The sequence below is a fragment of the Nansenia antarctica genome, assembly GCF_963989245.1.
Source record: "Nansenia antarctica genome assembly, chromosome: 3".
NCBI classification, from domain to species: Eukaryota; Metazoa; Chordata; class Actinopteri; order Argentiniformes; family Microstomatidae; genus Nansenia; species Nansenia antarctica.
The window spans coordinates 57730902-57846881 of NC_137688.1; the positions used below are offsets into that span (position 1 = coordinate 57730902).

General features: G+C 43.2%; 3 protein-coding genes and 1 pseudogene across 5 annotated transcripts in view; 2 read left to right on the forward strand and 2 right to left on the reverse strand.

Moving 5' to 3' along the window:
• The window catches only part of LOC308154214 (gamma-aminobutyric acid receptor subunit rho-1-like), a gene marked incomplete at both ends in the record, with an annotated part of 15737 nt that extends 12133 nt beyond the window's left edge, over nucleotides 1-3604 (forward strand). Inside the window, 5 exons of the mRNA XM_080527385.1 lie at nucleotides 1304-1386; nucleotides 2032-2172; nucleotides 2704-2856; nucleotides 2971-3167; nucleotides 3314-3604. Coding sequence (XP_080383511.1) covers nucleotides 1304-1386; nucleotides 2032-2172; nucleotides 2704-2856; nucleotides 2971-3167; nucleotides 3314-3604 — 865 coding nt within the window. The remainder of the gene's footprint in view (nucleotides 1-1303; nucleotides 1387-2031; nucleotides 2173-2703; nucleotides 2857-2970; nucleotides 3168-3313) is intronic.
• A 1654-nt stretch (nucleotides 3605-5258) lies between these two features.
• On the reverse strand, nucleotides 5259-7706 carry LOC308154215 (xaa-Arg dipeptidase-like; annotated as a pseudogene). Its single transcript has 7 exons — nucleotides 7656-7706; nucleotides 7069-7217; nucleotides 6548-6690; nucleotides 6198-6388; nucleotides 5993-6128; nucleotides 5683-5793; nucleotides 5259-5461 (listed from the first exon to the last, which is right to left on the reverse strand). The product of its transcript is annotated as a xaa-Arg dipeptidase-like (transcript).
• Nucleotides 7707-9208: 1502 nt separating this feature from the next.
• pnrc1 (proline-rich nuclear receptor coactivator 1) lies at nucleotides 9209-10449 on the reverse strand (the record flags this gene model as incomplete). Its single annotated transcript, XM_080525912.1, has 2 exons — nucleotides 9209-9670; nucleotides 10057-10449. The coding sequence occupies 2 exons, from the start codon at nucleotides 10447-10449 to the stop codon at nucleotides 9209-9211; spliced, it is 855 nt and encodes a 284-aa protein (XP_080382038.1).
• A 4189-nt stretch (nucleotides 10450-14638) lies between these two features.
• On the forward strand, nucleotides 14639-97169 carry rngtt (RNA guanylyltransferase and 5'-phosphatase). 2 transcript variants are annotated; one of them, XM_080526520.1, is made up of 17 exons: nucleotides 14639-14724; nucleotides 14824-15058; nucleotides 16144-16253; nucleotides 16339-16442; nucleotides 16592-16680; nucleotides 21958-22033; nucleotides 23718-23976; nucleotides 24348-24457; nucleotides 24903-25004; nucleotides 40145-40280; nucleotides 43415-43486; nucleotides 51851-52015; nucleotides 70605-70673; nucleotides 83699-83799; nucleotides 91833-91899; nucleotides 96044-96167; nucleotides 96795-97169. In XM_080526520.1, exons 2-17 carry the CDS (start codon nucleotides 14995-14997, stop codon nucleotides 96953-96955), a joined length of 1809 nt encoding a protein of 602 aa, XP_080382646.1. In that variant the 5' UTR covers nucleotides 14639-14724; nucleotides 14824-14994; the 3' UTR covers nucleotides 96956-97169. The 2 variants fall into 2 exon arrangements, with proteins under 2 accessions (XP_080382646.1, XP_080382647.1); XM_080526521.1 differs by lacking the exon at nucleotides 70605-70673.
• The last annotated feature ends 18811 nt before the right edge of the window (nucleotides 97170-115980 follow it).

The following is a 115980-nucleotide window of genomic DNA, read 5'->3' on the forward strand; positions in this document are numbered from 1 at the left end:
AACAGAGATAGTTCAGGATGATAACAACCTTTTCAGTGCATTTTTTATTGTTTGCATTATGTTATTAAAGCACAATGTGTTTTATGGTAAAGCATTATGAGTGGTCTGTGTGTGCAGGGTGCTCGTGAGTTGTGTATTTTGGGGAGGGGGAGGCTCGTGTATGGGGGGGGGGCCTCACACAAAGGAGTAGCCTAGGGCCACTGACCCTCTTAATCCGCCACTGTCCAGGGCAATCAGTAAATCCAATCTAGGGATGGATTATGGGAGTTTTCTATCTTTAATGATGTATAGGATTTGCCGACCGGCAGGGTGGTGGTGTGTTGGACTGTGGATATTACCATGCAGGGTCAGAAATTACGTTAATCTCTCATGGGCTGGAACCAGAGATTTGCTGAATTGAAGAATATTGTACACCTACAGTATTAGAATTCTCAGACTGGTATACCATCCCTCCTAAATACTCGGTATAGAGTAATACCTTTTACTGGACTTTCAACATGACTCGAACTTGTAGCAAGTCTATGGCAAGTAGTTTATCTCTCTCTGACCACCGTTACCAGCCTAAAAGTCAGATTTATGATCCTCAGACAAGAGAAATAAATATGTACAATCTTAAATACCTTATTCAATAATATTGTACCTTACACTTGCCCAACCCTACACACAAACCATGCTATGTAGTGTAGTTTACTATTATCATCCTAATTATGAATGGTGAAGAAATACTTTATCAAGGTCTGATGTTAATTGAACAATCTCTTTATTGATACCAAACAACATTACATTGCCAATCATCCAAATTCCACTGTCTGCACCAAGAACCATGTCTTTTATAGTCTTGTCTTAGCGTGATCCTGTTTCAATTCTCATGAGTAATAAAATATAATGCATACATAGCTCTACACATGGCCTGGCCCTTTTTCAGTACATGTTACATGTGTGTCAGTCTTATATAATTCCCTATGGGGACATCCTATAGTTTCTAAATCTATAAACCACATAGTATATGTTCACATCATAGTTACCTAACAGTAAGAATGGGCTAGCAGGACCCAAAGTCATTCTGGTCCTCCAGGCTCTCAGGCCACCTATGTCTTGTCTTTACATATGTATTGATAATCATGCATAAAATATACTACAGTAGCGATCTTTCCTACACTGAGCTGGATTATCTATGCTCATCCCTACACAAGGCTCTCCAAATCTCTATTGAAAGCGATGAATGATTTTCACTTATCACCGCCTAACTAACATGGCTCAGTATTGTGCTTGGTTTAATCAGCTGTGTTGTCCTCCCATACAGGGTAACCGTCACAGCCATGTGCAATATGGACCTGAGTTGCTTCCCTCTGGACACACAGACCTGCTCCCTGGAGATTGAGAGTTGTACGTTTCTGATGCGACCTTCCTTTGGCCTTCTATTTGGGGGACACACTGAAAGCTTACCTAAAGGGTCGTGTCAATACGGTAGTCTGTCTGTCAAAATAACAACCAGTTTCCCTAATTTTGTACAACACCTGTTAGTGTCCCTCTCTCAGTAGACAGCGTGGCACCGTTGCACTGTGTAACAGTATTTCAGAATCAGAATCAGAATAGATTTTATTACATCCAATGTAAAATACCAAGAGTAAAATACTCTGGCTTAGGTTCTTCAACATTGGCATTTGTAGCAAGATACAAAATCAATAATAATAGAATAAAGTAAAATAAGTAAAGTAAGTAATAATAAAGTAGAATAAAGTGATAAAGTAATGATAGTCGTACTACAGAGGGACCAGTCATACTGCAGTGGAAACAGTAGTGCAAAATGCTGTACAGGTTACAATCTGATGAAATGCAATATCATACAATATGCAATATAATACATATATGATACAGTATAGGTAGTCAAATGGTAGTTAGGTAGTGTTCAAGTAATCAGGTAGTGCGCAGGTAGTAACCATTACTGTATGTGTATGTGTGTGTGTGTGTGTGTGTGTGTGTGTGTGTGTGTGTGTGTGTGTGTGAGTGTGTGTCACTCTTAACTGTCAGATGCATACACGGATGATGACCTGATCCTCTACTGGAAGAAAGGGAACGAGTCTCTGAACACAGATGAGAGGATTTCTCTCTCCCAGTTCCTCATCCAAAAATTCCACACCACCACCAAACTGGCCTTCTACAAAAGCACAGGTATACTGTAACACAGTGGTCAACAGTGAATTACTGTTATTTGGGTTTATGCAATGCTTGGGCAAAACTTTGGTTTGGGAAGTGGGGGGGACACGAAAGATTTCTTTTTTACATTTGAAAGTAAAATGCATCAATTTGGTGGACTTTGAGGGCAGAATTAAGAGGCTAGATCAATGAAGAACTACACACATCACTCTGTTGACAAGCATAAACGGTTGTGCTATAAGAAGCAAGCACATCAAAAGACGAAGCTTAATAATAAACACATTCGTTAATACAGATTTCAGAAAGCTCTGAAATCAGTTAATTTACAGACGGTCAGTTAAAAGTCTTTACAAACTAACTGTAAACATTCTGGACACCAACAGTAACATTACCATTTAGGTGGCAGCCAACAATTTTACATTATCGTGTTAAAAAGTGGGGGGGACAGAATCTAGGTTTTGAAAAGTGTGGGGGGGGGCATGTCCCCCCTGTCCCTAGTGAAGATTACGCCCCTGCTTAGATGTCCGGATCTGTTCTTCTCTCCAGGCTGGTACAATCGTCTGTACATCAACTTCACCCTGCGGCGGCACATCTTCTTCTTCCTGCTCCAGACCTACTTCCCTGCCACTCTGATGGTCATGCTGTCCTGGGTGTCCTTCTGGATCGACCGCCGGGCCGTACCTGCCAGAGTCCCGCTGGGTGAGAGCCCTCTCTATTTGGCCTGTGTCTTGGTATTTTCCCTGTTGTAGCCAGACCTGGATCCCTACATTTTAAACAGCTCTAACCAGGGGTCATGTGTTGACTATGCTTCAGGTATCACCACAGTGCTCACCATGTCCACCATCATCACTGGAGTGAACGCCTCCATGCCCCGGGTCTCCTACATCAAAGCTGTGGACATTTACCTCTGGGTCAGCTTTGTGTTTGTATTCCTATCGGTGATCGAGTATGCTGCTGTCAACTACCTGTCTACAAGGCAGGAACGCAAGGAGATGAAGCTTCGGGAAAGGGTAAGTGCTCTTACAACAATCCATGTATACATGGTGTTAAAATCAGCCTTTTTATTATGAGTTTTTAGCCCAGCCACAGTTGCCACTGTGGAGATGAATAGTTGAATTCAACTGTAATCAACCAGGCATCTGGGCCTGACCTGCAGCTGTCCTGCACCTGTGGCATGCCCCACCCTGACATGATGACTGGCAGCTACAACGCGGAGGATGTCAACAACACAGGGAACTACAGCATGCCCCTGGAGAATGGGCTGATGCATGAGAGGATGATGGTACAGCTGGCCCTGGAGAGTGACCAAGTCACTGGCCATGTTGGCTCCAACCCCTACAACAGCATGTGGATCAACACACACGCCATAGACAAGTACTCTCGGGTCATCTTTCCAGGGTCTTACGTTCTCTTCAACATCATCTACTGGTCCATCTACAGTACATAATGGAGGTAGTTGTGTACAGGGTTTGAACCTTGAAAACCTGAAACACTTGAAATACTTTGAGTACAATGACTAGCTGTAGATGACAGTGTAAAACCTGGCTCACCTATGTAGTCATGTGATATGGAGGACAAGGCATTCACAGAGCACAAAGAGAGTCAAACAGCAGTTATGAGTTTCCATGCACACTATAAATGAGATATTGTGTTCTATGTGTGAGGGAAATCCTTAGTTCATTAAGGCTTATGAGCATTTCTGAAACTATCACACCATCATTAGGTTTTCTACATTGAAATTGCACAATTTACATTGAGTTTTATTCAGTCAATATATAAGATGTTATTTCATTGTTGAAGTGAGGTGATAAAATCTATTGTTTTGAAACCTCTGAGAAATCATTAAAAGATTCTGAGAGAGAATTGTATTCGTCATTCCCTAGAAATCATCATACGTTAAGCCTATATTAAGTCTATATTTAGGAGAAATCACGTTTTCGTTTATATAAATTACACAAAAACTATTCTTATTAAAAAGTGTGGAAATAATATTTACAGTTAAACTTTAATAAAAATAAAACATGTTATGGCATTTTGAACATTTCAGACTTTGCTCAGTTTAAGTAATAAAGTAGAGTGGCATAGTTATCATTTAGGTTAACATGTGACATGTAATGTCTATCAAATAGACAAAGAGAGTGCATTTGTGTATTGTTCTTTCAATTAAACCATTATACCTTTTTTGATTGTTTCATCTTTTTTCAGGTTGTACAAATCACAGATGTTAGCATGATAGAAGAACCAACTGATGTAGGCTGCTGTATCAGTTTTGTTTTGTTTTTTACTTACACCTCCCTGCATGTCTTTTAGTTTCCACTTCCTATTCTTATCCATTTTAATGTCAGATTGAGTTTTTGTTTGAATTTGTGAAAGCTAAGTGGACTACTGACATGGTGTTGTAACATTTACACTGTGGTGTTTTTTTTTGTTGAGTTATGAATAAAAATGCTATCTTCTAAGGTTTGTTCTCAAATTGTATATCATTCTCTCAACAGATTGTATATACATACATATATATTTTGGATAATCTCAGTTTAATGATGCATACTTACAATATATACAAAAATCGAGTGGGCGTACTGTACAGAAAAACAGATTATTGCTTTAACTGCCCAGACTACTTATTTCCATGTTATAATAACTGCTTGGATAAATTACAACTAATGACATGATGAGATTTGTCAGAGGGTTTATTAAATTGTCTTAATGGAGATCTAAAAACTGGCCATTCCAATGCATTTATAATAATGCAATATTGATAGGGCATCTATTTGGGATTAAGCCTAATTTACCTCAAAGCCTGGGTATATCTCTCGCCAAAATAGGTCAAGAGCTTTACACTTTTTTTTATGATGGTGCTTTTATTCTAGGTAAACTAGATATAATTATATTCTAGGTAACTGTGATATAATTTGATGCAATAGTGGATTACATTGTGTCTTTTGTTTCAATCAAATAAATGATCCATTGAAGTCATCCTAGAACGTAGTATCCTAGAACGTACTCTTATGCAATAGTAAATAGTTATGTAGTTTTCATTTAACATCAACCACTGGTGTTGCATCTCCTGTCTGCCAGAGCATGCTGTGTTTGCAGGTGTCTCAGAGCTGCACTCCACCACACGACATGGCCCCTGAGGCGTCCTGCCCCAGTCCACTCCCCAGGAGTCGTTCCTCCTTTAGTTTGACCTCTGTGAACTCCTCCCTCACCCGCTGCAGCAGCTCTGGACACAGCAGCACATCCAGGGCCGTCATGGCCAAGGCCTTCGCTGCCCGCAGAGCATAGAACTGAGCCTTCTCGTCACCTACAAGGAATCAGTCAAGGACAAGGAATTACATAACACCGTTTTTTTACATGCTTTTCCCAATCCAATGACTACAACATCTGAACATGCAGCATGCTGTAGGGAAGAAAACATGCTGGCTTTGATAAAGATGACTAACTGTATATATAATCTAATGTGATCAAAAGGAAAACTATTACTGTAATCAGATAACAGTGGTCATGCATGTTTAAGGTGCATACCAGCTGCTACAGTGTACTATTCTGTGTGATTCAGAGCCTCAGAACCAATAATATAGAAGTAGGGGTGGATTCTAGGTATAATAAAAGACACATTTCCAAAGTCAGTGGAGCCTGTGGGTGTTCAAGACAATATGGGCCTTTCATGAAGTTATACAAGAGCTTTCATATAGTCACACACAACATTTCTATCTCATTGCATAACTGTTTCTATCGCAACTGAACTGTTGCCTGAGTATTGTGTAGAAACGAATGTCCACCTTCTAATGACCACAAGAGGGCCTATGGCATGCATAAGAGATGCTTCTCCTACCAGAAGAGTTTTTAAGAACCTCTTCATCTGTTGTGAATTCCATCCCCAAGGCTTTGCCGTTTTCCTCATACAGACTGTGCAGTGTGGTATTCCGCAGGACGTTGTCAAACGCATTCTTTGCAAACTGGACTTCAACCTTAGGAAGACATTTTTGGTAAAAATGTTTTAATAATAATGAAAAAAAGTAATACATGTTGGGTTCAACAGAACAGAAAAATGCATGACTGTACCAGATGAGTTCTTAATTTCTATAATAATAAGGGTTAGATCTAAAACACCTCTCAGCCTTGGCTTTGATAGTGGGCAGGTCTTTGCGTGAGGGAGTGCGCAGGTAATACTCCAGCTCAGTGTAGGCAGGGATGATATTGGGTTTCACCCCACCATGCTTGATGATACCTGCACAGGACAAGGTCCACCAGTGCTTGAGAGCAAGTGGGGAAGGTCACTACAAGAAACAGTTGTTGTTGTTGTTGTTGTTGTTGTTGTTGTATGTTAAACATAACTCCTGAAGACAAGATCAGGAGGAACATAAGTGTTAACTAGGCTGTCCCTCACCATGGACTCTCCAGTCTGGTTTGAGTTGCTGTCTGAGCACAGAGATGTTGTTGTAGGACAGGACAGCAGCGTCCAGCGCATTGATCCCTTCCCAGGGGTAGGCGGCAGCATGAGACGCCTTGCCATGGTACCTCACGATGACACTGGAAATGAAATCATAAACCAGACACTAAGTGTTAGACTCTGTCCTCCTGGTTTATTCTGGGAGTAGGACAGGGTCACGAGAGATCTCTCACACATAACTGGCCTGTAGCCTGAAATAGCTACATGTTGCAATGCAGAAACGAGGGCCTCCAACTACAACCAGAGAGCTCCTGCACAGTCCTGGGTTACTGGCCTATCAATATCAATAAATGATTGCATGCACTACTACAACATGCATGTTTCTAATGTGTTATTCATGTAGTTGGAAATTACTGTGAGAAGTGGAAATCAAATATTTGTCTTTATTCATCATGAAATATATTGTAATAGACTGTTTTGGTTGTAAGAACCGATAACGTAACTAATCAAATAGCCACTCGTGTTCAGCCACGTCTGGCAGATAGGAGGCATCCTCCTGTGAGGGGTGGGCCATGAACGCCATGTCAAGGCCTTCAAAAGCACCCAACCGTATCATGTCTATTTTACCGCCACCATCCTCCTCGGCTGGGGTCCCCAACACCGTCACCTGTGGAGAGAGCAAGTTACCCGATCAACCTGTGTCTAGTTCCATGCTCTCTCACGGCATCCACGGACATGTATAATTCAACGTTATACAGGCTGTATAATACAGCATAAACAATATAGTTGAGGAATTTGGCTATTTATATTGCACTGAGAATTGGCGCAGAGCATGCTCAAGGTGTCAGTCTTCAGAAAAGCATAATTCATGTGTGTGCGATCATATTAAATATCTATATTTATGTGTATGAGCGCTGACAATACCTGGACACGAACAGGAAACTCGGCTGAACTGACTATTCACACTCCATCCCTTTTCATCAGAGAAAAATTGCACCAACCTGTCGTGAGACTTTCTTTCTTCATATGCAAGTTCTGGGCAACTCCATATGTCTTTGCTTAGACTGTAGAGCTTGTCTTTGACTTCGTCAATACAATTGCCAACTTTCTGTTTGAACTCGAGGAGTGACTCAGTGGATATGGTGTGCCGAGCCATTGGCAACTGGACAGTCTACGAAAGAAGGCTGAAAGCAGGTGTCTGAGGTACCTGTCTACTACGCTATTGAGACCTATTATTACTATGGTAATGGAGAAAACAATGTTTCGAGTAACCTCGGCACGCACCTCAGGTCGTCCGGTACGTACGTATCTCTGAAATAAGCATGCTGTCGGCAGGGCGCACTCATAATTTTATTTGGCCGGCAGGGGGCACTCTCCATCTGTTTTTCCATCACCAAATACAACAACAACCCAGTCCCAAACAAGAAGCTGATTCTCCAGAGATTTGGCGGGGAGGGCAAACGACAGGAGTGTAATTCTGTCCCAGCTCTGTTTAAACAGACAACAGTATGGGTAAATGTCTCAAGAGTGTGCCGTCACTGGATTTCTAAGTTAAACCAAGCACACACCCCTATTATAAAGAGTAACGACTGATAAGAAGCAGACAAACAATAGATTGGGAGTAGCCAATATTTTAAATTTATTTCTCATTAAATTGGAAAAGAAAATAGTTTTCTAATTGCAATACGGGAGTGTATTTCTTTAACATGTATTCACTGGACTGAAATAACTTATTAAAACATTGCAACAAAATGTGCATTTTTGGTACAATAATACAATTTCTGCATTTGTATGACATCACTGAGTCAAGAAACAAGAAGCTGCCAGGCTCCAGAGTGTAGCAGTGGGTAACAGTGTGTTACATAATAACAAAAAGATTAACCATCTCATCATCAGTAAACATTCTCAGTGCCTTAGATGAAACTCAACACCGAAAAAAAAATAAAGAAAAAAAGGGAGACAAAATGACATGAGAAAGAATACTACAAAGGCCTTTAAAACAACAGAGTCAGTGCTATAAATTCAAAAAGAAAGAGCACTCAGTCATGTTGCCAATTATTGGTTTCCTGCAGCAGTTGTCCTCATCATAGTAAATCCTTGACTCTGAGACTTTCACATTGTCACAACTTCTATACTCTCCAGAGTTCCTTGAAGATTGTGGGTCTTCTTTGCAGTGCATTTAGGCAATAGCAGCCACATAAAATGGGCTGAGGTTCACAGAACCCCAGACCTTCACACAACTCTTTGTAACAGAACCTGTGGTGTTTTTTAGGCTTGTGCAAATTTGTAAGAAGGTCTTTCTTACATTCGATGTGCTCCGATGGGTATTGCAGCCCAATAATGGAACAGTAAGAAAGTGCACCAGAACACGGTGAATATCTTTAAGCTTCAGTAACAAAACTATACTTTCTGTTAAAATAACATGAAAAATATACATATATATTACATGTTTACAATATATACATTTACACAAGTTATTTAAAAATCCAATAAACACAAGGCCGCTTTCAAAACAATATGTGAAATTGTATTACAGATCAAAATTCTATACATTCTGTTGCAGAAAGTTATATCCAGTTGTCTTTGAATCCAAATTCCTCAAGGCCGAATTTTGTATCGATGATCAGGTAATGGGTAATTTTAAGGTAGACTTCACAATCAAGGCTTATCTTGAACCTTGAGCAGGGACTTTAAATGAACAGTCATTTGCTCTCGGTTATGGTCGGAATGTTGGGGGCCATTCTCGCCAACCCAGTGACTGGGTGGTTTCGGCAAGACACTGGGAGACGGGGGTTCGCTGAACTTGGCTCCAGCATAGATCTTCTCTTCTTCAGGTACAGGATCAGATGGGCATACATTCACAATCTTGACATTGTCAGCTGGGTTGACGGGCTTCTTTTCTTCTCTGCGGAGGAGCTGGAAAGGAGAGGGGGGCTTCTGTTGGCAGCTGCTTTCTTGCTTCTTTGCCAATGGTGTACTGCCAGGTGCTTTGCTGTTCTTGTTCCTATGTTTCCAGGTGTTCACATTTAGGGCAGCTTGATCATGTTTGAGGGTGTGGACAGACTGGCAACATGGTTGCGTGGTTCCTCGTTCAACCCTCCCACTTTTTGACTTGAGCAGCTAGGGAGCAAAGAGAAACAATATTATAATCTCAATGTCAGGACCATTTAAACGGTGTTTTTGCTTTGTTGTTTTGTTTATTTTAGAAACAATCATGTCCACCTTGCATTGAACGTGTTACATAAACAAATTAAACTGTCATGTTCGCTCGAGACCATCATTTGTAGAGCCAGTTTGAGTAGATACTCGACTACGTACGTCATATTTTCCACTAGCGTATGAAACCCATCCTAGTTCCCCCCTGCCTGAGGCTATGGTTTCCCAATTGCCCTTGTGTCTTTTGTTGACCTAATGTCCAATTTAACATAGCCTAAGTGACAGATGGTAAACGTGACTTGTAAACGCATTTAACAGGTATAAGATGATTTTAAAATATAGCTAGCTACCTCTTTCTTTGTCCCCTGCTTGAGATGGTGAATCAACACAGCCGACTGAGTCCGGTTGGTGGCGAGCTCAGCGTTGGCCTGGCCAGGGGACTTCGGTGACACTGCGACAGTGTTGTTGTTTATGTCTGAGAGTCGCGTGTTCCTCAGCAGCGTCTGGTGATGTTTCTGGTGAGGTTGCTGGTGGTGTGTACGCTGCAAACCTGACGCTGTCGAACTACGTTTTTTCCCACCTTTCTTCAACAGAGCAGCTTGCCTTGTTTTGCTTAGGCTTGGCCCCAAGATTGACGACGGCTCGTTGTTTTCGAGGTTGTCCAGGTTTGGTTCGATGTGGTGACTTAGCGATTCGCCCAGCATGACTTCGAAGTCCCGAGAAGGTGGCGAAGGGGGATACATCGACTTAATTAATGTTAGCTCACAACTTTGCTAGCTACTAGTAGCTATCAACAACGGATACTAACACGATTTGTTCTTACTGCGTCGCTGGCAGAACTGTTCAACCTCTGTCCGAAAAATCAGAAGCAGATCAGATGCAAGGCGGTTTTGTTAAGTAGTTGAAGTTCAACGATGTTGACGGCATTTAACTGGTAACTCGATGCGTGATACTCGAAATCCCGAGACGGCGTAGCGAGCGACTACCAAGCGATGGGTATGGCGCAGGACGACTTCCTCCTATTTGAGGGACAGCGAACACACGTGACGCCCACTCGGCTTCACACAAAGCAAAGGAGGACAGAAAAGACAACAACAACAACATGTATCTAACTCATATTATTAGGAGCACTAGTTTGAAATAACAAAATGTCTGTCTTTCTTTGTGTAAAATAATGTGTGTTCCCTGATTAGGTAGCAAGAATTAGCTACAGCTCGTTGGAGGGCAGGATTTAGTAACATAACACTGCATGACATCACCTGTGTAATCTACAGGCCAGGGCAAGGGGGGGGGGGGAGACATGTGCACCCCTCCCACATCCGAAATTACGTCATAAATATGATGTCACATGCCTCTATCTCATTCGGGTACTTTCCGATATGTCGTGGATAGATCAGTCCAGTGTAGTGTGCACTCTTAAACTATGGTTCTTCGGCTGTCCTTGTAAAATAAAAATAAAAAACAGTTTGAAATGACACGTTTTATTATTTATTATTTTATTTATTTTTGAACCTTTTTGGGTTCAATGTTTAATCCTCTGTTGAAATAGTTCCATGTAGAACCCTCTGTAGAAAGGGCACTACATATATAAACAATGGGTTCTTCATTAGGCTATACCAAAAATGATTCTTCAAAAGGTTCTCTTACATAATAGACAGCCGCACATTTGGTTTTAGGTTGAACATTTAAGCCTGTATTTGGCAGTGGAAGTGTATGGGGGATCATTTAAATGTCAATGGCTGGACCACTGTCAACCTTGGAGCATAATCAGTGTCCATTGTCTGTCTTGCTTGTGCCTGCGTCACTAGACATGCATGTAGGGTCAGACAGGCGTATTGGTGATAGCCATTAGGTAATTACAAAAATACACAGAACATAGTATTGTAGTATATTTTGGCACACACACACACACACACACACACACACACACACACACACACACACACACACATGAACCATATAAACTGTATAGAATGTATAAACTGTATAGTTTGCCTTTTGCTATAAGGATCCTCCTGACAAGGGGGTTTTATGACTTAACATTCCTTTGACTAAAACGCCTTATGCCTCAGGATACTGTCCTTATATGGTCATCTGAGGAATGACTTCCTGTGAATCTGCCCTAAACCTTTGACTTGGAATAACATTAGCCCAAAGTGACATCATATATGTGGGTGTCCTTCTTTCACACCAGGGTCATCTCTACAGTAAAGGTGATAGGCTATTATTTGAAACTGTATTTACATATCATTGTTTACAAATAGGGGAGTGGGGCCAGAGGGCTGATTCTCTCTCACAGCCCAGCAACCTCTCTTCACCTCAGCCAGCTCCTCACCAACAGCATCAGATACCTTCACTGTATTTCTGTAACCATTTTTCCTGTTTAATAAATAGTCTTAAGAACTCAGAAGCTTTACTCGTGATCTGTTCCAAACAAGTAAACAACAGTATCAATGCTGTCAGACCTCTGGTAAACAACATCCTAGACAGAGACGTTGTCCAGACATGCTTTTGTCAGCTTTCTGCTTTGTTTTGTCCTCTGAGCCAACACTGTATTAGTATTCAGATCACAAACACTGAACCACCCATGAGGGAGGTCAAGCTGCTGCTGAGCTGAGCACTTGTACATTCTCTGCTTGCCTGGTTGGATCTGCTGCATCAAATCTGCTAGGCAACAGCTGCAGCCTGTGTTGCTAAGGCAAAGCCTCATCACATGACCGGACCATCTAACTTGTGATTGGCCCTCCTGATCACATTTTCTCTATTTTCATCTCTCTCCATCCCTCACACAAACACACACACACACACACACACGCACGCACGCACGCACGCACACACACACACACACACACAGACGCACGCACGCACGCACGCACGCACGCACGCACACACACACACACACACACACACACACACACACACACACACACACACACACACACTTTCGTCTGTCTGTATTTATCATAATGGATATGTAATATAATAAAGTAGGCCTATGTAAGAATATTTTGGATGTTGATATGGTCCGTTTTTTGACAACACTAAATACTGAGATTACAGTGACACTTCAACCAATCAGTTATATGATTATCAATCTAAACTATCTTTATCAGAGGGTGAAACAGCTGAGGAAGCTGCTGAGGAATATACATCCATGGTTTCACCAGAGTATGTGATTGTCATTTGACCTGTGTATGTTTGTCTTATGTCTTATGAGGTCTACGAACTACAGAACTGTACCAAGGTTTATACCATAACATGATCAGACACTGTCTGGATGAGTTTCTGGTAGTATGGCAGGATACCCCAGGGCTGTGTGCTAAGCCCCATCCTCTACAACCTCTACACCTACGACTTCACCCCCGTCCACCCCAGCAACTCCATCGTAAAGTTTGCAGACGACACCACCGTGGTGGGCTGCATCTCGGGGGGGGGGACGAGGCGGCGTACAGGGATGAGGTAGAGCAGCTGAGCAAGCTGTGCAAGGTTAACAACCTGCTGCTGAACCAGTCAAAGACCCAGGAAATCATCGTGGACTTCAGAAGGAAAAAATCTGAGGTCCAGCCCCTGCTCATCGACGGAGAGAGCGTGGAGAGAGTCTCAACCCTCCGATTCCTGGGGGTGCACATACAGGATGACCTGTCCTGGAAGAACAACACAGCAGCCACCATCAAGAAGGCACAACAGCGGCTCTACTTCCTGAGAGTCCTCAGGAAGGAACACATCAAGCAGGAGATAATGGTGGCCTTCTACCGCGGCGCAGTGGAGAGCATCCTCACCTACTGCATCTGCAACTGGTTCTCCAGCTGCACAACCGCAGAGAGAAATGCGCTACAGAGAGTCGTGAGAACAGCCCAGAAGATCACCGGCGCCCCCCTCCCCTCTCTGGAAGAGCTGTACAACACACGCTGCCTCAGGAAGGCCTCCAAGATCTCCAGAGACCCAACCCACCCTGGGTACGAACACTTTGCCCGGCTGCCCTCGAAAAGGCGGTACAGGACCATGGCCGCAAGGACAAACAGACTGAAGCTCAGCTTCTACCCCAGGGCCATCCAGGCCCTGAACACAGCAAAGACCTAGGTTCTGGGCCCTGGACAGTCTGGACGGATTGATGGCAGCTGCTCGATTGAAAAAATCAGGTGTAGTGCTGAGGCACAAATGTGTACATTTCAAGCCTGCAAACTGCGACACTTTAAATGAATATGCAATAACACTATGTGCAATATGACAACCCTAGTCGTTTTATCTGTACAGTATAGTATAGTGGATAGTGTACATAGCCTTTATTTATGTAAACTAGCTCCTTTCCCTTCTTGTTTTTTTAGTTTTTTTTTCTCTTTCCTAGCACCAGGGGAGCCACCCCTCCCAAATTTCGTTGTTTGGTACCTGTACTATAGCAATGACAATAAAGACCATTCATTCATTCATTCATTCATTCATATCTTATCTACTCTATCTGAACAAATGCATGTTTAGTATGGATCAAATACTGACTTAACCCCTATATTATAAGGCAGTATCAGACCAACCAACCCGTGTGACCTATATTTGCTTCTTTCATTGGGTAACTAAAATGTATGATAGAGGGAATTGAAGATAGATGCCTTTACATTGTGGTCATATTTAGCCTGGAACTCCACATAGTCCTGATGCTGATTCTTGACCTAAAGAAAATTTGATTACAAATATATATTGTCATCCATCCTAACAAAAGTTAAAGTTATCCCAAAGCCTGCCTCAATAAGACACATTTTCATTAGGCCTTAACACCTTCAAGAAACTGGAAAATAATAATAATAACAGTGTCCACTCTTGACAGCTCAAATCGAAATGAGAGACATCTTGGGACTGGGCTACCATCTAGTGGCTATTTGAAGTGATTGCAATTACTGGGGAAACAGCGCAATTGGCTCACTAGGAGAAATGTGGATAATTTGATTGTAGTTCATTCATGGACAATTGCGTATGTTCTTGAGAAAACACTGAGGATTACCTTTATTCTGGGACGCTAAACTGTTGTAAGTAATTACCCTACTTTTTGAATATAGATGTAATGAATGTGTCTATAAAGGTCCCGTTAGGCGCCTGAATCTTAAAATGTCCTACTAATTCCATAGGCCCGAATCCACGGAGTATTGTTTACGTTTGACTGCCAGTGGAGGTGTGGGGTGATCTGATCTCCCAGGGAGACACAGTCACACAGATGCCCAGCTGACGGACTTGTCGCTAAGCATAACAACATTACACCCTCAGTTTGTGACATTTGACAGTAGCCGATCTTGGAGATAATGTCACACACTGGACCCCCCCCTCGATGGCGAAATTGTCCTAGAAGAGGACAACCTGTAGCAGGTGAGTAGCTATAGAACTTTATACAGCTAACTGCTATGCTAGTGTATAGCTGTTAGCCTAGCAGCTAACTAGCTACCTCTTGTGGGTCTGACTAATCCCTGTAACGAAAACCCTCCATGTTTTGAAGTTGACGTAGCTATTCCGATGTCTGTATGTAATGCTTTCGGCAGTATGTGTTGTGTGAATGTTACATTCAGGCATTTCGTATTAATCAGAACACCCCAATGATAGAGAAGAACGTGCATTTTTTGATGAACGGGAACCGTTAATCTAATGTGTTATGATTCAAAAATCGAAGCGTCCTATTCCAGCAGTTACACTGACCCCTGTGTCGCACTAGGGGTATGACTAATCCCTGTAACGAAAACGTTCCGTGTCCTTAAATAACAGGTGTGTTAATGTGACGTTAAGAAATTCCTTAGTAATTAGAATTTCTCAATATTACTTATTAATAAGCCCGTTGAAGAGAACGTTTTCACCGTGTTATTTCGGCGTGTATGATGCAAACATCGCGTGGCGCAGCTGTCAAGTATTGCTTTGCGTCACGTGTCCAAACAAACCCGCTTCTAGCTTTTCAGTTTGTTGTTGTTGTTGCCGTGTTATAGCTACAGGTAGAACTCTAAATGTTAAGTTAACACAGTAGTAATCTACGTGTTATATACAATGACTTAAAATATATATATAGATTAGTGATAAGAGATGCCATGTCAGCTTTAGGGGTATTCTTTTAGTAGTGAATGGATGAACTAGCCTAGCTGGCTATTTTGGCTGATGACGTGAAACGGGTTCGGGTTAAACTGGGTAACCCTGGGGTTGAACTGGGCCTTCCTGTACAAGCGTGTCACGTTAAACGATACTGAATAGTGGCGATGTTTTTTCCCTTATTAGTTAGGAGTTCCTGCTTTTTTGGGTTAGGATTATCCTCCTGAAAAACCATGCCCTAAACCATGATCACAACCCTGATACAGGAAGAAAAGATAAATGACCACTGTAGGGTCATGAACCCATGATAGTAGATATGTGCTATCCTGTCCTGAATTGGTGAACTGTTGATTTAATCTAATAAGCCTATCTTGTCTCTTCAGCCAAGTTCCTGCCGATGAAAACTATGTTGGGGCCCAAGTATGATGACAAAGTGTCAGAGGAGAACAGGTTTCATCCAAGCATGCTATCCAACTATTTAAAGAGTCTCAAGGTATGTGTTCTACACGATCAACATGTAAACATGCAATAAATGTCTATGGGACAAACATGGTAGTCTAATTAACTGTCTTTTCTAGGTGAAAATGGGTTTGCTTGTTGATTTAACAAACACTACCCGCTTTTATGACCGCAATGAGATCGAGAAAGAGGGCATTAAATATGTGAAGCTTCAATGCAAAGGGTATGTATGAATTAAAAGTCTTGTTAGAAACCCATCTGATTATTAATTTTTTATGCTTGGCACCAGTTAAAAGTTGTTATGACATAATTGTTGGTTGATTTTGAAGTGTATTTTATATTTTGATAATTTGCCGCGTGTTCTCTGTTTAGCCATGGAGAATGCCCTTCAACAGAGACCACTGAGATGTTCATCAGATTATGTGAGCATTTCATGGAGAAGACTCCCACTGAATTGATAGGTAAGGTCCTGCTGTAAGGCTATTTTTTCAGTACTGGTGCTGTGTAGGGGTGTAACGGATCACCCCCCACGGTTCGGCACGCATGTGTACCGCGGATCAATTGCAAAATGTAACCAAGTAATAATATTACTTAATATTAGTTCATATCCCTTGTAAATCACAATGTAGAGTTGCCATGAAAAGATAGACGCGACAGTTGCGTGCTTTGTTTTACTCTAAAGCGCAATGATAGGTTGACTTGATAATGAAAAAAAATATCCAGAACAACAAGGCTGCGTTAGTAAATTCGCTCTGGAATCTGATCAGCATTCATGGAACGCCTCTTGTCCAATCAAATTACTTGGTCCCTTTATGACGTCTGACCCAGTGTGCTCTCCGGCGCTCTCAGAGCAAATTTACGAACGCAGCCCAAGTGTATCATGGCGAGTGCTGCTAATGTTGGCGACCAGGGGCGGCGCTAGGGGGTGGCTACTGGGGCTCAAGCCCCGGATGTTTTCTGAAAAGCCCCGAATGTTTTACTTAAAAAATAAAAAAATAAAAAAAATATATATAAAAATCTTGAGTAACGTGCAGTACCGGAGTCCAACAGAGAGGCAGCAGCTGCGCGACATTAGCCTGCGTACTGCGTAGCCTGCCCTGCCCTGAAGAAGAAGTGATCTCAATCAGTGCCTGACTTGCAAAATTGTAAGGATGGATATCCCAAAGTTGTTTTCAACAAAACAAGCGCCAAGAACTGTTGCAGCAGCAGTATCAGCAGCAAGAATGACATCACCAGCAGTGATGACATAGATGATGTTTCAGGTTTGTGAATCTTATTAGAAAGGTGACTGACTCACTGACACTACTTTTCCGGTTTGCTGATGCTAGCTGGCTATCATAACATAACGTTATGTTATAATGAAAATGAAACATAGCAAGGTACTGTTACGGTACATGGTAAGAAATCAAACAAAGGATAATACTTATATATATACTTAAATAAAGTGAATAACAGGCTGATAGTCTTTGATATCTGCACTCTGGTTGACTGAGTAACAAGTGAAAAAGAATGATGTAACGTTAATGTTACAGCTAGTAAACATGGAGTAACCACATGTACCATAAAGTATGCCCTTATGGTAGTATGTATGTATACAGAACATGACTCAAATCTATCCTAAGATGTAACGCTAACTAACTAAGTTTGTTTAATGTCCCAGGGGGGATTTGATTTCACAGTACTATACACAGGCCAACAATACATGTAATATATCGTCATATAACACAGGACAAGACTCTAAATACAATATAAGTGGTGAGCACAGAGTCTGCCCTGATATACATACTGTAACATAACTAGCCTCAGCCCATCAATTATGTAATTCTATACAAATATAAATGATGGTGACTGACTGACAGGGGGAGCTCCGTGTGCTGACCTCCCTCTGTGCCCAGAACCACCACAATTAGTTTGCTTCATTAAAGGGTGTGAATGTATGTGTTCTCCAGTGCCTTTTGTCCGCTTTAAGGTGGTGGTAAGTTGAAGGTTGAAGGCAAAATTTTCCTTGCACATTACATTCTCCCTCTGGGCTAAGCCCCGGATCTCCTACGATCCTAAATCCGCCCCTGTTGGCGACAGAGAAGAACTCGAAATGCCTCCCTCGTCATTTAAATCCCATGTATGGGAGCACTTTGGCTTCTCTGTCAATTATAACAATGACGGACAGTGTCATTGGAAGTGTGGTCGATAAAAAAGTTACGGTGTTTAAGCGTTGTGCAACGAGAAAGTCGTACGAGCATGGCCACACATTTGCCGTGACGGTAGGCACGAAAAAGGCAGCTTGACAACTTCTGATAATGTAGCCAATTTTTTCACACCATGTTTAAAGTAAGGTTTCACTTTATTATTTAGTTAAAAGTGGCATAAAACATGTTTATTTGTCTGCTTTAAAGAGCCCAGTGATTCACTGCTGCAACCAGGTGCCTCCTCCCTCTCTCCTACTGCATCATTTAAGTTGAATGTGTGTTTCTGTTTAATATGTAGCCTAATGTTTGAGTGTAGAATATGTTATGTATGTATGTATATATATATATATACACACACACACACACACACATATATATATATACACCAGTTTTGACATCTTGAATGTTGTTGGGTTTTACACAGTAAAAGTGGTGTTTTTACAGAATTCGAGGAAAAAGCTTTTTATTTTTATGTTTTGTGTTGATCCGAAAAATTATCCGATCCATGACTCAAAAACCGTGACACGATCCGATCCGTGAGTTAGGTGATCCGTTACACCCCTAGTGCTATGTATTTTTTTAATATACTCTTGCTATGGTCTGACGATTAGTAGACACTGAAACACATTTTCATTATCCCCGTTCCACTTCGTAAGCATACGTCTGATTGTATGTCATTATCTAAGTCTCTGTCATTTGGCTATGCTTAGCTGGCCTATGCTGAAGCATGCTCACTTTTCATGCACACTTTTGACATATGACAGACAGTATTTGACACTATCTATTTTTTGTTCATAATAAATGTCCTAAATATGTATTATGAAAATGAATAACATGACTTAATGCATAGCTTACTTCAAAACTAACTACCAAATACTGTATATAGTGCTGGCGTACAGCAGCTTACAGTTGTCATGATCGCTAAATCCAAGGAGGATCAGAAGAAAGATTTTCCTTCCTTCTTTATGGCAGACCAAGCACTAAATGTGGTGGACAAAGCAAGATATTTGGGTCACATCATCAGGAATGATCTATGTGATGACGACAATGTGCAGCACCAGTGTTGCAAACTGTATGCACAAGGCAAGGCACGTTGATTTGTATAGCACATTTCATACAACAGGGGCAATTCAAAGTGCTTTACATACATTACATGTATTGTATAAGCCAATATGCTGGCACACAAATTTGTGTACAGATGATGAAAACAGCCCTTTTTAGAGCCTACTGTACTCCACTGTATACAGCCCACTTGTGGTGCAGAATAGTAAAGCAAAAATGAAAAAGCTTCATTCAGGTGGCATTTAATGATGCATTCAGAATCTTGCTCAAGCTCCCAAGTGCAAGTCATATGGACAAGTGCAAGTCATATGTTTGTGACTAGTAATGTTCCCACCTTTCATGCTATGCTAATTTTATGTACACATTTATTTGTCGATTAATTGATTACATTTCTTAAAATCATAATAGTCTTAACTGAACCCACACAAAGTGACACATGGTAGTCCTCTTGTTTTTGGAAGCATGTGTATTTTAATAACTGGACTTGTGACTTCAGTATTATGTTGTTAGCTCAGTGGCCTTGTGGTTAGTATGTCCGCCCTGAGATTGGGAGGTTGTGAGTTCTATCCCTGACCGAGTCCTACCAAAGACTATAAAAATGGTACCCGATGCCTCCCTGCTTGGCACTCAGCATTAAGGGTTGGATTGGAGGTAAGACCCTGCGACATTCTAGCGTCATGTCCAGGGGGTGTACATCAAGCTGCCTCACGCTACGTAAACAGGAGATAGGCTCCTGCCCGATGGGCCATTAGGCTCGAGAAGAATCGGTTCTCAAGGCTACATACTTACATTATGTTGTTTAATCATTATTTAATAAAAATGGAAATAGGCTACATTTACATTTGGATGGCTCTGTTCTGTATCTGAAGTCAAATAGAAAATACCATTCGGCAGAGAGCCCATGACTTATCCAGTGGTACAGTAGGGGGAGCCAGAATATCACAACAGACAAGTTCTCATCCTTTTATCAATAGTGACCAGAGTGCCCCACTTCCTAGTCTTCATCTTGCTTTAATGGCTTTTGTTTATACAAGTCTCTTTTGGAAAATATGCTCCAGTGATCCATCTGCATCATACCTATTGGACGGTCAGTGTGAGATATTCAAAACAGAAAGCCTACTCATTTGCACCCGTTATAAGCAAATATATCGATGAAAACGTTAAGTGTCATAATTTGTCAAGATCACAGTAGTATGTGTGGGCTATTCTATTCGGGGCTATGCATCTACTCTTGCCTGAATGAAACTCAAACCATGGGATTCTAGAACAACAACAGTACTCTCCATCCTACTGCTAGACAAGATTGAGGGAAAATAAACCAATATATTGCATTCATGAAGAATAACATGTTATCTTCTATGCCTGTATTCTGTATTTAGATAGCACCAGGTCTGTTATTCTTTTTAGTATCTTCTTGAACATCTAGCAGGAGTTTGAAATATGTGCATAGTACATACATGCTACTTGAAATATCACTGTCATAAGCAGACACTGCTAACTTGCTACACAATTCCTATGATGTTTCAGTTGTGCTGCACTGCACCTGTGCCCACTGGAACATTGTGCCTTTGTGCAGCCATAGCTACCAGAGGTGTGTTTATATTCAGAGGACAGCAGGGGGCTCTGTAATACTCTGTAGTGGCCTCAGGCAGAGTAGCCCAGAGCCACCTATATCGGCAAGCTGCTTGCCATTCTGCGCAGTGTTGTAAATGAAATTGTTCGGCCTCAGGGCTGTATATATGAATACCATTATACAGAAGGCCTCACCTCTGTCACTCGTTGATTGCTGTGATGGGGAATAGTGTTGGAAAACAGACAACATCTTATCCTTTCTGATTGCTGCTGCAGCGTAGTTAGACTAGCTACTCTAGTCTACAGTAGTCCAGCTTTGGTCCGTCAGCGGGAAAGTTACCAAGCCTGGAGTTCTTCCAACCTCTGAATCCAATAAGGCCTCTGCAATGAAAATGTAAAGGGGTGTGAAGATTTCATTTGCTCCTATTTTCATTCCCTTGAAAAAAAGAAGAGAAAAAACATCAACCAAATCCCCCATGTGTCATGTTAAATATCTGGTTCCTCCTCCTCCCTGTCCTCCCTGTGTTACATCTTGGCCTCGACTGCGTGCTTCCAGACACCATGTGTCAAACAGACAATGCTGAGGAAGTGCTTTTAAGAGAAGCATCGCCCAAGAGACAGGTTTATGGCTGTCACAACCCCACACTCTATATGCACACAGGACATCAGTTCCACCTCATCATAGAGGAGTAATGGTATTGATTTTACCAGAGGGAGCATCTAATGAGATGGGAGCATCTAATGAGATGGTAGCAACTAATGAGATGATAGCAAAGTGACAGGGCTATTAGAGTGCCTACGTTGTGTTTGATTGAATAGAACACACACACACACACACACACACGTACACACCACTGTGATGGTGAGGGATTTGTTGACATCTGTGGTCACTGTTCTGCTCCGTTTGTTCTCCCACAGGTGTCCACTGCACACACGGCTTCAACCGAACAGGCTTTCTGATCTGTGCATACCTGGTGGAGAAGATGGACTGGAGGTAAGTAAGGCCTGTAACAATTAAAAATGTTGCTGTACAATTAATTGTCTCAGAAATAATTGAGATTAACAATATAATTGTTTCACTGTTATGTGACCCAGATATTGTAATCCATATCTGGGTCACATAACAGTGACAACAATAAACCATGCCTCTTTATTATCATAAAACATATTTTTGAACATAAAATGTCAAACGTATTCTCATCAATTAAAAAAGGGACTGTGTGTCATCTAGTTATGTGTTTTTAGCATGTTCATGTTCTATCAGCATGTTAGGATGTGCTTAACATGCAGAGCAGCTATCGAGCTAACGCAATGTTCTTTGTTGTTAGCCAGCTAACTAGCTAGCGTGTTGGAGTACAGTCAAGATTGTCATTAGATCATTAAATTGCCATTAGACAATTAAATTGCCATTAGACAATTATTTCAGAATTGTTACAGGCCTAGAGGTAAGGCCTTACCCAGCCCTGGGAAAGTGTTGGTCACAGTCACACACTGTGTGTGTGTGTGTGTGTGTCCCTCACACGCTGGCAAATCACTTGATGTATTCGAACATTGACCGCAAAACAACACTATTCCAAAAGTGGTTTGCCTCACTGCTCTTCGTTCAAGACGGCCCCCTCCAGGCCCATGAAAGGGTGGTGTCATGCCGCATTTATCGCTGCAGTTAGCGCCGCTGCAGTAGCCGAGTTCTGTACGTGTGATGTCTTTGACAAGGGAGGCTGTCACTATCAATAAAGGCTTGGGGAAAGAGCTTCTGTTGTTGGTTAAGAGTGAACACTAGTCCACATCCGGCTCCAGAGGTGCTGAATAATTTACATGAGCAGAGCATGCATGTGTCTTTAGGCAGATGTGGAATCTGTAAATGGATTCTGGGAAAAGGTTTGTAGAATCTGTGTGGGTTCCCTTGGGGGGCTCAGCTTGGCCGCATAAACAGGATGAACCCTTCCTCTCCCCCTGTTTCCTCTGTTTTAATAATCCCAATGCACACCATAGATTTAGAGAGAGCCTGAGATCTGCATCAGTTAGGATTTCATCTAGATTACTATATCATATGTGCTCTTCTTTCTTTCCTTTTCCACACACTGTCTTGTCAGCCATGACAACAGCAGCAGGCGTTAGATAACTGCAACTTTCCTCACAAAGCCTGATAGGCATCCGGTAAGAAACATGTTGGTCATCTGTCAGATGACAACTGATAAACTTGAGAGGGTGTAGTCCTATATGAGACCTCAATGGCTAGTCATGTTTCTACATGGTAGGCCTGCTTGGTGCTCCAGAGAGGCCAGAGGGTCTGATGCCCAGATGTCAGGGTTCCCGTGCTGGTCTTAAAAAGCCTTAAAGTCTAAAATCCAGCATGTCAGTTATTCGGTCTAAAAATTAGGTGCTAGGTCTTAAAAATGAGATCCTGCAAGGAAATCAGTCCGACCACATCTATTTACGTGGAAATGAATCAAGCTGGAACCCAAAAAATGCCAATTCGCTTCCTTTTCTGTCTGTATGGCAGTGAAATCCCTAAATTCATCACCTCGAGGATGACAAAAAGCTACCACACGGTGTCGCAAATAGGTAAAAAAATTATAGCTAAAAAGGGTTAAAAAGGCCTTAAATTTGACTTGTTGAAACTTGTAGGAACCCAGGGTTAGGGTTAACCCTCTCTCTTCTCTCTTCATCTCGGTCAGTGTCGAGGCGGCGGTTGCAGCGTTTGCCCAAGCCCGTGCTCCTGGGATCTACAAAGGCGACTACCTCAAGGAGCTTTTCCGTCGCTATGGAGATGTGGAGGACGTGCCCCCTGCCCCTGCGCTGCCCGAGTGGTGCTTTGATGACGACGACGGGGATGTGGACGACGACGGGAATGTGATTGGCCAGGAGTCTGGGGGCCCCGGCCCCAGCTCCTCCGGGTCAGCGTCTGGGAAGCGGAAGAAGGAGAGACTAAAACTGGTGAGACCCAGAACGCTGGGGAATAACGGGACTCTAAAGTAGGAAAGAGACTGTTCCCATTGATTCCGCTCCACATGACTCCTCGTGTAGTAGAGAATATAGGAAGAAAAAAACAAACCGCTCGCAATGTACATCATAGGCCTCTTGGGTTTGGTCCTGGATAGGGCCTCCTCTGTGACTCAACTAGAACGAACGTACTTGTTAAACCACTAGAGGAGAGATCACGATAAAGATGCAGGGCACTCATCTCTCTTTCCACGATTTTCCAAGCGGTTGTGGAGTCAGTGTGTGTTTTGTGTAGGAGGCTGTGAATGTTTTTTCCCCTCACAAACACCCTCGTCAAAACCTGCTGTATGTTGTTTTTCTCCCAGGGTGCTGTATTCCTGGAGGGGGTCACAGTGAAGGGCGTCACACAGGTCACCACGCAACCCAAACTGGGCGAGATCCAACGGAAGTGCCAGGAGTTTGCCGAGTGGGAAAGGTGCAGATTTTCTCTCTCTCTCTCTCTCCCCCCCCCCCACCTCCTCCCTTGTCCTTCTGGTAGCTCGTGGAGGCAGCAGTTGATTTGCAGAATCTTTGAGATGTGTGTGTGTGTGTGTGACTCACTCTTTGCTTATTTTTTTGTAACTCTTATACTGTCAAGAGGCAGCCGAGTTGAAAATAGATTGTTATTTCTTCAGTGAAATAAACCGCTGCTGTAGAAATGTTTACAAGAGATGTGAGATTGAGAAGTTCCAGCTCTGCAGCTTCGTCGTGTTTCCTATAAGACACAGAGCAGCTTATTAAACCTGGATGTGTCGTCTTTATTGTTTTCACAAATACTTTGTTGATTAAAAGTTGTGTCTGTGTGTGTGTGTGTGTGTGTGTGTGTGTGTGTGTGTGTGTGTGTGTGTACACGTACACGTGTGTACGCACGCACATTTTAGGTCTGGGTTTCCTGGTGCTCAACCTGTGTCCATGGACAGACGGAACCTTCGATTTCTGGAGCAGAAAGCTTACAAGGTCAGCTGGAAGGCTGACGGCACACGGTGAGTTGAGTCCATCGTCTAACAACGCCCGCCCTGCCTCCTCCAATAACACATCTCAACAGGCTTCCTTTTTTTTTTAAACAAATGTTTAATTATTTTTTCACACCACTGCACACATGCTTGTGTAGTGGATGTAGCTACTGTGCCACTTCACCCCTGTAATGGAAGCAGCTGGGCCTCCCTCCCTATTATTTCGCCTCCTATACAGGAAGATTTGGGTCAGTACAAGCCTCTGTACGAACGCATCTGTGCACTGAGCCCCTAGCTTCATTTACTGTGGACCACTAGTTAATTTCCCCATGCCTATTAGTCAAGGCTGTGTGAGCTGAATACGAACACTGCTCCTGTTCTGCCCTTACGGCTTCTAATAGTGTTCGATTAGCAATGCCAGGTTTGTGAGGAGATAGCCAGGGAGGAATGCCCGAGGAATGGCCAGGGGACCTGTCTCCCGTATCTTCCACACTGAAATACGTTTTTTGGACACAGCCGACATTCTTCCCAATCGTTTCTGTGTGAAGCTGTTGTGCCTCTCTTACCCCGGAGGCTCATGTTGTGGGGAAGGAGTATTAGTATTCTGGTGGTATGCCATGAAACATTATCTCTCTTGATACACTCTCTTGGTAAATATTTAATGGAGGCAGTCAATTCGCAGAACCTTACATATGAGTGCTTTAATTTCCTGTAAAACCTGGCACCAAACCAAAGATGAGACTAATGTTTCAGATTTAGTTCTCCTTATTCACCAATCATCAATATTGGCAGAGATTTCTTGCGATCTTGGTTTGGAGAGAGTTTTACTCGAAAGCTTGCTAGGCTCTTTACGCCAATAGCCTGGACTAACTCCTAGTGCTATAAAACGTTCTGAAAACTAACCCTAACCCTCCCACAAAAATTAAGGATACTTAATAAGATAACTCAAGATAATTTTCAGCTAACTATTTCCGTAATTACAGATGGCCCTCCATCTGTCCTTGTCCCTCTCCCTTACATGACATTAGGGCTCATGGCAGGCTGTCTACACCAGATTGTATGTATCCAGAGTTGAGATGAGACTCGTTGTGTTCAGATGAATGAGAATGGCTTGTTATCCTCTCAGAGTCGGCCCAGGTCTGCTGCCCATGGCCATGTTTTCGTGTTCAAAACACCACAGCATTTCTCCATCCTCTTGTCATTTTAATACACTTCAGTTACTTTAAGCGGGGGATAATTTTTAGGGGGCCACACATAATTTACTACAAATTCCCAACAATAACATTAATTCATACATGACTAAAAGCTTCCTTCTAACTGATATCATAATTGTTTCATTTTGAAATGATAGCAGTTTTCTGAAGCAACAAAAGCATGGGTACACCTCTGGTTTAGGGTCCTCCCCAGGTCATTTAGAGTAGGGGTTCTGAACCTTTTTCACCTTATATACAGTGGGGGAAATAAGTGTTGAACACATCAACATTTTGTCCAGTAAATGTATTTCCAATGAGCCTATTCAAGTGAAATTTGCACTAGACTTTGGTATTAACTCAAACAATCCAGACAAAAAAATCTAAACACCGGAAATACGATGAAGCGTATATAAATTTAGGATTTACCTGGATAGGTTCAAACGACATCCCACGACCGCAATGTCTCATTTGCAAAGAGGTGCTGGCTAATGACAGCATGAGACCCGCAAAACTTCGCCGCCATCTAGAAACTAAGCACAACAAGCTAGCATCCAAACCACCAGAGTTTTTCCAAAGGAAACTCGAAGCGTTACTAGGAGAAAAGCGGGTCATTCAACAATTCAGTCAAACTAATGTCAAGGCTACTGAGGCATCACATCGGGTGGCATTACGCATTGCCAAAGCAGGTAAGCCGCACACTATTGGGGAAACCTTAGTGCTGCCAGCTGCCAAGGAAATGTGTGCCATAATGATGGGAGAGAGAGCAGTGGCTAAACTAGACCCTATCGCACCCTATGAGACAGTACCGTGGCTCGCGTATAATTGACGCCTTCTGAAACATTAAACGATGGACTCTGCGATGGTTGTCTTTTTTAGTTCAGTACAATGTTTTGGATAGCTGGCACAACACTGTTGAATTTACAGAGAAAAGTGTTATTATGCCTATTATTATATTATATATTATGCTCTATTTTACTTTTTTTAAACTTTTTTTTACGGGAGGGGGGGGGGGGGGGGCTCACTGTCTTGGACTTGGAAAAAAAAACTGGTGTAGAGGAATGGGCCAAAATCACCTGAATACTGCGGCCAATTAGTTACTTCAGAAAGCGCCTTGAAGCTGTCATTACAAACAAAGGCTTCTCCACTAAGTATTGAATTAATTTCAGTTGGTGTGTTCAATACTTTTTTTCCTGTTTCATTCCACGTTATTACATAACTTATTAAATAAATTTACATATGGACTTAAATGTTTAGATTTTTGGTCTGGATTGTTTGAGTTAATACCAAAGTCTGGTGCAAATTTTACTTGAATAGGCTCATTGGAAATACATTTATTGGACAAAATATTTTATATGTGTTCAATACCTATTTCCCCCACTGTAACAGTGTACAGTATGCCCAGTTGGAAAGGAGTAGGAATGATGGGATAGGGAGGAAAACGCATTGAATAAATGCAGGTTTACCAGAGACTGGTGATGTACTGTTCTTCATCTCCACTGGGATGATTGAGCCCATTACAACAGGATTCACAACACTGCTACACCAGTAACACGGTTTGATGTTTTTGGTGATATTGAAGCAATTACAGACTGAAAAGCTTACTGACTGAAATGCAGCGTGGGGGGGGGGGTAGTTTCCCACCTGAATATATTTGACCTAACCGTATCTTATCTTCCATTTCCTCAAAGATGAGAGCCCATTCTACCATTCTATCTCCTTTTCTAAGATCTTCTAATCTCTCAGGCTGTGTTGGCCCTTAAACTTGATATCTCCTACATATTGTATGTAAGCCTTTCAGCTGCAGGAACATCTTAAATTCCTCGGTTGAAAAAAAGGTATGTTCACGCTACCTTTGCTTAGGCTTTCTTGTTTTGTTCTTTTGTTACCGCTGATTTGTAAGCAGATGTGGCCTCCAGATATGCTTTCTTTGAAATGTGTCTTTGAAGTGAACTGTGTCTTTGAAGTAGGGGCGGCTGTGGCTCAGGAGGTAGAGCCGGCGTCTAATGATCGCAAGGTTGGCGGTTGGCGGTTCGCGGTTGGCGGTTCGATCCCCGGCTGGCTGTCAAGGTGTTCTTGGGCAAGATACTGAACCCCAAATTGCTCCCAATGAGTGGGCTAGCTCCTTGCATGGTAGCTTGCCGCCATGTGTGTGAGTGGGTGAATGAGAGGCCATTGTAAGGCGCTTTGGAATAATGCGTTATATAAGTGCAGTCCATCCATTTACCAAGTGAAGGTTTTTTCAGCTCGATGAAATTAGATCTTGTTCTGAGATTTTAGTTTTTCGAGAACACAGACATCCAGACAGATGGATATGTAAAAAATGTAGATGAAAAAGGAAATGTAGATACAGCCCAAAAAGCCTACAGCTGAACCCGATCCTAACTGTAGTCAGGGCTTATTTCCTTTGAGGAAATGTTCCACCAAGCTATCCTGCCATGCGCTGTAACAGCACACCATTTTAGAATTGTGTTCAAGAAGTAAATTTCCATTGGATGTTGCCTCTCTTACGTGCACTGCACCACGTCTTGTGCGTTTGTGACTCTGCAGGTAACAGAGAGCTTGAGGGAATTTCGAATCAAAAGGAGGAGTGAATTATTTTCTAGGGCGTTAAAAGCAGCTGCTGACAAGCCTTTTGTAGTGTAGGTAGGACTGGCACCACTGTGAACCCCCCCCCAGTAACCCAATAGGGGTTACCATTAGCTACTCAAAAGAGTGATACCTCCAGCGCCTGGTCGATATCAAAAGCAGTACCCCCCTGTATTCAACTTGGACACAGCAAATGCCACCTGGTTTATCCCCATCTCTCCTGTTAAGTTATATTCTCTCCAACCTTTGGACAGATAAAAAAAATAAAAAATGGATGTGTCCGTTAGGCCCCCTCCAACCTCTGTGCTAAGCTGACAGTAATGGCTTATGGGGTTTTCTCAGTTCCGCCTAGATGATTTTCTGTGTCTGTGCTAAGCTGACAGTAATGACTTACGAGGTTTAGCTTGCCTGTTTTGGCCAACAAAGTACAGTCATTGTTCCTTTATGTATCATTCTATTTCTATTCAGGTTGCTGAAGGATGGCATGAATGTCACGACACGTTTTGGGGATCTTGCCGAGCAGATGGAATAACGGCTCTGTTTAGTTTGTTTGGTGGATAGTCGCGCTTAGCCGGGTTATCTGACTGCGGTACAGTGTGGGGTAATGAGCAGTGTGTTCTGTCACCGGAGGATAGGTGATATTTCACGTCATAAAATGATCAAATGAAATTGTCTCTTTTCTCTATGGGACCGACATTCTGTGCTGCCACTGGCCTAATATTCATTTCTATTGTTTGTTGAGATGGAGAACCAGGTCTGTTAGAAAGCCCAACGAGTGGTAATGGCAGGGTGTCTTCAGTCACATTCATGCAGCAAATGTCTGTCTACTTCATTTGTGTTTGTGTGTTGTTTTGGTGAATTTGTGAGGGGGCTGACAGAGAAGGTGTCTTTGGTTTCGTATAGAGTATGCTTTGGGTATAGAGTATGCTTTGGGTATAGAGTATGCCTTGGGTATAGAGTATGCTTTGGGTATAGAGTATGCCTTGGGTACAGAGTATGCTTTGGGTATAGAGTATGCCTTGGGTACAGAGTATGCTTTGGGTATAGAGTATGCCTTGGGTATAGAGTATGCCTTGGGTACAGACAGAGTATGCCTTGGGTACAGAGTATGGCTTGGGTATAGAGTATGCCTTGGGTATAGAGTATGCTTTGGGTATAGAGTATGCTTTGGGTATAGAGTATGCCTTGGGTACAGACAGAGTATGCCTTGGGTACAGAGTATGGCTTGGGTATAGAGTATGCCTTGGGTATAGAGTATGCCTTGGGTATAGAGTATGCTTTGGGTACAGACAGAGTATGCCTTGGGTACAGAGTATGCCTTGGGTACAGAGTATGCCTTGGGTATAGAGTATGCTTTGGGTATAGAGTATGCTTTGGGTATAGAGTATGCTTTGGGTATAGAGTATAGTAGGCATTGCTTTTTCCTCACAGTTTGATGGGTTTGGTCACCCATATAAGTGGTGTACGTGTGTCAACTGTCCGTGAGATGTGATTAACAAACAACAGCTGCTGAATAAAGATGATTGGTAATGGGGGGAAAAAAAGATAAACTCTCTTGTTAACCTTTCCACTCTGAATGCTGTTGATCATAAAGCCTGAGAAGCACCTCATGTTATCCCTGGCATTGTAATGAGTACCTCATTAAGTCTTAGACAGATGGCAGTGGACACGCCCAGGGTCAATTGCTTGGTTGTATGGCATTAGCCATTAGTGGAACTGCATATGCTCCCCATTATGAGATTAGCTCTGTTTTTAATCTCCCCACCGTCGCTGTAATTAATCCCAGGAACCGTGACACAGTGATTCCTAAATGTTCCAATTCTGAAATATGAGCCTTAATGTACGCTGTGAAATTCTGCCTAAATGCAAGACGCAATGAATAAAAAGTGTCTTTTTTCTCAGTGAGATTTACTGATTGCCATGGTGCAGTGTGAACTGAATGCATCTTCTCCTCTCACGGACAATACTTGTATCCCTGACTCATTTATTATACAATACTTACTTCTGTGGTTGAAAATTCCACTGCCTGGGAAGAGTAGCCTTCTACGTTTGAATTGGAGTCTCAATCGGAAGTGTGTGTCTCTGGAGTCAAGGTGTTCTGGCCAGATTGGCTCTGTGCATATATTCCCAGGCTTTTTATGAAGTTAACACACACACGCACATGCACATGCACATGCGCACACACACACACACACACACACACACACACACACACACACACACACACACACATAGGCTACACAAACAGTAATTTGTGCAATTCTCTTCAATGAGCTATGAGCACACACACATACACACGCACGCACACACACACACACAGTTACTCTGGAGACCTAAGTAAGCAGAACTTATTCTCAAGAGAGAGAGTTAAGTAAGTTCTGCTTACTTAGGACTCCAGAGTGACTGTGTGTGTGTGCTCATAGCTTATTGAAGAGAATTGCACAAATTACTGTTTCAGTAGCCTATTCCATCTGTAGCCTAATTCCATCTTCGATTCCATCCGGCAGTCGCTCTAGTAGTTGCATCCATAAGTATAAGAAATGTCATTGAAGTTTACTCACTTGTTTGCTGCTTACAAATGTAAGACAAGTTGTCAAATCAGTTTTTGTACATCAATCATACCTGTTTTGTTGCCCCAAATATGGTGCGCATGCCATGGTGTGCAAAGTACTACAGGTGATAGAATCGTCCCCCTTTCTGAAATGAGGAGAATGGAGTTCAACAGAGTGGGGACAGAGAGGAGTAGTGGAGTTGGGCAGGAGTGACTGAGTGACAGGAGATGATGAGGGAGTTGGGGTCTTAGCCGTCAGGAGGTGGCCAGGAGGGCTCTCCTGTCAGTGACTGATTTGTTCCATGTCCTGATCCACGGGCCGGAGAAGAGGAGGAGTAGCGGAGCTCAGACCAACGATATCTCCTGGCCACCAGAAACACTCTTATCTATGATGACCAGTGGACCAGCTCCTCTTTTATCCTCACGCCTCCTCTTTCTCTACCCACCCTCCTCCCTCCTCCCTCCTCCCTCCTCACTCCTCCCTCCTCCCTCCTCACTCCACCCTCCTCTCTCCTCCCTCCACCCTCCACCCTCCTCCCTCCACCCTCCTCCCTCCTCCTCACAGCCGCACTCATACTCTGAAAATAAGTAATCAATGGAGCTGTTGGTGGAAGAAGTGCTAGATTAGACCTTATCTCCTGTCTGTTGAAGGCAAGTTAAGACACCGATGTTGTCTGTTTCTGGATCATATATTATTGTCATGTCAAGTTGATATCAAATATGTTATTGAGTTGGTATTCAGTCGGTATTCATTCAGGAGAGGGTTCTTTCATTGAACAATGTGTGCACAGCCCAACCCTGATACAATTTTATTTTTAAAGATATTTACTACACACCGTGTTCCTCAGAGGCTGTTGCTCAATGTTTGACTCAAAGATTCGAAATGCTTTGCTTACTCTCTCCGACAGTACTAGTCTATATATTTGTCAGGAGTGATGTGGCTCTCATCTAATTACTGCTAGAGATACCGTCAGAAATATATATATATATATATTTGCCTTACAGGGCCTTACTATGGTGTCAAACAGACACGTGTTCTCTGAACTGGTCGTATCAGATAATCAGCTCTGCCAGTGGACTCTGCACTAATGATGTGCAAAGCTGCTAGATTTGAACTGCGGTCCCCAGGGGGAGTGGAGCTGCTGTCACTCAGGCCTCTGGGCTCCACTGGTAAAAGCAGACACAATTGCTGTCTGTGCATCATTAGGAGCAAAGCGCTCAGGGACAGGGGGTGTCTAAGATGAGGGGAAGTCACTGAACAAAATGCAACCAAGCACAGGGGTGGGAAGAGCAGGTGGAGGGGGGGGGGGATTTATGCCAATATGAATAACGGGATTGTACATGATCAGTATCCATGATCATTTGTCCCCTTTTTAAGAGGAGACAGCGTGGTTATGAGGAGTTTGGAGAGTTGGGGGGGGGGAAATGTGCCTTATCCTTGATCATGAATGGCCCCTCAGGGAGTTCAACGGCAGCAACAGTCTCCCATTGCTCTCCACAGAACACACTTGACAGCGAAGCCAGAGCTAACTAGCCAATTAGACTGCAGGGGGACCACTTTGGCCCTCTGCGAAGATATAGTCTTTTCACTGGGTGACAGATCTGTCCACTTTCCCTCCAAAATATAGTGACACTCCTCTCGTGATGGTCACAGACATCAGTTCTATTCAGTGAAGCCAGTGTAGGGTGGGGTGGGGGTTGGGGGGGGGGGGGGGGTTGGGGGGAGGGTTGGAATTGTCTGTTCAAGAGGGCATTTTCACTGAAGCTGTTTTATAATGTCAGATTGAAAGGTTTTCCAAAGTTGGAATCTACTTGGAAGTGTTTTGCTAACTATCTTATTCAGACCGACACAGCTTTATAGCCCCCAACTCCTTCAATACACTCGTCGTTAATCTCAGGGCCTTTTAAAAAAAACTGTTCTGTATAGTGAAAATACCACCGCTCATCCGCGATCAGACTTTTACTGAGGTGTGCTGGAACTGAAGAGTACCAATAGAGTGCAAAATAACAGCATCCTATTGGGAGCTTTTCGGTCATTGCCTGAAGAAGGTCTATGACCGAAAGCTTGCAATGAACCTCGTTTTTTTTCACAGTGTTTGAGTGTGCGGATGCTGTTATTTTGCACTCAAAAACTGTTCTGTAAAAATGATCAAACCCATTTCCGGGCCTGCCCTTCAATTGTACAGTATCTTCTACTCTAGGATACAGTACCTAATCAGTCTTCTTTATCCTCCCCATCTCTTTCACTTGTCTTGACAATCCCTTTGGCTAAATCTCTTTAGTCTCTCTATCTCACTGTCTGTGAGGTAATTACTGCCTAGGTGCTCAGCCTCCTCTCGCTCTGAGCACTGGGAATGGAGAGCTGGGCTGGAGAGAGGAGGGTCAGGCTAATCTACCGCTGTTGGGGCGTGGAGGACTATGATTGCCACTGCTGTGCCTCTTTACAAGACCTGGAACAAGACCTGGAACAACCATTTGTTTTGTTTCGTTTATTTATTTATTTATATAAATGTATGTATTTTTTTTTTTTTTAGAAACCCTCCATTTGTTTTGCCTTTGTTTAGATTGTTTACATGAGATGGTCTACCCTCACCCTCTATGCTGATTCTGTGGGATAGAGGGGTTGTATGTATGCTTGTTGAAACAGAACCTCCATCAGAGACGGGAGCATTTCATTTTCTCTGATGTCGTCAAAGTCCATACATTTCCCTCATGATGATATTCTAATCTGCACTTCTGTGAAATGGAATCAAAAAGGAGAAGTGAATTGTCAAAGTGAGATATGTCGGTAGTTGCCCTAAACGAGATACGGACACAAGAGGAAGTGAATGAAGGTAGGAACAGAGTGGACGATAAGAATGTGACAGGACGTGATGAAAGCAAACAGAGATGTGTGTGTGCGAGCTCTCACGTACGCACGTGTTCCTTTGAGAGAGCGCTACTTATGGGACACCGGGGACACTGTTGTCCTGAGGCATTGTCAGGTCAGGCTAGCGTCAGATGCGAGCCGTGCTGATCCTTTCACCTCATAGGAACAGAGGACCCTAAGGCAGCCAGATGTGTCTCACCACTGCTCAGTCACAGGGTTGAAGAGCACAACCCACCACCGCTGGCTGCCCTTCTCCTCTATGGCCCTGCTAGTGCTGCTCCACCACATCTAGAGGGGTGGCTTAAGGATTTTTTTTTTTTTTTTTTTTTAATTTAGCCTTTATTTAACCAGGTCAGTCCCATTGAGACACGATGATCTCTTTTTCAAGGGAAGCCTGGCCAAGACAGCAGCTCAAAACATCACGTTTCAACAGTTAAAACAAACAGCACAATAAAACAACACCAGATCAACAACAACAAAAATAGACAAAATACAATTTGATCAGAGCAATAGGATAAAATAATGGGACTTTCATATAAAACAGGGGCAAGAACGATATGAGGCTGATTCCAAGTTACTCTCAAGGTTTTTAAAAGTTCCAAGAGAAATTAGTTCTTTCAAGTTCAAAGTGCTCTGTAATGAATTCCAGGCAGAGGGCGCAAAGTGCTCACTAGTGCTCACTAGGATAGTGAGTTGGACTGGTGAACAGAAGGTCATGAGTTCAAATGTCACCTGGTAACACCACCACTAGTGTGACCTTGAGTAAGGCACTTAACCCTAAGAGACTGTCCCTGAAATCGCCAATTGTAAGTCGCTTTGGATAAAAGCGCCTGTTAAATGGTTAAACTGTCATGTAAATGTAGATCTGCACAGTCACTGGAAGTCAGATACAGCAGAGGCTTGTTACTCACGCCACTCTTTCTTTAGCGTCTTATTATCCACCGGGCCTGGTCCAGAGAGTGGAGGAGCCAACACACGCAGCACATCGGATGTCTTGATTGGCTGTCCCTGTCTTACATTGGCTTAATGGCTCTTTAATCAGACTTCTCTCTCAGGTTCCTGTGGGCTCATCACGATGCATTACACACCTATCAGGAACCTGGAAGCCCTCCAGATCTGTCTGAACCAGCTGGTATAGATGGCAAATTAATCATGTCTAATCCATAGTTGATAAAAAAAAAAAATCTCGTTTCTTTTCTCACCCAGGATGTTTCTGCAGCTGCCTTACAGTGCATGCTGTTGAAAATGCTGAATTTTGGCAGCGTGGTAAAACACTGCTCTCTCATCCGTCTCTGCCATCTCTCTTGACTGTCCCTTCCCCCGGAGAACTGTACATATGTGTCACTACTTTTTAAGGGATTCACAGTTTGCAACCTCAATCTGTCTCTGACTCTGACTCTGCCTCTTTGGTTTACATGGAAGCTCTGTGACATGATTGCACTAATGTGATGAAGTGGTGTGATGGGGCTAGCTAATTTGCCACTGTTTTAGGACGTGTTAATTAGGATACTTAACCTTTAGAACTAAAACAGGAACTGATACAGCGTTGCTCATCAAAACATCCCGCTTCACTCAACACTTAGCGTTTTCTGATGAATCGCGAAGGTCAGCATCACGGAAGTACATAATTGCATTCATCAACTCTCAGTTGTAATTACATGTTGTTGATCCATTTTGGGGGGGCGGGGGGGTTGAGTTTGCGTCAGGCAAAAAGTGTGTGTGACCGTGTGTGTGTGTGTCCTTTGGAAACTACTCATCCATTCCATCAAAGCAGGATTTTAAGGGCGTTTGCCTTTGTGTTTACTTATCCTCTGAGTCAAAATAGTGTTTCTGTTCACTTGGATTAAGCAAACAGATAAGCAGTTGGTTGAAACGGCTTTGTTTGCTCTTTGTTCTTTCTATGCTGTTGAGGACTTGAATCGGTGATGGTTATCGTTGTCTCTGCAGCAATGTACAATTTGGATCAGGTACTGGAGGGAGCCATTGGAAGGAGACTGACTGATTCTGAGCCCGCACATGTGTGGTTATATCCACATGGTCTCTAGACCCTAGGTATATTCAGATTGCCATCACTCCGCTACCACCGCTACCTCAGTCAGTATCTAGACTAGAGATTCTCCCAACCTCGTAGGCTGGTCCCAAATCCCTCATATAGCTACAAATGTTTGATTAGTTCCCTAGCTTGCTCTGCAAAAGTGCCCCTACTGAAAGTGAGTGTGTGCCTGTGGAGTTGGAGCTTGAGGTTCACGAAGGTAATTAAAGGAGGCTCCATCTGTTGGAGGTGACAGCGGGATCAGGCTGTAATCAGACAGGTGTGACAGGCAGGCTGGAGGATAGCGCTGGGGGTCTCTCCACCACTCTCCAGCAGCTATCCCCACCCTGTCCTCTCGTCCATGTTAATGCGCTGAGCAAGAGAGGGGTCATATTTGCCCAGCGGCTTTTTCAGATTAGATTCAGATTCAATTTAGTTGTCATTGGCAGAGTGCAAGTACAGAGAATGCATTTGGCATCTTTTTCAAAAGCCCTAACTGTTTTTTGCCTGTCCTCCAATATCCTGTCCTTCGTGCTATTTTACTGCTTCCCCGTATTCTAATTAAACTGAGGTCAAAGCGGAGGATGGTATCTAGTGTGTATTCACTGGCATAATTTGAATTTGTGATCCACCAACAGCACTGCGGCTTCCTCTGAATGCCTGATAGTGGCTTTTAAATATGATGATGGAATCAATATTGAATGTGCAAAAGGCAAGGCCATATGCTGCGACAACACAGCTGAGGCCTTGCAGTGTAGACATCCACCCACCAAGCACTTTATCAGGAACACCTGTACACCTACTTAGTCATTCAGGTGGTATAATGGTGTGGGGAATGTTTTCTTGCCACACTGGGCTCGTTAATACCAATCAATCGTCGCTTGAATGCCACTATTTGAGTATTGTTGCTGACCATGTGCATCCCTTCATGGCCACAATGTACCCCATCTTCTAATGGCTACTTCCAGCGTGATAATGCACCATGTCACAAAACAAAAGTCGTCACAAACTGCTTTCATGAAAGTGACTGAGTACAGTGTTCTTCAGTGGCGTTCCCCAGACACCGGATCTAAATCCAGGGGTTGCGTGATGCAATCATGTCATCATGGACCAGAATCTCAAAGGAATGTTCCCAACGTCTTGTGGAATCAATGCCACAAAGACTTGAGGCTGTTTTGAGAGCAAAGGGAGGCCCTACCCAGTATTAGTATAGTGTTCCTAATAAAGTGTTCGGAAAAGTGTACACTGTGCAAAGGCATGCTCAATTCTCAGTTGAGCGGAATAAAACGTTTGCGTGGTTTCAAAACCTCAAGGCTTTTGTGGACCCTTGGCATTTTGATAAATAATGTTCAAGTTAAACTCTGGAGAAATTCAAGTGCTTTTTTTTTTATGCAGACTAAGTCTTATATCACATCCAAATGCCTCCGAACAAATTCAGGATTAGTGCTTCAGCAATTTCCTCCAATCAGGGAAACAACCACTGTTGAGCGTAGCTGTAGCACATGCTATTTGAAGATAGGGCCATCTCCACCTGAGCCATTAAAACCGGAGGCTGGCACGTTTGCGTTGATGTAACAACCTGACGAGGACTCAAATAGCATCACGAGATGACAGAGGCCTTGCTGTGACTTTGTTGTTGAGGTTTTTCAATAGAGAGGAGAGAATTGGTTTATCTTCAAGACTCTATGTGCACTTAATTCTAATGTGTCTGTTTCTGTAAGGAGGGAGTGAAGCTAGTACAGGGGTTTGAAGTTTGCGTTTGAGGGTTGTGTTCCCAAAATACTACTCGATCAATCCGTGTTCTTTGTAACACCCACTGGTCAGTTTGCTTTTCACTTTAAGTGAAAACACACACACACACACACACACACACACACACACACACTGAAGAACACTGAACTCCTTCTCATGTTCATGAAACCAGTTTGAGATAACTTTTGCTTTGTGACATGGTGCATTATCACACTGGAAGTAGCCATTAGAAGATGGGTACATTGTGGCCATGAAGGGATACACATGGTCAGCACAATACTCAAATAGGCTGTGGCATTCAAGCGATGATTCATTGGTATTAATGGGCCCAAAGTGTGCCAAGAAAACTTGTTATATGTACCTTACCATGTAGGCTACATTCTATTTACTAATTTCAAAACTGAAATTCCCCAAATCTCTATGCAGCATTGTACCATATAATGGATTGTAAGGTTTTGTATTTCACCCAAAAAGCAGCTAATGTCCTCAAGTGGGATGTTGTAAACATTAAGGTCATGTTCACACATGAAAGTCTGAATCATGACACGGAGCAAGTGGATGAGTTTGCAACATTGTTGCATAAATTATTTATCTGATTTGCGTTCTCACAGCCCTTTATGTAAACGAAGTAACATACGCAATCGAAGCAACAGACGTGGTAGTTGATTGGTCAGAAAAATAGAAAATTGCCCCTTCGTCCCGCTCTTATACAGATCAACACGCATGTGCAGTGTTTCCTCCAGGATTTTTCACATTAGTGGCGGAAGCGCTTGTCTTTCGCGCGCGGTGCGCAGCGATTTTTTTTCGCGTGCACGCGCATAAAACGCGCACTGGCGCACAAAACAAAGACGTAGTTTCACCAAAAACTAGAGGGTGGCAACAATTATAATTTCTTAAATAGCGGTTAAGTCATTAAAGCCGAGCAGGTGATTTTATATAGAAGGTGATCAAATACCAATATATCCTACAGCTGCAGCGGAACATGCGGAACGCGCATTACACACACACACACAGAAAGATCAATACGAAGTAGGCCTACATGAGAGTACACGCAAAACCGGCTAACGTTACTCATTAACTGTTTACACAAGTAAAATCACAGTGTGACAGTCAGATGGAGCATTCGGTAAACAACAACAGCAAGGTAATGCTATCAGTTGAGTTAAAGAAAACCAACTCTTACCTTTGAGGACACCAACATGAGACCTGCTTACCCGTACCTCCGCCGTTCTGTTCGTGGTGATTTTAGAGGCAATAGATTATTTTTTCCCCGCGCTTATTGCTATGAATAGTTCGAAGCTAGGTGCTTGCACGTTAGGTGCGAGAATGCTCGGTTAACCCATTAGCGGGAACATTATTTGTTTCACAAAATAGGCTGATTTAATTGACCATGAACATCAGAGACATACATTACGAATGTTCATTTAAAATACTCTATACTGAGCACTGGTATAAGAACATGAACCAGAGAACAGCAGTAAATGCAATAACCCACAGTCGTCGCTGATGATGTTGCATTTTCGATTAGGATACGGGATTAAAGGCACCGGCGACGGGCTAAAAGAGAAATCCAAATGTCCCGCTAAATTCGGACCAATCACAAAACTGTTTTGAAAGCGCGTCGCCGCGCGCCTGTTGAGAGCGATTCAGTCTCGATTGCAGTGCGAACACAAACGACGAGGTTAATTGCAACATTGTAACATATTGTAAATAACTACGCCCTAAATCGTAACGAAATGTTGGTCTGGAAGCGGCCTAAATCTAGCTTCAATCTGCTTTTTTTCTGTTCTCCGGTCATAATAACTCGCTGCCTTTCTGCGCAGCCTGAATCAAAGTGGACTGTCTGAATCAATTAGTGGCGGAGGAAATTCATTCGTGGCGGCCCGCCACGAATAAATGCATATAGAGGAAACACTGATGTGCTGTTGTTTTCCTTCGAGCAGCGTTCTCACCAAAAGCGAAGCGAAGCAAAGTCATGGATGCATCGTTTCTAACCGGAGCGAAACCATCCTTTTCAAGCGGAGCATCCGTCAGCTGTTTGCTCCGGGAGCGACTTCGAATGCGCGTTCTCACAGCTCCAAACGACGCAGAGCAAAGCGAATTTTATCCTAAACGCCGATTCCAAGTGAAGCAAATGTTCTAGTGAGAACACACCCTAAATGTCATTCCCTGTTTTATTTCCCACAGGTACATGATGCTGATCAATGGGAAGAATGAGGTGCATATGGTCGACAGAGACAACTCAATCTTTCACGTAGCCAACCTAGAATTCCCTTTCCGGAAAGATCTCCGCGTCCACCTATCCAACACTTTACTAGATGGGGTAAGTACATTTTTTTCTTCTATCCGTCTCTTCTTTACATTTGAAAAACCTCCTTTTATGCCATGTATCACACTGCCTTTTTAGTGTCTAGTCTAGTGAAAGTCCCACATGTCTTCATTCCTCTTGGGTTTCATGTCCTCTCCCTGACCCCCGCACCCCTGCCCATGCTGTCCTTCTGTTTGACCCCCAGATGATTGACAGCTGGATGTTGCTTTATTCAGCTTTCACATCTGTAGAACACTGTGGTGTCACTCGGCATTGCCCAGCCCCAGGGCAGAGTAGTCAGCATCTTACCCAGACTGGCACTGGAGCCTGGTGGGATAACAGGAGGCTAAACCACTCTGGTTTTTGCCCAAATCATCCTGAAATGTCCACTTTTCATCATTTGGTTCCCGGAGGCTGTTGGTGCCTGTCCCTTACCCTGTGATAACAGGCCTGGCCATGCCAGCTGAGTGTGTGTGAAGTAAGTCATCCTGGTCTCAGCATTCCCTAGCAACAGGTGCACAACACAACACACAAGTCATTATCACCCTCCCTAATGGACTACCGGGAAAGGAATTGCTGCCTTTATAGTGCACGTGAACATTTGTTCACAGTCTGGATTTGGAATACAAATTTTGGGTACAGTTTTTGTATGGTAGCCCAGTATGTTGGAGGAGTGCATAAGATTGAGTTGAGTTGGCTGTCATACATTTTCCTCACAGACTTGTTGTTCTGCCTGCAGCAGTCTTATGCAAAGCAGGTGTATTTCTCCTCCCCGGTAATTCCCTGACTGATTTGAGATGATGTATTCTGTGCCTTTGTTCAGCCCCCCTTTATGAAGGGAACACATCAGTGTGTCTCCTCTGTAGATGTGTTTAGGCTGTCATCCGTTTGTTGTTGTTATGTTGATGGTAGCCTGCTGGCTCTCCCTCTCTCTGTCCACAGATAGGCCATTCACACCGGCACAGGCTCCTTGCCGGTTCCAGTTCCCAGAACCTAATTTTGAACCGACCGGCACGTTCAGAGCGAAAATAAATTGAATCTGAAAAGTTGGGCCTCAGCTGGAACCAAAGAAATAGTGGTTCTCAGCTGGAACAAAAAACTAGAACTGTGACATTGTCAGTGGGTGTGTCATATTCTAGGCTGTGAAGACGAGCAAGAGAGTAAGAAGGAAGGAGACAAAATGTACAGGATATATATTTTTATTTTTATTTTTTTCTGAGTGGGACAGTCCCACTCATATTTTTCATTTTATTGGATCGAAAGAGTGAAGATAGACAGCAAAGTAAGGAGAAGAGGTACATGTCAGCAGGGCATGGGCTGGATTCGAACCCATGCCGACATGGGTATATGTGTTCACTGTTCACTGTAGACCGTGGTGCTAGACCACTGGACCACCCCTGGCCACTAGGAGACAAAATGTAAAAAAAAAAAAAAAAAACGTGCACGAACGCGAACTTCGTGGCCATTTCTATTCTAGTAACGAGTAACTGGTTAGTAACTCGTTGGGGTTTTTTCATACAAAATAGTGTTTATTTCAGATGCTGTAGTGGAAAATATCCTCATTTCCAGTGAAGTAGTCACCCTCTTGTTGTGTCATTTTTGTTTATCCTGCCCCTTCGTCAACCTCCGTCGATGACGTTGATGACGTTGATGGTTCCACTTAAACTGGTATGAAGGGGGCGCTGACCATGTAATCGCAGGGTCATATCCTGCATGTTATCCCTCCTCTCTCTCACCCATCCTTCCTGTCTAAATGAATGAATGGGGGGGAATACTAAAAACAAGAAGGGAAAAGAGCTGGTTTTCATAAATAAAGGCTATACACTATCCACTATACTATACTATACAAATAAAACACTGTGCTGTACTCTATGCTATGCTATAAATATCCTAACATTTCCTATCTCTGAACCTTATGTGCACGAGGGTTGTCATTATTGCACATAGTATTATTGCACATTCATTTAAAGTGTCGCAGTTTGCAGGTTTTTCTACTATATCTGTCAATAAACTTTTTTTTTTTTAAAGTATGAGTGGGACTGCCCATGAAGGCGGGCTGGTTCGCCAGAAAGCACCACGGTTCTGAGACTCCAGAACGGGAACCAGAACCGGTGCAGAGCCTTGCTGGTGTGAAAGGACTAAGTGTGTTCAGTGAACTGTACTACTTCACCCAACGACCTGAGTCGTCTTACATATATTTGCATTAATTAGCTGGAACCTTAGGTCCTCCTAAGACTTCGTTCAGACCCCTGTGTAGATTCAGCTCTTATGGGTTGGAGGCTCTGTTAGTCATTTATAGCATATTCATACATTCCTCCCCACATTCTTAATGTATTGTCTGTGCACAGGGTCGACTGCAACTGCATTCATACCCGAGGGAAATTCTCTCTGCTGGAGTGTTGATGGCAACTCTCTGTCAAATCTCTAAAAGCTAGCTTTTTTGCCAGCTTAAAAAAAAAGCTTTTCTGATTGCCACCGCTTTGAGCAAAACATCCTTTGAGCAAATCATTTCCTTTTTTTATTTGTCAGCACTTGCATAGAATTACATATTTAGTATATAAAGCCCATAAGGGGACAGATTCAGAGTGATATCGTGTCATAATAATTGCAAAGCTATATTCCTCTTAATGTGCCTACAGGTAATGTATCAGAAAGATGATGCTCTTGATGCTTACGATATGATACCCAAGGGGGTATTATTCATACTGCCTCTCTTTCTCTCTCTCTCTCCCACCCCCGCACCTCCCTTTTACGTAACTACGTTGCGAAACCCAGTCATGTGTCAGATTCTCCTCGTACAGCTCTGATGTACCTGCTTCTCAACTCGAGGGCTTTGAATAATGAATGTGTAGTTCTATTTCTGCTGCCTGCTGTTCTTCTCCACCAACCCCCCCCATACACACACACTATCCACCATGCTCAACCCCTAGTGGATATGGTTTTAGCACTCTTGGATGTTATTGGACCATAGACTATTCTCTCTTTGAATAGTTGCCTCTATACATTTCTGTCTCTCTCTCTCTCTCTCTCTCTCTCTCTCTCTCTCTCTCTCTCTCTCTCTCTCTCTCTCTCTCTCTCTCTCTCTCTCTCTCTCTCATTCATCTTGTTGCCTTGTCTCTAAAGCCACCTCTTGTCTCTTGTTTTCACAGGAGATGATTATCGACAAGGTCAACGGCCAGCCTGTCCCTCGGTACCTGATCTATGACATCATCAAATTCAACGTGAGTTTGCTCGGTGGAGAAGGTGTATTACAACTCTGATTGGACCTGTCATTCCTTAACACCTCTGACAATGTACCAGACCGTGAGATGGTTAATCAGTATGCAGCAGAGTCAGCCTACCATAGCCAGGCCATTAACACGGTGCAGCCCCCCCATCAGGACCCCTGCTGAACTCTGCTGTCTAAAAATGAGTCAGCACCTGGTAACCGTCTGCAGGCAGCATCCATGATCAGGGTCAGGTTGCTGGTGGTGGTCTGCTCCCTGGAGAGGAGAGAGCAGGGCGTCCTGCAAGAGTCTGTAGTGTTCATCTCCGGCGTTTAGCTCTGACACTGCGCGGCAGGAGCGTGACAGACTGATGGATGCTCGGAAAGGACTGTAGGCAGAGCCGGGTGATAAAATCGGTTTTATTAATTAATTCAAATTTATGGCTTAGGACGATGTTAAAAAATGAAAATCTATTTTCATTTTCGCGTAAACTTGGGTAATTACGGTACCGAACCGCCACCGCTTCCCTGAGCTCCCGTAGTTCATAGTAACGACCAACCCCCCCATACCCCCCTCATAAAGCCTGACCAATAAATAACCTGTATACCAGGTCTCAGGCCTGTCTACCTTAACCAACAATTCCACCATAGACATTTCTCAGAATAAGCAAGAATTGTGTAATATATTCAGTGTTTCCTCCAGGATTTTTCACATTAGTGGCGGGGTGGTCGTCTTTTTTTCCCGCGTGCGCGCGCATAAAACGCGTGCACGCGAAAACAAATATAATTTCTCAAATAGCGGTTAAGTCATTAAAGCCGAGCAGGTGATTTTATATAGAAGGTGATCAAATACCAATATTGTTATGTACGACAGTATGTCATTGCAGCACTTTGTTGCACTTTACGACGTCACGTTCTGTTAGAGCTTTACGACTGTGTGTGTGTGTTGTCAGAATGAATGGCACTTGACAGTAAACGGAGGTCAGTTTGTATACCTGTGTGGATCTACATTTATTAGCACAACACAAACATAATAAATTAGATAGAACAACCCTGTTCATTAATGTTCATTAATGCTTGAGTTCATGTTCGCACTGTTACTGTGTTGTGTGCCAATGCACCCCTGTGATGCTGTGTGTGTTATTGAGACCGTTGGGAGAGAGAGCTCGGGTGAACTAAGAAAGTTGTGTATGAGATAGTTTACAATTAAACGCACAGATTACATGAGAGAAGCTATCTGTCATTATTTCAACCACTGTCCAAGTGGGGACGTTACAATACTTTCGTTTTAGAACGAAACGTTAGCCGCCAGCAGTGTTTTTAGCAGTCACCATTCTTGAGCAAAACATGATACAAACAAACATTCAAATACTCGTGTCGTCTTGATTTTTTTTCGATTTCAATGTATGATGCATCATTTGAAAGCTTACCATCTGTAGTTTCAGACTATGTAAACAAACGAAAAATTACGTAAGCAAATGGTTATTATTTATCTGGTATAGATACCACTTCTGCGCCGAATGTACCGCCACCTGCACAAATCCGCACCCGACATTGTAATTACCGTAATTTCTAAACGGTTTGTGCTATCGAAAAAAATCCAACTGTCCCTGAAAGCTGAGATGTTGCACTTCAACCAACATATAGGGTATTACGGTAAAATGTGACGTGAGGACATTCTCAGAGTCAGTTTACTCACAGTGATTGGCGGAGCGTTCAGGGACACATGCTTTTTTTCAGTTCTCCGGTCATAATAACTCGCTGCCTTTCTGCGCAGCCTGAATCAAAGTGGACTGTCTGAATCATTTGGTGGCGGAGCAAATTCATTCGTGGCGGCCCGCCACCAATAAATGCATATAGAGGAAACACTGATATTACTTGGTTTTATGCACCTTATGAAGACATTTATAAACGATTGAGTGGCATCTAACTGTGGCATTTTCTTCTTAAGTGAAACAAAATGATCACGAATTTGCTGTTCATTAGTTGTAGGAGAGATAATTGCTACTGAGATCAGAGTGATTGCTAGTGTTGTTTTAGTGGGACCGCGAGCCAGAAGAAAACAAGACAGAGGCTATTAACTGCTAATGTTTTTACTGACACATGAATACATCCCTGATGCCTGTCTCCGTGCCACTGATGCCAGGCAGCCACAGAGAAGAATGAACCTGCATGAGTCTGATTGGGCAAGCTCCCAGCCGTGTGTGTGTGTGTGTGTGTGTGTGTGTGTCTGTGTGTGTCTGTGTGTGTCTGTGTCTGTGTGTGTGTGTGTGTGTGTGTGTGTGTGTGTGTGTGTGTGTGTGTGTGTGTGTGTCTCTGTGTGTCTCTGTGTGTGTGTGTGTGTGTGTGTGTGTGTGTGTGTGTGTGTGTGTGTCTCTGTGTGTCTCTGTGTGTCTCTCTGTGTGTGTGTGTGTGTGTGTGTGTCTGTGTGTCTGTGTGTCTGTGTGTGTCTGTGCGTATCTGTGTGTGTGTGTGTCTTGTGTGTGTCTGTGCGTATCTGTGTGTGTGTGTGTGTGTGTGTGTGTGTGTTTTCTCTGCCATCGATCAGCCGAATCTCATAGGCAAGTGGCTGAATAAGGAGGACTAGCTGTGAGGCAGTACAGAGGTTAACATCGCCGCATGGCTCCTCGAGCCATCACTAAGCACTGCTGTATTGATCCCACCCGGCAACGATTGGCCTCCTCCATTATCCCAGCATCGCTACCATGGCTCCACACTGAGACCCTGCAGGAGCCCTAACCCCCCACCCGCCTGCCTAGCGCCTTGGAGGAGAGGGAACAGACAGTCAAAACCCATTTCATGAGTTTCCCATCAATTGCTACAGTAACCACAGCTAAAGTGGATTGTAATGTTCATGTTCTATTTGGGCTGTGATGGTCCATCGTGACTGTCGTTTACACGGCTATACATGGACATGAAAAGAAATATCTGTCGTATCTGTTTCAATACATTTTTGGGGCATTTAGCAGACACCTTTGTCCAAAGCGACTTACTTTAGTCAAATGTATTTGTTGTAAGTGAATCATCTATCCACCAGTCAGCAGGAAAAAGTAATCTATGCTCGGGCCAGGGGCCATTGGCAGTCATAATGATAGATAGATATATACGTACAGGTGCATGTGAGCCATGCCTTGCAAAAAAGAGATCTCAGAAGACTTACGATCAAGCATTGTTGATTTGCATAAAGCTGCGAAGAGTTACAAAGTAATCTCACAGGCACAACACAGAATGCTCAATGAGGTAAAAAAAAAAAGAACCATAGAGTAACAGCTAAAGGCTTGAAGGAATCATTGGAACTGGCTAACATTCATGAGTCTACCATACGTAAAACTTTGAACAGGCATGGTGTCCATGACAGGACACCACAGAGGAAGCTACTGTTCTCCTCTGTCCGCCTGCCAAAGAACACATTGCCACTCCACAACGCTACTGGGAGTTTTTTTTTTGTTCTGATGAAACTACGGTTGAATTGTTCGGGAAGAACACGCATCTCTCTCTCTCTCTCTCACCCTCACCCTCACCCTCACCCTCTCTCTCTCTCTCTCTCTCTCTCTCTCTCTCTCTCTCTCTCTCTCTCTCTCTCTCTCTCTCTCTCTGAGAAATTAAGATGCTTTAGTTTTCTTAACAACTACAAACCAAACTGCAGAGACAGATTAATTCAATCTTAAGATGTTTTCACACCTCGAAGAAAACAAGAGTTCAGAAATCAATATTTCGTGTAATAACTCTGATTTTCAATCATAGCTTTCATGCATCTTGGCATGCTTTCCACCATTATTTCAAAAAATAGTTTTTAGACTCAATATTTGATGACTGTTATACCGGTAATGATGAGGATCGACCAAAATTCCATGACCGTCACAGCCCCATGGTCCCAAATTAGGTCCCATGTTTGCCGTCATCTTTTAGGGTAGACTATTCCCTTAATAGTTTATGGATTGTGCATGACTGAAGTTTAGATTTGCCACTCTTATAGTTTTGTTTTATTTATTTGTTCTGGCCACATGTATTTGTCTTGTTTTAATTTTTCAAATGTAAAGCACTTTGAGCTGCATTTTATGTATGAAAGGTGCTATACAAATGAAGTTTATTATTATTATTATTATTATTAAATCATAATTACTTTACAGTGTACACAAATCTCTCATATTGTGCGCTTGTGCTCCCAAAAACATGAAATTGTTTGACCCCCAACTGTCACCCTTTGGACTGAGGAATGTTCTATTTCTGCTGTTGCTGTGAGCTGTGAAATAAGGCTTTTTTGTGTCCCTGGAAATTTCCTGTTTCATGTCAGCTTCGAGCAAAAATACTGTCAGTCACTGTCATGTACCCACTGGGTAGCAATCGAAGGGCACTGTTGGGATAAAGTCAGAATGTCACAGTAGATTTGTCTGAATATGTATATCTTTATTTTAATGGTTGAGCCTTGCTGTGTCATCTTAATTTATTTTAAATAGGACTCATTATCTAGAAATTAAACTGTCAATGGGCATTTCATTCTGCCATTTACATTTTCCTCTACGTCCTCTCAACATTTTCCCAGACATCAGGTACTTCACTAGGTTTGAAATAGTTCATGGTGTTCTTACCATAAAACTAACTCAGACCAGTGGTTTTAGGTCTGTTTTTTGGGGTTGTTTTTTTAGAAGGGGTGGATGTTCTTGAAGGCATAGTTTGTAGTGCTGAGGTAAGTTCTAGAGGCCAGTATCGACTCGCGTCACCTCCAGTCCCTTCCGCCTGATAAGTCACTTGGTGCCTATAGTATGCGGCATGGGAGAGCAGTCGTCCTCCTAAGAATAGCGTTGCTAGGGCCTGGCCACACTCGGCTGCTAGGACCACGTCCACATCTCACTAATGGGTCTGCTTTAGCTCCCCTGCAGTCACCTCTAAGTGTGAGGTCTTGAACACTCGAGAGAGACACTCTTCTCTCTCCTTTCATGCCACCCCCATAGGCACAAAGCTCGGCCTTCATCCAGGGAACTTTAAATGCGGACAGTAATCCGCAATGTTTGTTGTGATGTCACTGCAGACTCTCCCACCACCAGACTGGATCTGTCGGTTGTTTCATAGAATTTTAGCTTTGCTCTCCCGCTTTTGTTGTGAAAACATCTACATTTTCAGTTGTGCAGATTTCTCCTTGGCTCATGTGTTAAATGTCATGCAAGCTTATATAAATTCAACATAACTCTGATTCAGCATAGCTTTGTAGAATTTACCCCCTTAGAGCTGCTGTATAATGCACTGAATTGTGGTTGTCGTATTTGATGCTTTTATCTAAACACATGATACAGATGATAACCTATAAGGCTTTCCTCTTTGAACCCAGTCTGATCGTAATATTTCTTCCTTGCTGTAATTTGCCTTTCCAATTAAGTCAATTGGTAGTTGGTTTTGTGGGTGTAATGCTGTGATTATACTGTGTTCTTTATGCATTTTTGTCAGGCTTTTGTGACCCACGCAGGTTTATTATAATCAGCTATTGATGTTTTAGTTGCTCGGGTGAAGTGAATGCATTTTAAGATTTAATTAATCTTTCTTTGCAGAAAGTTTGCTTTGTCGTTGTTAAGAAAACTAAAGGAAAGGTTCAAGGTTAGGAGTAAGGTGGTATTGATTGTACCTCTGGCAGCATGCATACCGCACAGTGCAGTCCAGACACATACTCAGAATAACTGTTAATCACTAGACTAGAGTGTCTCACACATCCATCTTGTTCTCCCTCGCTGATGCAGAGGCAGATGGTGCAACATGGATTGGATGAGATGCCAGTTGTTGTTCCAGGAACATGCCCGTTTGCAAAGATTTGTGGTGTTGTGCAACATGCAAGAAGCAGCATCGAGCCGCGCACCAGACCGATTGATTTATGGTTTCCACTCCTCGGCCTGTCTCTCTCAAGGATAATGGTGTTCGATTTAATTGGATGTACTTACTTCGCAACCTGTTTGTTTGAGTCTACTTGTTGTTGTTCTTTTTCAAACGACCTGTCAATGAGGTCTCCTGATCAAGAGTCCGGTGTCTTATCCCAAGAGCTGGAGTTTAATGACATTTTTAATTGTCTGCAGTAAGAGTGTCATCTTAAAAATATCCCTGCACAGTGAGAGCATAGTTTCTTTAATTCCAAATGGAATATAATCTTCCTAAAAGCAACCCAACTCACTCTTTGGGTCTTCGCGTAATCCCTCTTACCACCATCCATTTCAAATGAGCGAAGATTGTGTCTGTCCTTGCAAAGCCTGATGTTGCCTACCAGGGCAGTAAAATGTATTTTGGGGTTATGAGTAGAGATGAAAGAGTTGGAGGTGAGCCATGTCACCTTGCTTCCCGTGGATGGTCATTCAGACAGCAAAGTATTTAGGTCATTAGTCCACACAGCATACTTGAGAAGTGTTGTGTTATATGAGCTGGTTCCCAGCTTCTTTAGTCATTGATGATCCTTTTAGCCAGGATATTTTTGTCAGGACATGATTTCCTCTGGCCCCCGATAGGACCCAAATGCAGTCACTATCAGTAGTCCCTTGTTGTCTCTGTGAGTAGCTCAGTTTCCAGCAGAAAGGCATTGAAAGGACGACAAATGTCAGCAGAGCACATGTTTAAGATACGGTGGCGCACCGAAGGCAGCTTGAACCCAACCCAGCCACTGGAGAAGCGATGTGCCCTTTTACTCTGATGGTGCAGAATACTAATATCCTTAGCACACAGCTTGATATTCCCCATGGGATTAGATTCAAAGCACCAGGTGTGTGTGGTCACTTTGGCGATTATGCTCACGCACACACACAGACACAACCGAATGGCTAGCGAATTTCAATATGTTTCTTGACAGGTTGTGAGGAGGCTTTAAATGTCAAACGGTCGTTACCCATTAATTTTGCTCATGAATTTTTACCGCCATGTCGCGTTGAACATTGTGTGTCTCCCCTGAGGCGGCAGTGGTGGTGGTGGGATGTTTGACGTTAAGTGCTGCAACTTTCTCTCCATCCTCACAGCCTCTTTCAATGTGAATGAGAATGGTGCACTGTATACTCGGTACTGAGAATGGTACACTCCACCTGTTCCTCCCTCTTTTAATTCTCTGTCTGCCAAGACAAGCAGTACTGAGCATCAGAAGTCCACCCCTCCCATTTTAACAAGGAATCCGAAAACTCAATTATAAACCCAATACGAGTGCCTTCCAACTACCTCTGCTACAATTTACACTTGAAAACAGTCAGCCAACCAGTCACGTCTTTGGTTGTTGGAGTGTTACCGCTATCCGGGAAATAAAATAAAAAATCAGTGTCCGTGCAGTTGACATTTACATTTACAAGAGGCTGGGCTCAGAAAATAGAAGTAGAACGTTAGGCAACTGAGGTGTGGTCCATGATGATGATGATGATGATGATGATGATGAAGATGACGACGAGTTAACACTAATCAGTCTGTCAGCCCCTCCGGTGGTATGCTAATGAGTGAAAGGCTGTGTTTTTTAATGAAGCACATTCAAACAGACAAGACTGCCTCTGGCACAGGAAGGATATCGTTATTGTCACTGTCTCTGCACTTCTCTAATCTTAGTACTACCTCGTTATTTCTTTATTCTTCTATTTCATTCACTTTGGCCAAATTGTATTCTGTGTGTGCCGCTGAGTTTGTGTTTGTGTGTATTTGAGGGTTCGTGAAATTTCCAATTTGAACTTCGATCTCTGGAGAGGTGTTAAGAACTGCGACGAGACTGCCATTGTCCCTTTCGAGGGGAGATGATTAAAAGACACTCACAGGCTGTGTTTTGTTTACTAATGACAGGCCAGGGTCCACATAAATGAAGTGTCCAGGCAGGCAGGGTAGATGGGGACCTGAGGTCCCTCGCCTTCTCAGAGTTGCAGCCGTGTGAACAAAAGAAAACGTAGTGGAGGACATTAAAAAAAGAACCCGCTGCCATGAAGTCCTCATCAAAAAATGTTTGATTCAATAGAAGCTCATTACCTGTAGCTTTTATCCGTGCATCCTAAGAGATGCTCTTTGTGGTGGCCCCGCGCCGCTGCCCCCGCGAGAATGCAGTTCCTTCAGCTCATGACTATTCAGACGGTGACACTCACTGTTGCCATGGAAATGCATTGGCAGCTCTCTCTCTCTCTCTCTCTCTCTGTCACCTTTTCATATCAGTACAATTTATCAGAAGAATTGTTTTAAAATGTATTTTGTTTGAAAAATCTATCAAGTAAAAAACATCTCATTCGGTACACCATCGAACTGTGATGATAGATATCACTAAATAAACAGTGCGTTAGTTAGTCAATGTTTTGTATAATTTCCTACCCAAATGAGACACTGATATGCAAAGCCCCATGCTGTGTTCAGAGGCAATTTACTAACGTTTGTTTGTGGATTTATGGTTGCATTTCAGGGACAGCCTGTCGGTCAATGTGATTTCAATATTCGGCTCTTATGCATGGAAAAAGAGATCATTTCCCCTCGGATGGAGAAGATGAAGACAGGACAGATCGACAAAACCAAGGAACCCTTCAGTGTCAGAAACAAGCCTTTCTTCGACATCCATGCGTCAAGAAAGGTAATACACGGGCGTGCGTGTGTGTGTTTATCTCTCTCTCTCTCTCCCCCTGAAACTTTTTCTGTTGAAAACGGTCTATGTGGCTTCGGGTAGTAGTCATATACATCAATTCTACCCCCAAAATGTGACTAAAAACATGTTTTCATGTTTTCAGTTTTTGAACAGTGTGTGATTGGTGGTGAATTGTGACATCACAATGTTTTTTTTAAGGTTGGGCTTTGGCTGGCACATCAAACCACACCTCCAAGAACCAAATCTCTTTTTTTCGCAGGAAGAGGAGGAAAATCAAGGAGAAATAAGCCAGTGCCAGCCTCTCTCTTTAAAGTATTAGTGAGCTCTTTTAATAGCGTCACTGTCTTTCGGTAAACAACATTTGATCAATTGCAGCTGTCATCGCTTATGACTGCCTTTATTCCAACGGGCTGCCGGCCTGCCTCTTATCACTATTTATGGAAAAAGAGAAATGATCATCCTATTTAAGTCGGTGTGAATATTCATGAAAAACTCATGATTATCAGCCAAGAGAAACACATGGTCTGAAAATGCACTATAGAAATGTATTATTGTAAACTGAACCCGCATGTGGACCTCACTAATTGTTATCCAAATAATTGATAATTTTCCAATAACTTTAATAATCATAGCAGCGGATTGACTAGGACTATATGGTTTCCTACACCCTGTGTTTGTGCAGATGCCCACCCATGTAGCGGGAAGGGCCATGGCCAAGAGCTCCTTACCAAGGCCCTGCGCCCGCCGGCCTAATAATGGCTCTGCTGAAGGACATTGCGCAATTAACTTGATCTGCGTATCGCTAGGTCAGTGGGAAGATTGTAGCCCTGTACATTCGCAAAATATCTCACCCAGTGTTAATCTGCTGGTGGTGGCTGGTTGCTCCAGCCCCCCCAGCACCATCACTGATCTCTTTGTGGCCCTTGTTTTTGTTCAGTATGAAATGTTGGGCCATGAATGAGTGGGTTACTCTGGTCAACCCTGTTCCAACCTCGCTGTCTGAGGCCTTTATGACCGATCGCCCACTCTCTTGTTAGGGGGGGGGGGGGGGGGGTGAAGATATTCCAGAAATTAAGTCATTGGAACTATGCCTCATTGTCCTGTGCCGAGGCCATCTGCTCTGCATACAGCCGCATCTCTGTTGCAGCAGACATGAAAAAGGGGTGAATTGGAATTCATGGTGGAAAAAGCTCTCTACTTCATAGCATGTTCTCCCCCCCGAAATTCCCCGAAATATTCATTTCAATTAGAGGCTGAGGTTGTGTGATGGCTTTTGTCTGGGTTGCCAGGCTGCTGTTTTTTCCGTGGCTGCAGCACTCAGCAGTTTCCGGCTTCAAGTCATTTAATGTGTAATTTTCTTTTCGAATAGGTCTATTCTTTTTTTCTTTTTTGCAGGATTGTTTTGCATCGGCTGCAATCGCGTTTCCTCTGTCAGAATGCAAAGTGCTTATTTATCAAGTCACTCTGTTTAGATTTTTACAGTTTAGAAGTTTCCCCTCCTATTCTATAAAGTGGAAGTTGATGGGATCGGCAAATTGACTCCTGCTAAGTAAAAAAACCGAAAAGAAGCAATACACTGAGTGGAAAATGAGCCCTAGATGAGCTTGAGATTGAATCAACCTCAGCCCTGGTCTAAGTTAAGGGCCCATTAACAGATGGAGTATGGGAAAGAGAGTTCAGCGAGAGGCAATGAAGAGCCCTCCCGTCTTTTGCAAATGGTTGCTAATAGATGAGGAGAAGAACATAAGGACATAAGGACATAATGAAGAGAGTCATGACTCACTGGGTTTAATTGAGTTGTGTACAATAGCCACCGCCATACCATACCATATCTCCTCATTCGCACACACACACACACGCACAAACACACACGCACACACACGCACACACACGCACGCACACACACACACACACACACACACACACACACACACACACACACACATACACACACACACACTCACATCTCATACAGTGGTAGTCTGCATTCGCATATGCCTTACATGTAAAGTAGCTCTTATGCACTGAAGTGTGTGCTGGGATGAAGGGTGCTGAGCTGCACCAAACTGTTGAGTGCTAAAGAGCAGAAGTGGTTGGAGTGGGTTAGCATCTGGCTTTGCTAACAACCGTACTCCATTTAATAAGAAAGTCTAGTCATCATACGATATTCCTTTTTTTTGGGGGGGGGGGGGGGAAATCGATTGATCAGTCTGAAATGGGGGGGGGGGGGGGACCCAGGATAACAGAATTCGACAGAATTTCAATGTACCAAATGAGTTGATTTCCAGTGGTAACAGCTGTTGCACTAAGTTATGGAGCAATTTTTATTGCAAAAAGCAATTAAATCTAACATAGTGATATGCTCATTTTGTTGAGATGCCCTTACAGTCTACCATTTAGTAAACATAGCTTAATTAAATCTTCCTCATGGGGTTCTTGCTCTTGCGAAATGGACCCAGCTTTAATTAAGTGATTGGTAATCTTTCCCCTCCCCAACAGTCTTAATATCCAGAACCCATTTATCAAGTACCAATACCAATTAGATCAGTAAATTCCCCCTAATTTGACCATTAAAGGGGGTTTGATCAGTATCACCATGGCCATGACGTTGTCGGTCTGACCCCCCTGACCCCTTCAATGACACCAACTTAACCCCCCCGCCCCCCCCGCCCCCAGTGGAATGTTGGAGCGGCGCCACAGAGTGTGGTGTTTTCAACAGTAGAGAAATGGCTCTCAAATGAAAGTATCAAGGAGAATATGGTGTTTGTTATCAATAGACCTTTTTTTTTTATCTTGAAATACAATTTTCTTCTTTTAGGTTATTTTTTCTTCTTTATGAGATTACAGCCTTTTCACCCAGCACTGACTGATAAGGGGACTCACTATGAATAAATGAATGAATGAATGAATGAATGGTCTTTATTGTCATTTATACAGTACAGGTACCGTACAACGAAATTTAGGATCTGGTGCTTGGAAAAAAGACTAAAAACAAGAGAGCCAAGGGTAAAAACAAAAAAGAGAAAAGAGCTGGTTGACATAAATAAATAAATAAATGTACACTATCTACTATACAATAAACACTGTGCTGTACACTATGCTATGCTATACATATCCTAACTTTTTCCTATATCTGAACCTTATGTAAACATGGGTTGTCATATTGCACATAATATTTGTTGCACATTCATTTAAAGTGTCGCAGTAGCAGATTTAGAATGTTCACAGTTGTATTTCAATTGCACTTATGTTTACAATCTAGTAGCTGCCATCAAATTGTCTAGATTGTCCAGAGCCTAGAACCTAGGTCTTGGCTGTGTTCAGGGCCTGAATGGCCCTAGGGTAGAAGCTGAGCTTCAGTCTGTTTGTCCGTGCGAACATGGTCCTGAACCGCCTGCCTGAGCGCAGCCGAACAAAGTGTTCGTTCCCAGGGTGGGATGGGTCCCTGGAGATCTTGGAGGCCTTCCTGAGGCAGCGTGTGTTGTACAGCTCTTCCAGAGAGGGGAGGGGGGCGCCGATGATCTTCTGGGCCGATCTCACGACTCTCTGTAGCGCTTTCCTCTCTGCGGCTGTGCAGCTGAAGAACCACACGCATATGCAGTAGGTGAGGATGCTCTCCACTGTGCAGCGGTAGAAGGTCACAAGCAGCTCCTGTCTGAGGTGGTAGTTCCTGAGGACTCTCAGGAAGTAGAGCCGCTGTTGTGCCTTCTTGATGATGGCTGCTGTGTTGGTCCTCCTGTATGTGCACCCCCAGGAATTGGAGAGTTGAGACTCTCTCCACGCTCCCTCCATCGATGAGCAGGGGCTGGACCTCAGATTTTTTCCTCCTGAAGTCCACGATGATTTCCTGGGTCTTTAACTGGTTCAGCAGCAGGTTGTTGACCTTGCACAGCTTGCCCAGCTGCTCCACCTCATCCCTGTACGCCGTCTCGTCCCCCCCCGAGATGCAGCCCACCACGGTGGTGTCGTCTGCAAACTTTATGATGGAGTTGCTGGGGTGGACGGGGGTGAAGTCGTGGGTGTAGAGGTTGTAGAGGATGGGGCTTAGCACGCAGACCTGGGGGGACCCAGTGCTGAGTCTGAGGGCTGTGGAGGTGTGGGAGCCCACCCGCACCCTCAGGGGGCGGTCAGACAGGAAGTCCTTGATCCATGTGCAGATGGAGTGTGATAGTCCCAGGTCTAGTAGTTTGGTCACTAGCCTGTCTGGAAGGATAGTGTTAAAAGCAGAGCTGAAGTCCACAAAGAGCAGTCTCACGTAGCTGTTCCCCCCCTCCAGGTGGGATAGGGTGGAGTGGAGAGTCGTCGCGATGGCGTCCTCTGTGGACCTGTGGGCTCTGTAGGCGAACTGGTATGGATCCAGGCTGAGCGGGAGGAATGTGACTATGTGGGCCCGGACCAGTTTCTCGAAGCACTTCATGATGATTGGTGTGAGTGCCAGTCGGTGACTTTAAGACTCTAGCTGATCTATTGACTGCATTATAGCTGAAGAGAATTGGACTTTAAAGAAAGAATAGTCGGAATAGACTGGAGGGTCTGTGGAGCGTGTGATTTCTATCTGTTGAGGTGTGGACCGAGGCACATGCTTGTTTTCTCAGTGTAGAAGCCGTGAGTCAGAAACAGCCGTAATTTATCTCTGTTGCCCACTGGAGAGCCACCTTCCAACGACTAATTCCCTGCTATGAAATCACCTCGGTGCCACTGAGGTTAAGGTTGTGTTTGAAGTTACCGACCATGTGAACGACTGAGTTCGGTTTAGACTCCCACCAGCATTTTCAATGCTGTATCCTATCTCTAGGGCTTTTTCTTTAATGTTACCACATGACTTGAACAGCTGACTACAGATCGTAGCCTATAACAACGGCCCTGTTGTCCTTTTTTCAGTCAGATCACATAGTCAAAGAAAAACTCATGTCACGGTGTGTGAGTACCTGGGTTTTTGCACAATTACCTGTTGCTTTGCCTTCCGGGCTGTAGTGGCCAAGTGTGTTTCCATGGTTGTGGTTGTTGTGTGTACCCTTGGACACAAACCGCCTCAGGTTCAAATGGGGATGACAAGGATGGCTACCTCTTCACTCTACCCCAATCCATCTCCCTCCCTTGCCGACCCTCATTAACAGGGATGATTGTGTTGAGACCTTTGTGGCCTGTGATTGCTGTTCAGACCATCGTGTCAGTGGCTGGGTTCTGCTGCCGGAAGGAATTCAGAGTGGCAGGCTAAAGGAGAGTGAATCCCCCCTAACAGTGTGTCTCATTAGTGGAGCCTTGTCATTCCTGTGTGCTAACAGATACACACACACACACACACACACATATTAGTGGAGCCTTGTCAGTCCTGTGGCTAACAGACACACACACACACACATATACACACACACACATACACACACACACACACACACACACACATACACACACACACACACACACACACACACACATATATTAGTGGAGCCTTGTCAGTCCTGTGGCTACAGTCTCCTCGCCGGCTCGCTGACCTCTCTCCCCCCTCCGTCTGCTCAAGGTGAGCGTAGAGAAGGGAGCCCCCAGAGACCGAGCGAGAGCAAAGGTGTGTGTTTGTGTTTTTTGCCACGTGCATGCGCTCGTGTGGAAAGGAGATATACAAATTCAGCCAAACTTAAATTAATTCTGTAATGAGGGAATTTCGGAAATGCTTAAGGATCTGGAATTCTGGGTTGGGCAATGCAGTAGCAATCTAGATTAGGGCCTTGGCACTGTTCACACACACACACACACACACACACACACCTAGATAGGGGAAAGATTCTTAGATATTCTAATTACATATTTTGATGCAGATAATATCCCTGCTTCTCCTTATCATTTTGTTATTAGTTTCAAGCCATAGAAGCGTGTAATGATTAATTTGCTTGCAGTATGCCCTTTGGAGATTGCTCTCCCCTAGCAAATTTCTCTCTTCTCAGAAATGCCATCTCAGAAAAGTTTTCTGTCTTTTAAAACATAAAACGTAGTAGTCTAACAAAGATTCAATTTGAATTCCCACCGGGTATTTGAATTAGTTACTAATTGTGCTTCAGTGCATATTTCCTCCCATATGTCCTGTGGTATGTCTGTGTTCATTTCAGTTTCCCATCTCCCTTTTAGCTGTAGTGTATTATTCAAATTCATGGCTAGAGATATTTGGTAAAGGTCACATATCCTTCTAAACCCTATGTCTATATTTGAGGTTACACAATCTGAGTCAATCAATCACAATTTCATAAGTCCAATATTGGATAGTGCTGAGATTGCTTCAGGTAATCCAAATGAGAGTTTTATTTTCCTCCAAATTTTTGGTGACTCTGGTCCATTCACCTAATTGAGTTTCCCTTAAGGGTACGTCAAGGAAGGGCAAGACCTTTGTGTATGTGAAGAGTCTTGAATCCATGCTGTTAGAGGTTTTAACTGCGCAGCCCAAAAGTCATATCTTAGGTTCGGGAGTTTGAGCCCTCCATCTGGTTTAGATAGCTGCAGTGTTTTTAGTCTGATTCTTGGGTGCCTTCCTTATCATATACATTTTGACATGAGCCCATCCCATTTATCAAATGTGGATTTGGAGATATCAATGGGTAGCATCTGAAACAGATAGAGAAGCCTAGGCAGCACATTCATGCATACACTCTGGATACGGCCCGACAAAGACAGGGGAAGTGCTGACCAGCGGTCTAGATCTTTACTGATATTTTGGATTATGGATTATGTCATTTGCATCACTTAGGTTTTTTAACGATGAAGGGATTTGGATGCCAAGATATTTAATGCCATCCTTGGGCCATTTTAACTCAGTACCCGTAAGTGGAGATATGATCTTTTAAGTGTGGGATTGTTGTTGCATGTTCAGTTAGGTATGGAAGTACATCATCTGTGTACAATGATAATTTATGTTGCTCTTCATTTATTGTCAGTCCCTTTTATGTTGTTGCTGATGCTGATATGCTGATATGCTGATATCGAACAGCAGGGGTGACAGAGAGCACCCTTGCCTGCAGCCACGTTCTAGTGCAAATCGGTCTGACAGAAATCCATTTACTTTAATGGCAGCTTGTGGGTTTGAATACAGTGTTTGAATCCATTTTATAAAATTAGGGCCAAATTGGAGTCGTTTCAAAGTTTGAAATAGGTATTGCCAAAATACTCTGTCAAATGCCTTGTGGGCATCTAGGGATAATATCATTGCTTCTTTCTCCTTAACTTTTGGGTGAGTCATTATATTTAGTAGTCTTCTGATATTGTCCCCGTAGTGTCTTCCAGTAATAAACCCGGTCTGATCAGGGTGAATCATTTGTGTGATAATTTTGTTGATGCGTCTTGTCAGGATGGCTGGTAATATACGAAGGTCTGTGTCCAACAGTGAGATGGCCCTTTATAATTGGCGTTGGATGGGGTCCTTGCCCTCTTTATGTATTACAACTATTGTCACCTCCCTCCACGAGGGGGGCATGGTTCCAGATTGTAATGCATGGTGCTATGCTTTTAAGTTTAACAATAAAAGATTTGTCAAATTCTGCAAAAGACATTGGGATTTCATCAGGTTGAGTGTTGAGTTATCAGTTTTTAATTTCTGGACTATATTAGATGCTTGCTGTTTTTTTGAGTCTTAATGCTAATAATCTACTTGCTCTGTTACTGTTTTCATAATGTTTTTGATTGGTAAATCTTACATTTCCCTCAATCTTTTCAGTGATTAGGCTATTAAGATCTCTACGTGTTTGGTTGAGAGCATTAAGTAGGCTGGGGGTTGGTGTCTTTTTATGTTGTTGTTCGAGCAGCCATAATTTATCCTTCAATTCAGATGTTTGTTTTGTGTTTTGCTTCTCTACTCTTTTTTTCCTCACTCGTAAATGAGATGATGCGACCTCTAATGTATGCCTTAGCACAGTCCCATAGAGTGAGAGGTGAAATTTCGGGTGAGGCGTTCATTTCTAGGTAGTACGTTAGTTGATAATGATATAATTCCTTATCATTTAGAAGTGATTTGTTTAATCCCCGTTGTTTGGTTTTTGGCCTGTGACCTGTGGCCTGTGACCTGTTTGGTATGTCCCATGATAATGCAAGAGGCGCAAGATCAGAAATAGTCATTGTTAAGATCTTTATGTTTTCTATCCTGTGTAGTTCTGCTTTGGAGGTAAAGAAATAATTGATTCTAGAATAAGAAGAATGTCTGTGTGAGTAGAAGGTAAAATCGGGAATTTTCTTCTCCTGACATCAACTAGGCCTGACTCCATTAATAGGTGTTTAAGCATTCTACTCATTCTAGAAGTGAGACTTTTTGGAAGTAGGTTGTCTATCCATTCGCTGAGACATAACACAATTGAAGTCCCCTCCCAACAGTAGGATACCAGAGATGTGCTGTAGTGCTGTGTTAATAACTGTGCTAATGAAGTCAGGCTCATCCTCATTTGGAGCATAATTATGTTCATGAGGGATACATGTATTCCATCAATAGACCCATTTACTAGAATAAATCTTCCCTCAGTATCTTTGTGGACCGTAGTTGGTGTAAAATTAACCTGTCTGTGTATCAAGATAGATACTCCTCTCTTTGTACCTGATTGGTGTGATTAGTAAAATACTTTGTCTGCCCAGGATTTCTTTAGTTTCTCTAAAGTTGTTCCATGTCCGATAGGTGGGTCTCTCCTGCAGGAATGCTGTCTGGCAGTTCTCTCTTTTTAGCTGATTAATGTTTTTTTCTTTCTCTTTATAGGATTGTGAAGACCTTTGATATTATAGCTTATAACCTTAAGTGATCCCATAGTTTAGAGTAAGAATTAGAGAGAGTCTTAATTTGACCCTTGAGTATGGTCGGGGCATGGAGAGGCAGGTGAATAGGAGAAAGTTAAGAGTGGTATGTAGTATACAGTGTCTATGTGAGTGATTGTCTGAATGTGGGTGTGTAGGTGTATGAAGGGTGGGTATGGGTAGGACATGTGGGGGAATTGGGGAGCATAAACAAGGAAAAAAAAGTAAAATACAAATATAAATAAAATTGCAAACTAAAGTTACAGCATTGTGTGTAGAATAGATAGTATCTGAAAGTACAGCAGTATAAGCATCATAATGTTTAAACAACAACATAAGACTTTCGTTTTGGAATATGGGAGAACATCAATCTCCCTGTTGCACTTATTCTTCCAGTAGGATCCCTGGGGAACAGTGGGATCTGGACATTTAAAAAAAAAGGACAAAAAGTTGGATAATCCAGATACTCAACCGACATGAGTGTCTGGACAGTCTTTTGGGACAAGGTCCCAGGCTGCAAGTCAGAACAGGCAGCTATGCCAACAGTCTCTGAAAAGTGTTGGCCTCAGAATGGCCCTCAACACTGGCCTTGAATGCTGGCAATGCTGTAAAAACCAAAGTAAGATTCAAAGAAAACATACCGCATTCTGTCCTCCGCTACAACAATACAAATACAAATACAAACTTTGTAAAAAAAATGTGTTTAGACCAAATTACACATGCTGTCGATGAGTAATACGGCTTGTTTACCTCAGCTGCTTTGGGAATTATATACTTTCTTCAGAGCCTTAATGAAGAGGTTGCACAACATGTAGTGATGTCGATGAATTAAGATGTTATCGGTGCTGTATTCTTTAGAGAGGCCTGTTTGATTAACATTATGAGTTTGACTACTGCACTACTGCTTGCCCTCCAGGCTCGAAGAGAGCTTCTCGGAGTGATGTCAGTGGGCACCAGTCCATCTGCAGACTCTCGGCGGGGTTCTGAGCTCTCCCCAGGTTTCAGACTTTCAGACACAGTATCCTGCCAGGTCTCATCTGCTGCCCCCTGTGTATCAGTCATAATGCCACCCACCCCCCTTCCTGCCTTCCTGCCTTCCCGCCTTCCCAGCATACGATCCCCAGTGAATCTGCCCAGGCTGGTACTCCCACAATACAGCAAATCCACTCTGTCTTAAACAATAGAGTGATATACAAGCCAGATATACAGTATGTTCCTGTCATGCTTTTGGACACATTAGCGTCATGGCACTCCTAAATTGACATTGAATCACTTTTTAAAGGACAACTTGTTTCTTTTCTGGTTGTTTCTATAAGCCCTCTGTGATTTATGAGTGCCTCAGTAACAGGGGACCCAGTGGAAAATGGTGCAAACAAACATACATTACACGTAACATCGTTATGGACAGCCTTTTTCCACAAATGCATTAGATTCGGGTATTTGAACCACTTGTGTTCATCATTTTCATCACCCTATGAAAAGTGAACAGAGATGAGAACAGAGAACAGAGACCGCTGTTGCTAGGGTTGCCACTTCCACTGCAGTGTCCACTCCAGGGAACCAAAAATGCAAATTTTACTACAATACTCATCGACAACTCTGTGCTCATTAACACCCTGCTGAATCCCAGATCACTCTCCAGTTTTCTGAAATTCAGTGCGAGTTTTTTCTTCCTGAATCATCAATCTCCCCACCACACTGCAGAAAGAGGTGGTTATCATGCAGGAGACTTTGTGAGGCAAGACATAGTGGGGGCAGGGGGGTGTTCAGAGGTGTATGATTGAAATGGACTGCTTTTCTGCGAAAGGGAGGATCGACTGCCTGCACTCATAATGGATGCCCTGAGTACTTGCAAACGAAAAGAATCACTTACGTCTTGGAAAATGGACTTAGTTTGGAAAATGGACTTAGTCCACTGAGAATGAGGTCATGCTTAGTTTGGGATACATGTAAAGTGGTAGGCTATGTTGTTATGTTGACGCAGAGGGACAGTGATAGCAATACTCAATTCACAGTGAGATGACAGACTACCAAGCCTCTCTTTCAATGGATCAAATTATGTGAGTCTGTTCATTATTGCACATTTTCTGCCCGTGTGTCTGAAGATGTGTGGTTGATGAGAATTGTCTTATTAAATCCATCCGTCAAAAAATTATCCCCCTACTGCTTTATACTGTGTAACCTGATTTAACACCAGGCCAGGAAGTAGTTATGTAGTCCTGTCTGCATTACTTAAATGGGAAGGCTCCGTGCCTGCTTCTGAGGGCAAGTCACATTAGGCATGAAAGTAGCACTCGGCAACAGCCCCGTGGACTGACTGGAATATCAATCTATCCTCTCTGCCTTTGATGAAGTCCCTGCACCTGAATCTCTAAGAGCCATGAGGTGAAGCTGGAGCAGGGAAAAATAAGAGGGCTTCTTGGTAAGCAAAGTGCATCATTTCACTGCAGGTATTCTGAGAAATCTCAGGTATGGAAACATAATGAGCCCAGAACAATGTTGTGTTCTGAATGCTGCCCTTGTAATGTGCATTGTATGCTCAGAAAAGCCTACATGTATGCATGATTTTTGCACAGCTGTCATGGGTTTCAAAGGTTTTTGTTTGACGGTTTCTCTCTCAAGAATGATTTGTTCGTAGTATGTGATTGTGTGCATGTCAGCAACACATCCAATTTCGAAATGTAGCAAAAAAAATAATTGGGCCATGTTTCATGTTTTTTTATTTTTTATTTTTTATTTATCTACTCTGTCGAAAAACGTATTTCCTTCTAAGATTTAATTTGATTTAATTTGAATCTTAGTCTTGCAGGGGAACTCTGCCACTGAACCAAGACCACAACAAGAGCTTCCTTTTCTATTTGCTTGTCTCTCTGGAGAATAAGGTGGTCCCCTGCCTGACAGACCAAGAGCAGTGCTCACACACCAGGTCCTTGGGGCTGCTTTTACACGCTCCAGAGAAGATTGAGTCTTTGAAATGTGAATAAGGTATCACAACCCTTTGGGAGATGTGTAACTTTGGTCGTGGAAAGGAAGGGTTTGGTAGTCCGTTTCCAGACACCAGGCATGCTTGTTTCATATATATACAGTGATGCTTGAAAGTAGGTGAACCCCTTGTTCAATTATAGATGTTTTTAGTTTTCACCATGAAATCTTTATTTAATCAGAACCAGTCTTTTTCATCTGACTTAACAGGTTTATATTTACCAATTCCATATGTTGGTTTAGAGGGAATCATGTTTGTAGTAGAAAAATAAATGATAAAGAAATGAGTGCAGGTGCAAAAATAAGTGAACCCCAAGTTGCATTGGTTAAATCAAGTAGGTAAGTAGAGTAAATAATTGGGTACCAAATGAACCAGTTGAAGCAGAGATATTTAGGAAAGAGTTTGGGTGGGACTCTGATAAATAGAGATAAGAAACCTGGTCAGTTTTGTGTTATCCATACAGGTGAATGCAAAACACACCATGCTGAGAGGAAAGGAGATCTCAGAGGACATTAGGAAGAGGTTAGAAAGAGCACATCAGTCTGCGGAAGGCTATATAAGATTTGAACTCCATTAGTCCACTGTGAGGCAAATCATTTACAAATCGATAGCATTTAACATGACAGCAACTCAGCCTAGAAGTGGACACCCTTCCAAAATATCCCAAAGAGCCACAAGAAAAATAACAAATCAGGTAAAAACCAACCCAAACATAATATTTAGAGATTTGCAGACCTCCCTTGCTGCATCTCAGGTAACTGTGCATGCTTCAACAGTAAGAAGAACACTAAATCAAAATGGCATTCGTGGAAGAGTTGCTAGGAAGAAGCCTCTGCTGTTAAAAAATAACCAAACTGCCCTTCTTAACTTTGCTGGAGACCATCTGGACATGCCTGAAGGTTTCTGGAAGTCCATTCTCTGGACAGATGAGTCCAAAATGGACCTTGTGGTCTCAATCAAATCCACAACATTTGGCGAAAACCCAACACTGCCTACCACCAAAAGAACCATATCCCAACAGTCAAGCATGGTAGTGGGAATGTCATGATCTGGGGCTGCTTTTCCTCCTCTGGACCTGGCAGACTCCACATCATTAAGGGAACCATGAATTTTGAGGTATACCAGGAGATTTACAGCATGGAACCAGGAACGAGGAACTAATATTTGAACAGAACCATCAATCAAGGAGCTAAAGCTGGGCTGAAAATGGGTCTTTCAACAAGACGACCCAAAGCATTCAAACTAATCTACCAAAGAATGGCTCAGGATAAAGAAGATTTGTGTTCTGGATTGGTCGTCAAATTCAGACCTAAATCCAATTGAGATGCTGTGGCAGGACTGTTGTCAGAGATGTCAGAGACTGATTAGTGGATATACGAGACCTTTACTCCAGGTTATTGCTGCTAATGGAGGTGCCATACGCTATTGAATGAAGAGGTTCACTTATTTTTGCACCTGGACTAATTTCTTTATAATTTAGTTTTCCTACTACACGCATGATTCCCTGTAAACCAACATATGGATTAAATGGTAAAAGGACTGCACTTATATAGTGCCTTTATCCAAATTGCTTTACAACAGCCTCTCATTCACCCATTCACACACACACCAATGGCGGCAAGGTCAGGACACTTCGACATGTGGCCAGTCATCATTAGACGGCGGCTCTACCTCCTGCGCCACAGCCGCCCCTTAAAATATATATTTATATATATTTATATATATATATTTATATAAAATCATACAGAATATATGTATATAAAACAAATATTATAGCTGTTTATTTGTTTGTTCTTTACATCCAGTCAAGTTCCATCATCACCATTAACATCATTGAAGTGTGAAATTCTCCATCAAGAAATTTAGATTATGTCTCATTGTTGTGGGATGAATATTTTGCGTGTGATTTTATTTACATTTGAGAATGATCTGTGTAATGATATGATATTCTCAAGTCAAGCCCCTTGCCGAAAGCGACAGACTCAGTTGTCCCCACAGAGTTGATTTGCACATTACTGCATTTTAATCAGACTGTCACACCAGCTGTGGTTGTGATATGAATTCAAAGCTAATTTAATTCAAAGTTAATTGTACATTATTTATTGAATGTGTTGACTATCAAGATTCTTAAACACTCTCACTTCAGTGCCACCTCCTGATCTGTTGTCAGCTCAGACAAAGAGAGAGAGAGAGAGAGAGAGAGAGAGAGAGAGAGAGAGAGAGAGAGAGAGAGAGAGAGAGAGTGTGTAAGTTTTTCACATGCATAATAGGTGGTTATCACCTTCGCCTTATTACATCTGGTACACTGGGTCAGGGTTGACCATTTATATTGCTTTGCTTAATGGAAAAAGGCTGAAACGTGTGGGTGCCATAAACTACCTACAGTACATGAGTTGGTATGCAGTGTTATCTCAAAACTGTTGCAGCTATTTGATTAATACTTGGGTTTGCCATATCTGCTTATTCAAATACTGTACTTCAGGCTTTTCCATGAATGTCATTATGCATTCCATGTGTTAAGCCCATCCATCTTAATGGAGCAGGATGGTTGAGTGTTAAGTAGGGAGCGTTTCTTCAGATGTGATTGGTTTTGGTAGCATGGCCTACCGTTACGTGCACATGCGTGTTACAATTTGCCATTTAGCAGACACTTTTAATCCAAAGCGATTTACAATTACAAATTACAGGGACATTCCCCCCGGAGTAACTGAGGGCTAAGTGCCTTACTCAAGGGCACACTAGTGGTGGTGTGGTTTCAGACAGGATTTGAACTCACAACCTTCCAATCACCAGTCCAACTCACTATCCACTAGACCACCACTAGACCACCCACTACCCCGTACTGGTAGGTTGCAGGGAGAGGGAGAGCTAGGAAGGCATGCTCATCAATCAGCCCTCTACCGACTCCCAGGTATGATTCTTCATTGTGTGTTGATATGTGAAATGAGCCTGGACGTGCGACAGTGAACCATGGTCTCCAGCAGAACATGCCCTGATTCTATCACCCCCGACGCACACTCCCTCATGGGTGAGACACACGTCTCTTTTCGTCATTTGAGTGTTTGTGTCTTAGAGTTCAGCGGTAGTCATTCATTTTCTCTCTCTCTCTCTCTCTCTCTCTCTCTCTCTCTCTCTCTCTCTCTCCCTCCCTGATGGATCTCCTAATGGGGCTGTGTGGTTTCATCTACTCCTCTGCAGGCCTACCAGGTCAGGCTTTGTGCCTGTTGACTTAAGCGGTTTAGCATGAAGGCATGGTTGTAACCCCCCCCCCTCCCCTCTCTCTATGGTAGCGCTCCAGGGGACTTCCTATACAGAGGTTGGGTGCGTCGGTGGAGGTCCTCCTACATGTTGTTGCCTCACAAAGACAGACACAGTATTTATTTCTCCGCCTCACTGTTGCCGTCCGCCAAGTCGATATGAAAGTCGAATGATCCGAAAGACTCGTTCTCCTCCCAGGGTGCTATGATGCTGCTCTACAGTCTAGTCTCTCTGTACTGTTTCAGAATAACTATTGTTTTCTGACAAGAGCAGTACGACATTTTTTTAATCTACTTTCGTCTATTTCCCCCTGTCGTATTTGTTAATTGAGTCCATGCAGAAAAGCGTCCATGCTGAAAAGCGTCCATGCTGAAAGGGGCTTGCTTATTTGTTTTCCCGCGACGCCGTCTTTGTGTCTTCGCAGTGTCGGACATGAAACGAACGGGGTCCCAAATCAATTGTGCATCAAGGTAATGACATTTGGCAAGGGCAGGCGTGTGAGCTCTTTCAGATTAAAGTGCAGTTGTTAGGTGTGTCTCTAATCATCAGAGCAGATGAAGCCTAGCATCTCCTGCACATCAGATGTGTCTGGGCTGATCTCCGCCCAGACGCTTGTTCACAGCCTCCTAATCTCCTCTCTCAGCCGCCCTCTCTCAGTGCTGCTGAAGCGTCCGTCTGAAGCGCTCTCCGTCTCCTAGATACAGGCGCAGACAGGCAGCTTTGCGGAACGTTCGATGAAATGACATAACCTGATTAGTATTACTGTTTTGAGTGTACAGTAAAACCGTTGCTCAATGTTGTATGACAAAACAACTTACCATGATTAGTATTATTGTTTTGAGTGTACAGTAAAACAGTCACTAAATGTTGTATGACATGATATGACAGCTACTATATGTATGAATAGTTCCAGCTCTCTCTCTCTCTCTCTCTCTTGGTACGTGTGAAACCTGATCTTTCTCCGCTAATGCAGTAGGCTGCTTATTGTATGGAGTAATGCCATTTTCTGCCAGTCAACCCATTTACAACGCATATTAAAGCACTTAAGTATAGCACATTCTGGGTTATTGCTCGAGACAAATAGAATACAACATTAAAAACAATGTTTGATTCCATTTGTTTTCGGTGGCATTACTCAATAGCTCTCTGAGTCATTCCCTGTGGATAGTCAGTGTTCAGACTCGGGGCGATGTGGCATTTGAGGAGATTTTAACAGCCTTTTTACTTCCACCACCTGTGATGGAATTTTACATGTCACTACCCGGTGCTGACTTTTTTCTGCATTTTAAAATAAAAAGCAATTAAAAATGCTGCCTTGCTAAATGTATTTCTTTTCACTTATTTTGTACCTTTTTATTTCTTTTTTTATATTTCTAACCAAATGTAACTATAAAAAGTATTATTTCTCACCAAATGTAACTATCATCCTGTCTATCCCAAGATGGCCGCGCGCTTAAGGGCTCTGCACACAGCGTGCGATTTCTGTTGCGCGTCAAAGTTCCATTTTGAAGTTTGAATGGAAGTCTATGAGAACATCGCATTTACCCACACACGGCCCCGATTTTAATCGCACGGCGAACATTCGATTCCATTCATTTGACAGTGCGACAAAACTCGCACGCCGTGTGCTTTGTCCCATTCAAAATGAATGGAATCGAATGTTCGCCGTGCGATTAAAATCGGGGCCGTGTGTGGGTAAATGCGATGTTCTCATAGACTTCCATTCAAACTTCAAAATGGAACGTTGACGCGCAACAGAAATCGCACGCTGTGTGCAGAGCCCTTTAGTCGCCGCAGCTGGGGGGGCTACCACACTGGTGTTTCATTGTGTTTTTAAGAACATTTGTATGTTCACTTTTTTTTTTGTACTTCCTAAATTTCGTTGTTTGGTACCTGTACTGTAGCAATGACAAATAAAGTCCATTCCATTCCATTCCATCCATCTGACTTGTTAAAGGTGTGTTTGTGTACCCTTACTATTAGCCACTGTTCTAATACTCTCTCCTTGATGACCCTCTGCTTAGCTTTGGTCTCTCTCTCTCTCTCTCTCTCTCTCTCTCTCTCTCTCTCTCTGCTGTGTGGAGGGCTGTTCAATAGCCTGACTGGCTCCTAGACTGCCATAGGCGCCTAGACCACCTTTAAGGGCCCCTGCCACCACATCTCATCAGGGGCATCACTGATCCAGCCAGCCTGCATGTCTCACCACATGCCGCTACGCCTTTTCTATGAGCACAGTAACAACACATTAAGAAATGTTTATTTTCTAAACCTAGCCTAGCTCTGTTATTGTTTATGGACAATGTACTGCATAACAAAGTGCAAAACTAGTTTTCTATCTATTACATGGGACAATAACCTCCCCCACAGATACTAGTTGTTGTTGTTGTGTCCTGTTGTGTACATGTTATGTCCTGTTGTGTTAATAAAACTATTAACCATAAATACATTTTAAAAACTAGCCTAGCTGAATTGGCGATGTCCAGAGTAAAGAATTCAGTCTCGCATTCATTTTTTTGGCACTCTGTTCAGAATTGTAAATACAGCTCTGAAGTGCATGAGACGAGATAAGAAAGGGGAGGGGTTGAATCTTTAAGAAAGGTTCAAGCTAAAGAAACTGTATTAAGAAAAATAAATAAAACGGTGTCAACTATGTTGTGAACTTTTTGCCTTTTCTGCCTTGTTAGCTGGTATCACTGTTGGTCTGTCATGAGACTCAGCCCACGGCGTTTCATTCAGACCGCTGACCTCGACTGGCTGCCCCTCATTGTCTGCTCTCTATCTCAGCACACAATAGCCTGAGACTATTAGTGCCGTTTCTTTACTGCCGCAGTGGAACACGAGTCCTTTGATGTGGCGATTCGCTTATGCTGTAAAGCAGCCTACAATCATATTACTTTAAATCGAAAAACTGTGCTTTGCAGCTCTGCAGTGACAGTAAGTCTCTGATAAAACTCCCAATCCCGAACATGTTCTTGACCATAAACTATGTTCCTGTCAGAACAGGGTTGTAGATTAACTGTAGTGTGTGTACAGCCTTATCTGCGAGGGAATGCGCCGGTTCTACTGGATAGAAGCTCCCTCTCCTGGGATCTCTCAATTGCTGAACCAATATGGTTCTGCAGATTCTCTTCCCTAACAACATCTGTCTTGCCGTCACCGGTAATTGAGGAGATGAAGCCTCTCTATTCTAGCCATCAGGAGCCTAGCGATTCATCCACTATTTCTGTCTTTTTTAAGCATTCAAATTACACTCATTGATGCATCAGCCAAGCCTCATCAATCACAGAGATACGTGCTTGATATTGTGTTACTTTATAGTAATGGCTGTTGATGATAAGGACAAGACGATAGTGGCATACAGAAATATGTAATATATTATATGTAATATATTCATAATATGTACTTCTATGTTGTAATTCGGTCCTCATTTATTTTGTTATCAATGCATTCTTACAGAAGCCATGGATTCCCGTGTAGAGATTGCATTTGTATTCATACCTCCAGCCTTTTATGCTCCATGTGTTGCGTGTCCTGTCTATCTCTTCTGTGCTGACGCTGCGTCTTTGTTGTGTTTTTCAGCTATTGGAAGGCAGCTTCACCTCCCAGGTCAGCCATGAGGTTGATGGGCTTATCTTCCAGCCATGCGGGGTAAGTGGTCAAGGCCCAGTTCGGTGCAGAGCAGTAGCCTAACTCTGCACACTGATTGCACACTGATTGCACACTGATCTCTGCACACTGAACTACACCCGAGTTTTCACTGACCTCTCTCTAAATGAGTAATGAAGTAAAATAACCTGATGTATTTCTGCCTAACTTTGTTTGTCACACTCTGTGTCATAGTCACCTTCACACGCCCGTGTGCTATTGTGAAGGAAGGGATGGCCAATGGCCACACATACACATACTCACATACACTCACACTCACACATACACACACACATACTCACACACACACACACGGGTCATGCTTTTGTGTACAACAGTGGTTGCACAATAAACGGGACATGGCTGGCCATCTCTTGCTTTGCGTTGGTGGGACATTATGGTCTCTGTTCACCTCGCTGTGAGGATACTGCAGCAATCACGACTCTGAGAAGGTCTCATCTTGGCCATTAATCCGCACCTTTTAATCGTTCTACCTCGTTTTAGTTCAAGGACGCACAATGCCCCTGTTTTGTTGTTGGGAGATATGGATTATGGAGATATGGGTTTTCTCTGCAGTGACACACCATGGCCCTGTACATAGTACATGAATTAGGACAGGGTATCAAGCAGATGGCAGATAGCAGCCCAGGTGTCTGCACAGAATAATGGAATTGATGGCATTCAGAATTGATGGAATAAATAATAAAAACCAAAGGCAGCGTGCACACCTGCAGTCGCTCAGATTGATTTGGCACTATGCTGAGTGCTCTGCAGAGCATACAGAGTGTTATCTCTGATTATAAGCATTGGATTTGCAAATCCCTGTCTCCTCCATCTATTTGAGCTATCAAGGATTAGTTACTGCAGCAGGGGTGTCGTATATGTTTTGTTTTACTCAGTCACTGCTTTAGTTAAATAGTAGAATGTGTGCCAGCCAGTGGCAATGTAACTCTTGCCAAGAGGGTGACATTTTCCCTGACCTCAAGAAAGTTCGCACTCTCTGGTTTCATTTATTTGCCAAAGGGAGCTCGGTCTTCTTTCTCTCAGCATGGCTGTGTTTGATGATATTGATTTCGTATCTTTTGCCCAGCTGAAAATCATGGGGTAGCTGCAAAGCCATCGATTGTCACAGAAGTAGGCAAAGCAGGAGATGGGAATACTTGACAAAGACATCAATCAATGGCAGTATTATTAGGCAGAAATACAGGGCGAAAATAGAGATTACACAGAACCTGATCCTCAAGCAAAGATTCAGCCTTCAGTTTGCCAATACTCTTAAGGTGAATCTGCCATTGATAAAAGGTCAGGTTACATTAGAGATGTTGTGGATGGCATAGTAGAGTTTTTCGAGTTTCAAGTTCATTGTTACGTCACATTACGTGAGTTTAGAATTATAAGGTTCTATCTCCGTTTAGGGCAGTTCAGAGATATTGGGCATCAAAGTTTTTACATTCCATTATGTTTTGGAGGTGGAACCTTTGTATTTTATGAATTACTAACTCAAAAATGCCAACATTTAAAAAATAACACCACACAGGCATTAATAAACACCTAATGGATCGGATTATGTAAAAAACTCAATTTTGACAAAAATGGAGATAGAACCTTATAATTCTAACATCACGATTAGTGTAAGAGAGTAAAATTCTTAGGCTTCGTTTCTTGACATAGCAGCACAAGACAATAAGGCAATAGGCGTAATTCAGAATAATTAAAAAAGTGACAATAGTACAGGAAAGAAGTGACAAATAAGATTATTCACAATTAACAGTATCTAGCAATTTGTAGGCAATAAGGCACTAGGCCTAATTCAGTAAAAAGTGTCAATAGTACAGGACATAAGTGACGGTAGTAAAGTGACTCTGAACTTAAGCTTAGGTCGTCCGTATGCGTGGGATCACTGGGATGTGCTTGTTCATGAGCCTGAGAGAGAGATGTTTATGTTCCATCCTAGGGTTTCAGGGAAATGTCTGCTAGTTAGAAACCATCTCTCTGAAGCCATGTTGTCCTTAAGGCTAGATGAAAGCACAAAACATAGCAGGGCAATTTTAGTAAAGTTGTCATATTGGATTTTCACAGTGGCTGTGAGTCAGACTTCATGTTTTGCCTCAGGACGACAGCGGCAGTTAAATCCATTTGTTTCCAAGCAGAGGAAAACCACCTGCAATTGAGTTGTCTCCATCTGTCCCTTCCACACGTTCTGTCTGTCTGCATCTCTCTCTCTCTCTCTCTCTCTCTCTCTCTCTCTCTCTCTCTCTCTCTCTCTCTCTCTCTCTCCCTTTGCAGTAAACAGACATTTTGTCTTTTGCTGTTTCTCTGTGATTTCAGAAATAATTATGGTGTTTCTAAAAAGCCGAGTAGCTATCAGGTAGCGGCAGACCCCGTGAGAAATGAGATTAGGCAGGTGCAGGGTTGTGTCGATGCAGCCGCACACCGGAACACAAATGCAGCGCTTCTGGCTCTCTGAACAGGCGTCACTGTGTTCAGCTCTCTCTCTCCCTGTTCCAATCCTGCCCCTTCGTCTTCCCTCATAACAATCCATTGATAAATGATTGTTCGACAAATACATTTTTGGGGAATTTCATCCATCTCTCAAAAGCCATTTCAGGGTTAGCTCTAATGCCTAGTCGAAGGCCCAGTTTGGAAAAAAACTTTGTTGTTACCATAATCAGTGAAAATGAAAAGTTGAGTGAAAATCGTGATCATGTACAGTTAGGTCCATAAGTATTTGGACAGTGACACAATTTCCATAATTTTGGCTCTGTATGCCACCAAATGAAATGAAACAATCGAGATGTAATTGAAGTGCAGACTTAAGCTTTAATTCAAGGGGTTGAACAAAAATATTGTATGAAACGTTTAGGAATTGCAACCATTTTTATACAGTCCCCTATTTTCTGGAGCTCAAAAGTAATTGGACAAATTAACATAATCATAAATAAAATGTTCATTTTTAATACTTTGTCGAGAATCCTTTGCAGGCAATGACTGCCTGAAGTCTGGAACACATGGACATCACCAAATGCTGGGTGCTTTGCCAGGCCTTTACTGCAGCAGTCTTCAGTTGTTGTTTGTTCGTGGATCTTTCTGCCTTTAGGTTTGTCTTCAGCAAGTGAAATGCATGCTTGATCGGGTTGAGATCAGGTGATTGACTCTGGCCATTGCAGAATATTCCACTTCTTTGCCTTAAAAAACTCCTGTGTTGCTTACGCAGTATGCTTTGGGTCATTGTCCATCTGTATTGTGAAGCACCATCCAATCAACTTTGCTGAATTTGTCTGAATCTGAGCAGACAGAATATCCCTAAAGACTTCAGAATTCATCTGTCTGCTTCTGTCTTCTGTCACATCATCAATAAACGCTAGTGACCCAGTGCCATTGGAAGCCATGCATGTCCATGTCATCACACTACCTCCACGTTTTTTTTACAGATGATGTGTTATGTTATGTTATGTTAATTTCATTTATAATGCGCCCCCCATCCAACTTTTACATCGGCCCGGGGCGCAGCCCGGGTAAAGGAACAGATAAAGACAAAGACAAGGAACACAGAGAGCAATCAGACACAGACGACTTAAACGTAAAACTCAGGCATACAATTCACAACAAATAGGGAGTACATTTAGGGAATGTCATTTTGGAAGAGGTGGGTTTTTAACTTGGCTCTAAAGGAGTCCAGAGTGGGGGCAAACTTGATGGCAGAAGGGAGCGCGTTCCACAGGGTCGGTGCTATCACTGCAAAGGCACGGTCACCCTTCCTCTTGAGGTTGGTACGTGGGACCCTCAGGCTGAGTTGGGCGTCGGACCTGAGCCTGGGTCTGGGCCTTGAGGAGGTAGACTGGTCCAGGAGGTCCTTGATGTAAGGTGGGGCGAGACTGTTGAGAGCTTTAAAAACAAAGGTGCAGATTTTGAACTTCACTCTCTTCTTCACTGGGAGCCAGTGAAGGGAGATGAGGACAGGGGAGATGTGGTCCCTCATTTTGGTGCCTGACACCAGCCTGGCAGCGGCATTTTGGACTAGCTGCAGGCGGTAGATGGTCGATCAGGAAGTCCCGCATATAGTGAGTTGCAGTAGTCAAGCCTAGATGATATTAGCATGAGGACGACCCTCCTCAGGTCGCTGGGGGTGAGGAAGGACTTGATCTTGGCTATGATGCGTAGTTGGTATAGGCATGCCTTCACGACGGAGCTCACTTGTCGGTCAAGGTTAAGCTCGGAGTCAAAGATGACACCGAGGTTCTTGACATGTGGTCTGACAAGGGTGGACAGGCTTCCCATGTTGGTGCTGAGCTGAGTGATGGCGGTGGTGTTGCCGATGAGGAGGATTTCCCCCTTGCTCTCATTCAGCTGTAGGAAGCTCTGGGCCATCCACTCCTTCACATCGCGGAGGCAGTCCATCAGGCGCTTCAGATCGGCGGGGTCGTCAGTGTTGATTGACAGGTAGAGCAGGGTGTCGTCCGCATAGCAGTGGAATGAGATATTGTAGCGTTGAGGGATTAGACATAGGGGGAGCATGTAGAGGGAGAACAAGATGGGACCGAGGATGGAGCCCTGAGGGACCCCACAGGTGAGGTTGGCTTGTCTGGAGGAGCAGTCTGCTATGTGGACGGCGTAGGTTCTATTGTTGAGGTAGGACTTGAACCATGACAAAGCGGTGTCGGTGATGCCAACCTCCTGCTGGAGGCGATCGAGGAGGATGGCGTGGTCTATGGTGTCAAAAGCTGCGCTGAGGTCCAGGAGGACCAGGGCAGCACATTTCCTGGAGTCTGCGATGAGGAGGAGGTCGTTCCAAACCTTTAAAAGTGCCGACTCAGTGCTATGGCCAGGTCTGAAGCCAGACTGAAACTTCTCCAGGATGTTGTTCTGTTGGAGGTAGGGCCACAGCTGGCTGAGGACAGCCTTTTCCAGGAGCTTGGACACGACTGGGAGCTTGGAAATAGGTCTGTAATTACTGGGGTTGGAGGGGTCCAGGTTAGGTTTCTTGAGGAGAGGCTGGACCACAGCTTGTTTGAGGCTGGGCGGAACAATGCCAGTGGCCAGCGAGCTGTTGATTATAGAGAGGATGTGTGGCCCTATCGTGTCGAACACCTCTTTGAGAAGGGGGGTAGGGATGGGGTCCAGAGACGATGAGGCCGGCTTCAGTGCAGCGGCCATCTTGGAGAGGGCTGGTAGAGTGAAAGGACAGAAGCTGGAGAAAGTGGATGCACATCCCAGTGTGACGGCTAAGTCCTTGGTGGAGTGCGGGATGTTTTTTCTGATGTTGGTGACTTTGTCCGAAAAAAAGGATAAAAATTCCTCGCACTTAGCCGGGGATGGATCCTGGATGACGGTAGGGGGGGGGGGGTGAACAACGGTGTTGATTGTCCTGAATAACACTCTGGGGTTGTGTGAGTTGTTGGAGATGAGAGTGGCAAAGTACTTGGCCCTTTCAGTCTTTACCACCTTCTGATAGGTCCTCTGCTTTTCCCTCAAAATCTCGAGTGAGATGGTCAGCCTGTCCTTTTTTCCACCTGCGTTCCGCCTGTCTCCACGCTCTCCACGAATGTCCACGAATGTGGTATGCATCGGATCATGAGCCATTCCAAGCCTTCTCCATACTTTTTTCTTCCCATCATTCTGATACAGGAAGAGCTATGCATGAGCTATTAGCTAGTTAGCTAGCTAGCTAAGCCTATTTCGCCAGCAATTTCATCATCAGAAGGAGTTGGTGAGGCCATTAATCTAATTGATGGAATAAATAATAATAATGCGTTTCAGGTGAAGAAAATGCTCCGCTCCGCTTCTTGGCAACAGATGACATTGGTCTGTGCTATTTCCTGATTGGCTGAAGAGAAATAGCAATGTTCTTGAGAAGTCGGACTTTCTAAAACTCCCCCTGGCGATTTGACATGCTAGGTCTTTGAAGACTAGTTAGTGTATAGTAGTAGGGATTACTCACGGAATCCATTGCTTTGCAATATTTTGGTTTGACTAGCGAGTGTGTCATTGATTTTCAACAAGGTTGACATTTATTTACATTTCAGAATTTAAGTCAGAAAATGTTTATGGGTTGCCGACTTGTTCCCCCTCAGCTGTTGTCACATTTTGAAAAAAATTCTAGCAGCTCTACAAGGAGGTTCTCAGTAACTCTAACGTATTACTCTAGAAACAACATTGTATTAAAAGTAGAATCTCACCATTGCGATATGCGATCATGTCCTTGGTTTGTTTCTTGACCTTTTCCGCCCCAGTCTTTTCCGCATTGACGTCATATCCCAGAGTCTACCTTCAACAGCCTGTTAGGTTAGAGATTGCATTGTTATTCGGTTGTTAAGTCTGACGTCACTTTGTGACGTTTAGCAATTTCCGGGTCCAAATAAAAAAATCCACGCACCAGAGTACCAGTGTACTAAAGTGGTAGAATGACAGTTCAATAATTTTTTAGACTCGGATCTATTCATACAACAAGGGACAGAGCACTTTCCTGTTTTTCCCGTATTGTCAGTGTCTTTGAGCCTCGGAAAAGCGCTATACAAATATAATGAATTATTATCATTACTGCAGCATTTCGAAGAGAGCGCCTCAGCCAACGTTGGACCCGGAAACACGTCTACATTAATATATATATAAAAAAGAAAAGACTACAGTACTACTCAGTGTTGACCTTTCATCCCATACCATCATTTAAATTCTGTCACAGTGTGACATTTCTTCTAATTCTGTCTCACAAGTTTGAAGCTGGGAGGCTAGTTCATAAGGTATGTGACTGCTGCCGAAGCCTATCTGCCCCGCCAGAGTAGTGTTAAACATCCTATTGTGGGCTGCGGAGGGGTTCCACGGGTGCCTTCTCTACCTCCTCCACCAGGCGTTGTGTGCTCTCTGAAATTCAGAAATGTCCCTTTCTGCATCGGCGGCTCCCTCTCTTCTCTTATCAGTGTCCCCAGGATGTGTCCTTCCGTGGGCTCCCCCCCCCCCCCCCCCCTTGCTGCTGCCCACTGGGGCTCTCCCTTATCTGTGTCTGTGCTCAGTCTCATAGCATGGCCTCCGCCTGAGACACACTGTCGTACCACACAAGATGGCTGGGGATGGGCAGCCATTACACACAATGGCTAGGGATGGACAGCCATTACACAAGATGGCTGGGGACGGGCAGCCATTACACACGATGGCTGGGGACGGGCAGCCATTACACAAGATGGCTGGGGACGGGCAGCCATTACACAAGATGGCTGGGGACGGGCAGCCATTACACAAGATGGCTGGGGACGGGCAGCCATTACACAAGATGGCTGGGGACAGGCACAATAGAAACGACACCCCCCTACACAACACCACCACCCCACACAACACCACCGATACCAGATGCCGGGTGTGAATGCGAGGTTAGAGGTATTTTTAGGCCTGTCCATGTCTTTCCAAGACATTAACTAAATCGAAGTGTCCCAAGATCATTGTGGGATGGAACTTTCCAAGAATCACAGTCGTGTAGACGTCATTCAGGCCTTTATACATTTATAGAATTGTTCTTTAATGCAGCAATGTAGTGCAACGTAACATAATATAACATAGCTTCATAAGGTTGGTTAAAGTAAGCTGAGGCAGGAGTAAGTATAAAGGGTTATCTTTTCCAGTGTAGGTGGACACAACCCCTGACTTGGGGAGCCAATTAGCAGCTGTCCATCAGAACTGTGTGTGTGTGTGTGTGTGTGTGTGTGTGTGTGTGTGTGTGTGTGTGTGTGTGTGTGCGTGTGCGTGTGCGTGTGCGTGTGTGTGTGGACATTCAGGTTCTGACTGTAGGTCTGTACTGTAGTGGTGAGATGGGTCTTAATGCTAATGCTTGTATTTGAATGCTCAGATGTAAATAGAAGTTGATACCCAACACAGTAATGGTTATTCATCTCCTCTACTCTTTGGGTGGGGTTATCTTTCCAAACACATTGTGTCCTTGGGAAATGTTCTTCGTGTGAGGGAAATTAAAACCATTTGAGCATTTAACAGCAGAACAAAGTGTTCATAGCCACAGATGGCTGGATAGTGCATGGGCGACTGCTCCAGATGGTTTTTTTTACAGCATCTACTAAAAAATTGCCCCTCTATTCATCATGTTTATCTATGTATGTTAGTTATTTCATGGTAGAATGTGACAAATGGCATAAAATCGCACGGAAGCACTTGTTCACAGACTGAGTGTTGGTGTGATTTGATTTTTTTGGGTTCAGAGCCATTCTAATAAGAAATGTCACTTTGCTCTGGCCATTTATCTTACCCTTTATTGAGATGAGTCGATATCAGATTCATTTGTTTTTATAAATGAAACCAGCACCGGCTTTAACCTCACTTTAACACATTCAGTTCACTTTGGTGAAATTGGCCTTAGATAATTTATGTCATCAATTTAGATGGATTATTTTCATTTTACCTTTTGGCTCTGTGGTTTATAAATCACACTCAGTGCTGTGTAAACTTTAGGATATCTGCCGTGTGTCCATGTCTCTATCTTTAATGAACGAGTTATTCTTTATCCTGCCCTGTATTTTTCTTTAGGCCCTATGTGCATCTTCCTACATTTTTTCTCATTCTTCACTCTCTCTCTCTCTCTCTGTGCCTCTCTCTGTGTGCCTCTCTCTGTGTGTGTCTTTCCTCTCACACTACTGATTGAGAAAGCTGCTCTCAGGGGATAGGATTTGGTGAAGGGGTCCAGGCTTTTGTCTTTAATCCTCTGCTCACTTAAACAAAGAGGCTGCCTTAAGCAAAGAGAGCTGTTATTCAAATGAGACAACTCGTTAAGAATAATGCTATCATAGAACTGAATTCAAGGCACAATTCATCTTTTGTCACTTTGCACCTTTATTTTTTTTATTTTTTTATAAAGCATAGTGTTCATTTCAACCCTGATACACTTGTCAGATAATAGAAGGGTCACTACTGTACAGTATATTTATGATCACATTGTACTGTTCGCCCGCAAGTGGTTGTCTTGCTTGCCTGTGCATGTGTCTCATATGGACGCGTGGACCATGATGGCGGTGGGCACCAGGAACACCTCCTCCCTGAGTGACACATCACCGGAGGCGTCTGCTGATGTCCCTGTGGAGTCATCCTGGCTGCGTGCAAACTGATCTTTAAATCCCAGCAGGCTGACAGCAGTATTGGTGCCTGGTTAATGCCAATCCTCCTCGGTGGGCCATATGGCAGGGAGTGGACAGGCCAGAATGGGCCCAAGTGGTGCCTACGCAGCCTGTGCTTCCTCTCCGCCAGGGTCGGGGTCAATTCCCTTTTTTCAATTAAGTCAGTTCAGGGAGAACTGAATTTCCAAATATCCCCTATGCCTTTCAATGAAAAAAAACTTAAAGAGATGCTACAGGGTCTTCGCGACTACTCTGGTATTTTAATATCTCACGTTTTGGGCTCACAGCTATAACCTGTGTGTGTATAATACATCATATTGATCGCTCACTTTACCGTGCGAAATTGCCACAAACTCGTCAGACTTAATGCAGTTAAGTTTTCCTAAAGCAATTGCCTGGTTGAGGATTTCCTCTCGTGAAATGAGCCATGATGCAACCACCCATTTGAAACTCAGTAATCTTTTAAAAAGCTTTGCATCCTTTCCAGGAACTGTCAATAGTATATCTATTAGAGGGATTTGTAACTAGTTTCAATATTCTCATGTGCACCTAGCGCCCGTGTGGTGCATATTCTTCTTGCGTGGCTGAAATGATACAAATAATATCCCACAATCACTTTAAGAATTGTTTGAATTGGAATTTCAGCTAACTTTCTGAGTTAAATGAAATAAACTTCCTGAGTTAAAAGAAAGGCAGACAAAGTCAAGGTAGACAATCATATAACTGACAGACAGGCACAGAATTCATTGCCGGTGACAGTTGGCAATTTATATGCAATACAAGATCACCAGATGAAAATCAAATGGATAGATGAGTGCTTTGAAATGGATTGAAGTGAAGGTCTGTGTGGCACTTTAATAATGTAGACATATTTTTTCGCTTTGGCCTTGCTTTTTGACATGCAAAACAACAGAAATGAAAAGAGAACAGCACTTTTTCATCTGAGAATCAATTTGAAGGTCACCCAAGAGTCTAGAGAGTGGTGGCGCAAGTGTGTTGCCATGGTTGCATTAGAGATGTATTATTCCCGGTATTAATTGATTTAACCATTTCATTGGATGTAATGATCTGAATTCTTCATCTCAGAGTTATAAGATAAAGATGTCACGGCTTGTCACAACAAGCTTTATCTACAGAATATAGCTTTCTTTGTCTGCCTCATTATCATATGTGCCTTCTTAATTACAGGACATGATTCAGTGATAAGTCAGTTTGTTCTAATATGTTATTGTCGTTCTGAGAGAGATAGTAGAGAGATCTTCTGTGATTCGGATGCTGCAGTGCTGTCTAGACATGCATTTAAAATGGCTACTGAGCTTTCTGATTTAGAGGCAAATCCGTTTGCTGTGTATGCATTATGCAAGTTATTAGGTGCAGTCAAACAGAAGCTCCAACTCATGCCATTGCTTCCTATTTCATATTGATGTATTGAGATGCTTTCTAGAGTTACAGCTGCACGGTGTTAAAGTTCTCAAATTTAAGGACCAAAACTAGAGTTTAACTGGGCCTTTCTCTGTATTTTTGTTGTTGTTTTGTAGTTTGATGAACTAGTCGGTACTCTCTACCTGTAGAGCCAAGCCTGATAGCGAATCTTTTTAGACTGAATAGACTTTTCCACATCTCTGAAAGTTGTTTGGTGTTACCTTGGCCCTGTTTATACCTTGGCCACAGAAACCTGCTTGTATTGAAAAATGTTCCCTCTAGACACCCACTTTTTTTTTAAAAGAAAAAATGTACTTGGCGTGGAAGAGCGGCGTACCTTGTTTTTCCTGCTCTTCTGAATGGCCATTGTGGAGGAGAGCGCTGGTTTCAAAGCCCTTCGAAGGCCTCCGCCTACATACTGCGCTCCGCCAGGGGCACAGGAGAAGGACACACTGTACCGGCTCCTTCTCTTCACACTGAATGAGACAAAGTCAGGCTTGCGCTCAACTGAACTAAATCACAAAACAGCATGTTTTTTTACATGATGCCCACACAGCATACTGTACTAATGGGGGCTATTCACAGTGGAATGTATCGACCTGTATCTGACATCGGGCAGTCTTTTTTTTTTTTTAAGAGACTTCATGCGGTAGCTGCTTCTGTTACTTTTAGTTCAGCCGATTTTTGCTATTGTTCCATTTCCTTTGTGCAGTTGTACACTGCTTTCTTGTTACTCCTAATGTAAGATTGGGCAGTCAATCAGAGCAGAGGAGGCGCTATTTCTCCAATGATGTTTTTCAATTCAACATATGGGGTAGTCTACCAGGGGTCCAGTAAGAGTTGAATTCCAATGGACTGGAATTATTTCAACCTATTCATTATGGATTGCAGACCCTGGCTTGGGCAACATCCCCTTGTTACTATCCAGATGTCAGAGGTCCTCTAACCAATCAGCAAAGCCCAGTGGTCGATGCCTGTCTCCCTGTTCCTGGCCCCTGTGACGGGACTCGAGCCTTCCCCTGAGGTGCCCCCAGCATACAGAAATGGGCTAACAATGCACAGTCCCTCCCAGGCAGCTAATCGAAGTAGCCATGACCCTGAATGGATGAACATCCCCTTGGAGACAGAGGGGGTCAGACCTGAGACCATGACTTCATCTGAGCTTAGTCTGCAGACGAGCAGGCTGTCAGACTCAGACGTCAGGCCTCAGGTGTGCTGGGTATACAGGAAGCAAGTTTTGTGTGAAATGTTCTACTGCATTAGGATAGGGATGTATCTACAGACACTTGGCTGTGCTGTATAATAGGAATAGAATAATAGAACAGAATGAAATTGTTTCCATTTTAGTTTTTAGTTGTTAGATTTTTAGACCAATGTAAGGGAAGAGATATTGTGTTTTCTTCTTTCCCCCTGGTTAGGGGTAATTGTCTTTTGGATTATTCAGTATTCACATTTTTTCCCGAGAATTGTTCTCGTTCCATGTTCTGTCAGTGTGACAGGAGAGAGATGACACCAGAGCAGTCATGTTCGTGAATGTTCTGAACAGTAACTCATCTCCTCTTGAGGAATCCTGCTTGTTCCCACTCAGTCCCCAGGGGCAGAGTTCTGTTACCCGGCAACCTGACAGTTACACTATTGGCTCATCTGTTCAGCCGCCTCCTCGTATGGCTTTACATTGCCAATGCCAGATTCCGCCCTTGCACCCTTGCATTCCGCTAGTATGTCTTTTGTATGCAATAATCTGTATGTTCGGCATATTAATGCATGATAATAAAGCCTAGTACACAAAGCAGCAATCTGACTTAAGCAATGCAATACACATTTGTTGACATGCAGTACAGTTTGTTTACTTGTTGACCAAAAAGTTACCCTTGACATCCTTGATGTTATTTTTGAGACTCATTAATTGAAACCATATCGAATTTTTCACTTTCAAGCCTCGATTGGATTTTTGAGAGTTGCGCCTCTGAGAAGCGAAGTACTCGAGGCTACAAGACTGCCCTTGCTGTCAATATTCATCTATGCATTGAGTTTCTGTCAATCAACTAATTTTAAACAAAATATGATGATTTCATGGTTTAGACCTGCCTTGGAAGGCAACTTGTTATCCTAATTTTCCCTCATTATACTCATTTTGTCGGTTTAACACAAAATATGTTTCATATCTAGAAATTAACTGAGTGCTCCATTGGTTGCTAAGTTACAGAGCATTACATGACTTCTCTATTAGACACTCTCTGAACAGTGTTTTTTAGTTCACAAAATCATGCATATTGTTTCAGATCAGTTCAAGGTCTTGTAGAAACCAAGAGAACAGCAAACCTAAGAAACTGTATGAGCCAGTATAATTCATAGGGGGTTCTAATCCAAGCTATTTGTACATGGCTACATGTACGATATGTACATGGGTGTGGTTTTACTGAATGCCCATTGCTCACTCGTGTGTGTGTGTGTGTGTGTGTGTGTGTGTGTGTGTGTGTGTGTGTCTTTCCCCTGCAGAAATACAAGCCTGGGAGGTGTGATGACATTCTGAAGTGGAAGCCCCCCAGCCTCAACTCTGTGGACTTCCGCCTCAAGATCACCAAAGTCGGAGGAGAAGGGTGAGTCACTGTTGCTAGGGAAACACTCTTGTCTCGTGATGTTGATAACACCCATGTTTTTGTTACACATTGGAGTAGTTTTAGACATCAACACAGCCACATTTGTATTCAGTGTCAATGACTCACTTTGAGCACTAGAAACAGGCGACATATTTCTATAAGCAATAACCCTTCCCTCATTCTCATAGAAGAGTCCATGTACCTTAATCTTCTAAGCGACACATACGATCACAAATATTACGTTATGCCACAGGGATGAAGAAGAATCTAATTCGACATTGTTTTTTTAATAGTACCCGTCAGATAATGAAAAAGGAAAATATGCTCTGTAGCAGAGACCATGGGAGTTGTTATCATTACCTAAATGCACATTTTCACAGCCTCGGGTAGGTGATGTTCTGCAGCTGTATTGTTGGTGTTATTACAAAACAAATACAATGACAATAATTATGTTTGCGTTGTGTGTGAATGAGGCTATTGCTTTCCTTCTGAAAGGTAATTTTCAGTAGCTTAGCCTCCTGTCTTTCTTTAGGAACCTGTACCTATCAGGGGAGGCTGGTAGAGGTAGAAATTGGAGGATGGGCTCATTGTATGGAATGGAATGAGGAATTGGATCAAGCAATGCATGGAATGGAATGAGGAATGGGACCAAAATGTCTATGTTTTGTATGCCATACCTTTCTTCATTTCAGTCCATTCCATCCTATGCATTCCATGCTTTACAATTACCATCGTCCTCCAATTTCTGCCTGCACCAGCCTCCATTGGTACCAATGTACTATTAGAGAACTATATTCATCATTGCCCACAACGAATATGTAATGTTTCAGACCTATAATGAAATGAAAACCTTAGATGAAAGCTAACCATTGCTAACTCAGTCCTATCGCCAACCATTGCTTTGGTGATGTGGTGGTCTTAGGTGTCTCTTTGTTGGCGGAACTGACTGTGAGAAAGGCTGCAGTGACAGTAGACAGATCGATAGCTACTGGCTTAGTGGACATAGCATCTCCCCTCAGAGAGACAGTCAACCCCTGTTACCGGGTAGTGGTGGGATAGTGGATAGTAAGTTTTGAGTTTGGACTGATGATCGAAGAATCAAGAAGGTCATGAGTTCAAATCCCACCTGGCAACACCACCACTAGTGTGCCCTTGAGTAAGGCGCTTACTATAAGTTACTCCAGGGAGACTGTCCCTGTAATCTCTAATTGTAAGTCGCTTTGGATAAAAGTGTCTGCTAAATGTTAAATTCCACCACCAGTCACACACAACAGTCTGACAGAGGACGTTCTGAGGAGAAAAGCCAGATGCCAGTCAGCCTCCATCTCCTCCATCTCCTTCTCCGTCATGGTTGGAGAGCAAGTGATCATTACTGTTTGTGTATCCTCTGAAAGAGCTCTTGGATGGCAGAGTTGACGCTCCTCAGAGCTCAGTCGCGGTGCAGGCCATTAAGTCTGTCTTTGTCTCTTAGAGAGACGGAGAAGGGGACTAGCGCTTGTTTATCGGCCTACGCACCGCCATTCCCTCAGAAGGGCCATGCATCCTCACCAGTTTCCCCACAGAGAAAGAGCAGATGGATAAGTATAGGGAGAGGGGGCGGTTGTGGGTTACAAAAAGCTAGTGACGGGGAAAGATGGCAAAAGGAAGAAGGATTGAGACAGTGAATACACCATACAGTATGTGTCTCCCAGGTGTCTCACAGAACTTGCTTCAGTGCCAACTTGAATTATGGGTTAATCAAGTCGGTTTCTCTCTGAAGAGGCCACATCTAATTGGGGGTATTAAAACATATTCTACTGTGCATGTGTCATTGTAATTCAATCACCACTGTCCCATTTAGTGAAGTAGGTCTGCAGCCCTAATAAAAGCTGGCTTATTGTTAATGACCACAGCCGTGGGTGACTGGACCTTCTCCACAGGGCTCTGTACAGGGCCTGTGGTGACTCAGCCTGGTCTCTCTCACCAGAGATGCTGGGTTTATTAGCCCATAGACCTGGCCTGGCTGGAGGTTCAAGAACTGCCATGTAATTAGCAGGTCTTTTGTTGTCCTTGGCCATTGTGTTATCAACATGTCCCCCCCATTAGTACAACAGAGAACGCGCACACACACACACACACACACACACACAGAGCAAATAATTTCACCTTGTAGTCTTGTAATGCTTGTAGATTTTTTGCTTGTGTAAACAGTAAACACAATTCCTCTGAAGGAAATTCCCATTATCGGACACAACAACTGCCCACGGGTTATCTCAATACTTCACCTTTATCAGCGCCCCTGCAGCGTAGCTTAAGAGCAAACAGGACCCAGGCATTAGCGAGCCTGCACCACCCAGCCAGCCAGCCACTCAGAGCAAACAGGACCCAGGCATTAGCGAGCCTGCACCACCCAGCCAGCCAGCCACTCAGAGCAAACAGGACCCAGGCATCAGCGAGCCTGCACCACCCAGCCACTCATGCACCATCAGGAGAAGACATCCAGCTGCTGCCTCACCCTCCAGCACAAACCACACACAATCTTCAGGTCAAACATGTTCCTTTTGACTTGCCTTCACTCGTTCTTGCCTTTCACTTGTTTTCACCTTCCAAAGCCCTAGCTGCCCAGACCAGCCTCAGTCGATCAGGAGATTGTTGGGAAGGAAAGTTGGGGGTATTGTTCTATTGTTATGTACAGTGATGCTTGAAAGTATGTGAACCCCTTGTGCAACTATAATTTTGGGGGGGTTTTACCATGAAATCTTTTAATTAGAACCAGTATTTTCTATCTGACATAACATGTTTATATTTACCAATTCCATATGTTGGTTAGTATGTTGGTCAAGCTTGTGGAATCATGCGTGTCGTAGGAAAACTAAAGAAATTAGTCCAGGTACAAAATAACCTCTTCAGTCAATAGCTTGTGGCACCTCCATTAGCAGCAATAACCTGGAGTAAAGGTCTCGTTTATCCACTAATCAGTCTCTGACATCTCTGACAACAGTCCTGCCACAGCATCTCAATTGGATTTAGGTCTGAATTTGACGACCAATCCAGAACACAAATCTTCTTTATCCTGAGCCATTCTTTGGTAGATTAGTTTGAATGCTTTGGGTCGTCTTGTTGAAAGACCCATTTTCAGCCCAGCTTTAGCTCCTTGATTGATGGTTCTGTTCAAATATTAGTTCCTGGTTCCTGGTTCCATGCTGTAAATCTCCTGGTATACCTCAGATGATGATGATGTGGAGTCGGCCAGGTCCAGAGGAGGAAAAGCAGCCCCAGATCATGACATTCCCACTACCATGCTTGACTGTTGGGATATGGTTCTTTTGGTGGTAGGCAGTGTTGGGTTTTCGCCAAATGTTGTGGATTTGATTGTGACCAAAAAGGTCAATTTTTTGGGGTTAATTTTTGACAGCAGAGGCTTCTTCCTAGCAACCCTCCCACGAATGCCATTTTGATTCAGTGTTCTTCTTACTGTTGAAGCATGCACAGTTACCTGAGATGCAGCAAGGGAGGTCTGCAAATCTCAAAATATTATGTTTGGGTTGGTTTTTACCTGATTTGTTATTTTTCTTGTGGCTCTTTGGGATATTTTGGAAGGGTGTCCACTTCTAGGCTGAGTTGCTGTCATGTTAAATGCTATCGATTTGTAAATGATTTGCCTCACAGTGGACTAATGGAGCTCAAATCTTATATAGCCTTCCGCAGACTGATGTGCTCTTTCTAACCTCTTCCTGATGTCCTCTGAGATCTCGTTTCCTCTCGACATGGTGTGTTTTGCATTCACCTGTATGGATAACACAAAACTGACCAGGTTTCTTATCTCTATTTATAAGAGTCCCACCCAAACTCTTTCCTACAGATCTCTGCTTCAACTGGTTCATTTGGTACCCAATTATTTACTCGCCGGATTCTACTTACCTACTTGATTTAACCAATGCAACTTGGGGTTCACTTATTTTTGCACCTGCACTCATTTCTTTATAATTAATCTTTTCTACTACACACATGATTCCCTCTAAACCAGGGGTGCCCAATATGTCGATGGTAGTATGGGTAGATCGCATGGCATTGAACAAAACCCAAAAGGAGAAGAACAAATTAAAGTTGGCCTATCATCCATCCTCACTATGGCTTTTGCCACTTGATTGACGTACAGGTAAGCCAGTCTGAGATCTGATCTTTTCACCTAACACATACACCCTATATAACACACACCCTGCGCAGTCAACAGCGCCAACTACAAAATACAAAATACCGGCGAGACTAATTACCTAGTTAGCCTTCAAATCTCTATTATTTACTATATAATACTAAAGAAAGGGTATACAAATGAGTGGGGAAGCTGGACCAAGTAAGAAACCAATAACGTACAACCAGAATGAATGGGAGGACTTTTTTACACAATGTAATATTGGAAGTGTGTCTGTCTGATCTGCAAATCTACGAAGGCTATTTCGAAGAAGGGAAATGTGGCAAAAGAGCGAAAACGTACGACTGCAACGATAGCTTCTTATCGCGTCAGTCACGTTCTTGTTAAACACAAGAAGTCATTCAAAGACGGCGAAATTGTGAAAAAAAGCGTTTCTCGAGGCTGCAGATTGCCTTTTCGATGACAGATCCACAGTGGCTGATGACCACCTTGCATCCTACCTACGCCTTGCAACCAGCTCCTACAGCCCTGACTACTAGAAACTAGCTGCCTCCGCCCAGTGCCAGGTCTCCCACTAAGGTAGAGAAATGCATTTATTTCCTCCTTTCAAACTAGGGAACTACCTGTTTTGTATCTGGTTTACTTTTCTGTTTGTTGGATCAGTAATTGACTTTTTTACACAATGTAATATTGGAAGTGCGTCTGTCTGATCTGCAAATCTACGAAGGCTATTTCGAAGAAGGGAAATGTGGCAAAAGAGCGAAAACGTACGACTCCAACGATAGCTTCTTATCGCGTCAGTCACGTTCTTGTTAAACACAAGAAGTCATTCAAAGACGGCGAAATTGTGAAAAAAAGCGTTTCTCGAGGCTGCAGATTGCCTTTTCAATGACAGATCCACAGTGGCTGATGACCACCTTGCATCCTACCTACGCCTTGCAACCAGCTCCTACAGCCCTGACTACTAGAAACTAGCTGCCTCCGCCCAGTGCCAGGTCTCCCACTAAGGTAGAGAAATGCATTTATTTCCTCCTTTCAAACTAGGGAACTACCTGTTTTGTATCTGGTTTACTTTTCTGTTTGTTGGATCAGTAGTTGGCTATGGTACTGCAGACTGGCTGTCAGTGTGTGAGTGAGAGAAAGTGAGTGTGTGTGTGTGTGTGTGTGTGTGTGTGTGTGTGTGTGTGTGTGTGTGTGTGTGTGTGTAAGAGAGAGAGGGGGAGAGAGAGAGAGAGAGAGGGAGGGTTTGTGCTATGGCTCCCTATGCAGACTAGCAAGTGTGTGTGTGTGTGTGTGTGTGTGTGTGTGTGTGTGTGTGTGTGTGTGTGTGTGTGTGTGTGTGTGTGTGTGTGAGCGAGAATAGCAAAGAGGGAGGTTTGTGATGGTCTTCTCCTGTGTGGCTGTGTGACAGAGAGAGAGAAAGTGTATTGTGAGTTTACTATGCAGGCTGGGAACTGTGTGTGTGTGTGTGTGTGTGTGTGTGTTTGTAGTATGTGCATGTATGTTTACGATGTTGAAACTAGTACTGGTAGATCTTGGCAGACTGGCTACATGAAAAGTAGATCTTGGTTCAAAAAAGTGTGGGCACCCCTGCTCTAAACCAACATATGGAATTGGTAAATATAAACCTGTTAAGTCAGATAAAAAAAGACTGGTTCTGATTAAATAGTATTTATTGTTTCATTGTAAAAACGAAAGAATAAATCTATAATTGCACAAGGGGTTCACATACTTTCAAGCTTCACTGTATATCGAAGTAGTGTTTGTTCATCCTTCGCTAGTCTGCATGTTTGTTGTAATTCATAAGTCCCTTTTTTTTTTAAGCAAGGGGAATATCGTTCATTGAAAATTACTGCTTGAGTTTAGGGTAAAAAAAATAATATTTCACCCAGGTGATGTAGCACAGGTACATAAGCACCATGATGTTTGTCAGTCAATCACCTTTACTCAGTGTTTCACAGTTGGTTGAAATGTAGGCCTGCAACTGATTTAGAAACATTTACCAAACACAGCATGAAAAAGCACTCATACCCATAATTACACATTCAGATTGGAGCGGAAAATCAACTAAGCACCTCATGCTGAGATCAGGAAATTAAAATGACTCTTTAGAAAAAACACTTTAAATTACATTTTAAAAAACACAAAGGGAACAAACCACAGTCAGTGTATTTTACCCAGATAACTGAGGACAAATCTCAATGATATTCCTTTGAACTGCCTAAATACAATTTGGCTATTCGTGAGTCCTGGGGTGGTAGATTTCCCGAGGGCATGACACACACACAGACCTTTCACTGCTATGTTATACAGTCATACAGTTAAAGAAGCTAAGTATTTTAGGGAAGCGTGATTGTAGACGATGAGCGCGTTGGCGGGTGTGAAGTAAACGGTTGTTTTGTGAACTCTCATAGTTGCGGCTGCGGTTGTTTCCATCAGTGCAGGGATGGATGGCTTCATGGTCGGTGTCGACGGTTCCTTCCTGTATCCCTCTCCTCAGTCATTACAGAGGAAGAGGGAGTGGAGAGGCCGTCCCCCCCAATGACTGCCCATCCGAACCCCCTTTATACTTAATACTTAAACATGATCAGACATTGGTTGGTGGGAGAAATCCAATGTGGTTTAATCGTCAGATTACTCCCAGCAGCCCCCTCATTTCCTCCCCTCACCCCTTGCGAAGGAGAGTCAGGATGCTAGTGACAGGATCCTCAATGTCGGTCTGAAATCGCTTTGCGTGCGTAACAGCAGACAATGTGTCTGGAAATAAGCATGGGGGGCAGGGGGTGTTTCAGAGGAGGGGGACCAGGGTGTTATTAGTGCCAGCTGCGGGGCGTGCTCCCTGGCATGAGACAGCGAGTGCTGCGTGGACACAGGGCCAAGGAAACACTTGTTTTGGACATCTCGCATGCACTTTGCACACGCACTCACACACTCTCGCACACACGCACACCTGATTCAATGCCACATTACAGTGGACTAACGGGTGCTGAGTGTTCACAGCTGGCAGTAGGAATGCACTATTACGGAATAAATTACACACACTCTAAAAGTGTCAGTGAAATCGTTAGTCCACTGTTCATATGGTCTCAATATCATTATTTTGCACATTATTATATTATATCTATTATGTCAGGACAGCTATGAGAATCGAGTTTTGACGGTAAGATATGGCAGCACAGAGACGGCACTGTACTGTCAAATAAATCTGGATGAAGACGACAAGCTGTCCATAAGCCGTCCTAATCCATCTGGATCTCAACCGCTGGCAAACTCCTTGTCTCTCTCTCTCTCTCTCTCTCTCTCTCTCTCTCTCTCTCTCTCTCTCTCTCTCTAGCTTCCTTCGTCATCCATTCCTTCGTGTGTGCGGAATACACATTATATACATAACTAACCCTTTTATAATCATAGCGGCACTGTGATTGTTTTTTTTTATTGCGGATCAACAGTGTAAAGATGGCTTTGTATGCACAAAAATAATGATTGTTTATTCACACTAAAACACAAAAACATTTATGGGAGTTAAAACATCCCTTTAAACAAGCTGTTAGAGATGATGTAGTAGCTAGCAAATACAAATGACAATACACTCTTTCATTTCGAGTTGCTGTGTTTGATCCGGGTGTGTTTTTAGTGGAACTATAATTGCCCAGCCCCTCCAGACATTGAGTAGACTCATCACGTTCACTCTCTGTGAAGCCTCCAGTTGAGCTGAGAGAACCTTGAAGGTGTAAGCTCCGATGTTTGTCATTCCGCTACTAGCTCCCACACTGCAGTGCTCTGGTACCCTGGTCTCTGAGCACCATTGTTGCCTGTCTAATGAGCTTTGAGTGCTGTGTTGGGGCCCGGTGTGACCTTGGGGGGGTAGTGGTGGGGTGTTAACTCGTATATTTTGTCTTTGCAGGTTACTCACCCAGATTGTCGGCTTGCTTTACGTCGGCAGCTATGACATGCCCTTTGCACAGATGAAGGTGAGACAAAGCTGTAGATCTGTTGCTAAATTCATCCTCACACCCACACACACACACACACACACACACACACCGATCATACAAATCTCTGCTTTCGAACCCAACATGAGACGTTGCATGAGAATATATTTTCAACTAAGCCGCCACTGTCAAGAACTGATACAAAGTGTAATACCATATGCCATAGACATCACATGGTTCTGTACTCATAAAATAAACAGTAGACTTTGAAAAGATTGAGAGGTTTTCACTGATATTCCCTGAAATACCTCCACTTTTGGCCCCCTCGGTTTTCACCCCCACACAAGCAGAGGTGTCGCTTTGAGGGGGCGCTGAATTAAATCTTTAAATGCTGGTTAAAGTGAAGGTCCATGGATGGATCCAATGGATTCAACTTTATTCCGAGGGAACGTTGAACTAGGTTCCCTGCAGAGCTGTATGTGGCCTGCGTTAGCTGCTCATAAATCATCCATACCCTGTACCATGCGTGACAGATCTGTTGAAGTCAGACAGACGAGAGCAGCAGGAACCGAGGGGGAAGTGAGGGGCTTTGATGGAGGTGTGGGAGGTGTGCAAATCTGCATGTCACCTGCAGGATTGTCAGTCACGTTTTTTTTCTTTTGTTTTCCATCTGTCTATTTCCCAGTAGAGGTACTGTTTAGCAGGTCTCCTATAATGCTCATATGTGAGTTGATTTATTGTCATATATAATTTATAATTTGTAATATAATATATATAGTTTAATTCCTCTTTAAATTCAGGAAGGAAAATGTTTGACATGAACGTGATTCGATATGCTTTAATTGTTGTTCCATTGCCTTTGTGACGCTACGTGTTCTTGGAAACATTCCAAGTGTATAATTGACTGCTTTAGTTCGGGAAGACATCAAAATAGCACCCTGTCTCTCTTCTAAACCAAACAAATTGGCTTCAATTAAAAGTTTTCATTGGCACAACGTCTGTGGTCTATGTTTGTGTAGATTTTGTTCTTTATTTCAACTCCCAATTCAGCTTATTGCCCTTATTGCTAGTGGTTAAATCATCATGACTCTTCCTCTCATTTCTCAGGCATTAGTAGGAGGCTGTGTGAGCGAATGAGATAATGATCATCGTTATTCTCCAATAGCCAGACATTGACGTCATCTAATGAGAATGAGAGTATGAGAGTAATATCTCCCATTCCCATTGATTTAGCTGTTCTCCTGGCTATAATAGTGCTTACAATTATCAGTAATTAGACCTGATTACAATGCATCTTGTAGAGCAAGATGACAGGAGGTCACAGGGACATGTGAGGTGGGTATTAAGAGGTGTGTGTGTGTGTGTGTGTGTGTGTGTGCGTGTGCGTGTGCGTGTGCATGTGCGTGTGCGTGTGCGCGCGCCGCTGTTGTCATTCTGTTGACATCCCCCTGAGGAGGCTTTGAATGCTGAAATTAATGGGCTGTCCTCCCGCACCAAAACATCACAAGCAAGCATCACAAAGGATGCTGGGAGTGCTTCTCGTCGTAGCGACAGCTAGAAGTAGGCGACCTTTTATTCATGTGTTGATATGAAAAGCGTGTGTTTACTGTGTCAGTGTGAACTTTAATTGAGGTTGTCTCCAGACTGTATCCCTCTCGCACCTCACAACAGGATTCTCCTACATCCTCTGCTTATACAGCGTGCTGTGCTTTGTTATTAGTATGGATCCAAGTGGCACAGACTCTTCCTAGACCTGGAGGCCAGCTATGATTAAGTCTAGAATGAAAAAGGGCCGTCCAGACCGTGGGGGATGAGAAATAGCCTGGCTGGGGTGTGATAGAGTTTGTGAAAGTGTCCCGTCTCGCTTGTTAAAGACAACCCCTTTTTAACATGGCCGGGGAAGTAAAGCCCAATTTATGCTTCTGCGTCGAATTTATGCGCGGCTACGCAGTAGCTTGCGCAAGGGCTCTCCCGGTTTATAGTTCTGTGTTGGTCTTTACGGCTCCGCGTTGGTCGGTGTACTCATAGCGGCATAATAGCGATCCAAAAACTTATTTTTGTTATGCTTGTTGTAAAGAAAATGTCTATAATGCATTGAAATGACAGTAAACTAAGATAATAAGATGGTTATCATCATTTTTCAAATCTTTATTAATAAGTAATTACAGAAAAAGTTAATGACATTTCTGTCATGACTTCCGCATTTACGAGAGAGTCGGAATGTGACGCTACCAAGCGGACCAATCACAGTTCTTATAGATAACTTTGCATTAAATATGTCTATCATAAATATCATTGAACAGCCATGGGGCTCCCTGTAACTAATAATTTATTTCTAAATAAACAGGATTGTACATCTCGTAAATGTGAATCGCGCTATGGGAAGGCTGTGCCTGACGCTTCCATAGGGCGCTCCGTTGGAACGGTGTACTCAAAGCGACATAATAGCGATTTTTTTGGTTATGCTTGTTGTAAGTAAAAGTTCTATGATGCATTGAAATGACATTAAACTAAGATAATACGATGGTCATCATAATTTTTCAAATCTTTATTAATAAGTAATTACAGAAAAAGTAAATGACATTTCTGTCATGGCTTCCGCATTTTGGCCTACGAGAGAGTCAGAATCATATCGGAATCATGTGCTACCAAGCGGACCAATCACAGTGCTTACGGTTGCGTAGGCACTGCCGCGTAGTTACATTTTTGGAGAGGTGCGCGTCAATCTACGCCGTCGATTTTACGCAGAAGCATAAATTGGGCTTTAGTCATAGAAGGCTTATAATCTGACTGCCTTCAGGATGCCAACCGGAGAAAGGTCAGTGCCCCCACCGACAGAGGCAGGTCGTTGTCAGGTGATCGAATGCACAAAACTATACTCTTGATGGGCATCAAAATTTGTTCTTTTTTTTAACTTGTGTTAGAAGTTATTTCTGTAAGCCATTCCCTGCTCTATGAAAAATAAATCGCTAGTTCACCAGAAGGCGATCATTTGTCAGGGAATATGATAGTGGAGTTCCGGGGCCCGAATCATGCCATGATTGAAAGAGAGGAGTATGGATGATTGATGGGTGTAGCTATTGAGTTGTGCAGTTGAGCAACACAGCTAGATGGAGGGCCAGGGCGCCTGCTAGCTGGCTCCAGACCATATGAGGGCCATAATGAAGTGGATTTGCATGGATTAAACACCAAGCGGTGGTGAAACATGGCAGCCAGCACGGCACACACCCAGCTAGGAAGGGATCCCAGCAAACCCACTGCAAACAGCACTTGTGCCTGCTTGCCAAAGGTTGCCTGCATTGTTATTTGGCAGATCGCCCTGCTTGGCTTTGGTAAACTCTCTTAGCATTTGCCAATTGTGTCGCTCCCCGCAGTTTGTTTTTCAGCTGTTCTTGGGAAGAAATATTGTGTGAATTGGAAATGCCTTAATATTGTTTATTGTACAGAGTAATAATAATATATTATATAGATATATAGATAACTAGATATTAGTTCTGAAAGTACATGTACCAGAGTCTAACAGGTGACATTTTGGGTTGCCACTTCACCGAAGGTCAAATTAACTGTCTCACCTTCCTCTCCACACACACACACACACACACACACACACACCGCTCTCTGGGTCTCCATCCGCCTGTTGAGCACGCAGATGCCGTGCACTCTAGGAGCAGACAGGCTCCTACTTAGCGCCAGGCATGGCAGTGTTCTCCTGGCAAAGCCACCCACTCCCTGGCGTCATCCGGGGCCCATCTGCACAGTGGCAGCCTGGCAGCGGGCCCATGCCTGGAGCTCTGGAGATCCACTGGATATCTGCCACATACTTAAGGCCCTTTAAGAACCACCCCTTCACCAGTGTAGACAGAATGATTGCAGTCAATATCTGGCCAGGATAAGAGAAAACTGATGATCCTAGCTTTGTTATGAAGCTTCTTTCTTCCTATATTACCATTGGTTGTGCCTGCATATAATGGAACTTGTCTGATTCACTACTGTTAAGTTACTTCATGGCAAATTCCCATTCGTCTTTATGGGCCAAACCTAGTAAAATGTCTTGCTCGAGTCATTCACAGGGTAATTTTTCAAATTGTAGGTTTTTTTGTTAGTTTTTTTCCAGAGAGAACCTTAACAATTGGAGTCGATATAAATGTTGACCTTACAAACCAACCATCTCTCCTCTTTATAGGCCAGCAAGGAGCTGAAACTGTATGACAACAAGATCATCGAGTGCACCTTTACCAACAACACCTGGGCGTTTATGAGACAGAGGATAGACAAGAGTTTCCCCAACTCCTACGACACAGCTATGGGTGAGACCCTGCCTAAAGCCATCTGTATTAATATATACACCTATTTATCTCTGTCTGCAATAAGTCTATCAGTGGGCGCATTAGATTAATGGGAAGTACATCTATATTTCAGACTCAAATCTTGTCGCTGTGCGCATGTGCGCACAAGAGAATGAGAGTGACAAGAGAATGATCTTGTATATAGTGTGTGGGAGTGTGATTAATTGTTTTTGTTTTGTGGTCCTAATTAGGTGTTTATGCTAGATATCTCTACAGAATTAATGCAATACTGTCTGTGCTATGCTTCAAGGCAGTTGTTCTCTGCATTCACCAATTCTCTGGTCACGACCTCCTACTGTTTCAAAGGTGCCACGAAAAACTTGAAGCGTGAAACTTCTTAATGGCATTTTTAAGTACAGTGGAAGGTTACTTGCTTCATCTATGTCCTCAGGAAAATCACATAATAAAAAAGCTTTGAAAAAATAAAATCATGATAACCCTGCAGTAATACGTGTACACATTTTTTTGGTGTGTATTTTTCCATCTCGCTACAATAACACGTCGCAAAAGAGTTGGTGGGCCAGGCCCATGGAAGCTGCCATCATCATGTCTGTGGTAACTTCCTTTTCTGTCGGTTCTCTCTTCCAGCTGTGTGCAACAGCATCCAGCATCCCGTCACAAAGGATATCCTCTATGAGTTTCTGGACCGCTGCGCCTTGGGAGGACAGAACCGAAAACACCCCCCGGACGCTGACGCCGAACTCATGCCCCCTCCCCCTCCAAAGAGAGCCAACAGGCCTGCACCATAGAGCAGCGTACAGCAGGGGTGGACTGGAGGGACACAGTCCCCCTGAGGGACACGGACATTTCAAAAGCCCCCCTTTCCCTGACTGTTTGTTTATCAGCCTCTTATAGGCTCTCTTATCTAAAGACTTCAAAAGAACAGATTGACTGCTTAGATCCCATTAGATGTCCCATGTAGAGTCCCTTCTAGCTTTAATTGCTCTGGTTCTTATTAAAGATGAATACATAATGTTGAATTTATGTTTTTTATTTATTTTCTATTTCCTTTTTTTTTTTTTTTTTTACTAATCTATTGGTCAGCAGGATATGGTGTTATTACTACAGCAGCACCTGACTATGCATATGTTCTAAATGTTCTGTCTAGATGTTTGTTTGTATCTCAGATTGCAGTTTGTATCAGATGGGATGTTTCTACCCTTTCTCTATTCAGCAACATCAAATGAAGGAACACACCAGCAGTTATTTGAAAGGTTTTGTTTGGTAGCAAGAGAGAGCTAATTCTCTCTGAGATATATAGACACACAGGTAAGACACACCTGGTTGATTACTTGAGTAATTAAATGAGTATTGTCCCCTCGGTCGCATTGTCCCCTGCCGCTTATCATCTCCATATCATCGTAACCCAGATTAAACTTAACTTTTGGATATGAAGATAGCCACAATCTTGTATTTGTTGTTGTTGTTGTTGTTGTTGTTGTTGTTGTTGTTTTTTGTGTGTTTTATTTCTTTTTTCAAATGTATGTAGAACAACTTCTCAACACCTGACCCCATCCCTGCTTTTGTAACTGCTACTTCCATTACGGACTGTCCAGATTCATGACAAAATTAATGATGACTAGTTTACTTCTTTTGTTGTTTGGTGTTTAAAGCAAAATTAAAGCAATACATGTGAAAGGGAAGATATTTTCAACAACAACAACAACAAAAAGAATAATAATAATAAGCCTTTTCATTATTATGATGATCTACCTGATGATTAACCAAAATGTGGATGGCTCAAGATCATGAAATTACAAATTATCTAATGAAATTGTGACATGCAATACTTTTTGGTCTAATACTTTTTGGTCTCTCTCCAAGACTGTATCCTTCAGATCTGTTTGCCTGTGTGTTGCCTGCAAGTTGTTTTTCGATCCGTCCGTCTGTCCGTCCGTCTGTCTGTCTGTCCGTCCGTCCGTCTGTCTGTGTTTGTTTGTTTGTTTGTTTGAGTGTGTACTGTGTACCCAAGGGCCTGACCACTGTTCTCCTTACTTAGATGAGTTCTACTGCTAGTGCACTTTCCCCTCTGGCAACACATGAAAGATTGATCCTCATCAAAGCCTTCCTCACCTTTTGTCCTGTGTGTGGCTGCCTCTAAGATGTAGGCATTCACAGGCAGCTGGCGGGGAGGGTCTGAGTAAACATTCACTGTGCGAGGTGGGGGAGGTGTCTGTAAGTGCAGTGTGTGTCTCTTCTAGCATGTGGAATATAGTCAGGAGCTCACACTGATAGGTGTGTGACTTCTGACTAGCACATGTAACTGTATAATTTATCATATCAGGAGAAGAAACTGAATGTCATAACTTCTGAATATATATATTATCTTGAATAATGCATTTAGAAGAAGCTTGTTCCACCAGTGCGGTGCCAGGACAGTGAAAAGCCGTGACTGAGTAGCGTAACTACTGCATTCCACGTGGAGGCGGCGGTGCCAGGCAGCCAGTTGAGGTAGAAGAGCGGAGTGATCGGGCAGGGATTTGGGGGCTGACCATTGCTTGTAAGTAGGGAGGGGCTGTTCCCTTTGCCGCCTGGTTGGCGAGCATCATGGTCTTCAATCTGAAAGATGCGAAGGAGGAGGGTGACATGGGTGAACTTGGGGAGACCACCAGACATGAAGCAGCATTCTAGATGAACTGTCGAGGTCTGATGGTGGCGGTGCATTGCAGTAGTCAAGGCGGGAGATCACAAGTGTCTGGACCAAGCATTGTGCAGCTTCTGGGGCCCTGGGGGACTCCAGTGGTGAGGGTTTGTGGAGAGGACAGCTGGTAAGAGCGATTGGCCAGGTAGGATCAAACCAGGAGAGTGCAGACCCAGAGATGCCCAGTTTGAGAGAGAAGAATCAGGTGATTTACTGTGTTCGTACGCAGCAGACAGATCCAGAAGAATGAGAACAGACGAGAGGGAGGAAACTCGAGCAGAGTGGAGGGCCTCCGTGACGGCGTTAGTGCCCAGCCGTGCCTACAACACTACAACAGCCGTGCCTATTTTACCTACTAGTAGAGCCGCCTTGGTCAAATAGACCCCCTTTTTAGAATGTAAATCTGCTATTTACACACACGCTTCTTTTTTTAGCCTGCCTCCTACACAGAAAAACTGCAAAACAGCTTTATACTATCTTATCCTGAAGTGATTTTGAAAATGTAATGATACTGGGTGGTAGAACGCACATACAGTATGTAGGAAAAGTCATGAAAGGAGGGTCCTGAAATTTGATCGAGTGCAAAGATAGATTTGTATTTTTTTTACTCACAGGCTCTCCCTCACGGCTCTTCTAGTGTTAAAGCCGGATTGGTGAGGGTCAAGGAGGTTGTTTTGGAGATAGTGAAACTGTTGGTTAGAGACAGCATGTTCAAGGTTTTTAGATAAGGAGAGAAGGGATACTGGTCTGTAGTTATAGACAGCAGACGGATCAAGAGTTGGTTTTCTTGAGAAGAGGCTCAACTCTGGTTGTCTTAAAGGCAGCTGGGACAGATCCTGTGGATAGAGAGGAATTGATTATGGTGGTAAGGAACGGAGGTCTGGGAATGGATTGAAGAAAGCAAGAGGGGATAAGATTGAGGGGGCAGGTGGTTGCCCGCTTGGATGTGACCAGTTTTAGAATATCATCAGGGGCGAGGCGGGAAAGAGCTGATAAACCAGAGACCGAGTATAGCGCAGTGGGTTTGGGAGGGGAGGTAGCAGTGAGAGAGCTGCTAATGTCATCTAACTTTTCAAAGAAGGTGACAGTCATCCGCAGACAGGGAGGAGGAGGTGGGTTGAGGAGTGAGGAAAATGTGCAGAACAGTTTCCTTGGGTCAGAGGCAGAGGGTTGAATTTTGGACTGGTAGAAAGAAGCTTTAGCAGCTGATGCAGAGGACGTGTAGTTGAGGAAGAGAGAGAGAGAGAGCGATATGGTTTTAGGTCATCAGGGAGGCCGGTTTTTCTCCATTTCCTCTCAGCTGCCCGGAGCCCTATTCTACAAGCTTTCAGGGCTGTTTCTTTGATCTGAGTTTGAAGATTTAGATCCCTGGAGATGACACTACTGTATACCCTGGGCCTGGGGATAATGACTTAATTCTATGCATTATGAGTCCAACTCAACCACACAATTGTCCGATCAAAGCTGTGTTGGAATAGTAACATTAAGATCCAAATAGCGAGCCCAAAACATTATGCCTTTGATCAGGCGAAGAGGAGCAAGATAACTAATGATAATTATAGTAACCCAGTTACATCCCACACCACCTAGAGCATGAATTTGAATAGGGATTTAAGTCACAATCCTACAACAGTCTCTAGAATTTAATGGCTGTTTGTACTAGCTAATGTCAGGCTGGTCTGACCCGATAACCCTTCTGAAATTAGAAATGTAATTGCAAGTAATGCCAAACCCAAGGGGGCATGGGAGGATATCCCCCCCCCCGGGTTGGTCATGTGAAAAATGAGTCCTTTCTGAACAGGCTTTTATGAACATGAACTGTACAGTTTCATCAGTCAGACAGGCTGTCACAATGGCCAACCGTTCAGCTGGTAGTTTGCCAAGCACAAGGATCAGTGGACATCAGCCTGGGCAGGGCAGGGTCCTTCTGCTCCTGTCACGACTCCGCTACCTCACGTTTGTATCACCTCAGGGGCCTCCAAGATGCCCATCTCCATTCCCCGGCCTGATGATGCTTGTCTGTCAGTGCCTGCAAATCCTCATACTGTAACAACCAGAACAATCAGTCCTTTGTGTCCCCTCTGGCTTCCCTTACATGATGCTTCCCCTATTTTACAATTCTGTCAGCTAGCTTAGTGCTGAAAAAAGCATATGTATCATGACTCCCGCCTTCCTGTGTCAACAACAACAACAAAATACCTCCGGTTTGGATCAGATGGCAAAAGGAACTTATTTGCATGGTGAGGTGATTAGACCTTGATTACACCAACTGTTAAGCTACCAGAAAGCACATCATGTATTTCAACTCAGGACCCTGACACTGCAATGCAGAGGCAAAGGTCTGCATTGCAGTGTCAGTTTCCTGAATTGAAATGTGGAAATGTCTTTTGATATAAACTTGTGCCTAACCTTTCCTGTTGGAATTGGAACTGAAGACAGCCACTCACTGGGATTCACAGGAAAATGTATTGATCATTGGTCTCTTATGATGAATACAAAACATGTAAAGACTATATACCTATATATATATATTCTCTCTCCCAGCCAAGTATTAAAATGACCTTCTCTACAAGTACTGATAGCTGTGATGTATCTCCATAGTAGTCCACCGTAGGGGGCTTTAGCCTGATGGTGTAGACATGTAGCCAATCCAAGCTGTGGGTGGAGATGTGGATTTCCTACTGTCCTAATGGGTTTTTAATGGGATGGGTGATACAAGCCGCTGTGATCTCTCATCTCTGCAGTGTGTCTTTGCCAGTGGAGTCTATTCAGTGGTTCCTGTTGACTTGTCTCCACTTTGCATGGGAAAAGATGAATGATAGGGGTGCATGTGTGTTTTCATACTGTATGCATAATGTGTGCAATGGCACAGCGCAGATGGTGTTTTCAAAACAGGTGTTACTGTAGTTCTGCATTACCACTGAAAATACGCTCAAATACATTAGCACCATTGCATTGAGACCAAATTTCTTCCTGTAAGTGCTAAATGTATTAGTTGTGTGGCTGAATTTACAATGAGGGTGGAGAGCTGTATAGAAATAGCCCAGACCAACACAAGAAGAATACTACCCAGTTAACTGGATATGGTGGAAGAAGGGGCGAGTCAGCTTTGTTACAGTGAAAGCACGTTCAACCCGCATTTACTGAAAGACTGATTTATGTATTTGTATGTACTGATTTCAAGCAGGGCATCGAGCATTTCTCCCCTTTCTGGAGAATTTATTTTCATATTTTCAGGGTCTCTTTTTGGTGTCTGGGTTTCTCTGTAAAATGGATGAGATGGTTCAAGTGTGAAATATTCATGTGTGTACACTGAGCAGCTGTTATTGCTGCAGCAGAGTAGGGCTGGAACAAATAGCCTGGTTCACTCTCGGGATGAGATCGGTATCATTTTAAAAAATATATATATGTGTGTGAGTAACCACCAAATGTAAATATCCATGACCTAAGATACCTCTCAGAGGAGGGAGCTGTGGATAGCTGTTAGTTTACTGTTCCAAACCATAGTGTAAAGAAACAATAATGATCTTAGTAACTATAATAGACTGAAAGTATGTGAAATACAGTAATAGAAAAAAGGGTATTTGAATTAGTCACTCTCTGTTTGCTGTCTTATTACATGCCTGATTGTTAAGTCCATAGACAGCAGAACCCCAGTTTGTGCAGTGCATTTGTATTCAGAATTACGCTTGGAGCTGACCCACTGTCATCGACTAGGAGAGTGTCTCCAATCAAACCTCACTTACAGTTTCACATCCCTATCTGAGCTATACCTGATCCGAGGCTCACAGTGCACCATTTCAAACAGACACACATTAATGCTGCTAATTGCAGGGCTATGATGGAATTGATTCCAGACCAGGGATAACAAGAAGAGATGTAAATGGGAGAAAACCCCTAGCTGTACTCATTGCCACTATCGGCCAATATAAATTATTTAAAACCTTGTTAGAACCAGACAGGAATCAGCAATCAGAGATCAGAAACATGCATTTATGATTTTGCAAAATATGAATTATGCATGCATTACTTCATTGCATAATTGCATAATTGTTATATATTTCTGTTGCGGAGACTCTTTTTGTTTTCGGGACTCTATTGATTGCGTGTACTGTGTAATTAAATCAATTGAAGGGAACTGGAGAGAAATAACCGTAACCCTAACTCATGCTTGAAAAGCTGAGTAATACATCCATAATACCTACTCAAATATGTATGACATGAATGTACAAACATAGCATTTCTAGTGGTTCTAACATGAGGCCATCTTGCTTTTCAAGCACATTTTATTTATTTTTGCTTGTCACTCAGTAACCCAGCAGTCCTCCATATACCTCTAGCCTCTGAGCATAAGCGCAGAGATGTATTGGAACGTGAGAGCATAACCTATGACTCACATTTGGCTTTGGGTGTTTTCAGAGAATGCTGCCTGTCTCTGATGCTGTGTTACTGTGACAGATGCCATGTTGGGGTTAATTTTCTCTGTCTCTGTAGCCGACTGTGCACAAACCGCAAAACTGTCCTCACTTATACTGTGACACCCTCTCTGCATCCAGGTGGTTAGTGTGCTGCTACACGACATTTTCATAAATGCTCTCTATCCAGTGATGTGTACAGATATACACATTTTCCATTCTGGGAATATTACTTAAATGGCATTTATGTTTGCCGGTTTTGAGTCACAAAGGGTGTCTGGTTACTATGTGACATCCACAGGGCGACCAGCGCTGTCTTAGAAGGTTTTGTGCTGTTAGAATCCAGTCACAACTGACCTAGCTCACCCGCCCACACTCATTACCATTAGATAACCTCTTGTTCTGCACAGTGATTTATCCATAGAGGCTTTGAGCTAAGCGTTACTGTAATATAGAGATCTCTTTGTCCGGGAGCACCTCCTCCTCCTCTGTTGCCTGCCTTTGAATGTGACAAGACTGTGTATGATACAGGCTTCATCTGATCCCTGAGGACCAGACAATTTGGGATAGACAACACTCCAAGTTACAGTACATTTCTTCAACAATGTCATTTTTTTTTCTTCAAAGCTGGTATGGTTTTCAATGCCCACCACAGACGAATTTCAAAGGCTGGAGGCTGAATCCGAACATAATATCCAACTGTGAACCAAAGTTCACATAGTTCGAATGTATGAATGTCTATTATTTTACGGTACGGTCTCAATTATATTTGAGCCATTTTCTGGGTCTACCAGTACGTGCATGCCCAGTGTACCTGAATACGGGGTTCCATGTGGCCAGAGATTCTTTTGCACGACAATGAGAAAACACTTGTGTGACCAGAGATCGAAATTGCATTTCGGCGTCGTTTTGTCGTCGTGTAGCCTAGGAAGGTGATAGAAACAACAATATTTCAGTGCTGTATTTCTAGGAAAAGAGGGAATGAACATCAGTTCATCAGGGGATGAAGGTTGCAGAGAGGAGTGAGGCAGGTGTTTGAATTTGCCCTCCTTGACATATTTGTATTTTTTAATTTTAGATCCAAGGCTACATAGGGGAAATTCCAGTCAGATTTGAGGTTTGAGGGCTTGTTTGAATTGGAAGGAGGGAGGTCTTGAGAGAAATAAATGGATTTGGAGAGAAAGAGACATACATGTACATACATTACAAAGAGCTTTTGTGTAATGCTGTGCAGAGGCGCAAGTGCTGCTGATCTGAGTTATGGCTTCATGCTGTAATAAGGATTTGAACCTTGAATTCCCTGCAATATCGCCTCTAGCCGCATCAAAGAGCACCCCCCTAACCCAATATCCAGGAGAACATATTACTTCTGTAGCTTCTGTTGTGGTTTAATATTTAACAGCATTGATAAATGTCCCCTGGCCATGGTGTATCATGGGGGAACAACACCTCCCTAAAAAACCTACTGATCAGGAAGATGAAAGGAAAACAGGCAGCTTGGTCTACAAGGGGGACACAATGCTTATCACCTGTAGGGATTAAAAAGATCAGAGCTGAGGAAAGAGAATGCAGTCTTTGAGAATAATGCAGAACAATGTCCGTGTTTTTCTGCAAGTATTTGCCATTCGATTTTGGTGACACTAACTAATTTTGGTGACACTAACCTGACCTCTAACCATTTACTCAGTATAGAGATTCTTACTCTCACAAGAGATGGTCCATCTCTCTCGGAATTGCTTGAGATATCAAAATATGTTACAACACAGACAAGTAGGAATTGTTTGGACAGATGTTGTCATGGATCAGAGAGCAGCTTCTCAGGAACTCAGAGCACTTTGGGTCATAAGCATAGAACCTACCTTTGCTGAGATATGAAATTTTCAGTCGTCGCACACAGGTAAAAAAAAAAAAAGTTGCAGAGCTTAATGCACAGATTAATTAACACCCAAAGACAGGTCCCTGTATGTGCGACTGTATGACTATGTTTTGGGGGAAGCTTTTATTTTATTTTACATTCACTACCTTTATATTGCTATAGATTTATTTATATGATTTCTTCTGCACTGTTATCCATTCACAAAGAGCTTAAAGGGTCTGGCTCCCGCCCATGCGGTCCCCATGACGAGGGTCATGGCTGCGGGTGGTATGATCTAGCAGCCCCCATCCAGCTGGGACCACAGCTCCACGTGCATGTCTGCCAAGAAGCCTGTCATTCTGTGTGATGGAAGAGCATCAACATCTCATCTGAAGATCCCGTTGCCATGACAATAAAGTTCTTGCAGTGCAGTGGATATTTTAGTTTTTTTGGTGGAGGAGCTATTGGGTGCATTGGACATGCTCTGCTAAGCAAGAACACTCTATCAGCAACAGTGAGATCTTTTAGTTGAACTGGAAAAGACAGCCACTTCAATTCATACTAAAACTGATGATTGGCTCTCTTGAAAATGGTGATTGATGTCATTTAAATATCTTACAAAAAACATGCTGTTGCCACCATGGCTCTCTTCTAAACATTGTTCTCAATCATGAAAATAATTCCTGTGCTTCAGCTTAGATACATGTTTTCCTCATTGTGTGTGTCATGCAACCACTCATCCGAATCCTCTGTGGTTGTCATGCCAACAACATATCCAAGGCGGTTTGATAAGGGAAGGATCAACATGCATGCATGTTTGAAGAAAGGGAGTTGGGAGATAGCCTGCCTCACCCTGGTGTCTCTCCTGCTCAATGGTACCTGTAGGTCAGGTGAGGATTTCGGTGTGGACAGAAACAGATAGGAGCTCACAGGACCATGACTCCCAATAAGCCCCTTGTTCAAATCTGAGGCACACTGTTGCCTTCTAAGCAGGATCACTCTCTGTCTCTGACATCCAAACATCTCCAACTGAATTGTCAAGTAGCCATATGGCGAAGGCAATACTTCTCCCTGCCCTGGTGGGAATGTTTGGCATGGGAACAAAGGCCATACATAAAGAATACAATGAACATACATTTACAATGAATACGATGACTTATATTTTCAAATCATAATTATATTCAAGAGTATAACTTATTATTAATGGAAGGTCTATTTTGATACATCCCTCGAGTACTGATGTCTTAGTAGTTGACTTTTAGTTCAAGAATATAAACTTGTATGTGGCTCTCCATTTTTCAGTCTGATGGGGGATCTTAAAATGATACAATTTGTCACTTTGACTGAAGATTCATAAAAGCGGGAAAATGACATGCATGACAAGGTTTGGAAAGGCAACATCATCAATTTATATGTGCTAGGGGTGACTTGTGGTGCTCATTCAACTGAGAAAACATGACTTTATTGCAGCTCATATAAATTGACAGAGAACTGTCAGACCCTAGTGCTGATTTGCACTTTCCATACTTGAGCGCATTGGCTTCCATATTTCACTCATATCCTAACTCTTTGCTCGGATCCATTTGACTTGCAGACTCTGAAATCATATTTCAACAGAAATAACATCAATTAACTGAGAACGATGTCCTCTGGTGCAGGACTTTGACCATAAAACACAGCTGTGTCAAAAGATAGTGCAAGGGTCAAAGAGGGCCAACACATTGATACATGACTACTTCAAAGTGTTGAATCAGGAAAGTAGGCATGTTTTGTTTTGAGGTACTAATAATATCATGGGATTTGGTGCATAAAGATAATTGATAAACCATATTATTGGTCTCTTTATATGTGTGCTATATATGTATATCTTAACTGTACCTTGAAGTTTGTTTTGATCAACCCTGAAATGATAGGCCTATTACAGGTTTTGACATAGTTTGAAACAAAGTTGTTTAACACACATAACTGCATATGCAAAATCATTGTATGATATAACTGTATTTGCCTAGAGATATTCTGGGGGACTACAGCAGGCTGGTGCTTTAATCACAGGATGTGAGAAGCTATAATTTGTCATGTACTGAACATGGAACTAGAGCTGCAGAAGCATAAATATAGCATGCATGACTGTATTGTGATTATTTATGGGTGCACCAGATTTCTGATTTTGTGCTTTTATGGTTATTTTGGTACTTTTCCCAGCTTTGGATTTGTATGCAACATGTATGCAACAATAATTTTCAATCTCAGGGGACAATATGTGCACATTAACTTGATACTGGCAAAACACTAATGCATCAGTTCATACTCAGCTTAAGTCAGAGGAACAAATTGGAATGTGATCATAAGTTTTGATGGCAACCCAGCAAGCACAAAGACGTTATAAAGACGTCATGATGACGTCTTTCAGAGACGTCCAGGACTAGGCCAGATCACATGTCGTTTAGGGGATTTTTATGACGTCTTTTCTAGGACATCATCTCAACGACTTTTTGCTGACCTAAAACAGCCGGTTGTATTCGGGTCATTAAAAAGTCGTTGAGATGAGGTCCTTGCAAAGACGTCATAAAAATCCCCCAAACAACATGTGATCTGGCCTAATCCTGGATGTCTCTGAAAGACGTCATCACAACGTCTTTATAACATCTTTATATATCAATTCCTATGTACTAGTGATGTTACGCTCAATGCAGTAGTCACGACACGGCGTCGATCTTTCGACGCAATGTGCGTCGATACAAATGTATCGATGCTAGCGTCAATTTGGCAAAAACCATGTGATTACTCGAACGAAGCTTCGTACGTCACACAAGCACCTCTGACCGGTGTGTCAATCATTCCGCAAACGAGGCAGTGTTCCAAGTTTCGTACTGCATAAAATAACGTTGAACTAACATACGGACGCTAGACAGAATACATTTATTGACAGAGACAGAGAAATAGACAGGAGATCGGTAGATATTGATAGATAGATAGAGAACATAGAAAGATAGTCATAGATCGTGCTGCTCTCTTTCAAGCTGAACAAAATGAGTTTTATGACACTCAATGGCAAAGTCTTTTTCCTTAAGATATTTCTTAATTGAAATGGGGTGATATTCTGAGTCAGATCAGCCTAGACATGATATGACTTGATCTAGCCACTATCAGGGTCCATCCCTGCTGCTCTCTTTCAAGCTGAAGAAATTATCAAAATGAGTTTTATTAACACATCAGCTTGTAAATCAGCGCTAATTTGTGTTTCCGGTGTTACACAATAAGTGCTGGTCGGAAAATAGCTATTTTAACCTCAATTACAACCATTTAGTTATTTCAGTGGCAACGTCTTTTTCTGTAAAAAAAAATAATAATAATTTAAATAGGGTGATATTCTGGGCCAGATACTAACTAGTCATGATATAATAATAATATAATATAATTAAATCATGCTGACCTGAAGGTAGTACTACCCAAGTTCTATCAGCATGTTAAATGTGCAACAAGAGGAGATAACACACTGGACAAGGTATACACCAACATCAAGCTTGCTTACAAAGCCAGACCGCTAGCTCATCTAGGCATGTCTGACCACGTGTCCATCCTCCTGATCCCAGCCTACACTCCCATGAGGAAAAGTGCTCCCATCACCACTAAGACTGTCAGAACCTGGCCAGCAGGGTCCGCCCCACTGCAGATCTGCCTGAATGACACCTCATGGCAGGAATATGAGCATGAGGACCTGGAACAGTTCACGTCGTCGGTTCTGAACCACATAGTGAACTGCACCAATTCAGCCACCGTGGACAAACGTGTCCGGGTCTACCCCAACACGAAGCCATGGATGACTGAGAAGGTCCGAAAACTGCTCAAGGAGAGGGACAACGCCTTCTCAGCGAAGGACACACTGCTGTACAGCACAAACAGGGCCAACCTAAACCGTGGCATCCGGGAGGCCAAGGCAGACCACAGAGAGAAGATTGAGGAATGCTTCCTGAGCAACGACTCCAGGCGGGTGTGGCAGGGGGTTCAGCACATGACAAACTTCAGAGCCAACAGGCTCACAGCCGCGGAGGACGACCCCCTGCTGGCGGAAGAGCTGAACACCTTCTACGCCCGGTTCGACGAGGGGCGAACGGAGGTAACCACAACACAAACACCACTCTCTCCAGCTCTCAGCAGCCTCACCCTTACAGAGCATGAAGTGAGACGCGTGCTGAAAGCGGTGGACCCCAGAAAAGCCTCAGGGCCGGATGGCGTCCTGGGACGGGTGCTGAGGGACTGCGCCGACCAGCTGGCCGGGGTTTTCACCAACATCTTCAACCAGTCCCTGTCCCAGGCCACCATCCCACCCTGCCTGAAAACCTCAACAATCATCCCAGTCCCGAAGAAAAGCACGGTGAGCTGCCTAAACGACTACCGCCCGGTGGCACTCACACCAATCATCATGAAGTGCTTCGAGAAACTGGTCCGGGCCCACATAGTCACACGCCTCCCGCCCAACCTGGATCCATACCAGTTCGCCTACAGAGCCCACAGGTCCACAGAGGACGCCATCGCGACGACTCTCCACTCCACTCCACTCTTTCCCACCTGGAGGGGGGGAACAGCTACGCGAGACTGCTCTTTGTGGACTTCAGCTCTGCCTTCAACACCATCCTTCCAGACAGGCTAGTGACCAAACTACTAGACCTGGGACTATCACACTCCATCTGTGCATGGATCAAGGACTTCCTGTCTGACCGCCCCCAGAGGGTGCGGGTGGGCTCCCACACCTTCACAGCCCTCAGACTCAGCACTGGGTCCCCCCAGGGCTGCGTGCTAAGCCCCATCCTCTATAACCTCTACACCTACGACTTCACCCCCGTCCACCCCAGCAACTCCATCATAAAGTTTGCAGACGACACCACCGTGGTGGGCTGCATCTCGGGGGGGACGAGGCGGCGTACAGGGATGAGGTGGAGCAGCTGGGCAAGCTGTGCAAGGTTAACAACCTGCTGCTGAACCAGTCAAAGACCCAGAAAATCATTGTGGACTTCAGGAGGAAGAAATCTGAGGTCCAGCCCCTGCTCGTCGATGGAGGGAGCGTGGAGAGAGTCTCAACCAGAGGCGGATTTAGGATTGTAGGTGATCCGGGGCTTAGCCCAGAGGGAGAATCTAATGTGCGCGCGGAGCGCGCCGGAAAAAATTGCCTTCAACCTTCAACTTACCACCACCTTAAAGCGGACAAAAGGCTGTATTACAAAATAGACAGTAAACACACACACACACACGTCAGTCACCATCATTTATATTTGTATAGAATTACAGAATTGATGGGCTGAGGCTAGTTATGTTACAGTATGTATATCAGGGCAGACTCTGTGCTCACCACTTATATTGTATTGATTGTCTTGTCCTGTGTTATATGACGATATATTACATGTATTGTTGGCCTGTGTATAGTAGTGAAATCAAATTCCCCCTGGGACATTAAACAAACTTAGTTAGTTAGCGTTACATCTTAGGATAGATTTGAGTCATGTTCTGTATACATACATACTACCATAAGGGCATACTTAATGTGGTTACTTCATGTTTACTAGCTGTAACATTAACGTTACATCATTCTTTTTCACTTGTTACTCAGTCAACCAGAGTGCAGATATCAAAGACTATCAGCCTGTTATTCACTTTATTTGTGTATTATCCTTTGTTTGATTTCTTACCATGTACCGTAACAGTACCTTGCTATGTTTCAGTTTCATTATAACATAACGTTATGTTATGATAGCCAGCAAACCGGCATTAGCAAACCGGAAAAGTAGTGTCAGTGAGTCAGTCACCTTTCTAATAAGATTCACAAACCTGAAACATCATCTATGTCATCACTGCTGGTGATGTCATTGTTGTCAGCTGCTGAAACTGCTGCTGCAACAGTTCTTGGTGCTTGTTTTGTTGAAAAAACTTTCAGATATCCATCCTTACAATTTTGCAAGTCAGGCACTGATTGAGATCACTTCTTCTTCAGGGCAGGGCAGGCTACGCAGCAGGGGCGGCGCTAGGGGGTGGCTACTTGGGCTCAAGCCCCGGATGTTTTCTGAAAAGCCCCGAATGTTTTACTTTAAAAAAAAAAAAAAACGTGAGTAACGTGCAGTACCGGAGTCCAACAGAGAGGCAGCAGCTGCGCGACATTAGCCTGCGTACTGCGTAGCCTGCCCTGCCCTGAAGAAGAAGTTCTCATTCAGTGCCTGACTTGCAAAATTGTAAGGATGGATATCCCAAAGTTGTTTTCAACAAAACAAGCGCCAAGAACTGTTGCAGCAGCAGTATCAGCAGCTGACAACAATAACATCACCAGCAGTGATGACATAGATGATGTTTCAGGTTTGTGAATCTTATTAGAAAGGGGACTGACTCACTGACGCTAGCTGGCTATCATAACATAACGTTATGTTATAATGAAAATGAAACATAGCAAGGTACTGTTACGGTACATGGTAAGAAATCAAACAAAGGATAATACTTATACAAATAAAGTGAATAACAGGCTGATAGTCTTTGATATCTGCACTCTGGTTGACTGAGTGAAAAAGAATGATGTAACGTTAATGTTACAGCTAGTAAACATGGAGTAACCACATTAAGTATGCCCTTATGGTAGTATGTATGTATACAGAACATGACTCAAATATGTCCTAAGATGTAACGCTAACTAACTAAGTTTGTTTAATGTCCCAGGGGGGATTTGATTTCACAGTACTATACACAGGCCAACAATACATGTAATATATCGTCATATAACACAGGACAAGACAATCAATACAATATAAGTGGTGAGCACAGAGTGTGAGAGAAAATTATTATATGTAATAAGCTACATTTAAGAACCAAACATCATCTTGGGTTGAATGTCTGCAGCGGGCTGTAGAAGATGATTTCCTGTTGTCACACAATAGAACCAGTTTCTCTACTTGAAGCTTGACATGGGCTAAGACAATAGACACATTTACATGATTACAAAGACCTGATTGCCCTACCATCTAGAGCAGTTTTGGACCTTTGTGTTGCCCCAGACCCAGTACTCTAAGACCAGACTGAACCAGTTGTGGCTATTGTGTCCCGTTTTCACCTTTGTCTCCCTGGGAGAAAGTGGGGGCCGGTTCCCCCCTAGCCTTCATCAGAATCATCTTCATCAATGAACAAGTCCACACCCATTGCTCATGATTGGTCTAAACCTCACCTGAGGGCGGACCCCTTACCTAAAGGTACCTGTTTGTATAAATACTGAGATGAAATGAATGATCTTTACTTTTACGAGGAACTTTCACTGTTAAGACCTGTCTGACGTGCTTGTAAACTTCCTCCTTCTGCAGAAGATTATTAAATATCTTTTCTTATACATCTTGAAACGAAACAGGCTGCCATTATTGAATAATTTACTCTAACAAGTGTCTGCCCTGATATACATACTGTAACATAACTAGCCTCAGCCCATCAATTATGTAATTCTTTACAAATATAAATGATGGTGACTGACAGGGGGAGCTACGTGTGCTGACCTCCCTCTGTGCCCAGAACCACCACAATTAGTTTGCTTCATTAAAGGGTGTGAATGTATATGTGTTCTCCAGTGCCTTTTGTCCGCTTTAAGGTGGTGGTAAGTTGAAGGTTGAAGGCAAAATTTGTCTGCGCGCTCTGCGCGCACATTATATTCTCCCTCTGGGCTAAGCCCCGGATCTACTGCGATCCTAAATCCGCCCCTGCTACGCAGTACGCAGGCTAATGTCGCGCAGCTGCTGCCTCTCTGTTGAACTCCGGTACTGCACGTTACTCACGAGAGTTTTTTTATTTTTTATTTTTTTTGAAAAGTAAAACATTCGGGGCTTTTCAGAAAACATCCGGGGCTTGAGCCCAAGTAGCCACCCCCTAGCGCCGCCCCTGGTCTCAACCCTCCGATTCCTGGGGGTGCACATTCAGGATGACCTGTCCTGGAAGACCAACACAGCAGCCATCATCAAGAAGGCACAACAGCGAGTCCTCAGGAAATACCACCTCAAACAGGAGCTGCTTGTGACCTTCTACCGCTGCACAGTGGAGAGCATCCTCACCTACTGCATCTGCGTGTGGTTCTCCAGCTGCACAGCCGCAGAGAGGAAAGCACTACAGAGAGTCGTGAGATCGGCCCAGAAGATCATCGGCGCCCCCCTCCCCTCTCTGGAAGAGCTGTACAACACACGCTGCCTCAGGAAGGCCTCCAAGATCTCCAGAGACCCATCCCACCCTGGGAACGAACACTTTGTTCGGCTGCCCTCGGGCAGGCGGTTCAGGACCATGTCCGCAAGGACAAATAGACTGAAGCTCAGCTTCTACCCTAGGGCCATTCAGGCCCTGAACACAGCAAAGACCTAGGTTCTAGGCCCTGGACAATCTAGACAATTTGATGGCAGCTACTAGATTGTAATCAAGTGCAATACTGAAACACAACTGTGAACATTTCAAACATGCAAACTGCGACACTTTAAATGAATGTGCAATAATACTATGTGCAATATGACAACCCTCGTGCACATAAGGTTCAGAGATAGGAAATGTTAGGATATTTACAACATAGCATAGAGTACAGCACAGTGTTTTATTTGTATAGTATAGTATAGTGGATAGTGTATATAGCCTTTATTTATGTAAACCAGCTCTTTTCCCTTCTTGTTTTTAGTTTAAAAAAAATCCTAGCACCAGGGGAGCCCCCCCTCACAAATTTCGTTGTATGGTACCTGTACTATATTAATGACAATAAAGACCATTCATTCATTCATTCATTCATTCATATAACATGATCTGGCCGTTATCGGGCTGGTCCGAATTAGTTATCGGGCTGGTCCGAATTCATCCGGGTCCGTCGGTGCTTGCTGGGAATGGAACCATTATACACTGTTCCAGATAATGTGCTGCTCAATTTGGAGGTCAGCGCTTGTCTTTCTCTTTCCTCATGAGGATAAAGTGGAGCGAGGCAGGTTCCATGGCTCAGATCAAGAGGTAATGTAATTCCTTCTATAAGAGTGAAACAAGGTTTGGGGTTATGCAAGCGCCTGAGACAGATTTTATATGTCAAAGCCTCAGTTAGGCCTTGAGATTGATGAGATACTTACTGATGCATTAGGAGGTTGGCACGGTGGAATATATAAAGAATATTTCGCTGTAAGTTTCAGCTCCTCTGGCACAGAGAGGTTGAGACAAACTAGGGAATGGTAAGACTGTACAACACAGCAGAGCACCAGTGCAGATGCCAATGGGAAATGTAGTTGATTTGAGAGAGAGACTTTCCTAATGGGAAAGCCTGACATCCCACTATGATTGTTGTCCACTAAAGGTATTTCCTAGAGCTTTTTGAGATGGTATGAGATGTATCCTGGTGACAGAGCCAGCACTTGTCTTTGCACTGTGGGTCAACATTTGAGCCTTTCAACAGAATTAAATGTGATGTATCATATATGATACCCAGATGGCAATGTGCTTTGCTTGCATCAATGTTCACCATCTGATAGAAGAATGTCAAGGAGTATATAAACAGTCAGTGTTTTCTCATTCACGATGCTGTTCCACAACATAAAGGTTTAACAGTTTGTATCCAAGAAGTCTGTTTAAGTGGGATGGGGTGATATAAGCATTGTAGATGATCTAGCAGTGCAGACAGAGCTGTACAAGCCTCAGAGGACTGCATTTGTTCAGAACAGAACAGAGAGGCTGAAGATTACCCTGCATCTGTGTTATGAATGCAAAACCACAGGTGACTAGAAATGTTCTGCACTTTCAAAAATGTTCGATGAAAACCTAAAGAGTTTAAGGTGTTAAAAGCTCAATTATGAATTGGTAAAAAAAATGTGTCTGGTAAATGTCTGAGTCTGGAGGCTAGTACTTTTACCTTCTGGTTGGTTTCTGTGTGAAATGGAAAAATCTACAGCAGTAAATGAGTAAAACAAGAAATAATAAACCAAACACTCATCAAGGACTGCATTTATTATCTCAGCCTGTTGCCGAAGGCCTGTCGTCTGCCGCCCGTGGCCTATTAAAACATCATTGTTAGCTGTATCGACTGTGGAGAACATTATGAACATCTCCGACAGTCCCATGGCCAAGCCACTTGAGTAATTAAACCTGTCACAATACTAATGGAAAGCTGTGCTCTCTTTCACTGCTGAAGTGGCACAAGGCTGTCATAGCCTGCTTGCTATTGTGTTTCCGGTCTGTTTTTCATTTATCTCCAAATGCCTACTCAATTCATACTTCCCCTGCCAGTGATGGAAATATTTTGCCCATGAATAAAAGGTTAGTCCATGACTTATAACGAGGGACATTGAAATGATTGCAATTAAATATGGTATTAAAAATGAACCCATTCATTATCAGTTCAGAGAATATGACTGATTAATTTCTTGTAGCGTGTCAGGGCATTATATCCATCACAGAACAACTTTCACACAGAGCATGAGTTTTCAATTTGTATGTTACCCGTAGATGAAATATAATATATGATATTATTTCATATACTCTGGCCCCTATACATATAATCCTAAATAACTAACATTTCAGTGAAAAAACACATTCATGGAGCTGTCTGGGGAGTGACAGAATTAGTATGTCTGATTAAAGACAACAGGTAACAACAACACAAAATGAATGGTATTTAATGAGCCATAAGTTTAACCATAACTGTGCTGCATGGCATAATTCATGAACACACACTGTCTGAGCCCACTGCTGTGCAACTGGGGTTATTTATCAAACCCAGAAAAGATCTGCTCACAGGCACTCTGCATTTACATTCAGTATGGGACATGGGCATAAGCATCCTTTGATATCAGCCATTGATATGCTTTACTTGAAACTGAACATAATGATTTAATTAAG

What these genes read in the sequence shown, in the direction of transcription:
- rngtt (XM_080526520.1), top strand. Translation starts at nt 14,995, where the DNA reads ATGTCACACACTGGACCCCCCCCTCGATGGCGAAATTGTCCTAGAAGA. An exon ending in ACTATTTAAAGAGTCTCAAG is followed by an intron (nt 16,254 to 16,338) that starts GTATGTGTTCTA and finishes TGTCTTTTCTAG; the next exon opens with GTGAAAATGGGTTTGCTTGT. An exon ending in ACATCCATGCGTCAAGAAAG is followed by an intron (nt 52,016 to 70,604) that starts GTAATACACGGG and finishes TGTGTTTTTCAG; the next exon opens with CTATTGGAAGGCAGCTTCAC.